The sequence below is a fragment of the Microchirus variegatus genome (assembly GCF_963457635.1).
Source record: "Microchirus variegatus genome assembly, chromosome: 9".
Taxonomy (NCBI): Eukaryota; Metazoa; Chordata; class Actinopteri; order Pleuronectiformes; family Soleidae; genus Microchirus; species Microchirus variegatus.
Genome location: NC_139810.1, coordinates 27,173,501 through 27,290,600, shown reverse-complemented (window position 1 = coordinate 27,290,600; position 117,100 = coordinate 27,173,501). Strand labels below are relative to the sequence as shown.

Genomic DNA, 117,100 nt, shown 5'->3' with positions numbered 1-117,100 from the left:
AGTGTGATATCATGATGCAATATTGTAAACAGTTTTTTTTTTTTTCACTTTTTGCTCTCCAGGTCGACCCCCTCTTTAACACAATAGATGCGCATTGGCCCCCAGGTCATCTGAGTTTGAGACCCCTGCTCTAACCCTAACCAACTCAGTCAACTAACTCAATATTCAATTAGCAATTTTAGCTTTGGGGTGCTAGTTTGTTTCTGGGAGCCAGAGGAAACAATGAAACATAACACCATCAGATAACTATGAAAAATGATCAAAGATATGTAACGTGTTGCCTTCTGTGACAATCTGCTGTGAAAATGACATGTCTTAAAATTAAAATACAATTAGCCTTTTGCACAGCAGACATTTGACACAAGTCACCATTGGAAAATCACGTGTAAATAATAATAATAATAATAATAATAATAATAATGGCTGAGTTCCCTTTCGCTCCCTCAGTTCCAGGATGCATGCCACTGTTGTGACTTAGTGACACTAACTGAACATGTACCGTGTCACTAAAGACTTCATGACTAAATAAACTTTACAACACACAATGTTTACTTTGCAGCAGACTCAGCAGTGCACATGGATTGAGTGACATTTTATATTCACTGCACTCAAGTTTTGTCTTGATTCTTACCCCCCGTGTTCCCCAGAGCATCCAGCAGGTGGCAGCAAAGTGCTTTCTTGAATAAACACAGACCGGTAGTCTTCATCGGGGGGACCAAAACATGGTCCTAATGAGGCAGCAATTCATTTCTAATGAACCGGTTAAGTTCGGGGCTAAGGTTTGAATTGGAGATAGGCTATTGTCAGGGCTGAGCATTAACTAGTTATGGTTAATGTTCGGCTTTGGTTATTATGGTTATGCTGTCCAAATGAATGGAGGTCAATACAGAGTATAGCTGCGTGAATCTGTATGTGTTTGTGTGTGTGTGTGTGTGTGTGTGTGTGTGTGTGTCAGAGCGGGGGGTTCATTTCGGTTTGCTGTCCGGTGTTTAGCGAGGTAGCGGCTAGCCTAGCAGGCTGTGCCAGCGGCGGCTAACGAGATGTACACAACCGGTCTTATGTGCAGTGCAGAGGTACCTGGTACTAGCTAAGTACGTGTTTTATTTAAGGGGGAGAACCGTGTTTACGGCTCGAAAGGAACCGCGAGAAGAAAAATGGCCGGAATAATTAAAAAGCAAATCCTTAAACATTTGTCAAGGTAAGTGTCACCCAGTGGCTTTGTGTTAGCCGGGTTAGCCCAGCTGCATATATGGTTGAAATGTTTACTGACCGTCTCGCAGTCTGGATGTTAATATTTGTCATTTACGTAGTAGCAGCCTGCACCGATTTACACGTTGGTCACGTTGTGGTTAAACAGCAAAAGAGAAGGTTTTTTTACATGGACAGTGAACGCAGCACATCATCTCTACCGAGGCATCCCATGGTTAATTAGATTACTCTTGCTAAGTGTGTGTGTGTGTACATGTTTGCTATAGGTTTTGAAGACAAATGTTGGTTCAAAACCATCACTGTGAGGACATGTCCACTTTGTGATGACATTTTTTAGCAGGTCCTCGCTACTTCAAATTGGGGTTGAAGGGTTATAAGACATTGTTTTTAGGATTAGGTTTAGGCAAGGTAAGGGTTGGGGTCAGACATTTAGTTGATGTAGTTAAGATAAGGGTATAGATCAGGGTTATCAAACAATCAAGCATAATGGTTACCCCTCAAAGGGCCAGATGTAACTGTCATACAGAATAAATGTAACCAAATATAATGTAAACTAAAGGTAACGTATTGCTAAATAACTTTCTGCATTTATTACTTATTCAAGTTACAAATATGATGCATTATTATAGATGTAACCCAGTCCGCGATGGTGTTTCTTGACAAACTAGCAGTTTTAAAAGTCTGTATCTGGTCGGGTCAGACCTGCTCACACACCTTCAGCATCCACTGCTTCAAAAACACACCCTCAGAAAAAGACTTTGAAGCAGCGGTGATTTCTTCAGCCACAATATAGCTAGCTTTCACTGCCTCGTTGTGTTTTGGTTGTGGCTTTTGTGAACACATTCTGCTGCGATCACAGTCTCGATCTCAATTTCACTCATCGCATGATGCACATGCAATGATACACTGCGATCTAGTGGCGGGATGCCGTCACTTTGCGGGTAACGCAATCGCCACGCAAGACCAATTAATCACTCGCGGGCCACATAAAATGACGTGGCGGGCCACATCCGGCCCCCGGGCCTTGAGTTTGACACATGTGGTACAGGGACTGCATTATGTCTAGAAGTGTCCTCAGAGTTATAGAGAGACAGGTGTGAGAGTTGATGTCATAGATTCAATGGGTACAAATTAATAACTGTCTATTTATACCCAACTGCATACTGTATTTTTATACCACTTAGTGGTCCAGAGCCTTACACATTCACAGGAATGTGATTTTACCTGAGACCCACTTTTCCAAGATGACAAACAATTTTGACCCAATTCAGATTGCTCTGGAGGGAGCAAATCTGTGCTGAACCAGTCATTTCCAAGATACATATTTTGTAACATGCAAATTGAAAAATCTAAATCTTTAAATTCTGGGAGAAATTCAGCACATTTATTTGGGTGACTTTTGTTTTTATTACAGTTTTCACATCCTCTACATGCACTAGAGTGTCTTTTTCTGTTGCTCTCAGCCTGACATGGCTGGCAATGAAGAAATGTATTTTAGATTTAGAGCAATTTTGAAAGGTCCATTTTACATTAGTTAAATTGGGAAAATGTTGATCATGTACGAGTGTGTGTGGACATATAGTGTGTGATAAATCAGAGGCTTTCTATTTGACTGTTACTTTGCTCCTCTCCTGTTTCTGTCAATGAATAATTAAAACAATTGCTTGCACCAGATAGAACACACCAGTGGACACATCCGTGTCATGCAAAGTCATCAATGCTGCTGGTCATGCATGTGCCTTATTCTTTGACAGAAAATACAATTTTTATTCCAAACAATCATCTCTTTGGTCTTCTTGCATCCCTCTGTCAGAAGAAATAATAACGTCAAACCGTCCAAAGTTCGTTTTATTAGTCTCTGCTATTTTTATCAGTAGCTGACTCAGTGTGCAGCTGCATCCTTGATAGTAATACTGTAATACAGGCAGGGAGTTGGCCAGAAGATTGTGTTGTACAGCCAGTTTTAGCTCTGGTCCTTCCCTGACGACAGAGAGTCGTAAGTGCCAAGAATTTATTTATTCAACAACTTTACAGCCATTTTGCTTTTTTAACTGTAAATATACACGTTATAATACTTGCACATCCTGAACTCTTGGGGATTATTATGTTAAAAACCAATGACCTTACCCTAGGTTTATCCTTTTCCGTTAATTTGTGAATACTTTTGATTGTTTAAAACAAACAATGTCGTGCTCTGTCCAATAGATGGAGGATATGCACGGCAATGTGCCATTCATTTGATGCTGCCAGTTAAAGCCCAAGATGCTTGACTGGCAAGCATAAACACTTGAGAAGTGTGTCTTACAAAGAGTAGGTTGAGTCAAACTTTTATGTCCCTACCCTTTTCTTCAAGGAACGTCTGTCTGTCCATTCGTTTGTTGATTGCATAACCGTCCAATGGTTCGCCCAGCAGGCTTCAAACTTGGCTGGTACTTTTACCAATGACAGGAAAACCTTTGATGACTTCGAACTGATTTCCCCATCTTTCTTTTTACATCAAAGTATAGTTTTTAAATTCCATTGATGTAAAATGGGACATTGATGAAAAGAGTGTGGTGCCGTGCCACCCATCTATAATTTGGTCTGTCCATTTGTTAACCTGCAAAACTGTTCAACAGTTTGATTGACAGACTTCGGTAAAAATTGGCAGGTGACCTACTAAGGGCATCAGTGTGGTAGAAATGCGGCAGATGTATCGCTAAATGAGCCGATTCCGCTTGCCTGAAGACAGTCGTACCAATAGAGAGAGAACACAACACTAGGCAATGTGCCTTGCACATGATGCTGGGTTAGGTAATATCCCCGATGTGTACACTGGACTAGTTTGTCAACTAATTGTTTTTAAATAATTGAAAACACAGTGGTCTTTGTTCAGATGTAGGCCTTTGGTGCCACCAAATCACTTTTTTTTATTGTCTTGCGATTCTGCCCATCCAGAAGACTAGGATTCACAGTGGACTTAAAGCTTCTTTGTATTATCTGATTTGTGAACTAGATTTGTAGTTCAAGCTTGACTCGTATGTGCGAGTGTGGGAGGCAGTGGGTTAAAACTATATGTTAATTTAAGTAAAGCCGTGGCCCAGATTTTTCAACAATGGTTGGACGTGTTGCTACACGGCTTTTCACTGACTTATCAGGTTTATCAGGTACAGCATACTTCTATAGGCAGTGGTAACAGTTTTAACACACTTGTCTCGCATTCTATGGCTTTTTGCCTCTCAATATATACCATAGTTTGATTACAGCTCTATGACCTGGCTATGGATGGGTACTACACTTTTTCAGGATGACTGATTCAGTTGTACTGCTTCACACACTTAAACACACCTTAGTCAAGCTGCATAATTCATCTTTGTCTTCCGCAAAACAATGAATTGGTGACATATCCTTGTGTTTTGCTCATAAAAGCAGTTCCATTAAACTCATCCAGAGTTATTGTTCTAACCTTAAATTGATTTATTTGAACATTTTATTTATCTGCTTCCATTTCTCAGGTTCACCAAGAATTTGTCCCCAGACAAGATCAATTTGAGTACGCTGAAGGGGGAGGGGCAACTGTCCAACCTTGAACTCGATGAAGAGGTGCTGCAGAACATGCTTGACCTCCCTACCTGGCTGGCTGTCACCCGGGTCTACTGCAACAAAGCTGCCATCAGGGTAAGTTTTATTGACTAGTCAAACCTGATTGTGCAGCTGGTCTGACGAGTGAGGTTCCCGTTCTTCTGAAACTAGGCCAGGGGTCTCGATGTAGAGTCTTAGAGGAAAGAGGCAGAGGCCTTACCACGTACAGTAGATTATCTTTCCTAGAGGCACTTTTGAGGACATTATGATCTTCCAGTCGAGCACTGGATGAAGATGATAACAGGGCAACAAGCCATGATTCAGAGGGACACAAAAGGCCAGAGGCAAGAGTGATCCTGAGATTTACTGGCTGATGTACACTGAGCTGTGGGGATGGTTGGTTTGTGTTCCCAGATGATCATAATAACACTGCATGTATAAACATGTTAGTTTATAAGCAAAATGAAGTAATACCGTGAATCTTGTTGTTATGAAAGTACTTATGTATATATACACTGTGTCCTTAAGGTAGCTGTAAACGGGAAACAATTTATTTCATGTTATAAATATTATAGATAAACGGTTCGCTTGGACTCAAGCAGGTCACACATCTTCATTCTCCATTTTGGGGGGATTTGTTCACATTTGCTACAGATATTTTGGCGTAAGCATGATTAGTGTTTTGTGGTCAAAGTCACTGTCCTCTTAAAGCATGTTGACCATTGGTAAGAATTGATTTGAGTTGTTTTCATTTCAAATGTACTTCCTTGCCTGTAAAGCACTATGAATTGCTTTGTGTACGAATGGCGCTATACAAATATACGTGCCTCGATATGATGATCATGCTAGAGTTTGAAGGTCAAATGTCTCTCTGATGTCACAAATGTGTTTTTAGTCGTTATTCAAATCCTTACAGCAATAATGACACATTTTCAGATTAATGTCCAATATGGTAGTGATAAGAATTTATCTCTAACCTCTTAAAGGTCACCTTCACTAGTCAAAATAATGTCATATCAGTGATGCAAACAGTGTGATATTACAGTGTTACAGGGAGTGATTGTTTTAGTCTTGGCTTCATGTTGTGGGAACTCTGTGCTCACAGTGAATGATAACTAGTGTAGAATGCTGTGGCAAGTGTTTGTGGCTGACTCTCATGACCTTGTTGTCCTTTCTTTTTCAGATACAATGGACAAAGTTAAAAACAAGCCCCATCTGCCTGGTAAAATATAGTTATTTCTGTCCTCCAGATTTCTTTCACATTATGCTTTCCACCCCTCTTTATATGTAGATAAGCTGATTTTGTAACATGTCGAAGTTAATTGAACACTCTAAATTTGCCAATAGGTGTGAGTGAATGATTGTTCATCTCTGTATGTTGGTCCTGTGATTGACTGGCGACCTGTCCAGGGTTTACCCTGCTTTTCGTCCTATGTCAGCTGGGATTGGCACCAGCAGCCCTGTGACCCTCATGTGGAGGAGATGATGAATGAATGAATGTTATTTTACAACACCATAGGCTATGTGTATTGTGCTGTTATGAGCCAGCGCTACTCTACCTGAGCATCTGTTTATCCTTGCACATTTGTATGCTGAGTTTTACTTTCCTTTTTTTCTGCAGTTCTTGGATAAGGTAGAGGTGGAGATGAGGACATGTGAAGAGCCACGTCCACCCAATGGCCCCTCTCCTATAGCTATTACAGCAGGCCAGAGGTAAAGCCCAATTTATACTCCTGCGTAAAGTGCTCTGCGTCGGTTACGCAGAGTCTCTGCGTAACCGACGCAGAGCCTGTCGAAGAGCCTCTGCGTCGTCTCCGACTGCACAAAATATTTTTTAAGTGTCCGTCACTCCGTCAAGGGACAACGGAGACGGCAAGAGCTGCGATTGGTCCTCAGGACAGGCCGAGCGAAGCTGATCTGTGCCGGCTCACAGTGAGCACCGAGCGTCCACAGGCGCGGAGCTGATCCCCGCCGATAACGCCGCTGCCAAACTATAAATACGTCATATCTTAACACACACAGCACATGTTTAGACTCTAAATGGCCAATTTCTCGCCTCAAATTATCTAAAAAAACTGCGTTCGGTCACACAGAAAATTGAGAAACGGCCACTGTTTCAACAACAACAGTCTTTCTCTCTCTTTCTTTCTCGGACGCCATTGCTCACTGTAGCCTGAAGCAGAACAACCTTGCGCATCGACCCCTACTGATCTGGCGGGAAATTGCAGCGCGTGTCCGTCAGACGGATAACGCATACGCAGTCGGAGAAGTATAATGTGGCCTTAAGCCTGCATTAAGCTCGAGTCAAGCTGACTGTCATGTGGCGATGAATACTGTGCTACGTAACCACGTCATTCCACGTGGTGAACAATGCCTTTTCCCTGTGTTGTGTTTTTACAGTGAGTATGGCTTTGCTGAAAAAGTGGTGGAGGGCATGTCAGTTCGGATCAACTCCATCACCATCAAGGTGCAGGCTCGAGCCTTCCACGCCTCGTTTGAGCTTTGGCAGCTACAAGGCAACAGCCTCAACCCTAAGTGGCAGCGCAGCGACCTCCGCTACACCCGCGTCACTGACCCAAAGAGAGGAGAGGTACAAAGCAACACACCTCCCTTACTCATTCGGCCGTCTGAACGCTGTGTGCAATGCCCAGCTAGATGTTATGGCTCTACCACAGAGCATGAAGTGCTCATTAAGGCTTAAGTAAATCATTTAATCAAGCCCTACTGTTACGGTCTTTATTAGCTAGAGTGACTTGATTGTGATGAACAGCCTTTCATAATGCAGCCTTGTAATCCACTTAAAAGAAAAGGTCATTTCTCTGTTTGTCTAAAAAAAAAGGCATTAGCCTCACCACACCAATACTAATCAGTTTTAGAAATGTCGTAAAAATGTTGTGGTTGTCTTGTTTTTTTGTCTCAGGGCGTCTTTGTCACAGTTGAATGATTCTGTTTTTGGTGGGTTTTTTTTGTGTATCAGGTTTTGACATTCAAAGAAATTAACTGGCAGAGTCTACGAATTGAGGCAGATGCCATTGAGAGCGATGACCAGGACCTTGGTAGCACCCCACTACGTCTCATCACCAACCAAGGACGCATTCGCATTGCACTTAAGCGCAGAGTAGGGCTGTGTTTCTACCTGTCACGTACCATATGTTTGTATGATCGCACATATGAAGTCGTTAATTCTTAACTGTTTCATCTAGATAAAAGACTGCAATGTGTTGGCATCGAAGCTGCATTTTATTCTGGACGACCTGCTGTGGGTGCTGACGGACTCTCAACTCAAAGCTATCATTCATTACGCCAAATCCCTCAGTGAGGCCATGGAAAAGTCCAATCAGCAGAGGAAGAGCATGACTGCGGAATCCCTGCAGGTACTTCTACCTGGAACATATCGCTGCTTTTGTTGAGTAATTGATGTAAAAGTGTTAAAACTAGACTTCTTACAGTATGTTTGATGAAGGACCGAGACCATTTTCAACCCTGCAGCATCTAAACTTTGCCATATGCAAGAAAAATGACACAATTAAACTTTATATGGTTGTAGATTATACTAACAAATACATCAGTGAATGCACAAACAACACAGCTACAATACAGTCAAAGTATCCCCTAAAAGTGAATCTAAAAGAATATATCAGATATAATATAATATGGACTTAAAACAACATTGGTTTGCAATTGTACATTTGTAACATAATCCTCTCACTCGGTCTTAAGATTGTTTTGTTTCCCTATGAAATTTTAGATTCTTATATTTCTGTTTTCTTTATTTTTTTTTAGACTGCTCCTCCATCACCCAGCCTCCACAGCCTGTGGACGGAGCCTCCGCCTGCTCCTACTGGTACCCCCAACAACATGAGTCAATACTTTGACCTCTATGATGTCAAGGAGTCTTCTTATCACACCTTCATATCTCGCTTGGACTTACACGTATGCAACGATAGTTCTTCAGTGGATGAAGGTTTGTAAGGAGCAACTGTCCGAGTTCGCTTGAATCTTCTCGATAAGCACCTCTTGATCGTGAACTGCTTAGTGATTTGAAGGACGGTTTCTTCGAAGGTGTTTTTAATTGCTGTAATATAATATTACACAGATGAGCCTCCCCCTCCAGGCTCGCAGGGTGCGATGCAACTGACTTTCAAAAAGCTGGGTTTTGACTACTATCCAATCCACAGACCTGGTGAGTTTGATAAGTGTCTTTTCTGTGACTGTAATTTACTGCGGTTTATCTTGAGGCCGAGCAGATTAACGGCTTAGGAGAGTTGGCGTAGCACCGTTATTCTTTGTGGAATTTCTCAAGTGTAGAATGTAGAACAGCAACCATTTTATGACCTTCGTGCTCAATTTAAGCAACTTTTTAAAAAGGCTTGATTTTGTTGTGAATTTTAAAACGAGGGTGTTTTAATGTATACAACATCAACACTGGGTTTGAAAAGAGCGTTTAAGGGTTGTAACATGGGTTATGACTTTACTACATCTAGCTACATCTAGAATTTTAACTAATGCATATTTCAGTTTATATTATAAATAAGTACCTTTTCTACATATAGTATGATGCCAGTCTGCCACTAGTCCACAAGATTACAATATTTCAACAATTGGATAAAAGGTGTTATACAGATTTATGGTTAATTACTCTGTGATGCCAAATAATGTTACAACTTCAAATCAGAATGAATGAAAAAGAAAGAATACAAACAGTTTATATTTCGACTTGGCTGCTGATTTATAACTGCTTTTTGAATACAGCTGATGGATGTCGACACTGGGAGCATCACAGTGGAGCCATGGAGGCTCAGGCTCAGTGGGCTGGGAAACTGCTGCAGGAATACCACAGGAAAGTCGAGGCCTCTGGATTCCCAGGGCCACATACTGCGGTACCTCAGCCGACCAAGGACTCCCCTGCAAAGACTGTTCAAGGTAGGGATGTAGACTTAGTGTAAAAGACTGAACATAAATGCAATTACACAGCTACAGTAAATCTTGTCTACTAATGCTAACTTTTTTGATCCTAATCTTAAACACTGTGTTTACTCTCCAATATATGTTGTTTTAGATGGACAGTCCAGTCCCAAGTTGAACCCTACTGACAAAGGCCAGGGAACCAGCAGGAACCATATGACCGCTCCTACAGGCTCATCACTGAAGAGGTTGCGATCCAGCTGCATCGTGGTTAGGATGGATGATGTGGACATTCACCAGGTTAGTTTTTTATCAGTTGCTGTGATCAACCTGCCCTAATAAAAGCTTTGTCATCAGTCGGTGTCTGTGATAGGGCTAAAAGTTAACCTTTACTCTAAATTATTAAATTATTGTAGGTGTTGAACACATTTTTGAGCTGGAGTTGCTCACAGATAATATTGAGAAAGCTAGTAAGAATACAATATTTTTCACATATATCAAATCACGAGAGACTGAGAAAAACCCCGCCACTTTGAATTTCACTCTCAGTCTGGTTCTGCATTATTGATTTGAATAGTTAACACTTTTACGACAAAAGGATGTCACGGTCATGGTTATTTTTAAGTTAGAAAGCATGCATAGTTCCTCATTTACTAAAGCAAGAGACACTCAGTGAAAATGTGTGGATTCCACCTTTACGTTTTGTGAAAGGACACGACTGAAATTTACACACAGGTGCTTTGGTTTTTTTGTGACATACTTCTGCTTTTGTTGAGTAATGATACACTACCGTTCAAAAGTTTGGGGTCACCTATACAATTTTTCAGTGTTTTACATTAAAAGTCACACTTTTATTCATCAAAAGTTGCAAAATGAATAGAAAATATAGTCAAGACATTGATAAGATTAGAAATAATGGTTTTTATTCAAAAATAATCATTTTGCCCTTTTGTCAAAGAACCAGCAAAACTGTTTTCAGCTGTGCTAACATCATTGCACAAGGGTTTTCAAGGGTTTTCTAATCATCCAATAGCCTTCTAACGCGATTAGCAAACACAATGTACCATTAGAACACTGGAGAGATGTACGATGTGCATATTCCATTAAAAACCAGACATTTGCAGCTAGAATAGTCGTTTACCACATTAACAATGTATAGAGTGTATTTCTGATTCATTTAATTTTCTATTCATTGAAAAAAAAGTGCTTTTCCTTCAAAAAATAAGGACATTTCTAAGTGACCCCAAGCTTTTGAACGGTAGTGTACATGATACATACATACATTTGAATAAAACCTATTTAATTAAATTCTCCTTCTATGTTCAGGTGTCTACGAGGGGCCGTCAGAATAAGAAGACGCAGTCTTTGTTGTCCTGTAACCGTAAAAATCTGCCAGACAGCATACCAGCGGTTCATCTGCAGTTCACTGAATACTACTTTCCTGACAACCCGAGTCTCTCAGGTATTACACACAACCTACGCTCAAACTTACTCAGGCTTTTAGGAGAATCTGCAAAGGTTTTTGTGTTGCATTGGCTTTTTAGCCACACAGAGCTGGCATGCTGGGAGCCATAAAATGCTGTTTTTGGAAAATCGAGTCCCAATGTATGAAGACATTTCTTGAAAAGATGCCTGTGATTTCGATCGTACAGGAAACGTTCTGTTTCTGTGTGGATGAGGCCCCAGTCACCTCCTAAATTACATTTGTAATTCTTTTTCTATATGTGGATCAGAATTTACGCAAAAGTGGAATTTATGATCTAGATTAAAAGTCGGTATCGCTTGCTTTTCTTCCAGTGCCCACCTCCAACTTGTATGCCCAGCTGAACAGCCTGCAGCTGTGTGTGGACCCGGCGAGTGTACTGTGGCTCAGTCTTTTTTCCAGGGGTTTACTGCACACACTGGACCAGGTCAAAGCTTTCTACCATTTGCAGGACAGCAGCAAGGCTGAGGAGCATGTAGACGTCCGCATGGATGCCGCTCAGCTGAAGGTGAGTACAGAACTTTTTTTTTTTTTACAGCTCATGTTTGTGATTTAAAACCAAAGTACTGGTGTTTATTTTACATTGCTTTGTGTTCATTTCTATAGTTAATAATCCCATTGGATTCTTCCATATTGGATCACCCTGAGCGTCCGCAGTCCCTATGCATCACTGTTCCGCAGATGGTTCTCAGCAACACTCGCCACTGCCCCCATGGCTCCAGAGCTGACCTCAATTCTATCTATGACAAGTTTGCCAGCTTCTCTTTCTTCCAGTCCTCACCGCCCTGTTCTTTCCCAAGAGAACGCAGTGCCTTCGACCCCGTTCCCTCATCCTTCCTCCACCACTCCCAAGAGACAGAACCCCAGCATCTGGGCAGAAAGCAGTCACGATCCCACGATGTCTGGTCACTCAGTCTTTCCCGTGTAACCCTAGGTTTTGATGGAGCTCGGCGATTCCCCAAAGGCAAGACCCAGCCTTTTGTCGAGCCTTTTGCCATGTCCGTGTGGATGTGTCAGCCGACTGCCTTTCAGAATGGTTCATCGTCTTCCTCCTCCTGTCCACGCGGAACCCAGAAGCCATCGTCGGAACAGGAAGGTGGTTCACTTGCCTCGATCCACTTCCTGGTTCACACCATCACTCCAGTGAAGGTGTGGCTCAACCATTACCAGTATGTCGCACTGTTGAGAATGAAGGATGCCATGGCTCGGTTGGGGTCGGAGTTGGGCCGGGATTTACAAGAAGTTAAAAACACTCACGGCCCAAAGACGAAACCTGCTACTATGTGTGTTGCGCTTGTAATGGACTCGGTAGAATTAGGTCTCCTGTTGCCACCAGTCAGCTCAGAGCCAGAGGAGGAAGTCCCACACACACCAGAGTCTGACAGTCCCAGTATAACGGACTCTGACATTTCCCCGACTCATCACCCACTTGAGGACAGCGGGTTGGAAAACGGCATCTCCTCTGTCAACACAACTGTCACTACATTTGATCAGGACGAACTAGACGAGGTGGTAGAGGAGGCCTGTGAGGCCGTGGAGGAGGGACCGGAGGGCGGCGGCTTTAAAGCTCAGGAGGACACCGCTGTCCTCTCTCCTTCCATGTCACCTGGACAGTCCCCTGTCCTCTCCCGCGAGCCGTCCACGTTCAGTCTGGAGGGAGAGCTGTCGAGCGCCATTAACGTCACCAAGGACGCGACCAAAGATGCCATCAGTGCCTCGCTGGACCTGACAAAGGGGGCGTTTTCAATAACAAAAGATGCGTTTAGCATCCTGAGTCGTGGCTCAGGGATGAGCAAATTGTTCAGTCCACAGGCAAAGTGAGTGCTGCTCTCACCTGCTGGGCTGTTGGTAACATGATAATGTTAGCGTGCCTGGAAACCATACTGTGCACGGCATGGTTTTCACTGGCTGATGTTCCTCTCAACGACCGTGTGTGTGTGTGTTTGTGTTTTCAAAGGGAACAGATCCAACGCTCAGAGGATTCCTCCCCCTCTTTAGTCTCCAGTTTGCGCCAGCAATCCATGAAGCAGTCGCCTTCCCAGCATTCATTTGACAGTGCTATCCTGGAAGGCAGCCTACCCGATGAAAATCTTTCCGTGGATAGCGATGTCAGCGACAATTTTGTTGTTCTTATGGACTCGGGTACATGAAATGCTTGGAAGTTTCCAAAAATTTCCCATAACTACAAAGGTGCCATGTAATCACCGGTTTGTATGATGTTTCCAGAATCAGGTGTGGAGTCCATGCATCCCAGACGCACTCCAGCAGGCAGCCGAGGAAGTCCAGCCCCAGGGACGGACGGAGGTTCATCGGCCGACCTCAGCAGCTCCCTGTCCCAAAGCACTGAGGATGTGTCTCAGGACATGGTGGGTTTTTATGTATATTTAAAGACGTCCTACACAGATATGTAGCCGAGTAATCGCGTGTTAGTACCCGAAGAAAGTAATATATCAATGAATGATTAAATTGAAGTGTTCTCTTCAGTCCTCAGTGTTGTTACTGGTGATAAGTGGAACGGCCGTTACCGTGGAAGTAAAGGGAGAAGATCAAGTTGTAGCCGTGGAAGCCCAAAATCTGAGGCCTGTGCAGCTGGGCACTGTCAGGGTGTCTGACCTGCTGGCTGGTCTCATACAAGGTGAACCAGATGTAGATGCACTGTATATAAACTGATCATTCTTGAAAGCACATTTACAAATGTGCCTTTTTCCGAATTGTCTGCAGCTCCAGGTGGACCGGTCCAAAGGCAGGATAGGCCGGGGGGCAGGGGCTCTCCGGTGCTGCGTCTGCGTGCGGAAATGGGTCCCTCTGCAGCTCAGCACTCTCCTCTGTCTGAGTCTTTGGGCTTTCTGGACATGAGAGTGCAGGACTGCCAGGCTGAGCTATTAGCCTCCACCGTGGCTAGCATCGGGCCTTTCCTTGAAGACGAGTTTAGCGTCGACGGTCAGCCAATGAAGTTACACATGAGCAACGTCACCATCACCATGAAGGTTGGTTGTTCATACTGCCGGGAAAATTGACTCAATCCACTGAATTGCTGTTTGTCTTAAAAGCTGCAATTTTTGTTGTCGATGATTTTGTGAACAGAAACGTGTCATTATTTGTGTCCTTTATCTGAAAACGAGCTCTGTCGAGCAAAACTATCAGACCTGACTGACGGGGGTGTTCTCGTGTATACAGCAGCAGCAGCAGCAGCGCAGGAACATTTATCCCACCAAAATGCTGAATGTGTTTTCAAAGCAGCAGAATTCACCTCTGAAGCTTTTTGTTAGCACATCTTTGTTAGCCGTCTCACTTTACTAGCTCAATGTTGCCGACGTCTCCGTTAGCCACGACATAAATAACATCTGTGTGCAGCGCGGAAAATGTTGCCAGTCGACGAGAGATCTAAACAATGCACTACTGAGGAACACAAAGAGAGAGAGACGTGGCGCTGGTCGACTTAATCAGCATCGATTAGACTTCAGAATGAGTTTGACAGTGGTTTGAATCGAACAGACATTTGAACGTTACGCTTTACAGTTATAGTATGACATAGTGGACACAATGGGGGATTATTTTAGGTATTTTTAAGTTGACCGTTAGCCAGCGTTGATGGTTGTGAAGTAACAGTGTACCTTCTCTTTTTTAAAGGACGACGGCCCGAGAAACTACCCTACATCCCCTCAACCTGTCCCCGCCACATTCGTCGTAGATCAGCTTCTTCTTGAACGCAGTGACGATGGCATCATGAGGCTCAAAGGTTGGTTAGAAAGAAAAATAAATTGTGTTCTATAATTAATGTCAGCATTATGGATTCACCTCAGCAGAATAATCACATGACTGCAAAACCAAGAGCGCTCGAGCTTAAATCATATATAACGTATTTTTCAGAAAGGAATGTACAGGAAGTGAGCTTTTAACGTTTTGTTCTGATGAAATCCTCGGCAGGTGCTCCTGTGGCTGCTCCAGAGAACGTTAACAGTCCCTGCGCCTTTCACCAGCAGACTGAGGTAGGGGAATACTAATATAACTGTATATTTTTGTGGTTCAAGAGTTATGAGTCATATAGGTATGAGTCATGTTTTTTTTTAATGCTTTAGCTTGAAAAATACCCAACTACTAGTGTTGCATTATGGGTTCCATTTCTTCCTTTTCCTTTAAATGGAATTAAATTAAATGTTTTTACATTAAAACAATTAAGATCATTACGATGATTGATTTTATTCATCAAATTTGATTGCTGTAAACATGTTTTCAAACGTACACACACAAAAAGAAAGTAGAAATATAGATATAGAAAAGCTCTTTTTATATGATAACCCACTTCCTTTTAATGTAGCCTAATTCACTATATAAATCAGGATAAACACGAATTAGTGCATCATGTGTCATTCTGTAATGTCTCATTTTTGTTTGAGTAGGTAAACCAAATATTTTAAAAAAAAAGTAGAGTTGTATTAAAGTACACAACCTTTGTCTCATGATATTATAATTCCAGCAGTTGTTGTCACTCGCCGTGAGGCATCTTTAACACCCGAGAGTAACTGTTGAAATGCTGCTGTGTTTAAACAGAAACACGATCTGGAGTCGCAGCTTTCCGATGCCCAGTCTGCCCTCGCCCAGGCCCTCGGTGACAGAGAGCGCCTCCTTCTGGAAGTCAGGAGGCATGACCCCACGTTCACACTCTGAGCTGCTGCCTTCACCTCTGAGAGACTGCGATCAGATCGATCGGGAACGAACGTCAGGAAAATCACAAACGCTGATATGAAGCATCTCTGGGTATCAGGTATGAAAAGAAACATTGGCGTTAAAGTGGGTCACTTTATACGATTACGGCAGGTTACCTATTACAGGTACAGGAAGTGGAACTAACTTATCGGTACATTATTGGTACTGCTTTTTAACTGCACAGTGTCAGTATTTCACACTGCTCTACTAAACACTTATTATTCTAAAATATTATTTTTCAGTCTGGACAGTGAACTCATCGTGTGGTTTTCAGTGTTTGTCGCAGCATGCAAGGGTAAAATTTAAAACAATCGATAAGCTTTAATTCTCTGGTTTATATTAGTGTTTTTGGAAGAGTTCAGTCAGTCGAATGCACATAAACCTCTGATTTACAGTACATGCACTGACACTGCCACACAGCTGCTAGTCCATCAGCTCCTTCTGTGAACACACAAGTTACTGTAAAGCAGGGGTCTCAAACTCAAATGACCTGGGGGCCAATGCGTATCTACTGTGGTCAAGAGGGGGCCGGCTTAGAGAAGGAAAAGTGGGGGGGGGGGGAAACAACTGTTGACAATATTGCATCAAGATATCACACGTATACTTAATAATACTATTTATGATGCACAATTAATGTATTAATGTACAAAAACAGACATTTATTTTAAATTACATCAATAAAACAAGTGTATTTATATATATGTAATTGAATGTTGTATATGATACATTTAATAATGGGATAATTATGACCAAATGTCTTATTATTACTGTAATAAAAACATTGCTAGCAAACATATATTATATTCTATCACCTCTCTGGCAGCTGTTCCTCAGCTACACATTGTGTTTAAAAGACGCTGAGGTCGTGGGCCATGTTTTCATTATAACATGATATTAAGTGGGGGGCGTATGTAATCGATTGGGGGGGGCTCATGTGGCCCCCCGGGCCGCCACTTTGAGACCCCTGCTGTAAAGCATGCTTTGTGAACAGTGCTCATTTACACACGGCACATTTACAGGTACCCTAATGTTGACTTCACGTAGAGAGACGTAGAACTCCTCTGTTTAAGTGTAAAATACAACAGAGCAATGTGTTGTTGTTTTTTTTTATTTATTTAGAAGTATTATTAAATAGTATGAGCTGTTGTTGAATTGTGAGTAAACAAACTGACAGGTTTCTACCTTGAATATTTAATCACCACACTTATCAAATTCTCATTGTTCTGACAAAGCAGGTTGAAACATTCCTCAGTGTGAAGTTATTCTCTAAGTTATGAAAGGTTCAGTGAAACACGGCGTCTCCTGAGGATGAACTTACCCCTCAAAGACAACACGTCTTTCGTCCTCTACCTGCAGTGGTGGCAGGCAGGTACATGGTAGCTATAGTATTGTTTTTTTTGTTTTTTTAAAGGGGGAATATACCAGCAACCAACCAGAGATAGGATACTTGATCTTAAAAGTCGTTTTTGTAGCTTGCCAGGAAACAACTCAGACTGCAATTTGAGCGTCAACGATCTCCTCTGCTCACATTGATCAGGTTTATTGATCAAACATAATGAACATGTTGCTTTACTTGTGTATATTTTACATTTGGTCATTCCATGTTTTTTTTTCTGTGAGATGAAATTGACCAGTGTATTGAAGCCATATCAATCAAACAACATGATTTTTTTTTATTATTATTAAAAAGCTACAGTACTGCTAAAGTAAATATACACACTTAGAAAAATCTGGTCAATCCTGATCTGATAATGGTCGTCTCCTTGTTTAAATTTCCCCATTTATTTATGCAAGACTGTTTGACAGTTACCTTTTTATTATTATTATTCTTTATTCCAAACGTTTTTGCACAGTTTACATTTATTTGTTTTCCTGGTTACAAAGCTGTTTCATCTTCATGTCTCGTTGTGAACGTGGGAGACCTCTGGTGGCTATGACTTGCAACTGCTCATTCAAAATATTTTTTTTATAATTTTCTTTCTTTTTTTTTAAAGCTATGAGTGACATAATTCACGAAGAGGAATGTAATATATTTAAGCAATAGAGAGATCACTTTGATTGAACCAAATATGTGACAAAGAACAGTAACTCTATATACATACATTTTTTTATGTCAAATTCCTAAGATGACAGATAATGTAAGAAAACAAATGTACTTGTGTTAGTGTTTCCTTCTCAACTGCATGTGACTCATCACATTCTGAGAAATATTCCCCTTCAACCTCAGTATTGCTTGTAGTTGTGATCATCTGTTTTGGTGTTCTTTTGTTTTGTTTTTTGCATGGCCTCAGTAAACAAAGACGTGGTGGTACGCAACATGTAGCTTTGAAAGTTTAGTGGTTTCACCCTCCTCAGTGTGAAGTAGCATCTTTGATCTGCAGACAAGCTGGTGCTGATATCTGTTACAAGAGACTTCCTTTTGCACTTAAGGGTTCCCTTACTTGACCTTCTTACCCAGTGTGCCATGAGAAAGGGACCTGGACAGAGGGGGAAACGGGACTCTCTCTCTCTCTGTGCATGTACTGAAGTGATGATAAATATGCCTTGTGGATTACTTACACACGTGTGGTAAATTCACTGGAAATTGCACTCATTTAAATGTTAATCATTGCAAGAGTCCTTTTGAAATCTTACTAAGTGGTGTAGATGTTGAAGCTCACGTGGACAGTATTTTTTTTTTGTGTAGAGTTACATTGAATTTTGTATCGTCTTTAACGCTCCATTAAGACTAACGTCCAATTGGTTCTGTGAACCAAAGCTGGTACACATGGAGAATATTTTAAAAGTGAAATAATAAATGAATGGCTGAACACTTCTCAGTGTCTTTGAAATTTTATAAAAAATGCATTTCTTAACATGTGGGGAAAAGTGACAAAAATAAGTTTCCTGTAAATCTAAAAAAAAAAGTTTTATTATACTGTATGTCAGACATGAAATATGATTTATACATAACAATTTCACTGCTTTTTTGTTTGTGAACATGTTCTAAATAAATCAAAATCCAGTCCTTGGCATGAATCAGTGCCTCTTAAAAATACAAGCTGTAATCCATGAGATTGTAATGCGTTTCTCCAAAGTAGTTAAATAACTAAAGCACAAGGACAAAAACATTTCAGATTTTCACATATAAAACTGTATTTACAACCATAATACATGAACTTTACATCAGTTTAACCGTGTGTCACATCAAGTGTTTACAAGTGTTTATCTCGACATTTACAGGTGCCACTTTGACTAATCTCCAGGATTTCAGCAAACACTGAGCCTGGTCAGGTAGTGAAGGTAATGTCAAGATTTCAATGGCACATATCTGTGTTTTCATCACAAATGTCTTCTTCCGACTCCCATCATACCAACGCAATCTGAAACTCTGGTGCGTCAGTGAAAGAGAATGTTTTTAAACTTGGTGTTGGGGATCTGGTCTCGGCTCTTTAACCGTCTCACTGCTTCTCTCATGTGTTTTGGCTGAAGAGGTGGCGTGTCTCCCCACTTCTCGCAAACATCCAATGCTGTAAGCACAAGATAACATGATTACGTGATCAAACTGCAGGGGGGAAAAAGTCGGCTTATTAATCCACACATCTGCCGCTCACCTTCCTCGACTATTTCCCCAGCAAAAACCTTAGAAATACCAGACATGGCAATCACTACATTCTGAGACACTGATGATCCTGTTATGGACTGGATCAGCTGCAAAATGAGACATTCAATTAATTCGATGTATTCAAATATAAAGTACACTTTAATCAAATCTATAAAACGGCTTACTCTTTTGATGGCCGCCTTCGGGAAGGCAGAACGTCTGTACATTTCATAGCGATTCAGCTGCTCCTCAGAAAAGGACGACACCAGCACCCTTAAAAGACACAGGAGGAGCAGGACGGTTTTGTACAATAAGATTTAAGAACATTTTAAAGAATTATGTATTTGGTTTAAAATAAAAATAGTCTTACTGCATCTTTTGTATTTCATCCTCATCCACCTTGTGGCGTTTCTCTTTCTTCTTCTCTGGTTCCACCTTCAGCCTTTTGGAGGCAGGCTCACCAGAAGTTCCTTCCTCCTCATCCTCTTGTGCTGCCGTATCCTGCACAAAGGAAGATAAGTTAAGAGTGACTGAATGTATCCCTTTTTAAAACTAAATAAAACTCAACTCTTTAGCTCTGCTGGAGAGCCAGCCATTTCAAGTGCTGACGAAATAATTTATCATTGATCGAATAAGGTAAACGTACACAAATAAATCCAAACTTCAAATATGAAGTAAGGACTATAGAGATCTGCTGGTTTCCACTTCAATGTTGAACGTTGAACGTAAAATATTGTGAGTTTTACTGTGTGGCTATTTATTAAGGAATGATGAACAACTATTTAGGTAGTGTTCCTGTAAATGTATACACTAGATGCTTGTGTTTAATGAAAGTAAGATAATGAGAATAGTATGTCCTTTGCACAGCTGCTATCAAAATTTCCCTGGTGGGACAATAAAGTTTAATGATGACGATGCATTATATGGGATTTGGTATGTTTTTTATATTTTTTGCTGAATAGTTAATGCTCCCCCACCTCCCTAAAAGCAATTAAGCATCAAACTCACAGGTTTGCCCTCCTGTTTGGACTGATCTTGTGAGGACGCGTCCTTGTTTTCCTGTGCAGGTGGTGCTGTGGCAGGTACACCTTCAGTATCCTCAGGTTTTGGATGCTCCTCAGTGGCAGAGGTCGTTCTCTCAGATGTGCCACCAACTTTGATCCGTGCAGGGTCAGCCATAATCACTCAGTTCCTTCTAACGATGGCTCCAAACTCTGGAAACTATCAACGGGCTAATTATTAGTTACCCGTTTGTCTGACATCGTGGCTTCTCTACGCAGCCTGTGATTGGAGCCATACAAGTTTTACTTAAAGGTACCAGCAAATGAGTCACTGTCGCCACACATGCATCGAAAAGTGGACAAATAAGAGTAAAATACGCACTTACCTATTCGGTAGCCGGACGTCAACAAAACGGCAAGAGCTAAGCTAGCGGTGAAGCTAACCTAACATTAGCTCAGTAAATCCTGCTGGGTTGTAAAGTTGTGAACTGTTGAAACACTTAAATAGCACACCGTAAAACGGTCACAATGTGTGTATAAATATTTAGACAAAGGTCCAATTAATATTTTGTATTCACGCCGAGAACATCAGTAGGCATATATGTAATGATAGCCGCGTAAGCTAATTCTGGACTAGCATTTTACTTGCATTTCCGTTTCCGTTTTGAACAAACTTTATTAACACGGGTAACCAAATACTGAGGGTATCAACTGACTCGTCAGTACAACAAAATCTAAGAGGACATGACTGTATATTTGTTTTGTAATTACTTGTAAAAAAAAAAAGAAGAAAGAAAATAAACTATGAAAAAGTTTTATTTAACTCTTGAACGACAGTTTACACAATGAAATGTATATCTAAAATGAAGTTAAACCTCTGAGTTATGTTGACAACTAACAATGCAGATGACTTAAACAAATAGTAGTATGAATAGAATTGCAAATGTTAGGTTTAGAAAATTGCTTTATATCAGAGGTCTCAAACTTGTGGCTCAAGATCATGATATCATGATATAATTGTGAGCACCTATTGTCTACCCCTACTGAATTGTTGCTTTTTCCCCTAAATATTTTTCACCTATTTTCATTTGAGTTTGTGACCCCTGCTCTGGACAGTCGTTTCTCCAAGCCAGTCCCAACACAAGATGAGTGTGTGTATAAAGGAGTGCACTCCTTTATGAGGCTTTATGATAAATGCATAGATAGGAATGGTCTGCAACTAGACGATATTTTGGGTCACAACATCCTCTTTTCAAAATAAAAGGTTAAAACTGGGTATGTACAAACTTTGGACAGGAATACAACATGAACAAACTGAAAAGCAGTGTCCCTTAACCTGGAAATCAGTGATTCTTTTTATACTCACATTGATAGTTTGCAGCTATATTTAAAAACACACTTTGCCTCCTTCTGTCTTGATTTTTAAATGTTCATAGACGGAGTTGTTCAGAAATGAAGCCATTTTGACTTACAGATGTGGAACTTTGTATTTCTAATTCAAATTTTCTAAGACAATTTTGTTTATCAATCACTTGCGGTAGAATCAAGGTGCTGCAGAGAGAAACCAACCAACATCGAGACAAAACTGAAAGAAAAATACAATTCATAACATTTTACTTTTAGGTAAAAATAATTTAAAAAAGATAAAATAATAAGTAAAATAAATCTATACAGCGATTGGGTCGATGGGTAAATATTTAAAGGTGCCATATGTAAGAATGTGGCCAAAAATGGTTACTACGTTCAAATTCAAAATACCTAGGTCTTTTAGGTTTTGTTTTCTGACGTAACTGGCAACCCGTGGTTGAGACTCTACTGACTGCAATGATTGGTAGACGACGGTAGGTGGCGCACCATGCCAAAACATGATTTCAAAACATAAAACATTATTTGCAGTCTGCAAAATATATTTTTTAATGCCAATATTTTGGCTGTACTGTTGTTGTTGGTGAGTTCAGTTTGTTATATGAACATTATTCCTGAGTCTCTCTGACATATGAGGAGGATTTAATAACCAGTTTCTTTAGATTTACTACATAATGTACCTTTAACATTTAAAAAAAATGATAAAAATAAATCTATACAACTATTGGGTCGCTGGGTAAATATTTAAAGGTACCATATGTAAGAATGTGACCAAAAATGATTACTACGTTCAAATTCAAAATATCTAGGTCTTTTAGGTTTTGTTTTCTGACGTAACTGGCAACCTGTGGTTGAGACTCTACTGACTGCAATGATTGGTAGACGGCGGTAGGTGGCGCCACATGCCAAAACATGATTTCAAAACATAAAACATTATTTGCAGTCTGCAAAATATTTTTTTTAATGCAAATATTTTGGCTGTACTGTTGTTGTTGGTGAGTTCAGTTTGTTATATGAACACTCTTCCTGAGTCTCTCTGACATATTAGGAGGATTTTATAACCAGTTTCTTTAGATTTACTACATAATGTACCTTTAACATTTAAAAAAAATGATAAAAATAAATCTATAAAACTATTGGGTTGATGGGTAAATATTTAAAATGACAAAAGAAGTTTCCGCCACTATTTTCTGTCATTGTTTTATTTTGAAAAGCAGATGCTGGCAACCCAACCGGCAACGTTTCAGTGCCTTTTTACCGTAACGTCCACAATACGCGAGCACTCTAAATTTAAGACCCGAATGCTTTAAACTACAGAGAGACTGTTGTGACTGATGACTTGACCGCGGTAACACAGTGGACGTGTAAAACGTCCGTCTTTTTCCCCTTCTTTTTAGTTTACACGGTGAAGCTCGGGCACCATCTTGCTTACGCCCATCCACCTCTCCTGTGAGAGGCAGCAGGGGCGGGTGTGATAGGGATTGTGCATGAGTGAGTGAGTGAGTGAGTGAGTGAGAAGGGTTTTTCAGATTTGAGCAGCAGAAAGAAAGGGCAGTTTCGAGGAAGTGACGGATTAGGCTCGGGGGACTGGTCATAGGAAGTTTGCTCGATGCTGGTGCCGCGCTGCTGAACCAAACTTTTCCCCGTTGTGAGCGACAGCGGCACCGAGGAACCGGCGTGGACGTTACACCGGCGTCGGTGGGGAAGTACACCGAGGAACCCCCTCTGTTATCGGGAGAAAAGAAGGAGTCACGGAGGAATTTCACTCCTGTTAAAACAACCCCCCTCCCTTCCCCTTTTCCTTATTCCCCCCGCGGCTCCTGTGTGTGTGTGTGTATTTTTTGTGTTGTTTTTTTTTTTTTTTGGGCTTGGATTCGTGATGGGGAAGGAGCAGGAGCTCCTCGAAGCGGCGCGCACGGGGAACCTGGCCGCCGTGGAGAAGCTTTTATCCGGGAAGCGACAGTCGGCGGGCACCGGGAGCGGGTTGTCTGGAGCCGGTGGAAGTAGCAACAGCGGCGGCCACGGCGCCTCCTCTCACCCACTCTCCAGTCTGCTCAGGTAGGCTTCAGGGATAGGGAAGGGGAGGCGGATATACCTGACCGGGGGGACGGCTTCCTACGTTGTCCCCGACCTTTTATTACACTATTATTTCTTCACCCATTTTTAGTACTTTCAGTATGACTGTCCAGTAGTAATGACTTTGCGTGGTCAAACGAACAGCCCGGACCCGGTGAAGCGTTGAGACGGCGACATGCTTCTTTGTTAGCTCCTCTGCCAGCGTTTACTGTAACGAGCAGGAAAAGAGCCTGCGATACAATTGTGCAACTAAACTGGATAAATGTGCTCCAAAAGCCGCCCACGGTTTCTTCACACACCGGTGCACACATGTTTAATTAATAGCCTACGCGTGTAGTCTAGACCCCCCGAACATCAGTGGTGATTTGAAGGAGGAGGAGAAGAAGAAAGCCAGATGTTAACAACACACTTTTAAACAACATTACTGCAACTAAAACAACAACAACAAACACTGTGTTCACCTTAAAAGGTAAAGTCATTGATGGGGTCAACGTTTCATCCATTTAATAGATGGCCTGTCATGCAATATTATTATTTATTTGTAAATTACAGATAAGAAGGCAAACCACAGTCGATACAGTATCTAAGTCAGGGGTCTCAAACTGGCGGCACGGGGGCCACATGCGGCCCCCCAATCGATTACATGAGCCCCCCCCCCACTTAATATCTTGTTATAATGAAAACATGGCCCACGACCTCAACGTCCTTTAAACACAGTGTGTAGCTGATAGAATATATTTTCTAGCGATGTTTTAATAAAAGTAATAATAAGACATTTGGTAATAATTATCCCATTATTAAATGTATCATATACAACATTCAGTTACATATATAAATACACTTGTTAGGGCCCGAGCCATGAATGGCAGTGGCCCCGAAACGGCTCCTGGTACGAATTTTAATTACTGTTGTCCACACTGTTATTTATGTAATTTAAAATAAATGTGTGTTTTTGATTAGTACGTTCATTTTGCATCATAATATTAGTAAGTATACGTGTGATATCATGATGCAATATTGTCAACAGTTTTTGTTCTCTAGGCCGACCCCCTCTTGACCACAGTAGATGCGCATTGGCCCCCAGGTCATTTGAGTTGGAGATCCCTGCTCTAAGTGTTTGGAGTAAAATGTCTGATTTGGAGTGATGGCGAAACAGAACAGGACTCCCCTTTTTCCAAAATGGGAGATATTAAAATTGGCTTAGATCCAGCCCGGCCAGGCCTTCTACTAACACACACCCCTCCTAATAATGTTCTGCTGCAGGCTAATGCCAAGTAATTGGATGAAATAGATCTGATAACTTTTTTATTTTTCGTCCTCCTGCACATGCTATCTCGGTTAAATACGCTCACCGCAACAGGGTTGTTCAGTTTCCCCGTGGGCTGCACGTGTATTGTTCCATAACCATATGATGCTTTAAGTGATGTTTACACCCAACGAGGAAGAAAAGAGCAGCCTCGTTGTTAAGAATTCCTCGCTAATGTCGTGTGCTATATATAGAGCTGCAGAAGTGAACAATAGCTGGTGAAGTGATGGTGATGGTGCTGCATTCTATTTTGGTGTTGAGCAAATGAAGGTGGACAACTGTCACTCAACACAGAGTATTGCTGCTGTGGGAGCTCTTCTTTTTTTTTTTTCTCCAGCTGCCAGCATCGTAGGGGAAAGTATTCAGGCGTAGCTCGAGGTGATGCAGCGCCATGTCACTTAGTGGAGACCGTGCAATGAACTCGGGGTAATTAAATTAAACCCTTGCGATCGGAAATCCCACGTCCAAATTCAGAGAAGTCATGCAGTCGAGGCCAGGGTGTTCTGTCTCTCATAGATCTGTGGGCGGTTGTGTCATCTGCTTGGTTTTGAGCAATCGATGTTTGGCAACGATAGCTCTCGGAAAAAGATCGGCCAGGAAATGAATTAACTAATGGTAGGTGGACTTAACAGGCCGTGTTACTTAACAACACATGAGCCTTATTGGGCAGACTATTAGACGAAAAAAAAAATAATTTGCAAGATTATTGACCTCAGGAAAGCCTCGGGGGATCGCTGCCGTTGTATACGTTTGATTTAGTTTGCATTATCAAAAATGTCAATACTTGTATGGACTTCACGGTGGATTTCTACAGTGGCACCAGCTGGCTGTGTTTGTTTTTTTTCTTTGACCAGAATCTCTTTGTACCCTATTAATCATCCATTGTTGGAAATGTAGGGCTTGTAATCCTGTCAGAGGAGATTTGATCTGTCGGAATGACCGGTTTCTTCAGTAAATTTACATACTGTGTTGGTTGTGTGGTCAGTGAGGGATGTCTGTTATTCAGGTCACTGCAGTGTTTTTACTTTATGAGAGGACATTTTTTGTGTATAGTAGGATATTCGGCCTTCACACATCAGATTAATCAATAGTCTGTGAAGGTGTGTTGTGTTGTTGTGTGTGTGTGTTTCCACTTCATTTTTAAGTGTTCCTGCTCTGGAATGGCTTGCATGTCAAGACCTGTCGTGTTTTTGTAACCAGGCAGTTGTCGAGCTCTGCTCTGCGGAATGCCTGCTTTCCCAGGAGGCTGTATCCAAGCGGGAGGATCGCCGCTGACCCCTGCGCGTTTAACACCGTCACCGCCCCCAAAGCATTTGTTATGAGGTGCTCCATTAACACCAAAATGAGCCGGGCAGCCCCCGCCCTCCCCATGTTGTAAGGTCGCAGTGGTAGCTGCAGTTTGGCTGATGCCAAAAAACATCTTACAACAACAAAATAACAGCAATAACACTTAGTCAGTTTCGTGGCTACATTTGCAGTGTGCTGCACCTCACTGTGATGACGGTTGCCAGACCTCCAGACCATAATTTTTTGATCCCAGAGGTCTTCACCTCTTACCAGCAACTTCCTTGCCCAGGTTGTCCAAACACAGCTGGCAGCTGCTGTGGTCTGACCGGAGGTACGACAAGTCCTTGGCAGGGAAAGTGCCTGCCCACTGTGGGGGAAATGAACAGAGGAATGCATGGGGTTTGGGGGGGACATGCACCCTGAGAGCTTAGCCAGATGTGGGCTCTTCTCCCAGCCTCACAGTTGTGTCTTTTGTCCCCTGGACAAAGCGTGGAATGACATCTTTTCATATTCATATTAGTTCCTTTTAAGACTATTATATACTCTTTAGTTTTAGCTAGAAAATTGAGCTGTCACTTGTTTAGAATTGGACCCTCCTGATTTCAGAAGCCTCATTGAGACTCGTGTTTGCCACTGCGATGGGCAGAAACAAGTGGAGCTTATTCACAATTTTGGTGGCTCTTGAAATTTAGTTTTGCCCTTCTTCTAAATACATTTCTGTCAGTGTTGTGATTACTTGGTTTGCATTTTAAGTGGCTTTGGCTAACATCCAGACGATTCCATCCCATCCCATTATTTTCACAATTTCTGGCTCATCCCAGGGAAAGCCGTGCTGCCAGACTGGTGTCAACTGTAAAAAAAAAAAGCATAACAAAAAGCACTTGCTCTCATTAAAAGAAGTCTTGTAGCGTCTCTGTCTACTCGGTACGTTCACATGGCATTAGATTAAAAAAATGGAATAATTGTATTAGTCTTCATACAACCACCACAGAGTTGTACTGAAGCTGATATGATGAGGCTGAGCGTGCTGCAGCCACACCTTCCACACCATATCATTTCAAACTGTGACTTACTGTCTGTGTCTTCAACTGCTTTTGTTTTTTTAACACTCAGACTTTTAAAATGCATGTAAACATGTTAGTCTGGCTGGAAAAATTATCTGTGGGACTAGCACACCCAGATAATACAATTTGGAGTCAAATTGCTCTTGCTCCGGTTTCCTCCCACGGTCCAAAAACATGCAGAGGTTAATTGGACATTGAATGTTGACTGTTGACTGTAAGCGTGAATGTTTGCTTGTCTCTGTCGCTGTATGTTGGCGACCTGTCCAGGGTGTACCCCGCCTTTTGCCCTATGTCAGCTGTGATTGGCTCCAGCGAACCCCCCGTGGCTCTCATGTGGAGGATAAAGTGGTAGACAATGGATGTATACTGGATCCCACCACTGGACCCAAACTGACCCAGAAATAATATGAAATCTGGGGTTATCCTGTATCTTACACCCACAATGCATTAAACTAGACTGTTTTGTCCCAGTTGGTACCAAATTGGAGGAACCGTACCAAAGTAGGGCGGATAAAGCGGTCAGAGACCACCCCTTCAGGCAGGTTAGGTTGCCGTGTAATCTCGGTACTGGTGCGCACCAAATCAACCGGTCCGAGACCTGCCTGAAGGGGTGGCCTCAGACTTCGTTTAGAACTCTGCATATGTGAAAGCTAACCGCACACCATGTCTGTTTGCTACATTGTAACATTTGTCTGACTGGTGCGGACCAAAGCAATCGAACTATAGGTGTGAAAGCGTCGCCCTAATTTAGTCATTCAATTCCCCAATAGTGCTGTATACTGGGACAAAGGCAGTAGTCTGGTGTAGTCGAGCTACAACCAAACCTTGACTTAACTGTGCATAGAAACATACTGACATCATATTGACTTATTTATCCACATGGAACTGGCGGAGCACCAAAATGCTATTTTTGGAAAACGGGTCCCAGAGTGAAAAAAAACTAATCTCAAAACACCACTCAATATGCAATTTTGGGAAATTGTCATTATCTTCTTGCGTTTGGAGTTTGTACACGGCGTGCAAGCTTTGAGTGCTTGCTCTCCATATTTATTGTATTTCTTTGGCAGCATCACAGCGGCACATACAGGCCTGGCATAGACGTTATATACTACAGTATTTATAGACCGTTTTGGAGGTTTTGTCTGTATGAAAACTTGAAACAATGCTGTGTTTACATGAAGAAAAAGCTCATATAGGAAAAGTTGTGTTGCTGTGCGAGTGTGAAGGTGCACTGTCGGACTTGTGATGGTGTGTCTGCAGATGCCGGGTTCACAGTGGGAATTTGACACCTTGCTTCTTCATTGTGTTTCACAGTAGCTATTAGAGTTCATGCAAACTGCCGCCACAGCGTTAACAAGGCAGCCTCGAGTTATGACCCTGTAGCTAAAAGCTAGCATGCACCGAGCCTGGAATTCCCATTTTCATTTGTTGTTGACCTCTGAACTGAGAGAGACTGTCGCCGGTCAGACACAGGAGGGGAGTGGTGGTTGCTGGGAAATCTAACACCAACGCGTTAGCATTCCTGGAGCATCTGAGTTTGGGATCCTCCGCTGTGCATGTTATGTTTACAGCCTGTGTTTGCTTAGTCTGAGAGTAAGGGCTTAGTCGCACTGATGAATTCCACATACGTTGTGTGTGTGTATGTTGGTGGGAGCAGAAACTTACAGATACAGTTTTAGTGTCCACATAATTGTCTTTATGGACCTGCTTTATTTTAAACTTATGGTGGTTTTCATCCAGGTTAAAGGATTCATGATTGTTTTGTAGAGGACAGGGTTCCCCAGGAGTTAGAAAATATACATGTGTTCTATAGTGCAATAATAAGTTAATAATGTTAATATTAATTTTAAATGGAGATGAAGAGTATGGTTCAACAGTTAATAGTTTGACTTCAGAATCACAATTTGGAACTTGGCCTTTGATTCTTCTTGATCATCTATGCAAAATAAAATGTTTTATATCTTTATTTTTTCAGTTAATGTCTTGATTGTGTCCTGTGTAGAGCTGCAACTAACGATTACTTTCCATAAAATGTCAGAAAGTGCTTAAAAAATTTGATCAGTCATTGTCAAACTGATTTTATGATTTTTATGATTTTAATTTTTAATGATTTCTTTGTTTTATGGGACAAATAAACCATAACGTATTCACATTTAAGAAGCTGAAACAATCCGAAATAAGGTTTTAATCATGAAAAAAAGCTTCAAACTGATTAATCGATTATCAAAATAGTTGACGTTGAATTTATTAATTGATTTAATGTTTCAGCCCATCATTTTGTGACACGGTGAATGTTAAACCGAAGCTTAAAATGTTCATTTTTGGGAATCGAATTGCAGTATCTCTCCAAAAAAAAAACCACAATTAGATCTTTAAGCAGAGTAGTTCAGCCCTACTGAAGAAGAGCTCGGACACAAAACACTGAGGAGAAAGTTACTCATGTGCACATATTTACTGACTCCTCCTCCTCGTGCTTGTTGTGAACTGTGTTTCACCCCAGTCAGCGAACCTTGTAATAACAAACGGACAAATGGAAAAGATAAGTCTTGTGTGTTTCTGTGTGTGCGAGTGCGATTATTAATATGAACTTAGAAGTACAAGAACAACAACAGCCCTCTTTCCTGTGCAGGTGCTAGCAGCCCTCGACCCAGACGTTTTAGCCTTTTAGTGTCTGGCGTCTTTCTGCTTTCTCTAACTTTCTGCTACTCTCGGCAAACTTCTTGCCCACCTGCTGGGCCAAAGCCAACCTCCGCTCCACTCCACAGACATCAAACATGTTGCACTTGGAGCCAGAGTTATGGCGCTGCCCCTCCGTATGTTCACAGGAAACTGTTTAGCCAGGGTATTTTCTCGAAATTCCCCCACACTCTGCTGTTTCTGCATCCTTATAAAAGAAGCACAATGTGGGCTGGTGTTTTCCGTACCATGACTAAGCACTACTACTACTACTCTAAAAACACGACTCTGTTTTAGATTAAAAAATGCGCTTTTTGCAAGCCTGAAAATATGGCGACGTTTGAAAATGCTCCTGGCTTTGATTGGTTGAAAGCTCCAGAGCTGGACAGGCAGAAATCCTTTGAAAAGAACGACCCAGTTACCTGCATTCACGTCCTAATTGGTTGTTATTGGACTTGACTAAAGCTCAATTTATACTCCTGCGTCAAGTGCTCTACGTCGGTTACGAAGAGAGCCTCTCTGTTGTCTCCGACTGCATGAAGTGTCCGTCACTCCGTCAAGGGGCAACGGAGACGGCAAGGGCTGCGATTGGTCCTCAGCCAGTCTCTGGGCGGCACCCAACGGGCATGCGGTGGGTGACCTGATGATTAATATGAGGTAGCACATGGCGTAGAAGTAGAAATTTACCGGCCGACATTCAGAAGTACCTGAAGTGGTTTTCTGTGTCCATGTCCTTCAACGGTCCAATAAGGTTGTTAAATTCGTTAAAATCGTAATAATGTGTCAAAAGTTTCAATGTTATTCAGCTGCAACAACGATAACGGTCTTTCTCTCTCGGACGCCATTGCTCACTGTAGCCAGAAGCACAACAACCTTGCGCAGCGACCCCTACTGATCGGGTGGGAAATTGCAGTGCGTATCCGGCACCACGACGGAGGACTATGAAGGCTCGGGGGGGCTTCCATGGTTACGCAGTTGGATAGCGCATTACGCAGTTGTAGAAGTAATAATGTGGCCTTAACAGCGATGAACTAAAAGTGCCGTAACAGTGCTTTCAGTTTCTTGTTTTCAGCTTTTTCAAAAGAAATTCTCGGTCATTCTTTTTGCTGCTTTTGTTTCTTGTAGGGAATGCACAATATTGGACGTTTGGCCATTAACCGAAATGCTGTATAGTAGAGTGCTTGGGCCAATAACCGATACTGATATGCAGTATATACACATTTTTTTCTTGCCCCCAACTGCAGAAGTCAAATGTTCTCTTCTCTAGTTAAATTAGCAGCATGTAGATGCATTTTCTTCACTGAGCAAAATAAATAAGCACAATAAAATGAAATGGTTGTAGAGATCTATGTAGCTGTTCAGTGGTGTTGGTGTAGGGAAATGATGTTTTTTTTAGAAGACGGGATGTGACTGAATGTGAATTTCTTTTGCCAATTCTTGCCCCCTTTCTATCTCGATTCTTCCCTTTTCGATATATATTCATCGCACATTTGCAGCCTGCCATTAGTGCTTTTCATGCCCATCATTTTGATTGTTCTGCTGGAGCCTCCTGGACCGCGCTCTCATCACAGACTGTGGGCATATGCAGTTTATTCACACCTCCTGCTGTAGCACAGTCGCTCTGTGAGAAGCTCATTATGGAGCGTTTGTGGGCCACGTTGATGACTCAATCAAGGGTTTTTTTCTTTCTTCTTTTTTGTCGAGACTGAATGGGAAAACGAAGAAATTTCTATGTCTCCAAGCATCAGCTGTGAGACGGAGAGAGTCTTTATTGGCACTTTATATTTATGGCGTAAATATCAACGACAACAACGATCGATGTTTTGTTTTGAATGTACATTTTCAGTGCAACCTTTGTTGGTTTTTGTTGTTGTTGAAGTTGTTATTCTGCCTTTGCTTGGTCTTAGTGAACAGAAACATTACTAACGATTATTTTCTTGATCGATTAATCTGTAGATTATTTTCTCGATGGCTCGATTAATCGTTTGGTCCATAAAATGTCTGAAAATGCTAAAAAAACAAAAAAAAAACGTTGATCAGTGTTTGTCAAACCTGGAAATGTTGGGTGATGTTCTCGAATGTCTCGTTTTGTCCACAGACCAAAATGATTCAGTTTTAATGATTTCTTTGTGATGTGGAGCAAGATATTCACATTTAAGAAGCTAAAACAATCAGAAGTATTGTTTTAATAATGAAAAGTTTCAATTTTTGTTTATCAAAATAGGTGACTATTAATTTAGTTATCAATTCACTGTTTCAGCTCTACTCCATATAACAAAGAATTTATAAAAACAGACTTGTGGCCAAAAGAAGACAAAAATATCTACAGTCATACTCCACTGGACACTGAGAAACACAGAGTTGTGTGGAGCTGATGGGTATTGTGTAAAATCACTTAACAGTGGTTTGAATATAATGGATATTTGCCAGTATTTCAAAGCTACGCGCTACTATTTTAACAGGGAGACCGAGATTTATTGTTAGTCAGAGATTTATTTGCTAAGGCCTCGTCATAGATGTGTCATTGATTGCTTGTTGCAACAGTTGTGTCTGTTGCTGCTGAACTTGTGATACAGGTTCACAGCTCTGAATGTGTCATCCTTTACTAGACTCCTACGTGATGAGCGTGTGCCGCTTCCTCACAGTTGTTGTACGTTGGGCTGAACATGGCATCTTGGGGAGAGAGTTAGCTCGCTCAGTCAGTCAGTCAGTCGACGTCGTCTCCCGTTCGGCCGGGAGGAATCTGGCAGGTACCGCCATCTCTTCCCCTGCTGAGGAGCAGATGCTCAGGTTGGCTGTTTGGCAGCAGGACATCTGGTTTCACCAGCCGCCAGCCGCCGGCTTAATTAAGCCCAATTTCCTCCACGGTGGCTGACATGCGCCAGTCACTGCTGGGCTCAGAGCCCTGGGCCAGACTAATCCTCCTGGCAGTGTGGTCCCACCGCTAATAGGCTGGAGGACAAATCTGTTTATTTGATACCGATTCACACTCACCTGGGTTCTTATTTGCTTAAAACCTACTACTGAATTTTGATGTGCGTTGATGCATTTACTGTGAAGGCCACATTATACTTCTCCGACTGCGTAATGCGTTATCCGACTGCGTCACCGCGGAGACGCCTCGAGCCTTTGTACTTCTGCGTCGTGGTGACGGACACGCTCTGCAATTTCCCGCCCGATCAGTAGGGGTTGCTGCGCAAGGTTGTTGTGCTTATGGCTACAGTGAGCAATGGCGTCCGAGAGAGAAAGAGAGAGAAAGACTGTTGTTGTTGAAACGGTTGCCGTTTGTCACTTTTCTGTGTGACGGAACGCAGTTTTAAGATCATTTGAGGCGAGAAATTGGCCATTTAGAGTCTAAACATGTGCTGTGTGTGTTAAGATATGACATATTTATAGTTTGGCAGCGACGTTATTGGCGGGGATCAGCTCCGCCTCTGTGGACGCTCGGTGCTCACTGTGAGCCGGCACAGAGCAGCTTCGCTCGGCCTGTCCTGAGGACCAATCGCAGCTCTTGCCGTCTCTGTGTCCCTTGACGGAGTGACGGACACTTAAAAAATATTTTGTGCAGTCGGAGACGACGCAGAGGCTCTTCGACAGGCTCTCCGTTGACGCAGAGGACTCTGCGTAACCTACGCAGAGCACTTTACGCAGAAGTATAAATTGGGCTTGAACATCTGTTGTTGATGTTATGTTATGTTATGTATATGACCTTTTTCTCCCAGAAGTTACAAACATACACTGAACAAAAGTAACACAAACTGGTGTTTTGTGTGGTTTTTCAAAATAGAAACTTCAAAAAAAACAAAAAAAACATGTTAGTTTATGAATCGATTCAGAATTGTGTATGATTAGAATCGCGATTCTTATATGAATCAATTTGTTCCCCCACCCCTAATAGTATGTGCTTTATCACTTGATAAAGAAGGATATTTGTTCTCTCCACGCATACGTATATACAAAATGCTCTATAGAGCTATGCGCGTATCTTCAAACATGAATGCAAATATTTATTTAAAAGTGATTTAATCTCAATGCCACATCCATTTAAATGGACCACAAAATTGACTTCATCGTTTTTAATAATGTAATATTTATTGTTAAAAGCAACACTAGTACAGAAGTGATTGTATAAGCTTGTGTTTTTTTGTGAATGGTACATGTGCGTCACATAAACTAATAAGTGCAGATCATGCTTAAAAGAAGGGAAAATGTCATCCCTCCTCGTCTCACACTGGCTCTTTGCACAGCACACAGCAGAATTAACGCCCTCCCAGAATCTCTTTCAAACTTCAGCTTCATCCCGCTGATATTCCCTCAGGGAAATTAAGGATTAGGCCAGCTTTTCAAACAGGAATTCCTCAGCCAGTTCCCATGAATGTGTCCCCCCCCGCCCCCCTTCCCCCCCCCAACCAAACCCAATCAACTGTTTTGCCCCCCCATCTCCCTGCTACGGGCCAAAGCCCCAAACCCGTCGGATAGGTTGGTAGTGAGCCGTAGTAAGAGGATGAAGTGGATTGTCGAGCAGCATTCTGACTCATGCCCTTGAGCACCGTGCTGCCAAAATGCTGAGAGGACGTCACACTTTTGACTGCACTTAAAGCTGCGGCACCACAGGCAGCGCTGCTTACAGCGAAACGTTAATATTGTGAGTGACGGTGGGAGAAATGTATTGAGCAGACGGTTTCATTTCCTCGGCGCGTTAGAGAGACCGTTGATATGAATCGTTATCATCCATTAGTGCTGTAATGTTATGGGAAAAAAAACCACAGAGGCGGATAATATTGTGGTTTATGCTGCGTTACACCCTCTGTTGGAGGGTTTTGTCGAACATTTGGGGTTTTCTCGGTGGCTTTTGTGGTATTTCTGACCGTGTCGCATCAGTCATATCCACTGTGGACGTCCAGTGTGAAACACAGCACTAACATTTGCCTTTTATTCTAGATTTTCTTTGATTTGACATGAGACTCGTGCGTCTTGTGATGCATCAGAGAGGCTTTGTATTGCAGAACTAAGCAAGTCATTGTTAGTCATTTCTGCAACGGAGCTTAAAAAGCATGACGTTCGCTGGCAGGAAATGACCAAGCAAATGACAGCAGACCTGTTAATTGTGGACTCTGATAATCATGATTTGCTCTGTGTCTGAATTTGTTCAATTCCGAACTTGTCGTAGCCGCTGCTCCGTTTGTGTTTATGTTTATTTCTTTATGGGGATTTGCCGTAAGCCCTTACATAACTCTTATCTAGGGCAGCAGCTGAAGGTCTGCCTCTGTCTCTGTTTTTTTTTTTTTTTTTTGCCTTTTGATGTGTTTACCGGCCATGTGCAAGCCATCTTTTGCTTTTCTCTTTACTGCAAATTTGGTTACTGGCGCTGAAGAAAACGAGGAGTGAAAACGTGCACTTTGTGAAGCTGCATGAGCTGACAATGATTGCACACTCTTTTTTCCATTTTTAAACATTTTAGGACTGGGTTCAACAATCTAGATTTTCCAATTCACACCAATCTTCATTTGAAAGATCCAATATGGATTCGTAGAATCCTTAGAGCAATATTTGTACACTACCATTCAAAGATTTAGGGTCACTTAGAAATGTCATTATTTTTTGAAGGAAAATCACTTTTTTTCAATGACTATAACATTAAATGAATAAGAAATACACTCTATACATTGTTCATGTAGTAAACGACTATTCTAGCTGCAAACGTCTGGTTTTAAATGGAGTACATAGGTGTATAGAGGCACATTTCCAGTGTTCTAATGGTACATTGTGTTTGCTAATCGCATTAGAAGGCTATTGGATGATTAGAAAACCCTTGAAAACCGTTGTGCAATGATGTTAGCACAGCTGAAAACAGTTTTGCTGGTTCTTTGACGAAAGGGCACAATTATTATTTTGAATAAAAACATTATTTCTATTCTTGTCAATGTCTTGACTATATTTTCTATTCATTTTGCAACTCTTTCGATGAATAAAAGTGTGACTTTTAATGGAAAACATTGTATAGTATTATAACCTCAGTATTTGCCCACGTGGTACTTGACTGTGATATTCTGGGGGGTGACAACATTGGTTTTTACAGAGTGAGCCATCTCGCTGAGAGTGGCAAACATGATGGCAGGCGCCTGTTTGTGTGTGTGTGCTGTGTGCGCCCTCGTCTTTCTATGCGCGTGTGGGCCACCCCCTGGCAAACGCCACCTTCTTTGTGGGGACATTTTTCCTTGTGGGGACATTGTGCCTGGTCCCAACCAGGAAAATGCTCCTGTGACCCCAGTGGGTCATCTGTCAAAGTTTGTGCACAGAGGTCCTCATAGACTTAGAAAACTCAGAAGCATGTGTGTGTGTGTGTGTGTGTGTGTGTGTGAGATGCCTCTGCTCACTCCATTAGCTCCGATAACTCCGCTGCCAACTCTGCTTTTAAGCTGCAGGTGGAACTAACTGCTAAACTAACAGCTGAATCTGCAACTGCGTTGTGTGAGTTTGAACCAGAAATACTTCCACACGCCACGTAACAGCATTGTTGTCTTCCTCTGATTTGATAAGCAAAGAGAGCTGCTGCTGCTGGACAAATTGGTAATTATTTCAAGCTGTCTGATGATTCTAGGTTGGATATTTTGAATTGAAATATGTTTTTATTCTTAATTTTGTACAATTTGCAGCATTAGTTCTCTGATAAGATGGATAGATGGATGTATGTGCTTTATTTTATTGATCCCAAGCTGGGAAATTTCAGTGTAGCAACACAACGAAATGAAAAAAGAGCCCAAAAAAAGAACAAACATAGTAATATAAAAATGTGTTTTTAAAACGGTATAAATAAGGAGTACTGATTGTAGTGCAAAATAAAATCCAATACTAGGTGCATATATATTGTCCTTTCTCTTCCCCATTTATCCTTTCACCCCAACCGGACGAGGCAGATGTTGTCTATGTACAGCGCCTCGAGATGGTGTATGTTGTGATTTGGAGCTATAAAATCAAAATTGAATTGAATATCAGGTGCCTAATCTCTTCCCATAAAGAAGCAAATTTGGTATGAACACTGAAATATCTCAAATGGGGGACCTTGTGAATCGGAAGCAAATTGATTAAGGAAATCGGTAGCAACACCCACCCTTAGAAAAATGACTAGGCGAATGTTGTGTCTTCTGTGCTCCGTCGAGCACATTGTTCTGCAGGCTGCACTCGAGCCCTCCAAGACACTCATTTAACGAGACAGCTCTGACTGTGTAATTGCAGGCTGCTCCGAGCTATTATGGGAGATGCATTTTTAGGGGGCAAAATGGCCATTACTGCGACAAAATCCAGCCGCGTGTGTGTGTGTGTGTGCGTGAAGCAAAGTTGCACTGTAGCCGATGCGATGACGGTGTGTGTGAGCATGCTGCTGCTGCCACTCCTCCAACGATGGATAAAACATGGACCAATTCATCCGTGTCTGACCGTGAGTGTGTTCAAAATGGTCTGATGTGTTGTTTCTCTTGGTGGCAGAGAGAGAGAGAGAGAGAGAGAGAGAGAGAACTCTCTCACTCACACAGCTCTTTGCCAGCATAACCCAGTAATCATTTATGAAGCTGCTAAATCTGGGGTTAAGGCTATTTTCCATATCATAAGCTGTGTCCATGTCGTACACACATAATGTTAAATGCCCTTGGATTATATAGATATTTGACATATTGCACATTACAGGTCAACCAAATAATTTGTTTTGATTCCAAAAAGTAGATTTGTCATTGTTCTTACACGTTTTATGTTATTGACCTCCACCGTGTTTTTGCCGGAGTTTGTTTGTTTGTCTGTCTGTTAACGACATAACTTGAAAAGTCACTGACGGATTTGGAGGAAATGTCCAAAATGGGACCAGGAAGAATTGATTAAATTTTGGGCGTGATCCGTAGACGCTATCGCTATTTTATAGCTATTTTGTAGGCACTGAGCTGCTCCAAGTGCTTTTCTAGTTGACCTCCACCAGGAGTTTTTTGTTTGTTTGTTTGTGCATCTGTTAGCAACATAACTCAAAGTCACGGACAGATTTGGATGAAATTTCAGGAAACCAGGAACAAGTGATACAATTTTGGGCATGATCCGCAGGGTGTATTTTGTAAGCACTGAGCTGCCTTGGCGGAGGTCTGCGCTCTCCGAGTGCTTTTCTAGGTAGTAATGAAACTAGTGAAATATTCTAAAAGAAAAGACTTAAACTTCAGGACACACTGTCAGGACTTCACTCCAGGATTCTCAGTCATTCTGCCATTATTAATAAGCAAATAGTTAAAAAAAAGTTTCTTCTGAGAGAAGAACTCTTGCAGTCGTCTTTGATTCTCTGTGAGGTTTTGCTCCCGTTCTCTTTCTCCATGGCAAACGACTCTGGTCTCGGATATTTGGTTCACTCGAGCTGGGATTTCCGTGTGACATGATTTATTTAGGATGGTGTTAAGGCCTCTCGGAGAGCCTCGCATCCTCGGCTGGCACTCCATCTCGGCTGACATCCTTTAGCCTCTTAAATTACTCATTCCCTCTCTCCTTTACTCTTTACCTCCCCCCTGTACATCACTGTCCTCTCTCATTCCCCGCTACAGGGCCGTTTAGTAGATTAAAAGAAACGAGCCAATCGGAGGTGACGACGGGCCGACTTCAGCCGACGTCGGCCAAGTTTACAGTTCTTACGGCGCTCTGGTGCTTTTTTGGCTCAGTCTCCGTGCTTTGTTTGTTGTTTATTATTGTGCCGCATAAGAAAAGCCCATTCTACTTCAGTGCTTGGGTTACATACTTTACTGTAAACGAGAGAAAATTAGCTTATCTATTAGCTGCTCCTCTCTTTCCCCTGCCTGTTTTCCTCGTTCGATGCTTCTGCTGTTGGCTCTGTGCTTATACATTCCTGCCGTCTCACCGGGGTTGGGCTGCATGTGTGTGTGTGTGTGTGTGGTGAACAGCTGTGGATAGAGACTGTGATGCGAGATAGTGATCAGAACACACTCGGGTCACACCCACAGGTAGAGACTTTACACAGGGATAGGCAGGCTTTGTTTGCTGTGTGTGTGTGTATGCGAGTGTGTTTTGTGTGTAACTGAAGTATATAACGACACATCTTCTCTACTTTGTTTACTTTTAAAAAAAAAAAAACAGCATCTGGAGAGGCCCCAATGTGAACTGTGTGGACAGCACTGGATACACCCCCCTCCACCACGCTGCCCTCAATGGACACAGGTAGATCAGTGATAAATAATCCATTCCAACTTATTAAATTAAGTGTTTTTGGTTTTTTTTCCCCAAATAGATTTTATAGATTTTTATTAAAACATAGAAGCAACATACAAGTGCTCTCTGTATTTATGAAGATATTAAAACAGGAAGGAAAATAAACCACCATCCAAACCAAAATTACTTCAGGTAGCTCATGACTGTCACATCAGTCATCTCTCATCCATGTATAGTGAAAGTAAATATAGAAATTGTACAAATTTACGAGACAATTAAAGGATGGGTGACGTTAAAAATAAATACATTCAATAAAAAGAGATAAACGATAACATTAAATTTAAAACGAAATAGTTTTGCAAAGTTGTAATTTGTAATAGTTGCAATTTCTCCTCAATCTGCTTCATTTCTGGAAAAACACCGGGCAACGTGCATTCATTTTCTGCCCATGAGCATAACTTTGATCATTTTTCAAATTTTTAATCAACTGGATCAATTGACTGGCTGAATGTTTTTGAATAAATATCTAATTGCGATTATTTCGACAGGAATCGCGATTGCAATATGAATTGCGATATCCGAGGGAACGGTCATTTTTACATCAGTCTCATTTGAAAAAACATTTCAAATGATTTCTTCAGTCTGGAGAATAATATGTGCATAGGATTAAAATTATATTATCACACATTTTGGCTTTGATAGATGTTTCACCTCCTGCTATTTGAAATTTGGAGGAGGCCGCGTTGCGATTTCAATCATACAATTTAGAGAGGGAAGTACAAGATACAAAATAGTAACCACTTGGGGATTTTTTGACTGTATTGTTACTGAGATTTGTGTTGTTGTGAAAAACCACTGTTTCTTTTCTCCCAGGTGAAAACTGTGCAAGTATAGCCACTTATTTCAGTATAAATGAGGCTTAAATATGGGATTTGGGGGAAATGTCTTTGTTACAGTCCCTCTCTTCATCGTCTGCATTAAACGAGCTCTTCCCCTTAAAGACAATTGTCCCATAGGGAATGAAGCTAAAGCTATTGATTGACTCTTAACACCGTTTAACGATGGGGGGGCTTTGGTTATTTATTAGTGCGGTTTACGCTCTTGCTGGTTTTTTTTCTGACCGTTCATGTTTCTTTTAAAAAAACGATCTGCAGCGAGGTGGTGGAGGCGCTGCTGAGAAACGAGGCCTTAACCAACATTGCTGACAACAAGGGCTGCTACCCTCTGCACCTGGCTGCGTGGAAGGGAGATGAACATATCGTCAAACTGCTCATTCACCAGGGACCTTCGCACCCTAGACTCAACGAACAGGTCTGACGCAGCATTTTCTCAATTTCTGCCTCGTTTCTGCTGTGTTTGCTTGTGCATACATGTATGCATTTATTTTTATTTCCAGTCTTCTTACAGTTCCTTTTTTTTGGTTTTTCACTCAATTTTAACTTGGGTGATAATATCATGAGTTGTGAAATGACGCCGGCACTGAAGTGATTTGATCTCGGTTTGCTTAAATTTTGTGTGGAAACGCATTAACACCTTTTTAAAATGAAGACATTTCAAACTGAGGTTCTCTTGTAATTAATTCATTGCTGTGCTAATGGTTTAGTCGGCACATAAAGTTGATCGTTTCTCCACATGGTAGGGCTTATTGTTAGCCGATTCTGTTCTCAGTATCTGTAGTGGACTGACGCTGGCCAAAATCATTTAATGGGATTAATTAGGCACAACACAATTTTTTCAATTTTCGATTAGCATTAGCGTAGCTAGCTGTTGTGACTGTCAGCCACGCTAATGCTAATTGTAGCCTCGCTAGCTTACCTTTGGAAACGGGTTCGCCGAGTTAACCCTCACTCACACCTCCCTGCTCCAGACAGTGCAGCTGCTGCTGATGAGACGCTGTCTGCCTGGTCTCAACAGCTAGCTACGCTAATGCTAATCAAAAATGTAAAAAAAATTGCATTGTGCCTCATGAGGTTGCACAGCGTTTGTTTTATGTTTGCCCTACGCTAATGCTAATCATAGCCTCGCTAGGTTACCTTTGGAAACGGGTTCACCAAGTTAGCCACAAAATAGTAGCATGCTAGTGATAAATAAATATGTGCTCGCGTATTGGTGAATGGACACTTCGTCTTTTTAGTATAACACCATGTTTTGCGGTGAACCGTGTGAAAATGTCTCACCCACCGTGAGGACAGCCTCTTCACTCCCACCTCCAGACAGCGCAGCTGCTGCTGATGAGCCGCTGCCTGCCTGGTGTAGCGTGATAAATCGGCTTAAGTGCAGCGTTATAAATCAGCAAAAACTTAAATCCTCCAAAAAATTTGAAAATCAAGGATGCACACCATCAGGCCATGCTCAACCCATATCTAAATTCTAAGGGCGATCTGACTAACGGTCAGCGAGATATGCCCGTCACAGACAGACACACAGACACACAGACACAACTTGCTTTGTAGATAGATATTGGAAAAGAAAATTAAAACTCAAGACGAGTCGTTTAAAAAACTTTAAAGAACACTTTGACACGTCGCTACTCACAGTCGACATGCTGTAAAGAAAAATATGTAATGTTAGTGAGGGCTGCAAATGTTATCTTTTTGAAATAACTGGTCATCGTTAATAAATTTGAGGTTGCAATATTGGCACAAAACAAGTGGTGACTCAAGCCATCCCTGATTTATTTTAGCAAAACTTTTACTTGTTTTGGCTTAAAAGTCTCTTACAGCATGACGTGATTTTTATTTGGACAGGAAGAGTGCATTAAACTCAGTGCATCATCGCTTTTCACCGCGGTGCTATGTGATACTATGCGAACGCTTTGACGCCACGCCTGTGTGAGAAAATGCTTGTTTGCTCAAACCATTTTAACTGTTTTAACTCATGTGTTTGATATTTTGTTTGGTTTGCTCACCTCACAGACTGCTCCTCCAGCATCATCTCATTTCTGTTTGGGTTGAGGAGAAATGACCCATTATGAGTAACATTACACTAATCCAAGATCCTCAGATTAAACCAGAAAAAGAAGAAGAAACGGTTGGAAAAAGCCTCTTGGTCTCATTTTGTGTCATTTCTCCATGCCTGTCCAATGACACCTGATTGTACATTAACTCAACTTTTGATTTTTTATTTCTGCATTTTGTTATCATCATTTGTTTGTTCATTGCTTGTCTGAACCAAAGCCATTGGCCTATCTTTTTCTTTCTCCCTCCCAGAGCTCTGTAGACCATAAAGAGTTCAAACGCTGTGGGCCCTTTGACCCCTATATTAATGCCAAGGTGTGTACACACGGTGCTGCTGCCGAAAAAACAACATCATTTCCTTTTACTTGCTGTGTTGGCTTGATGTGCTTGGTTTTGGTTTGCTGCTGCTGCTGCTGCTGCTGCTCACTGCTGCAGATATGGGGAGGCTTTTAATCCCACTGGCTATCATCAGTGCATCTCTGTCGTCTGGCTTTCCACTCATGTTTGCTCGTGATCTCCAAATTGTTACGTCAAATGACTCTGTATTACAGCATGCCCTCTACCACAGATGTTCATCTTTTTTGTGACATGCGATGCTACCTTTGTACCAGCAGGGTCAGGAATTATGAACCAGGTTTTGGCCAAAAATGCCCCAGAAAGTCATCAGCCATTAAGATTAGTTTAAACCTACCTCTACAGTGCTGCTGCTTACTATACAGTTTCATAATGATTACTAAATGGTTTTTCTGCTGAATAAGTATGTACAAGTAGACCTATTTCTGGATTAAAGGAAGTGGAGAAAACGTCCTAATACAGACTACTTGTCTCCAAAATGGAATGGTCTACAAAAAATGGTATGCTAAATTGATTTAGCAAATAACTTACAGTGGGAAGAAAAACCTGTAAGAGATTAAGTTTTAACGGAATAGAAAAAAGATTAAGAAACAAAATTTCAACTTCTGACGCTTTCTGACTCGCGGTAAGTTTCTGCCACTAGTTGGTCTTTTAGTCGAAACAAGAAGCAGCGTGGGATGATGGGAATTGTTGTCTCGGAGAGCTTTAAAGCTCCCATCGAGTGGTCCTATCGCACATAATATGTGAGTTATGGAGGTCTACTTACATACAATAACTTGTTTTCATGGTCAAAAACCTCCTAGTTGCTGGAAACGAGCCGATAGAAATCTCTCCTCACTGAAGCTCTCGTCAGCCGCGCCGTTTCACACTGAACTCTCACACCCGGAAGACATAACTGTGTTGTGATTGGCCAGCCAACGACAGCTTTCCCAACTGTCTTGGGACTGGCCAATACCTGGAAGTGACGTAATCGGCACGCCCGCTCTCAGAAGCGCAGCTCCCCCCTCTGGAACGGTGGATGCACTGCTACTCATTATCAAAACATTGTTTTAACAATGTTAAAAAATAGCTTCTTCACGACTCCCCACCACAGTCCCTTTTACGACTTTGACCCGGAGTCAGACCCAGGGTTAGAAGACACTGTCGCTCGTGAAAAACCTCCACAACGGACGTTCTTCTTCTTCTGAGGTTCAATGTACGCAACCGGATGTACCCGGACTAGTGCTAGAAGGAGGATCTGCTGTTCAGGAGAAATGCTGTTTACGTAATCGGACCGGGGTTTTTTTAGAAACCTCGCTGAGCCCGAGATTACAATACAACCCAGCGTTCTCAGCAGTGGCTGAACTGTTTGTTTTGAAACTTCAGGGCTTCATAAACGAGGTAATGGCGCAGATGCACACTAAAAAAACAGTGTGAATTGAAACTTCCGTTCTAGGTCCGCTTTAAGCAGCAGAACAGTACAACAATCCAAATAAGAGTCCATTACTTTGAATACAAACATGTATATAAATACATAAGAGTGATTCAAAAATGTTGGCTGACGTAAATTGTCGTTTATAGATGTTTTAATTCTGAAATATTACGTAGCATGTCTTTAACCCAACCATCATTGAATCCATCAGATGCTCATACTGAGAACAAACCAGAAGGTTGAATGCAGCTTTTACTCTTTATCTTTCATTTAGCTGGTGACCTTGTACATGTAGCACATAAGGATATTACTACAGGTTCCCTTACATTCCTGTTTCACTGCCGTACCGTTAGATACACATACGAAGGGGAATCCCCGCTCGCAGCCCGTCTTCACGAGTGCGATGCCAGTGTGAGGCAACACTGCAGAGCTGACAGTGTCACTGTGCCTCTCACAGTTAGAGCGGTGAGAAGTGTGAACGTGCACGTGTGATTTTGACTGCAGAGCTGGAAACTCACCCGGGCCGGCGCTAAAAGTCGCAGAGACTATTTTTGTGCATGTCACATTTTCTCCCGAGACGAATCGCGAGGCAAACTTTCAAGTACACTGACATTTTATTATCAGGGTGTGAGTTGACTGCATTTTTTTTTCTTACTTTGTCTTAAATCCATCACATACACAAAAAAAAAAAGGAGTAGGTTAAGTTTATGGGTGATGTGACCTAATGCAAACACTACCTGGCAACCATGATTCCTGGTTATAAATAAATAAATATATGATAAAAACATGGACGTGGCAGCGTTGACTCTGGCCCTGGTCATGGCTGATGGCGTCATGTGACTGAGTGGGCGGGGTGCACTCGTGCCTTCCCTCTCATCGCACCCCAGGAGCAGAGAGGATGGGAGCGTTTCAGCGCACCAGTCTCTTTGCATCAGCATCAAAGACGAGACGTCCGTGCTATGCATTTCTGTGCGAGTGTGGAAATGGGAGAATTGGCCCCTCCTCCTCCTCGTCCTCCTCCTCCTCCTCCTGCTGCTGCTGCTGCCAGTTTGTGCCTCTGAGCTTGCGTTGCCGATGAGAAGAAGAGGGGCGGGATGTTGTCATAGTAACAGTGTCACGGCTTATTGGTTGTACAGTGCGTAGTGGTGGTGGTGGTGGTGTTTGTGCAGCGTAAAACTATAGCCAGACATGAAAGGTGTGTGATGAGGCTTGAAAGGCTGGAAGAATTGGGGGCATCCACTGGTCCCCGTTGAGGCACATTAAGGGAATTGGACTGGACTCGGTCCAGTTCTGAGCCTGGTCCAGTCAGTCAGATTAATGTTTTGTGCATCACACCTCTCTGCTGTCTCTCCTTGATCGTGTCCTTGGTGGGTTAGTAACTTTAGATGTTTCAAAGGCGTCGTGAAGAAGGAATTGACAACTTATCACATGATATTGAGCCTGCTTCACAGATTCATTCACAGATTCAATAGATGCAATATATTGTGATTTTTGTGACCTTTATTATATAATTCCCTAAAACAACTCACATCTGGACATACAGGAATCGTGGTTCCACACAAAACGGCTTGTTTTTATGTTTTATTTGACCTAATTGTTGTTGATTATCATATTTCCAGTTTACCACTCTATAATAAGATGTGGCCCCTTGGTTTACTCTGACTCGTCTCATGCTACCTTTCACTCGGGCTTCATTTTTTTCTATATAGGTCACATGTCTTTTACAATATGTGTTTAGATGAGATCCTCAGACTCGAGAGATGAGCTCTAACAGCTGCATCATGCCCTGCAAAAACTGAAGCTCCAGAAAAGACAAATAATATAGTAAAAAAAAAAGGGTGAACCCATGGATGGATCGTGTGTCTTCCCGTCTGACTGCAGTGTCTCAGAGCACCGAGTGACGGAGTGAAAGTTTCTGACGGCAGCAGCAGAAGTAATTTCTGTGGACACGGTCGCCTCATTATCAAGTGGAGCAGAGTTTTCCTTCCTTCCTCAAGGCACATTTGTTCGCTCTCTGCCAGTATGCTCATTTATCCCCTCCGTGTGTCACGTCAGTGTCCAGGTCTTCCCTCATCATCTGCTTTGTGCCTTCTGCTTGTCCAACCTGAAATATTGTGCCAAGGAAATGGCTGCAGAGTAATGTCTGAGAAGCACCTGAGGGACGGACGTGTCCTTCACGAATAAAAACAAACCATGATGGTGTGATCATCGAGCCTTAATATTTGCACATTTCAAGCATCTTCTTTTGTAAGTTGCAGCCGATAGAGCTCAGAACATCAAGTTCACGGTGGCAGGAAAGGCGTCTGCAGAAATGACCAGTGCCAGTGTGAAGCTGTCAGAGTCCCCCGTCCACTTAAAATGCACCGACGGTGAGCAAACTATCGCAGAACATGGCGGTCTGAATATATTCTGAGCCGTATAATGCCCTCTGCTTCTTTTCACCAGTATGGAAACAGCCAGAGTGGACATTATTCCAGGTCTGTTGTATTCCGACTTGCTCACCTTCCTTCTCGATAAGAGAACTTTCACTCGTCCCACCTTCGAGAACGCGTTCGGAATTAATGCATGTAAAATAAACAAGATATTAAAGGGGACATATTATGCAAAATCCTCTTTTTAATCATTTAAATATTTATATTTGGGACTCTGGAGGCCCTATGAGTAAGCAAAGTGTGGAAAAAAGATGACCCAGTCATGTTTTTGTGGTCCGCTTCAGTCTAAGTACAGGAGATAAAAAACGCGATGTTGACTTCCGCACTCATTGCTACGTCACAATGAGACATTCCTAGAACTGTTGTCTTGTGGAGCTCCGCTTTGTTGCTAAAAAAACGCGAGAATGCAGGCGAGGGCAATAGTATCTGGAAGAGCAGAAGTCCGCAAAGTCTTCTATTCTTGGCTCCACAGTGCAGCACAGAGTTCTACACAAACTTCCAGCCTCAGAGGATTTACGTGTCCAGTAGATACATTTTATTTATGGCGGCAATGTGCCGGCTAGAGTCTGCAGATGATATATATGTTCCAAATGCTAACTGCTGTTAGCTGCCGGAGCCTCAGTGACGCTGACGTAGTTTCCTGTGTCATTTGCATTTAAAGAGACAGGCACTCGAAAGCGAGGGCTGTTTTGGCAGAGTGATTGAACTGCTGTGGTGCTTCATCCTTATGGTATTTTGACCAATGCATGTCACAGACATGTTCATTAGGACACCAGGGAAATAGGTTAACTTGCAGAAATAGTATAGTATAATATGTCTACTGTAAAGCTGGACAAAAGTGTTGGACACGTGCAGAATCTGTTGCCTGTAGGTCTTCTGTGATCCAACTCTGTTGTCTCTCAGGATGTTTCAGTATCTCGTAAAAATATTCTCCTCTGTTTTTGCATTCTGGGGAGCAAGCAGCTTCACTTTTTATGAATTCACACCTACAAAAGAGTCAAGTTGTGTGACATACTATATTATCTGCTATATATTCTGCCGCTGATATATACGTCTATGCGGCTTCCTGCCAAAATGGCACCGTCTTGTGTGTTGGCACGGCAAGGATTGCGTGATGTCAGCTTCTGGAGCTCTATTGGTGCTGCAGGGGAAGAGATGCAGAAGCAGAGCTGGCATCTGCTGTAAATTGCCTTGTTTGTGAAGTAGCATTTGGAAAGTGTGCGCCGTTTAATGAATCCATCCATTAGCTACTGCAGTGTTTCTTTGAGGGTTACCGGACCAAGTGGAATGTTGAAAATAAAAATTGATCTTTCCTGTAAAAAAAAAAAAAAAAAAAGAGAGAGGAAGAAGAAATTCAGTAGAGTTATAATCTATGGCAGGAAGCCAGTCGGTCATTTCATTACAGTACAGTTTATTGTGGAATACGTGACGGTGCCCAAGTAAAAATCCATAATTAGAGTTGGCGTATGGAGTTTAATGGTTTCTCTTCATCATTGAATGCAAAGAACACCGGGCACTCAGACTGAGCACTTACAGGCCTCTTTGACAAATGTGGAGAAACGCACACATGTAAATTATTTAGTGCCGGGCACGTTAACGCCGTCAAAGTTAAACGCATGGCGCGTTTCCATGACGACCGACCGGAAAAAGACGTGTGTGGTGACGTCAATTGTTAAAGTGACGCAGTTTTTTGTGCCACGGCAACGGAGTCCAGACACGTTTACCAGTTAGCTGTGTTAGCTCCTTTAGCGCCGCTAGCGTACTGCGTATGTGCCTCTGTTTTTAAACTTTAGCGTTACTTTAGAGACTCATTTTAACAATCGGGAGTCACGTAAAAACAACGTCACACGCGTCTTTTTCCGGTCAGTCGTCATGGAAACTAACTTCAACGCTGTTGACGTGCCCAGCACTAAAATTGATACAAGGTAGCAAACAAAATATTTTTTTTGCATTATTATTTTTTTTGTAATGTCAGATGGCCTAAAATACTCACGTTAACACACCTAGCGCACCAAATGGTGCTCGGCACTAAAATTGATACAAGGTAGCAAACAAAATTCAGACCTCAGATGTTATCAAATGTAATCGACCAAGCTCCACACGACTTATTCTGTGTTTTATCAGTATAGTGGCGTTTGGATCCCGTGTCGCCCGGCGACATTCCCACGCCGCAGTGAACGATTAAAGTGAAGACATACGCGCTGTTAGTGTGACCGTTTTCAGATGAAGGACGCAGAATACACATAATATTCCAAATTTTAAATAGACTAAATACAGGCAGAACAATAACATCAACAATACAAATTACCAGAAGTTGCACACTGCTGCTTTAATTCCCCATATTTAACATTTACAGGGAGCATATAAACATTTCATAAAGTGGTTGTAAACACATTAAAGTGATTGTTGATTTTATAAAGAACCCATAAGTGGACTTTGTGTGTGGGACACAGATAGTGAATGATGATACGAACGCAAATATGTTCAGCTCATAAACACATACACACACAGAGAGATGTTGACATCTTAGACGTGTTTTTAGGATATTACTCTGCATATGTGTCCCACGAATATCAACACACTCGTGGGATTTCACATCGTGACAGTGGGCGGCGTAGCGAGGATGGGCAGCTCTTTGGCACACCAGTCACAACAGCTGCTCTGCTCACCACCACCAGGGGCGAGGACGGCGTAAAACTGCCGCCTCGCTCTGCCGCTGCTGCCAGCCGAGGCAGCGCGTCACGTGACGGAGGTCGCTCGTCAAACCGCGTTACCGTCTCCGCGCTCCAGGTTGTGAGAACTAGGACATCCTTCATCGTTCGCTCCGCTGTCAGATAATTCTGCAGCACGGAAACACAACGCAGCCTAAATCTCCAGATGTTCCCAGTTAGGGCAGATTTTATCAATCAGCAGCAGACTCCAGTGAAGATCCTAATCTCCTGCACAGAGGTCTAAATCAGGATGCGGTTGCATGCAGCAGCGTCACCGTAAAGACAGGATTTCCACAAAAAATGTGCACAGTCCAGGAAGTCTTAGCTGTTACAGTAAGGACTGTAATCTCCCTTTCAGCACGGCCGCCAGTCACTGGCGTCATTCTGCCAGATAGACTTCAGAGGAGGCCTCGTCATCACATGATTGTTTGACTGCTCACGTGCCCTTTTTATCTTTAAGAACGATGCTTTAACAATGTTTTAAAGTGGAATTTTCTTTCTAGCGCTTTTTTTTTTTTTTACACCTATTGTCACATTTCTACTTCTTAAAGAAAAAACCCCTCACTAAACTAAATGTTTCCACCTATTGATTTTTAAAGCTGAAGTCTACGCTTAACTTAAAATGACCTGCAACACTTTACAGTAACGAGATATTTTTTTTAATTAGGGAAGTAACAGAATGCTAAGATCATCTTATTTCTATTATAATCGACAACATCTTGGCAGTAAAAACAGAACATGTCTGTGGGACACAAACACACACATGTATATATATATATGCGTGTGTGTGTGTGTGTATATGTATATATATATATGTGTACGTGTGTATATGTGTGTATATATATATATATATGCATGTATAAGTTCATATGAAAGTTCTAAGTATTTTTATTGTAACTAGTTCTAGGGCAAAATTGTGATTACGCAGATGTGAGATTTAAAAGACAGCTAAACGAAATTGAAAATGGAAGTATAAACGGGGAAGATCCTCTGATTGAAGTGTGAAACTCTTTCCCTGGATCAGATGACCTGGTTTACTTCCTAGTAAAGTTTATTTCTCTTTCTTTTTTTCTTCTTCTTCTTTTTCCTGGTTCACTTAAGTTCAACCAATAAAAGTGTTGTGCATTTTTTTCCTTTACCAGCCTCTTTACTTCCTCCTTTGACAGGCAGATGTCCCTTTTTGTGTCCGTAAGCTCCGCCTCTGCTCACTTCTGTCTACGTCGTGCTGTGACCTGCTTTTGTCAGTCTTATTAGTCTCTCTGTCTCTTTCTCTTAAATGTAGAGGAGATACCTGCTGAACCCCATGTGGAGCCAGCTATTTGTGAACTGGGTGAAAATGTCAACTTTCACCCCGACTAAAACTACTCTGTGCCACAGCCGGTTTGTGTGTGTGTCTCTATGACTCTGGAATGACCGACTCTTGGAGCATGTGCTTCCACAATGACTGGCATCTTCTGCCCCACCCGTCCACACACGGGGGTTTAAAACGAGCCAAAATTCAAGATTCATACGTTACACCTTCAGTGATCGACACGTTCTCCTTAAGAGAAAGAATCAGGGTGGTGTTGTCACTTTTTTTTTTCTTGGAGCTTTCTGCTTCTCCACCTTATCCACATTGTCTGTATTTATCAAAGAGACTATTCCCATGATATCATCTCCAGGTCAGCTCCTGTAGTTGAAGAGTCTGCCCCCTGCTGGCTCTTCATGGTGGAGTTCATCCACAGTGCTGAAGGCTTCTCAGGGCAGTTTGTTGTCATTGATCGATCTGATTTAGGGCCGTGGTTCCTCTGGTGGTACTCGGAGTAGTCGCCACTTACTGAGTTTGTGTTTTTTTAATTGCTGCTCTTTTAACTTGCCTGTTCACGTTTTCCTGTATAGATTAGGTTTTTCTCACCTTTGATCTGAACTACTTGTCCTCAGATTCAGCCATTTATTTACTGTCTGCCTGCTGATGAGAGATTTATGTTATAATATTATGTAACACGTTGCTCACTCATCTCTTCCCATGAACAGTTTGACACACGTCAAATCTCCTGTGAATTGATTTTTGGCTATACATTTATTAACGACATACGACAACGACATATATATACACATATATGTATGTGTATACATGTATGTGTATGTATTTGTATATGTATGTATATTATATATATGTATGTATATATGTGTGTACGATTAAGATTAAGATTAAGAACCCTTTAAGTCCCGCAAGGGGAAATTCAATTCTGCAGTGAGTTAGTGAACACACACAGCACACAGTGAGGTGGAGAACATGCTAACCCAGCGCAGTGAGCTGCCATGCTAGTGAGCGGCGCTCGGGGAGCAGTGAGGGGGTTAAGTGCCTTGCTCAACAGCACTTCAGCTGCGGACTGGTCGGGGATTGAACCGGCTATTCTCCACCTGTCTCCGTTAGCGCCCCGTCGGCCCAGTGCTTTGTGCCATGTCCTCATTAGTCCATGCATGTCTTCCAGTCCTTCACTCGAGAACCCTATTCTGCCAGATATTCCCACAGGCCTCACTATGTGCTTTCCTCTTTTAATCTACTAATGTGGTTGGGGTTCTATTTACTGATTGATGATGACTCCAATGAGTCACCTACCTTCTCACTCACTCACTCATGGTGGAGTGTCCCTTCCTTTCTGTTCTCCTTTATTACATCTATTTATTACTTTGTTTGCTGCGTTTCTGTTACCGTTCCCCCACCCCCACCCCCCCCACCGTGTCTCACTCGTTTCTCTGCCCCTCAAAACAGAACAATGACAACGAGACACCGCTGCACTGTGCCGCCCAGTACGGCCACTTCCAGGTGGTGCGGCTGCTGCTGGAGGAGCTCACGGACCCGACCATGAGGAACAACAAGTTTGAGACGCCGCTGGACCTGGCGGCGCTCTACGGTCGCCTGGAGGTGGTCAAGCTGCTCCTCACCGCTCACCCCAACCTCCTGAGCTGCAACACCAAGAAACACACACCTCTGCACCTGGCGTCACGGAACGGACACCTCTCTGTGGTGCAGGTGCTGCTGGACGCTGGCATGGACATCAACTATGAGGTCTGTTTTAGGCTAAAATACATACAAACATTTGGGGTCACCTACACATTTTTTGTTGTGTTTTCCATTAAAAGTCACACTTTTATTCATCAAGAGTTGCAAAATGAATAGAAAATATAGTCGAGACATTGACAAGATTAGAAATAATGATTTTTATTCAAAATAATAATTTTGTCCTCTGGTCAAAGAACCAGCAAATCTGTTTTCAGCTGTGCTAACATCATTGCACAAGGGTTTTCAAGGGTTTTCTTATCATCCAATAGCCTTCTAACACCATTAGCAAACACAATGTACCATTAGAACACTGGAGGGATGGTTGCTGGAAATGGGCCTCATATATTGAATTAAAATTGCAATATTGCATATTGCATTAAAATCCAGACGTTTGCAGCTAGAATAGTCGTTTACCACTTCAACAATGTATAGTGTATTCTGATTCATTTAATGTTATATTCATTGAAAAAAAAAAAGTTATTTTCCTTCAAAAATAAGGACATTTCTAAGTGACCCCAAACTTTTGAACGGTAGTGTACATCCTGATTGGTCTGAAAAGGTCCTCAGATCCGATCGCAAAAACCATATTTATAGGTGTTTTGAGGTGAGGTCACATGATATTTTTCATTTTCTTCAAGGTAAACATATTTCATGTTACAGCAGCTCGAGTAGAGCATTGATTCATGTGAGCGTCTGTCTCTCTCATAAGAGACACATACATGCACCGAAATGCTACATACAGACACATGTCTACTGTGCCCTTTAATGCCTGGTGTGAACACTCTGAATGCGATCGGATCACAGAGGACAGATGTTAGTACCACGTCTGAACGGGGCCTTGGTCTACGTCATTTCACCACGCATGTGAACCTCAAAGCCGAAGTGTTTCTTAATGTACTGTAATGGGTAACACTTTGTTGGGTAACTTAATCAGTTCTCGCAGTACTTCCTCTCCCTACTTCCTACTTAAGCTACGAGGTTAAATATAAAACTCTTAAGCTCTCAGTTTGCAAAAGGCACTGGTGTGTGTGGTATCTAAGCAGAACCAGCCTCGCTCCCACTGACACTGATGCATCAAGCTGTGCCTTCCACCTGACTGGAGATACTCCCCCTTTGTCCTACTTTCCCCTGAATCAAGGTTGGCACATCTATCCAGTGTCCTTTAGGTGCTGCACTCTGCAGGTTTCAGTTAGAATGGCTCTCTGAACTGGAAAATTATGCAGTTTGATTCCTGGACCACATCATATTTAGCAGAGAACGTGGACCAGGTGGTGGACATAAGTCACACTAACACACAAACCTGAAATGACCGCGAGGAAACCAGACTGTTAAGCGAAGCCTGACTCGTATACACGACTGTTCAAAAGTTTGGGCTCACTTAGACATGTCCTTAGTTCTGAAGGTTAATGTGGTAAACGACTATTCCAGCTGCAAATGTCTGTTTTTAATTTTTTGGTGTATAGAGGCCCATTTCCAGTGTTCTAATGGTACATTGTGTTTGCTAATTGCGTTAGAAGACTATTGGATGATGAGAAAACCCTTGTGCAATGATGTTAGCACAGCTGAAAACCGTTTTGCTGGTTCTTTGACGAAAGGGCAAAATTATTATTTTGAATACAAAAATCATTATTTCTAATCTTGTCAATGTCTTATGACTGTATTTTCTATTCATTTTGCAACTCTTTTGATGAATTAAAATGTGACTTTTAATGGAAAACACAAAACAATAAAAATTGCATAGGTGACCCCAAACTTTTGAACGGTAGTGTATTTAACGTAGAAAAAACAGTAAAAGAAAGGTGTGGTTTATGATTTATTTTAAACCTCTCTGTGCTATGTTCCTCTTACTCTTTAAACTTCTTGTTTCCTTTTCTGCTTAGACGGAGAAAGGCAGCGCCCTCCACGAAGCGGCCTTATTTGGCAAGAGGGATGTGGTTCAGAAACTTCTCAGTGCAGGTCTGACCTCAGTGCCATGCAATCGACATTTTAAAAAAAATAAAAAAAACATTAACACGTGACACTTGGTACTGGTGTGTTGTCATTTTCCAGGTATCGATGTAAACATTGTCGACCGGAAGGGCCTGGCAGCGCTGGACACTGTCAAGGACATGCCCTCCCAGAAGAGCCGAGAGATCGCCGCTCTCATCTTAGGTAAAGTTCTCGATGCAAAAGTGGCGAGCTTTTGCGAAAAAAATAAAATAAAAATAAAAGGTTTTGTTTCGATTTCACTTTTTGTAGCTGTGACACAATCTCCTGTTTTGACTCTTTGCAGGTCACATGACTGGAAAAGCCCCCGTGATTGACCTGCCCCCACCGCCTCCCCCTCCATGTCAGGAGAGTCCCAGCCCACGGAAAAAAGGTCAGATGTCCCAACTTAGAAAAGTTTGGTGATAAAAGAGGAAGCACTGGACACACTATGGACTACATTATTGTGTCCTGTGTTGCAGGTGATCTGGAGAAGGTGACCGAGTTGATCTCGGGGCTGGCCCCGGGGCCCGAGGAGGAGAGCCCGTACGAGGCTCTGTTTGAGGCCACCTCGTGCCACTCGCTGGACAGCCTCACCAGCGGCAAATCCTCCGACAGAGACTCTGGACGGCCGGACAGTGACGCCGGCAAGGTCAGCAGAAGTCGACACGCGCCGACTTAACGCGCTGACACATGCTACACAGCAGAATGAAAAGCTTCACCATATGCTTTAAACGAGAGATGAAATCCAACAACTCCCACTAGAGGGTGATAGCGGTCCTCTCGTCCATTAGACCTGACCATGAAACCCCTTCAGCATTACACTTATCGTGGTACTTGGAGGGTTTTTAAACTGCATATAATATTTTTAATTTTACCATCATGGAAAGTTGTGTAATCTAGATCAGAACACATAGATGAAAGAAAACATAATACCAACACACAATTATATGTTACAAATGATCCCTCCGTCCATCTTCTACCGCTTTATCCTCCACATGAGGGTCGCGGGAAGGCTGCTGGTGCTAATCCCAGCTGACACAGGTCTCCAGTCCACTGCAAGTTGGAGTGTCCATTGAACCTCTGTATGTTTTTGGACTGTGAGAGGAAAGCTAAGTACCCCACATGCACCACTACACCACCGCGTGTACAACCAAAGCATCATCTCACTTTTATATACTGCACATGCCACGATGTTACTATTAATGTGTCGTCAAAAAATACCCTGCAGCATGATTGCAGAAATGAATCAGTCATAAATCAGTAATTGTTGAAAAAAGAAGAATTAAGAATCTGGAAAAACCAGAGAGCCTGTTTTTAATGATGTATAAAACATTGAAACTGATGAAATGATTAGCAAAACAGCCCTAGTATACTGTACAGTTGCTTGTTGCTTATATTTATTTTATATCTACTAAAAAGTTTATTCCTTCTCATTTATAGAAAGAGCGTCTGGTCCACACATCACATCATGGTGCTGGTCATGAAGACGAGGCGAGTTCAGAGGCGAGAAAATATTTCACGAATGTTTACGGCAGTATGGCCGCCATTAAACCTTTTGGGGCGTAATATGTGTCCAATATGTCCGATACTGTACGTGTATCGGATTACATGATACGTTTCTGCGACGGACAACAGAGGAAATGTGAAGTGGAAAAAGGAGTGAAAACAAAATCAGTTAAACTGTCTGGTCTGAGCTGTGGCTGAACATCATATCCAGTCTTTTCCTTCTACTCAACGTTCTCCTTTGCTCTCTTTGTTTTTTCCTCTGCAGGCCTTGTTTACTAACAGCAGTATTGATGAACGAGGTGAGCCGGAGGAGGAGGAGGAGGATCACACCTATGAGTTGCTGCTGACTGCACAGACCAAAATCCCACAACCAAGCCAAGAGTCCCAGTCCTATAAAGGTATTTGTAATTTGGTGTGAATTTTCTGTATTTCTAAGGGTATTGGAAAATATTGATGTTTTCAAAGGATATTCATTGATAAACTGCATGATTTTCCTGACGACTGTGTGTCCTGTACTAGAACAGACGCTGCTCTCGCACTTGTGTCTGGTGAATGACACTGCATCTAATCGGATTAAACGGGATTAAATCACGAGGCCATTTCGATACCTAGCTGTTGATATGCTTGTTTTAAAACCATTCCCTTGGGCCTTCGGTGAGCTAAAAAGGATGGAGTTAAATCACCGGTGTCATTATCACAACTCCCCAGTGCAGATAAATTGGGCCGTTAAAAACACAGCCTTTTTCTTTTTTTTGCCACTTTCTCTCTTGAGTTTGAAGGAGACCATGACTGATTCATTGTCTGTCTGTTTATAAAAGCTGCTCTGTTTAAATGACAAGAAGATCAATCTGACTTGTAGCCCCAAATTATGTTGATACATGATTTAATTATATATTACTTTCACAATTCCTCATTATACCAAACAAAAATGAACGTCTCGTGTTATGTTGAGCGATGAACCTCATCTGTTGTTCTCCCTTTCACTTTTGTTCTAGACGACAATACCACTATACAGTCTTCCACCAGTGTCCTACCTCAGGTATGTGTTATTTATCACTATTATCTATTCTGTAATGTATTTTTTAATTATGGTTATACTTCATTTTGTTTTGTCTGTGAACTTTCAGTGGCTAGGATAATGATGATGCTACAGAAAGTATTTATAACCTCTCTTAAACTGCTCCTAAACATGTAAACCTTTGACTTTTTGAGTCTGTGATTATTTGAACTCGCAGTCCCTACTTTGATTTATGGAGATTTATTATTATAGTTTGTCAGTGAAATGTATATTTCTAGCATAACATTCAATCAAAACATAAAGAAAACATAAACATAGCTATCTGTTATATTCTTGCTTTCATTTTTCGTGTATCTTTATATCTTTACACCGCTGTCAAACAGTATCCACCTCAATACTGCTTCAAAGTCTCTGTCTCAACTCTGTTAATTTAATATCTAGACCATGACCATGTGGTCTGATTGAGTTATATAATAAAGATTATTGCCTTTTCACAGTCGGGGATTGAAGCATATGTCAGACTGTGACTTTCTTAAACTTAAACCCTCGCAATTGCCCGTCTTTGTAAAACGGCCTCCGCTATTTATTGCCATATTGTATATTATGTTCTTTATTGCCCCCTTCGTATCCATCGCACAGTTGGTAGATTCTATTATTCCTGCCACCTATCCACCACCTAACCTGCTGCCCACATCTTTAAATTCATGCTGCTATAAGGTTAGAGGTGCTCCTCCGCTATTCCAACGATAATAAACGAGCAGCTTGTTTTTCTCCGTGCTCTCTCTCGCGTGCAGAGGTCCTGCCTCCTCTTTACAATATCATATAATTACACAATTGAATATGTTTATATACTGCATATATGCATACTGCATAAAACAATGTACACCAATACAACATTGTAACATTATATTGTACAATAATAAACTGACTAATGAAAAAAATTAAATATTTCATATACATGCATAAATATAAGGCTTATTCTGGGCTAATTTAAAAAAAAAAAAAAAAAAATACAATATGGTGAATGTACACGTATGAAAAGAAGTAAAATATAATTATTATATCTTCAATTTCTTCCAAATTAAAATTAATAAAATAAAACATTTTATATATAAAAATAAAATTAAAATTGTTCCTAACATTACACACTGGCCCTTAAATGGCCAATTCTACCATGGTGATCTGGCAACCCAGAAAGTCAATATAACCGATTTTTATTTGTTTTAACCAAATAAAAACAAACATCATGACGCATAATTCCAAAATTCTTTCGTTTCCCTTTTCAGCTTTTAATTCTTAGACAGCCAATCATGACTGTTAGTTCAGTTCAGACCTTTATTGGCCCTCAAGAGGGGAATGTGGTTAAAAAGACAGTAGGGCACGAGATGGAACACAAAATATTGCATAGCTTAAATAAATAAATAAATAAATAAGCAAGATGATACAGTGCTGATTAAAGTGTCACAGAGGATTTGGTTGATTAAGTGCATCTATTGCACTTTGCCTCAGGTCGACTAAACTCTGACCTGATGGGAGAGGAACACATTTGTCCAAAAGAGGCCTTTCTCACTAAATGTCTGACATAGATGGCTGCTGTTTTCCAATTATCTTACTGGCTGAATGAATAATACAGGACAGATGAGTTTGTCAGGATAAACACAGGAAGTTTGGTCAGTACCACAGCCCGAGGAGGTGTGTGCGTCCTGATTGGCAGAACTGTATTAACTCCCTTTCTTCTCCTTTCTTTCCCCCATTTTAGCGTAAACCCACTGCCCCAAATGACCTCAGAGCCCCAAGCAAGACGAAAGACACCCTGCACCCTCCTGGTCTGGTGGTACCACGGCTCTCTGGAGGTGAGTCGTCTGACCTCTGTCCTCAGATTTTTTTTAAAGCAGATAATAGAAAAAAAAAAAAAAAAGCAGCTGCAGCTGGCAATGCTGTGAGGGTGAGAAACGATTGCACTGGACACCACTAGACTTGGATATCGCAGCAATGCATTCAGGCTGAGACGGACTGGCTTGAGTTGCACTGCGAGGGAAGAATGCACGGCTGGCATTCGCAAGCATCAGAGTGGATTTGGCTGAATGACGTGCACTGGCATCTGAGCAGGACTCGCTTCATAGCCAATATGAAACCGAATTCTCCTATTACATGTCCACGTCCATGCGTCAGTGTTGGATATATGCTGTAGTTCAGCGAGGCACACAATGGACACAAGCAGTAATGGTCATCTTTTATGAGTTTGGTGTTTTTGTAGAACGAAGCATGGTAGACAAGTGGATTTTAATACTGCTGCTCACAAGAGGAACAGCCTTTTTTCAGAAGCTCGGGATTGGCTCGTTTAATTCTTCTCTCACTGTGGTTGTGGGAAGGTTTTATATGTTGTTTTCCCCCCCCCAAAAAACACCAGTAACACCAACTCTAACTCTTGAGTTAAGTGTGACCCTTAATGTAACTTAAAAGTATCTGATTACAACAATAATAATAATGCATTTTCTTTGTAATGCACTTTATATCACAGTGCTACAAGAACAATTAAAAGGAGTTAAAAAGAGGCAAGAGTAAAACAGTTGTAAAATAAGAAACAATTACAGATTAAAATGTTTTTTTAAAAACGTAGATTTAACGATAGTTAAATTTGTCTTATCATGATGTCATTGTGTGTCAATCACACATACAGGTTTTTAAGTTTGGTCAACGCTAGTATAACATTTCAGTTTTTACAGAATACACCGTCACATCTTGATGAAACCAACTAGTGGCTCTGTTCAGATTACTTTTAGATTATTAACACTGATGAGTTTAATCATTACAAAATGAGCGCTTCTCATATTAAATAATACTACTACTAATAATAAACTTTATTGTTAATTACACTTTCCTTAATGTCACAAAATGTGTAATTGTTAAACTCAAGCAAACAAGCAGTTTGACTAAATGGAAACATTTGTATAAATAATTAAAAATGAATTAAACATAATTAGCATACTTTTTTCCCCCTGTTTTCTCAGATATTTTCCTTATTGACTGTTGAGCAAAATGCTCATTTCTCTTTTTTTTTAAAGCCACCAAAACCACAAGTTTGGTTCATATGTAAATATATCTGCGTTTTTCTTTTTATATATATATATATATATATATATATAGCCTGAGAAAGTAAAAGTGCTGGTTCCTCCTTTTTGTTTCCGTGAATCACCAGGACAACAGGCAGAGTCTTGCACACAAAGTTCTGTTGTTGTGTGAGTATGTTTACGTTGGCTGCGATGGTCTGAGGTTTAATATCCTCTCCCTGTGCGGACGAGTCGGGGATCAGACCTCGGCACGCTCCGTGGCAGGTGGGAGGATAGTGCACGGTCAGCGATATGAACACCGTGTGTATCGTCTGTGATGAACTGCTGTCGACAGCAGGGCAGGACATCGTCGTCGTTCCTCAACACATTTTCACCTCAGTTTGCTGTTTTTACAGTGTTTTCCCAGTGTATCAGCATCCTATGATTCTCTCGTGGCAGTAATAAAATGGGGTTAAACGCAGGATACAGTAAAGTTTTCCTTTATTATTATTATTTACTTAGCGTCTTAGCGTTTATAGCTGTGGTTCTCCGTTTGGAGAGTTCCTCGCGCTCTGCTTGGTCGCTTCAGAAATGTGCGCTTGTGTGCGTTGCAGTTTCGAAACCAGTGCAACAGATGGATGATGAGACTGTTCTTTGACCGCACGTCTTTTAAAGCGCCGACATCTGCCCGTTTGTCAGTCGCAGCTCGTGCCAGTTTAACGTGTAAAGTTTGTGCCCTTTTTAAGCAATTTTGCGTGTGTTTTTATGTCATTTTATTTGCATACACATGCGGGTTGATACGATAATGTAATGACTTTAAGAGTAGGCACAATGATTGTGTATTTTCCTGTACTGTATATAGAGGTTTTTACTTGCCTGATTGGAAGTTGTAGAGATAAATTATACAATTTTTACTTCCTTTTTTTTTTGCGTTTTTTCGGTTTAAAGTTTGTTCATCAAAAGAGTTGCAAAATGAATAGAAACTATAGCCAAGATCCAAAATAATAATTTTCCCCTTTCGTCAAAGAACCAGCAAAACTGTTTTCAGCTGTGAGGACAGCACCCTTGTGCAACATCATTGCACAAGGGTTTTCTAATCATCCAATAGTCCTCTAACACGATTAGCAAACACAATGTACCATTAGAACACTGGAAATGAGCCTCTATACACCTATGTACATATTCCATTAAAAACCAGACGTTTGCAGCGAGAATAGTCATTTACCACATTAACAATGTATAGAGTGTATTTCTGATTCATTAAATGTTATATTCATTGAAGAAAAATGGCATTTAATATAAAGTTAACACTTTACATTAAAGGTGAATTATGTGATAAATCTAAAGCAACTGGCCATAAAATCCTCCTAATATGTCACAGAGACTCAGGAATAATGTTCATATAACAAACTGAACTCACCAACATCAACAGTACAGACAAAATATTTGCATTAATAAAAATATTTTGCAGACTGCAAATCGTGTTTATGTTTTGAAATCATGTTTTGGCATGTGGCGCCACCTACCGCCGTCTACCAATCGTTGCAGTCGGTAGAGTCTCAGCTGCCGAGCAACCACGGGTTGCCAGTTACGTCAGAAAAACGAAACCTGAAAGACCTCGGTATTTTGAATTTGAATGTTGTAACTGTTTTTGGCCACATTCTTACATATGGCACCTTTAAGGAACGCTTATTCATGTCTAAGTCGCATACTAGTCCTTTATCATTTCAATCATGAAGCACGTACTGTATTAACACCTTATTCTTCATAACCTTATTCTACCTCTATTACGACATGAATTAAGGTTTTTCCTTAATAAGGTGTTAATACATGCTTAATATTTACTATTAAAGGGCTAGTATGCTTCTTATGTGTATGTTAGTAAGCACCTAGTTAATGGTGAATATGTGTTCCTTAATATAAAGTTACATATCCACTCAAATGTTATTAAGCCCTTATAAGGAAATAAACTAATTAAGGTCTTAATGTTTGATGGTTCTGAAAAACGAATACAACCCAATAGATAGAACTTTATTTAGTAAATAAACACTTTATTCCACATCTTTGCACAACCATTTCCAACAGCCAGTGTGTTATTCGCTTATTCCGCAAACAAACACAGATGTGGTTATGAGTGCAAAAAAAATCGTCCTTTTGTCTTCAACAAAAATGGGTTTATGTCTTCACAGGCCGATCTTGAATTGACTTTGGATCCTTCGGATCAGTCGAGTGACAGCCAGCACCGGCGAGTCTGCAACGCAAACATGACATCATTGTTTAGATATGGCGTGTACTTGGCCAAATTAAATACAAACCCCACCTCTGCGCTGACCTCACTCTCTGTGCCCGTCCAGATGCATTTTTCCCCCAGCGGAGCGTGAGCGAGCACTGATCTGCAGTAAGAGTTAACACGGTGTGAGATTGTTGGAACCACGCTGATGTGCTCATAGGGCGTTCACACTCCCTCGCTGCCAAGGCGAGGGGTGGGTTTTTCTGGCTGTGCTCCTGACATGTGTGCGCGCAGCACACTCACTCACCCCTCATTACAAACACCCACATAGATGTCCTCGACGTTTTTTAAGTCTTTAGAAAATGGAGTTGATGGGCGTCGGCACGAGCCCTCGCTGCAAATGGCCCCTGAAGCTGTAAACGATGCAGTTTAAGTGGAGAAAGAGTTTGAGGGTTTAGAGTGTAGCGGGTTAACGCTTTCACAGCCTCTGAGTGATGGATGTTTTCATCCTCTGAGCAGCTGCTCCAGAGATGACACAGGGCAAAAACACGGCGGAAGTGTTTTTTTTTTTTTTTTTCTTGTGAAGGGCAAACTAAGTGTTGCAACTGGTCACTACTTTTTCCCTGTGATGTGACTGCCCTGGATTCCCTGTCACCAAACACCCTGACCCTGTCACCCTGGCAGAGACGTGTCCACACACACACACACACACACACACACACACTCCTTCACCATGTGTCACAGCGCTAATTATCAGCAGTCTGGCTGCAGGAGGATGGGGTGATTCAAATTTCCATTCCTGAACCACCATTAGGGTCTAGAATTAGAAGCCAGAAAGACACAGAGAGAGGGTATAGCTGGTCACACGGCAGACGACAACAGGCACCACTGCAGCGCGGAGACGGATGAAAAGCAGGACTAGGGCACAGCCAGAGCTCCCGTTCGTTCCGTAGTGTTGACGACGACGAGCGCCGTCGAGTGAGTGTGGAAAAGTGGCAGCGTATGTGGCAGTGATTTCTCTGGAAAAGGGGAGGAGGAAAACATATATTTGTTTTTAATTACGCTTGCTTTTTGGTCTCGCGAGGGAGTTGTTTTCACTGGAGAAGCCAAACGATGTAAGTTTGACTCCTTTTGTCTGATTTTTACAACTTCACGTCGTGATTTTCTGTTGTATATTTCTGGTGCATTTGTTGTTTTTAGTGGCACCCGGGCTTGGATTTTAAGTGCTTTTAATTGGAAGTTAACAGAGCAGTGGGTGTGTGAGGTGAGGTGAGGTGAGGTGAGGCGAGTCACAAAGATGACCAGCCTCCACTTTCTGTTACAAAACACAGCAGACCGGCTCCAGCTGATGGCCGTCAGACAACTGCGAGCTGGGTTTGGAATTCTGCTATTTCTCCAGCCAACATTACACCCTCTTTTCACTCCATATCTTCTCCCCTCTTTCTCTCCCCGTCACCCCTGGTAGGAAACAATTACAGATCTGTTTCAGGGATTGTGTGGGCGGCTTCTTATTAGCTGTGCTGTGAGGATCTGCCCCTCAGTATGAAGTCCACTTTCCAGCCTTGAGCTGCTCTCTTTCTTCCCCCTCTGACTTTGTTCATTATTTTTTCCTCCTGTCTCCAGATAACTCTCAGCTCAGCGAGGATCAGGAAGCAGGTGTCCCGGAGCAGTTCACCGGCCTCCTGCACGGATCATCTCCGGTCATCGACTGCCGCGAGGAGCCCTTCAGGATTCCAGGTGATCCGCCGCCGCCGCCGCCGCCGCCGCCGCCGCCACCCTCCCAAAGTCAGCAAGAAACGAGCAAACCCGCCAAAGTAAAAGAGCAAGTAGCAGCAGCAGCTGCGCCGCCACCTAGCCGCCCCAGTATGGCCGCCATCCTGACGGACTGTGACCCAAAAGCGATTTACGCCACTGTGAATAAGGACCACAGGAACTCGGGGGCCGGGGCAGCGTCTGCCGTGAGGATGCACCCTCCAGGGGACCTGAAACTTGCACGCAGCCTCTCCAAGTCTGACTCAGACTTGCTCGTGTCGCCACCCAGCGAGGAGGAAGGAGGACTGGGGAACCGAAGCGAGTCGGTATCCAACTGTAGCACTGGCAAGAAGAGGCTTGAGAAATCTCCCTCTTTCACTTCAGAATGGGACGAGGTAAGTGTTTGTGCTTTTCCTTTTGCTGCGTTTGTGTCTTTTTGTACTTTTTAGCCTCTGCTTGTACAATAAGGTGCTGCATTGAAGACGACATATGAACATTTCTGAAAGTTTCTGCCATGGTACACTTAGAAAATATATTCTAAAATAATTATTCTGCAAGCTTCTTATGAAAAGCTTTGGAAACAAACTATTAATCAGGCTTTCTTACCAGAAAATGACTTAGGTGGACGTTAAAGTCACCTTTTAAAATATTACTTGAGTAAAAGTCTTAACGTTCCTGACATTTACTGTACTTAAGTATCAAAAGTAATTTTCTGATATAAAATGTTATAAAAAAAATGCCATTCCAGTTTGAAAACTACATTCTGTCATTGTCTTCTCAGTTTACAAGGCCAAATTAAAGACAGCCAGAGCCGGTAGTAACTTTTAGCAAAGATGGCGGACACTGTGTTTACATTCTGGGAATGAAGTCTCGACCATTCTGCGAAGTCTCGTACCCCTATCGGTGAGTCTAAAAAGTGCAGAACTAGAGTTGTAGTTCAAATCTTGAATTAACGTTTGGCCACCGATGACGCAAAACGCATCATTTGACGTCATCACTGGCAAACGTAAATAAAAAAATTTAGAAATCAGGAGAAAACTGAGGGAGGGAAGCACATTACAGACGTCTTGCAAATGTCTCCATCTGACGAACTGTCTCGGGACTCGTGAACGATCCGCTTATCTACAGCTGTAACAGAAGCATTCACATCAGTAGGTCTTTGCTGCTGACACTGCACCAAAATCGCCTTTTCCTAGAAAGTAGTGGATAATGAACCGCTCTGAGAAACAAAGAATTAGCCAAGAGCCGTCCATCCAATACCTTTCCAGCAGAAGTGAACTAGCGTCAGACTTGAGACTGAATATTCTCTCACATAACATTAGCATTCATTGACTGTGAATACACTGTACATAACAATGAGTGAGCAGTGGGGTGCACACTTGTATAAGCCAGAGCAATTAACTTGCTCTTTCATTAGTTTCCCACTTCAATTCTCCTACTGTCTGCAACATTAACGATATTCTCTGAGCTCCTCAATTAGGTTTTAAAGCTCCAGTAGGCAGGATTGTGATCTAACAAATGGCTGGAGTTCTCTCATCAGTCTCTTGTAGACTGATGGAGTTTGTGGTCACTCCACTGGAGGCACCAGGAGTAGATCAGAGTTTGCTGATGATGGATAGAATTATATCCAGGAAATGTAATTTTCTCTCTCTCAGATAACTTGTTTTACATTTTCACTGAAATGCAAATTCAAATTTAAACTCTGCTCTAGTTGTAGCCACTATTAACTACAACACAATTGGTACACGTTCTTTGTAATGATTTTATGCGGCTCTTTGTTAGACTTGGATTTAAAAAAAAATTTAATAAGCCCCAAGAGGCCACTTCATTTGCAGTATATATAAAGTATATAGTATATATCGCTTTGAAAAACACCATTTAAAAAAACAACAACAAAAACAATCACGAAGCAGCCCTCATAGAAATTGTCACAGTTCAAATGAAAAATGACTAATAATAAAAATGTCATAACTATAAATCAAACCACTGCTGCACTGTGAACATTATGCAGCATAGTCTATAAGACTTAACTTTTACATGCAAGTTATTATAACGCAGCGTCTAGAAGAAACCATTGACTCCGCAAATGCTGACACAAGTAAACATAAAGTAATGTGTAAGATTTTCGAGACATTTTTGTTTGTTTTTACTACACTGGATTATGTATAGTTACTGCAATGCTTTAAATTATTTTAATTTATTGTTATGCGATTGCTTCTTTAATGAAGTCTGTTGTTAACCTGTGGTTAACCATAATCTGAGCCATGTGTTCATCTCGCTGCGGGTCTTTTTAAGCAGTCGGCAGCAAAGTGGCTTTAGTTTCAGAGCAGATCTTTGATGTGCATTTGTGCACAACCGCAAATTGACCCTGATATTTGTTCTGTCTGCAAATAGAATCGTCAAAGCTCAGACGTGGGAGCGCCTATTACCTTAATAGAGAATATAGTCAAAGTTCAAAACGCTTGTCTTGCCAGAAGATCAATCACAACACCTTAACAATCTGTGCACCGTTCGTGGAAGTTTGACAACAAAAGCAAGGTTATTCCTTTATCTACTGTGAACATCACAATGTAACTGCAGCTTATAGTTTCACCAAAGTCTTTGAAACTGTCATAAATTATGATCTGACCTACAGATTGATGTGATTCTCAGTGCAGGAAGTATCTTAAACTTATCTTGTAACTTAAAAGTTTTTGGGGAAAAAGTTACTCTGTTTTTTATTTTTTTTTATCAAGGAATGACTTAGCATTATCGCCCCTCAGCAGCGGTGCAGTGGAGTAATAAGGTCGAGAGTGGAGAACATCTTGGGCACAGTTGGACTGTGCAGTCTAGTTTTCCTGTTCAGCGAACATTCACACCTCCTCAGACTGCACCTGGGGGGGAGGGGCGGGGACGGTATTAAGACAGCCATGACTTTACTGTTGTCATGACTCCCTGTTGCCCCTTAGCAGCCAGTAATAACCCTGAAGTTGGTTGTTGTCTTCTCCCCAGACGAGCTGTATAGACCAAGCACTGATCAACTGATCGGGTCGTAAAAGAAGAGGAAGAGAAGGCACTATTGACTTCTAAGGGGCCGTCTACGTGTTGCTCCTTAAGAACGCATGAAAAGCATGTGGAAAGGGGCCCAGGGTGTCATTTACCAACACACTTGAGGGTTGAGCTTCGGTTATGTCAGGGGTCTCAAACTCAAATGACCTGGGCGCCACATGAGCTTCAAATTTGGTCAGGAGGAGGCCAGTCGAGTAAAAAAAAACAGCTGTTCAGTTGGGGTAGGCGATTAGCTTTTAGCTACATCATGATATTCCATCATGATGTACCAAAAACAACAGTGGTGACGATTTTTTAAACTATTTCAAAATAAAGGTACTTGCTGAAGGTATATAACCAACAATAAAAAAAAAACATATTTATGATGTCAATGTCAAATATTCAAGTGGCGGGCCACATGTAATGGATTGAGAGTCCACGAGTTTGTGACCGCTGTGTTTTGTCCATCATTACTAAGCAACCAAAGCTTGTTGGCTCCTGAGATGATGGCCTGACTCAATTAATTAATACATTAAACCAGGGGTGTCAAAGTCAAATGACCTGGGGGCCAATGAGCTTCTCGTGTGGTCAAGAGGGGGCCGGCCTAGAGAACAAAAACTGTTCACAATGAATGTATTAATATCAAAAACAGAGACATTTATTTAAAATTAATTAGGAGGCCGCATGTAATCGAATAGGGGGGGGGGGGGCATATGGCTCGCGGGCCGCCAGTTTGACACCTGTGCATTAAAGGGGGAATATTATGCAAATTCAACTTTTTAATCATTTAAATCTAAATTCAAGTCCGTGAAACGTTCTATTCTTGGCTCCACAGTGCAGCACAGAGTTCTACACAAACTTCCAGCCTCAGAGGATTTATCTGTCCAGTGGATACTGGACGTTATATATGATGGAAATGTACCTGCAAATGATCACTTTTCCAAATGCTAACTGCTGTTAGCTCCCAGTAGCCTCTGTGGCTGATGTGATTTCCTGTCCCTTAAGTTTAGTTATACTTTTTTTTAAGGTGGACCTAAAGAGATACTACTCAACAGAGTGTTCTGAACAGGGCTGTTTTGTCAGGGTGATTGAACTGCTGGGGTGATGTCACAGACATGTTTAATTAGGACACCAGGGAACTAGGTTAACTTGGAGAAATAGGATATAATATGAGTCCTTTAAACTAAGTAAAAAATCAAAACAAAGACAGTGGATTACGATGGCTGTTCAGAGTTTTATTTAAGAGTGAACAAAACTCAGTTTGACCCACTTCTATGGCCTGAGTATCGAGACGTTAAAAACACTCACTTCATTACAGAAAGTGCGTATCAGTGCAACACAGACGACGCGCCCAGAAAAACAACCACTTTGCAGTGAATGTGCGTCGCAACCGCGTCACTCTAATTTGTGCTCGCATCTGATTCCTCGGCCTCACAGAAAAACAGTGTATTTGTGCACGCAAAAAAAGAGAAGACAATGGTCTCTTTTACTGTGCGCATCATACAAGCCAAGGTTTACTGGGTAAAATTGGCCATGTTTAATTTCACCAGAACGCCTCAAGCCGTGTTTGAGATCTTAAAGTAGGCTGCTGGCAAAGAGCGACCACAATTCGTCTTCAATTATGCATCGATCCCGCGGGAGTGCGTCTTATTTACTCCTCACTCTGTTGGTCACAAAATAAGAGTGTTCTGGGGATTGTAATCATAAACGAGCCAATGCAGTTGACCTCAGAATATCCTCCTGCAGAATAAAATGGAAAGCACAAACTTCAATAATAGAGTATATGTAGTGTAGGTCCCCTTATCACGCTCTGTGTCACTGGGTGTTGACTGTATTTGTGCGAGACCAACCATTCTTTAGCAGCAATGAACACAACACACAACGTCTGCTGCCTCAAATCTAATGTCATTAAGATGCACTTTGCATGAATTAACTCCTCCTTTTCTAGTCTTGATTGCAAAGGTGTGACACTCTTTTTTTGTCCCGCAAATGAGATTTGGCACTTCTGATGAGCCAATTTCTTTCGTCCAATTTCAGAGCTGTGTTTAATATTAATGAGCTTTGGATTCCTGTTCCTCTTCATCACTTGAATAGTGATTCAGATGCCTGGGTGTTCAGGGCTGAAAAAAAAAAAGCCCCCGAAACACTCTTCCTTTCCTTTCAGGAAATCAGCTTACATTCACTTGAAATGGAAATATTCACACTGGCGATACAAAGTGCATCGCAAATGAGGGGGGTACTGTGTTGGGGGGAGAGCAGTTAAAGTTTGATTGGGCGGTAACCTAGACGGCTCTCTCTTTAATGATGTGAGGAGTGTACGCCGAACATTGAGAACTCTCGTTCTCCACTCGCTCTCTTCCTGTGAATCTTCTCCTCAGGCTGTAATACCCCATCCACTGTTGTTTTCTTTATGTGGCAGCCATCTTGCCTGTCATGAATGACTGCTCTGCAACACTCTACTGAGCTGTGAGACAGCATTTTTTTACCCAGATGGTCCCAGGACATTATCAAATCCACCCTCTCACACATGCACATGCTTCTTTAAAATCTTTTTATAAATATTCCAGTTCTCACACCCTCTTTTCTTCCATATCTCTCTCTCACTCCTTTCTTTCCTTCACTTGAGCTACACACCCTCGCCGCAGATGCACCGCCTCTGGTTTCAGGACAAGCGGATTTGACTTGCATGAGGTCTTGGCCTATGCATCGCTCCATTTAAAGGAGCTCCGAGTCTGCGCGTGTGCGCGTGCATGCGAGTGTGTGCAAAGCGCATGCTAATGTGACGTGGTCTTGGTCCTTGGGATCAGACTGAAGATGACAATCCAGGGGGGCACATTGTGTGGGCCAGCCAACTGAGCTCCACACATGGGAGCAGGGAAAGGGAGACAGAGACTAAAACTGAAGGAGAGGGGAAGAGAGGAGAGGGCCACCACCACCATCCACAGCCACTTCACTTCTTACTTCATTTTCGTTTTAATGCTGCACTGATACAGTATTCATTATGAAACCAGCTTTCGTGAGTATTAATTCCTCTCATGGCTACAGCTCCAATGGAGGCTCATTCGTTTTATCGACCTACCATTAACTCCTTAATTGAATGAAAACTGATGCTTTGTAGCATTTCTGTGGATATTCTTTTGTTTCAGACTGGGTTTGTGTTGACTTACTTTCTGAAGGTCTTGCTTTAGAAAGTTGATTCATAAACATTTTGCAGAGTTGTCTTCTTGTATTGCCTTGTACTCAAACTCAAGGACTCGGGCTAACTTTTCCTTTTATTGAGGAGAAAAAAAATGGCCTTTGAATTTGTTACGGTGACGTTGACCTGCTGAGATCAAACTGAACTATGGGTGTGTGTCACGGCCTTGGAGGGGAAATCTATTCTCTAACTCCACAGGGCAGCGACGGGACGCTCCGACGTGCAGCCACTACTCTATATTCCTACGTCTTTTGGGGATGAGCTGACAAAACTTATCAGAGTTGTTTTAAAAGGAGCATTGTTCCTAGAAGTTCGAGCATGACATTGTGCTATTTCAGGAGGTTGCTAATGGGACAGCTGACGATGCTTTCTCCCCCCTCCTCCAGAGCGCTGATGTAGTGGCACTTCCTTTAGGTGACGATGTGCTTGTGTTACACTTGATGCCATTCCATGGATTGATGCCAGTCCTTTTGATGCTGATGACGGTCTGCGCACACCTTCCCTGCAGGAGCGCTGACTTTGCCAGGCGTCCTTTGAAGCCTGGCTTATTTTCACCAAAGTGTGTGCAGCGTGAGCGTCTGCACGAGCCAGAAACGACGTCATTACGACTGACGCGCTGGAGTCGCGGGTGATCCAAATGTTGTCGCAGCATTATGTAACACATCTCTGAGTTTTTTGTAGCGACTGGCGTGCTGCTTGCACAAAATGGATACGTCCAAGGGAAAACTTGCCGAGTAGATAACGGGGTCCTTGAAATCCTTTAAGCTTTGTGTATTTGGCAAAAAAAAAAACAAGTCAAAGCCCTTGAATCATTTGAATATTGCCATAAGGAGATGGGACATTGGAAGTGCTTGAATTTTCGTGCAAGAAAGAAGTTAATGCACCCTGCGTTGCTTGATGTACATAGAGTTAATGGAGTCATAATTACTAGCAGTGTTTTGGACACTGTCCACTGTCTCTCTCTGGCGTTGACGTGAGACTCCTTGCAGAACAATGAGCGAGTAAAGTTAAGCAAGAGAGAGCAAATTCCAAGGTCTCTAGCTCACCAAAGAAAATGACAAAGACTGGCTTTGACCAAGATGCCAACAACGAACACTTGCTGCAAATCAAGAAACGTGGACTGACAGCTGTGTCAGGATAATTGGGTTATTGCATTTGATTTCAACCAAGGTGTGAGAACCCTCTCCTAAGCAGCTGTCCTGAGCAGATATGACATGGTCGCATGGTTCAGGAGAGTCTCGGAGATGAGTTTTTATGGAATAATTAAAGCAACATGGGGAATAAGTCGCTTGTTATATGTCTGAGCTGTGTGAAAACAGAAATATGTGAATAAGAAGACTTCCTGTTTATCTAGACTAGATTGCAGATTCAGATTGACACATGTCACATGCTGACCATAAAAGCCTCTGTGGCTCATCCTAGTTAGCATGCTGTCTGCAGATGTGCTTCATTTGAATATAAACAAAAGCTTTTGCTCTCCCCCATACCTTCTCACTCAATGACCCCCAGTTTTAGATTGCTCTGGTCATATTCTCAAGGCTGTTGATGGGGGGGGGGAAAAAAATGTTTTTAAATCTCAGTGAGTTATTCTCTGCTGTCGTCCTGGTGCAGCACGTCTGCTGTGAGAACCGTGATAAATGGCTTCATGTGTCTTTAATCTCGCCCTCACCAGCTTTCGTCACTGCTAGCTCTTCAGCTGTTGACCTCCACCCCGCCGCTGACTCCTGACCCCCTCTCCATTGTGTCTCCTCGTTCTCCAGAGCCCCGCTCACAATGGATGCCTCTCGGTTTCAGGTCCCTGTATTGATTTGCTCCTGCGTCACAGAAAACACATTCCTCTCCCTTCGCTCCTCTATTCATCCTCGTGGCACTGAGCTTCTTAGTCGTCCACCACGAAATCCAAAGGCTTTTCTTGTTGTGGATGTGTTTTACCTTGAGGAAATCACTGGACTGTGTCCCTTGATAAGGATATGTTTTCCAGCTCCAGCTCTGTATTTATCACACCTGCCTTTCACGGTAGCTGCGTCTGAATTTCCCTGGACTGTCTCCCTTTTCCATTAAACCGGACAAGAAAAGCCAATTCACCAAGACAGAATGCAGCTCTGCAGGGTTTTTTTTTTTGTTACTATTACATCTGGACACATTATTCCATTGTGTCAAAGTGACACAACTTATAACTCACAACTTATTTACCTGCAGTGTAACTGATTTCTTTTCCACACAGCAGGTTGAGGCTTTCAGAAGTGCAGATTACTGCATCCTCTGCTTCAGTATTCGTAGGACTTTGGTATATCTCCTGTGAGCCAAAACTGAGTGAGATTGCAGCTCCGTGCTGATTCCCCTCTCATTGCTAAAGAGTGATGCCGTTGAGTCTTTAGCACAGACCTCTGCCACTTATTGAGACAAGAGCATTGCCCTGCACTCATTATTGCATGAGTTACAATAGCAGCAGTCCAAGTTTTCCATTCAAAAGAGCAACATGCAGTTTTATCTACTGCCTCAATGGCACAAGAGTGACTTTATACAGAAGGGGTTGCATTTCCAGGGGCCATTTCTTGCAAAAGTGCTTTTCTTTTTAAATATATCAGACACATGCAATCCGGGTGAAGTCGGTTGCAAAGTGCACATTATTTTTTTTACTTCTTCTCACATGTTTTGATAATTGCACAAACAACAAACAATTGGGTTTAACTGGTCTTTGCTCACCCGGAAATAAACTCTGAATAAACGACCATCATTCAGACGAAGCTGAATCGGTTTGTGAAGGTTTCGAATAACCCGCGCATCTTTCTTTTGTTTTATCTTAATTTTTTTATTTATTTAATGCTTTAATTAATTCAGTGAAGCTGCAGCAACTTCAGTCATCTCTGCAGCTCCCAGGATTTGGGTTCTGAGTAATGACGGCCACGACAAAACCACCTGTGGCCTCATGTTAACGGCCCCTAAAATAATAGGGAGTACACTTCCACTGCAGAGTTGGATAACAAAGTCTAAATTTCATACAGGAAAATGGTAAACATGAAGCCCTGAATACTTTCAGGGGTAAAAATCATTAATTACTGTTTTATCTCATGTGTTTAATCTGTACAAAAACCATAGCAGGTGCTCCTTTCACTGACCTTTTGTAAACCAAGAACGAATGACACAAAACAATAATAATATTTAAATGGCAGCTATAAGAATGACAAAGAAATTCCCAAAACACCTGGTGCAGCAATATGGAACTATTCCTTTAATTCCCTGGGGAGGATGAGATATGATTATGTTTGGCACTTACTGACAGTAGCAAGGTTTTCTGTTTTTGCTGACTCATCTGGGTCTTTGTTGGTGCTGATCAATGGAGGTTATTTGTTGAGTGTGTGTGTGTGACTAACCCACCATCTGGTCAATATGCAGGATTTTAATCAACAGTATGGAGCAGTAACATCAGGCAGACGAAATACAACGAGCCTCTCTCTCTCTCTCTCCCTCGTGCTGCAGATTCAGATTAAACATAAAAAATAATATTATAAATATGTATTGCACCGTACAAAATAGTGCAACTGTGTGTGTGTGTATCTTGCTTTCTGATATCTGCATTTGAAATGATGTTTTATTTTCAGTTCCATTCAGTCGAATGCTTTCAGATTTAACTGTGTTAAAGCACCCTTTTGTACACTGATTATAATGAAACTCTGGTGGAGTGTTACTGGCACAGTGTACGAACAGTAGTTTGCCCAGAAGGGAAGGTAAAACAAAACCCCCCTGAATTCTCTCTCAGCAGACACAGACGACTTCTCCCACCACAAAACAAGGAAGATCTAATTCCCTTGACAGCGTAAGACGTCCATCTTCATAAACGATATCTCCTGGTCCTTTTGGGGCATGGTTCTGTCCTCTTCAGGGGCGTTCTTTGTTTTTAGATGTAGATGGGATTCTTTCAGGCTTTATAAACCCTTTTTTTGGAATAATCTCCGGGATTATTCATTCCTTTTTCCTAGTCCAGATAATGTTCTGTTAACTTTCTGGTTGGATAACAAGTTGGATTCCTGTCTCTGTTCCTCTGATGGACCTCCTAAATTTGCACCTAATTTTGTAACACTACACTTCCACTGCTCGGCTCTGATTGATGTAGATTTGATTAGATAACCTGTCCTGAGCTGTAAGAACAACAGACAGGACGTTGACTCTAAGTATAAGCAATGTCAAGGCCATTGCTTTTATATAAAACTTCCAAAATGGACACAGAAGATAACTTTTCAGGACAGTTAAGTATAAAGTTGACCTTATCCTTTAGAGTAATTTGGAGTGACAGTTCCTGACAGGGTTGATCGCAGTGCTGTTACTTTCTACTGTTTTTTTTTTCGTTTTATTCGACCCTGAACTTTTTTGTGCTGTGACAAATATAATATTGCATCCTAGTGTGACTTAGGTGCTTTTCTTTTTTTTTAAAGCAGTAAATGGAGACGGGACAAACACAATACAGTACAGTAACAGTGTGATAGTAATAATTTTGTAATTGAAAAGTCATTTTAACAGTTCTACCATCTAATTTATATATAATCACCAAGTAGGAGTGAATTTTAACTTTATAATGTGGACATTCTGCAGTTTCAAGAAAATCTGTTAACACTTTAGATTTAGGGAACACATATATTAGCGGAAGTTTAGCTAGGTGCTTACTAACATATAGAAGTAGCATACTAGCCCTTTATTAGTAATTATAAAGGATACTAGCCCTGTATTAGCTAATATTAATTCACCAGTAGTATTAGCTGAAGTTTAGCTAGGTGCTTACTAACGTATAGAAGTAGCATACTAGCCCTTTATTAGTAATTATAAAGGATACTAGCCCTGTATTAGCTAATATTAATTCACCATTAATATTAGCTGAAGTTTAGCTAGGTGCTTATTAACATGCATGTAAGTAGCGTACTAGCTCTTTATTAGTAAATATTAAGCATGTATCAACACTTTATTCTCCCTCTATAATGACATGAATTCAGATTTTTCCTACATAAGGTGTAAATACATGCTTAATATTTACTAATAAAGGGCTAGTATGCTACTTATTTGCATGTTAGTCAGCACCTAGCTAAACTTTAGCTAATATTAATGGTGAATATGTGTTCCCTAATCTAAAGTGGCATTGTTACCAATTTTGCCACCGTTATTTTACGATATCATAATAATACTATTACTACTATCACTATAATATTATCGCCGTATTACAAACTTATTAAAATACAGTTTCCATGTTGTTACTGTACTGTACTGTAAACAGGATTGTGATGGTTGAGTGTTGCATGGGTATGGCATGGTGATTTCAGTAAAAATAATATTATCATGCATTAGGAGAAGATGCATGAAGTGACTGCAAGACTTAAAAAGGGGATCTGGGCATCTTCACTGTTTTAGTTGCTGCTGTGTTTCTCTCTCTTTCTCTCTGTTTGCTTTGTTTTATGAGTCTCAGTTGCCTTAAAACAGTAGATATTAGTGTTATTGGGCCAAACCCAATGACACAGATAGTATTTAAACTGTACTCTTCCCCCTCTCTGAATGCTTTCCTGAATCTTTTTGCCACGTCATACGTCTGTGTTTAATTAATCCGCATTGTTTTGCCTTCAGGCGGCAGTTGAGATGCTTTTACCTGCAGTGTCTCCCCCCCAATATATGAAATGATTATGCTGCTGCGCTGTGGCCGTAAATGGGGCATAACGGCCAATCGACCACGATGCAGCTGCTCGAGATACCCCTCAACACTTTTTATGTGCTGTCATAAAAACGTCTGTCAGCGAAGTGGCTGTTGCACTTTGTGGTTTATCATTTAAGGCATGGGGACGTTTCTCTGTGTTTGTGTTTGTGCTGGTGGTGACAGGTGGAGGCTGAACTATGACGTCCTCTCCCAGGTTCTCATCTCTCTCTCTCTGTCTCTCTTGTGTCCCTGTCCTCAGATCGAGAAGATCATGACACTGATTGGTGCTGGCATCGATTTTTCCAGAGATCAGCAATATGCTACGCCAGGTAGAGTGTGACCAATTAACCTTTTCACATCATTGCTTTTATTTTCCGTTATTAATGAGAGCTCTTGTGGAGTTTTTTGTGAAGCATTTTTTTCATACGTTGCAGTTTTTAATTCCATGTTCTTCGTGCCTATTTGGTTTGTTTTTACTCAACTTTTGTAATACCTTTCACCAATGTTTGAACATTTAAAATCCAAACAATCCAAGTGGCTGTAGGCAGAGATTTGGCTTCAGTTCAATGCCGGCGTTTTCTCCAAACCTTTAATTGGAATATGTGATGCATACTCTGTAGGTTTATTATCACAGGACAAAGGCTACTTCACTCGTCTTCATGTAGAGTCATGACTTATTCTCTCTGTACCACGCCTGATTGGAATTCTATATAGTTGTCATATATGGATAATATACAAGTCATATTATTCGTATCATCGACCTATATAAAATAAAACTGGTGCCTGGGAGACATGGTCAGAGATTGTCTATTTCAGTCGATTAAATCTAAATTACGATTGGAACAACTAGAGCTCTGTATCTTACAGTGTACCTATCCGAACAATTTGCAATCTAAAAGAATAAAGGCTCAAATTTAATTAAGCTTCTTCCAGCAGCTGAATACACCGATTCTTTCAATAGTGGAAATGTGGATTTGTTCAGCAAGGTCAGAAGTTCCCACAAGTTGCTCTTGCTTTAGCTTCACATTCTCCCCAGTTGCTCTCATCTCTGTTGGGTGTTAGTGTGGAGACCGACCGTGCTGCTCTTCCATCGTGTGTGAAGCCTTTTGTCTAGCGATTCCTTTCCTTACAAAAGTTTCGATCATTATATTGCTATAGGTCCAACCCCTGACCAACCAGTCACACTTTCTTGGTAACCTGGCGTTTTCCCACTGTGCTAATATTGATTACTCTTTACTACTTCTTGCAGTGCAGACGTTTGTTCTCTTCTATAGAGTCAGGCAGAGAGTTTGTGGACAACAGCTTAGGCACCAGTAGGAAATGTCACTTTTTCATCTTTTTTACTTTAAACTGGAACATAATTGACTATTGAAGAAGATCTGAAACTAGTGATTGAGACCATTAGCTCCTCAGGCGAATGTTTACTGGTGTTATAACTGAAGGGGACTCATTTTTATATAGACTTCCATTCAAACAGATTTCTTTGTTGCCCCCTTGTGGCTATTCAGTACATTTTAACTTCCTATTTGGCTTCAAGAGGAACCCAGAAGACCCATGTCCATTTTTATATACAATTCATGATCTAGCCTTGCGATATGTAATGTAGCGTTAAGAATTCTCTACTTGTCAGCAGAGTTGATGGATGGCGCTCAGGAACTGCAGCTGTATCCCAAACAATCCACTCCCTCTCTTTCTGCCTCTCACATTATTCAACATTCCCTTCCAGTTTGCACTTTGCCTCAGCCGCATGATGATATATTAAAGCAGTGCAGCAGATCCTTGTACTCCAAAGAACCAAGTTTTTGTTTTTTTCTCGACTTTAACTCCAGACCTCGTGTATGTTATTCTCTGCATTGGAGTGAGCTGTTTAAATATTTACCCGTCCATACTGTAAGTCAGGGCATGAGCTAATTTTCCTTTGTAGACTCGAATAAAGCCAGGACCAATGCGGTAAGCTAGTAAGCTAGTAAGCGCCATTTTATCTCATGTGTGTATCTCTACACACTTTATACATACTGAATCCATGTGTGTAGAAGCTCTGTGTTTTTTAACGCACACGTGAGAAGCCACATAAAGAGACAGGCGCTCAAAAGCGAGCGTTCTGAACGGGGCTGTTTTGTCAGGGTGATTGAACTGCTGTGGTGCTTCATCCTTAAGGTATGTTGACAAAAGCATGTCACAGACATGTTCATTAGGACACCAGGGAACAAGGTTAACTTGTAGAAATAGGGTATAATTATTGCAGTACACGTCCATAAAGTTGCCATTTGATATTCTACCCTACATTGTTTCTGCCCGAGTCTACTGTAGTGCTGACTGCCTGCAGCCACTTAAACTTTTTTGTTTTTTTTTACTCCTCACCACTGTGATCTACTCCAGCATCAGATTGAAGGACAGGACAGTGAAGGAAAACATAACATGCGAAAAAGATTGCAGATGCTGCAGAATTCTGGAGTTGGGATATGTAGCTGGAAAACTGTTAGTTTGCACTGACAAAGAGCAGCCACCTGCAGTGGATCAGAGAGAAGTGGCGGTGGTGTAGAGGCGGTGAGGGAGGGAGGGAGGGAGGGATGGAGGGAGGAGTGGGGCAGCGCGTGCAGTAAGGGAAGAGAGCGAGGAATTGCAGGCAGCAGCATTGTGAACTGCCGAGACAATAGGAGGACGCCACTTCGGCATTTGTAGGACTCCATGGTCCATTCTTCAGTCTGGAGAGGACTACACAAGCTTTTTTTCTTTGGACTTGACCACGTCTTACAAACTGTGCCAGACGGAGAAGAGGCCATTTTTTTTTTGTGCTCTGTAGTCTGCAGGGGGAGTTTTAATCTTGGGACCGGCAATTGCTAAAGTGCTCTTTGAAGTAACCGATTGGATCCCTGAGTGGATTTTATTTCTCCCCGACACATTTCCAAGCATCTAGAAGGACCAACAGGAGGTTTATGATCAGGTTTTGCAGCAGGTTAAAGAGAGATGAGAGAACTGAAAGGGAGATGCATTCTTTTTATTTTGGGTCATGAAGTGTGGTTGTTATTATAAGTTGGCAGATTTCTTTTCAGATGTGTTTTCATGAGCAGAAAAAGTATTTTTTTTTTTTTCAAAGTGTGGTCGAAATGCAGTTCTCAATCCAGGAGTTAATTCAAAATGTGCTTGATTTTGAAAGTCAACATAATGGTAGCATGAAGTAAAAGCAACACCAAGGAGCAAGGAAATCTGTCATCGTAGTTTATAGCGTAGACTCCAGTCAGCTGAGGCAGCCGATAGCCGTCACTATCACGTCTGTCCTGTGATCAATCACGACTCGTTGCAGTCGCGTCACAGGTTTTGCCGTTCAACCCTCTGCATTTGCTGCCTGTCCTGCTGCTGCTGTCCATGTGCACAGCAGTTGTCGGGATATTTCAGCGTCTTCTGCTTCTGGCACGTCTTTCCAAAGAACTTCAGCGGGACAACAAATCACTTCCTCCTTGAAAGAGAACTGCTCGTAAACTGCCGCTCTCCTCTCTCTCTCTCTTACGAGTCTTATGAGTTTTTCTTCATGGCAGAACAGGACCTTAATTAAATCAGCTTTTGGAAAGAAAGTGCTGACAGGGGACATGTAGAATCTCCTCCTGACTGGATATGATCTGTTTTGTTGTACACTTGTATTGATTGTGTTTTTGGCTTGTCCCCGAGCTGTCATAGCTGAACAGTCTGTTTATATTAGCTGGTAGCCATCCAGCACATATCCGTTTTTTTTTTTTTACCTCCTGCACCCCTGAGATCAGGGGAACTAATCCATCTTGGGTGACTGTGGTTCAGCCCCCGCGTCTCTGCGGGAGCTGACGCCCTGTCCACAGAGGACACTGTCTCCTCCGCCGCCTTCCTGTTGCCGGTGCGCTCGGCTCTGCTGGCCGAGAATGATGTGGCAATGCCACGTCTCCTCCTCAGAGTGCCGCTGTTACCGGCTGAAAGGTTTCTCCCTCCTGAAGCGCTTTCCCCTGTCAGCAGGTGCCGCAGGCCGGCTGCTGGACCAGCCCGTGGGAGACTGGCTGGAGCACGTGGGGCTCCCGCAGTACGAGAGCAAGCTGCTCCTCAACGGTTTCGACGACCTGCACTACATGGTGAGTCCCTCCTCCCCCTTCTTTTATTTAATCTCCAAATGGATCTCAACTTTTCTTTACAGTTGTTTGCACTTTAATCCACTTCTCAATGTTCATTACTTGACCTTTTTTTTAATCATTTGTCTTCACTGATGTGTTGTAGATGTCCAGAATACTATTCACTTTGATCCTTGCTGTCAAACATGGTTTGAATCAGGTTCATCCTATAGTCTCAGTCTCTCATAGGGCTTTCACACCGACAGGGCTCTGTGCCGGTTCTGGTTCCCGAACCCAATTTGAACCGGCTGGCGCAAAAATAAAAGGTTCTGAACCAGAAAAGTTGGTTCTCAAGGGAACCAAGAAATACCTGGTTCTTCCCTGTGGCATCACCAGCGGGCGTGTCATATTCTGGGTTTTGAAGACGAGCGGAAAGTAGAGGAAGTGTTGAGATTTTGCCCGTGTTGTGTTTACTTCCGCCTGAGTAACGCGGATTGACGTCCTCCCACTTTGGTCGCTCTTAAAACCGGTGTAAACACGGGGTGGTTCGCCAGACAGTACCAAGGTTCTGAGGCTCCAGAACGGCACCAGAGCCAGAACCAGAAACCTGGTGCCTGTCTGAAAGCACCTTCAGACGCTTTGCCCTCAGCTCGCGAGGCCACCGTTTCCCGAGCTGCATTTGATGCCAGGCCAGAATGGAATAGTGTCACTGAGCAATGGGATGCTGTTGCCAAGCCGACAAGTTTATAGAGCCCCCGCCACCACGAGTTGGCTCCGTCGTATTTGTCAGTAATGAGGACTGATGGAGGAGAGAATGAGGGACCCAGCTGGTAGCCTGAGCCAGCGGGGATGTTGGAAGCGAGATAGCCATCTTATGTTTAGAGACGAAAAAACTATTTTCCCTCTTTTCATCACAATCTGTCCTTTACCATTTTAGTAATGCCACTCACAGACAGACAAAGGTGTCCTAAAACACAACCTCCTTGGCAGAGGTAATGAATTAAATAAGTTTATTTTATTACCGTGTTCTATATACTACTGCACTCGCATTGGATTTCAAGAAACCACAACTCGGAGAGCTGTCAACAAAAAAAACATTGATCAGTGTTTGTCAAACCTGGAAATGACGATGATCTTGAATGTCTTGAATCATGAATCAGTCTGAAAGGATTAGATGAAGAAAATATTCACATTTAAGAAGCTATCAGAAATCTTGTTTTAATAATGAAAACTTCAGCTTCAAACCGATTAATTGATTATCGAAATAGTTGACGAGAAATTTAGTAATCGATTAATTGTTTCAGCTCTAGATAAAATAATCCAAAAAATAGGAAATTGACCACTTTCATCACTGTGTTAAATGATAATAGTAATAAACATAGCACATTTACTGTTGAGAAGGGTAATACAACAATCAGTCCTTAGGCTTTGGGGACAAGTTTAACTTGTAATTGAGGTTTTTCTTGAGCCATTTTAAGACATAGTTCACCACACACACACTGTATCTTCACAGCAGTGAGATTGACCTTTGTGGCCACTGTAGTGCTGTTATTGTCACAGGGATCAGGAGATGGATCACCTTCTGTCACTGAACCATGACAAAATGTAAATGGGGGGGGGCGCTAACAGAGGACCAATACAATCACCTCATCTACACTGACAGTCAGCTGAGAAATGACACTGCTCTTCATGCAAACTTATCCTCTCTCCAGTGGTAAGATTAAAGCATGAGTCACCAAATAGAGACATGTTGAAATGTCACAAGTGACACTAATGTTCAGTTTGTTCCGTGTTGATTCATTTCTGTTCGTTTAAGATGAATCAGACTTTGATTGTCTTCCAGTCGGTTATTTTACAGTTTCAAGATGAGACACTAATAAACAATAGTTAGCATTTCTTGCTCTCATGAAGCATAGATATATTCTATAGCTGTAGGTGCCCGCTATGTCTGACTAATATCACTGTGATACTTGAATGAAAAACCTTTCATTTACTCTCAATTTCAGTATCGCAAATCCCTCTCTGTGTGTCTGGGGTGTACTGTCCTTTTTTAGTCTTTTACTCTCTTTCAACTTGAAATGTGTGGAGCTGGGAATATTTCTATCGTTAAACACAAAGCCTAAAAACCACCTGGCTTTTTTTTTAAATCACCCGAGGATTTAGAAAAGAGCCGTAAAAATCGAAACGTCGAGTCCTTCCTCGTGAAATGTTGACCTTTTTTTACGAAACATAATTCAGTCTCAAAGTGGAATTGAGAATTATGCGGCGAGTCACCTTGGCTTTGCTCAATTTTTCCCCCGTTTTGTGGAATGTGCACTGTGTGTGTGTGTGTGTATAAGGCAGGGAAGGACCAGATAAATATTCTCAGTTTAATGCAGTTAAGCCACAGTTGAAAACGTGAGGCTAATGCTGTGTTTAAACTGTAAACAATCTGAAAGTGGATCACACAAACTCAGGAGGGGTAGACAATAGAAATAGACCGATATGTTGATACCGATTATTAGAAGCCAAGGAAGCCGATAACCGATAATTGGAGCCGATATTCGTTTGCCAAGATATTTGCGTCAACATTTTGGGAACATACAACAATACAAACACTAACGCTTAAATTCTTTTAAATGCCTTGAAGCATATGTTTATTAAACAGCTTTTTAGATTTGCAACATGTTGTTTTTTTATCTTAGAAAAGAGACATCTTTGTTTTTAGCAGCATGTCTTATACAGTTAAATGAAACCTGAAGCAAATAAATAGCTCCCAAAAGTTTTCTACAGTAAAATTTCTATATAACTGAAATGTTATTTTATCTTTAACTTATCTTTGTTTAAGTTCAAACAAAAAGTGCAGGGAGTTCCCAGGGTCAGCAGCATCTCTTGTAAAGTTAACTGAAATTTTAAATAAATAAATAAATTGATCTCTTATCGACCGTAAAAAAAAAAAAAAAGGCCATATCGGCCCGGCCAATAATCGATCTATCCCGAGTACACAATGGACAGGTCGCCAGTCCATCACAGGGCCAGCACACAAAAATGGACGCTCGTTCACACGTCCCATTACCCTAATCCCAGGACCAGGATTGAAGAGCCCTGCCCTAATCCTCAATCTGCGTGTGTTTGGACTGTGGGTGGAACAAGAAAACCTACATCTACAGCAGGTTCACATTGATAAAGTGTAGATATCATCTGAAACACTCACTAAAACTCATTGGTTGAGAACTGTAGACACTATAAACAGTGTGCAGTGCGATGACTAATTAAACAGTGTTTACTCTGCCGGTCACACTGCTGTGATCTCTGTCTGCCCTGCAAGCCTCGCTTAGAAGTGGATCGATAACAGCAGTGATTGTATTGTGTTCAAGCACCGAGACGGAGCCGGAGGCGGGGTCCTCTTCTGAAACAAATTAGATGCTTTTTATCGACTGGCGGAGCAAAATGTCCTGATGAAACAAGCTCCTGTGCAGCCATGCTGTTCTCCAGTCGTCCTGACAAGCTTGTTAAAACAACAAACGTCTATTTTTTTTTTCCTCTTCTGGTGGATATGTCATCACCAGTCTCTGTCACAGAGATGTGTTTGATTCCATCACATCAAACACTTGTTCACGGAGTCATCAAATTTAGCTGCAAGTTCAGAATCGCACAAAGAGTTATAATAGAACTCAGAAAGAATCTGATTTGAAGTTTCACAAGAGAGAAACATGACAGCACGTACACTGCCGTGCATTTAAAAGCATTTAAATAGGTTATTTTGGGGCAAGTCAATACCACCATAGCCTGCAGACAAAGTCAGTAATGGCCCTGTGCATTAAAAACCCAATATTGGTGATGATAAATTGATTTGTCTGTTGTGCTGATGCTTTTTGCACATTTGAAAAAACATTTGTTTCAGGGATTAGTTTGAATACATGGTTAATATGCTTTTTTTTATTCTTGTCTTTTTACAGACCTGTGTGGTCTAATAATAGTCACTAACGGAGAATAAGTGCTGCTGTTAGCTGTCCTTTTAGACCATGGGTGTCAAACTCTGGCCCGCGGGCCAAATTTGGCCCGCCGTGTAATTTCATTTGGCCCTTGAGGCAATATCAAATTAACATTAGAGCTGGCCCGCCGGTATTATACAGCGGCACCGCTAATACTACAAATCCCATAATGCTCTAATATAAGCGTTGCTTGTTCCATATTCAGTGTTAAAGCAAATCAGTGTAGCAAACTGAGCAATAATTAACGTTTTATTCATGCACTTTCTCTTGCTACTTCAAGTCTTGAATGTTTGATTCATTCATTATTGTTATTTTATTTTCAAATTTATTATTAGCCTGTGGAAAAAGTTTATTTTGATATTTACCTCAGAAGGCTGCAAATAGAAAAGAGACATTCAATTTTTATCCATCCATTATCAACCGCTTATCCTGTATTTAGGGTGCATTACATTTCTATTTAAATTTTATTTGATATGCCATTGATACTTTTTAATTATTATTATTATTGTTATTATTTGAAACTCGATTTTGCATGTCACTATAAAGTTATATAAGCCTTGCTTGTTCAATATTCAATGCAAAAATTGTTTGGGTCCCTATTGTTCCAGAGGAGCAACAGTTTTAAATTTTGGCCCACTCTGTATTTGAGTTTGACACCCCTGTTTTAGACGGTCAGAATGACTGATCCATGCCCCTGAGCCTCTGTCCTGAAATCACAGAGCTTTTAGACCAGAGTGGCCGCTGTGGCCGCTCTCTACACGCTGAGGGGAGAACAGCAGCAGCATTATTTTAATGAGAGGACCAGGCAGAGCAGAGATGGATGGGCCACACAAGCACAGGCACAAAAACCACCAAGCTTACACTCCTCTAATGCATTATTTTTCACCCATGTTGTGCTGATGTCTGCTTTTTTTTTCCCCTCGACTCATTCACACTCGCTCTTCGACCTGTCGAGTCCGCGGTGAGGAAAAAGAGCTGCATTCGTCATGTTTTCAGAGGCGTCACCTCTGAGTCTTTCGTGCAACTCGGATTTCTTTTCAAAGTCTTTGTGTCTTGACACGTGGTTTATCGGTGAATGTAAAATTTATGGAGAACACGGCTACCTTTTTCGAAGACGAAAGACGATCCCTTTCAAATGGCTTTCACCTCATATAGGATTCAGGATTGGTTTGCTTCAGGCAGCAAAGAGACGTCTGGAAATTGAGAGAAGAGCCGGTCTGTTACTGATGTATTTACCCCCAAAGAGGCCATTTATCAGTTAATCTCAGTAAAGCAACGATCCATGCACCGTGAAAGCACAATTATCCATCCAGCTCCCCTAATAGTATCAAAATATTGACATTCTCTATTTCAAGGATGAGAACTTAAAGGTACGACTTATTGAAGTGGAAAAGAACCTCAAACAATTTTGATTTGGAATACTTAATTATTCAGCCCCAGGGCCTTGAATATTCTCGTATTACACAGCATTTCGAAACTGTAGGTCAATGAATGACTCAGTGAAATAAGTTATGAAGATTGTGACTCCAGAGGCAACATTACTCTGTACTTCTTATCCTTTGACTGGCACATTTGCTCCTCCTCCTCCTCTCCCCACATCCCTTCTACCCATCATTTACATCTGCTTGTCCTGCATGAAAAACAAGCTGTCAGCTTTGACCTACAGACGGTTCCTCCTCTGTCCCCTCACTGATGTGTGTGTGTGTGTACACCTGTATTTATATCTTTGTGAGGTCCAAAAAAACCTATCTTTGTGGGTATAGATTGTTTGGGCCCCACAACTTCAAAAGGGCCTGGTTTTAGTCTTAGAATTGGGTTTAGGTTAGGTTTAGACATTTAGTTGTGATGGTTAATGTTAGGGTGAGGGGCTAGGGAATGCATTACATCTAAGTTGTGTCCTCACTAAGATACAAAAACAAGTTTGTGCGTATGCATGCAGTAGGGTGGTCAAAAAATGATACTCAAATCTGTCTATAAAGCAAGTTGCGTCTGTGTGTCTGCGACAGGCATATCTCGCTGACCGTTAGTCAGATCTCCCTAAGACTTTGGATATGGGTTGAGCATGGTCCGATGGTGTGCATCCTTGATTTGCAAATTTGTTGGAGGAATTTTTATTTTCGCTGATTTATCACGCTACACCAGGCAGGCAGCGGCTCATCAACAGCAGCTGCGCTGTCTGTAGCGGGGAGGTGGGAGTGAAGAGGCTGTCCTCACGGTGGGTGAGCTATTTTCACACAGTGTTATACTGAAACGACGAGGTGTCCATTCACCAATACGCGAGCACAAATTTATTTTGCATTAGCATGCTACTACTTTGCGGCTAACTTGACCTAACTTGTTACCAAAGGTAAGCTAGCGAGGCTACGATTAGCATTAGCGTAGGGCTAACATAATACAAACACTGTGCAACCTCGTTAGGCACGACGCAAATCTTTATGTTCGATTAGCATTAGCGTAGCTAAGATCTTCTTCAGCTCCTGCTATAGGAATACATACTTCCTACGGGCACTGCACTAGTGCTAATTAATACAAACAAAAAACAGTGCAGTCTTTAATTCTAATTACTGCAGATGTCTACAGCCTCCTATCAGAGCTCGAGTGCTTTAATACCTGTGACCACTCTGCTCTTCTGACATTGATTTATGTCTCCATTACTCAGTTGCCTGCCACATGGTCTCAGAGGTGGTTCTTTGTGTAATCAAAGATGGGTTTTTACCATTCTTCACACTCCCATCCCTGTTGGCCTCCTCTCCCCCCACATACTCACACTCACATCATCTCATCTAAAGGGGGGTAAATCGACTTTATCTCAGTCTTGCAGTCGGTTGGTTTGATCTCGGGAAGGAGTTTGAACATCTCACTCTGAAATAACTGAGCTTTTATTTCAGTAGCACTGTTTTAGTGATCAATATTTCACACACTCTCTTCTCTCCGTTTTTTGATTTTCATCATCGACGATATAGCTAAGCTAATACATGTAGAGATTTGTTCATATGTTTTAAAGACATAATGTGCCCTGAGTTTTCTTTAAACCTGTGTTTTGTGTAATTCTGCAGGGGAGCAACGTGATGGAGGATCATGACCTGAGGGAGATTGGAATCACAGACCCAAGTCACAGAAAGAAGATCCTGCATGCAGCACGCTCATTACCTAAGGTCAGCACACTGTGTATTGTTCGATAACAATTGTGCTTTCATTCTATTACAGTACTTTAACTTCAGTATTAGTATTTTTACAGTACTCATTTGTTCTTCTATAAAGTTCAGAGGGAAACTGTTCAAATGTATCTTTCTGGCTGTTTTATAAATGAATATCTAACATAAAAACAAACAATGTGTATTATAAAATTAAAAACATATTTAACATTTGGTGCCATCTGTCACTTTTCAGTTGTGCACTGTCCCTTGCTCCTCTAACTCTTAAAATTGAAATATCCCTGTTATTCTTGTAGTGAGTATTGTCAGCTAGCTTATTTATTTGATTATTTATATATGTATGTATATGTATATATGTGTTTGTGTATATATGTATATATACATGTATGTATATATGTATGTGTATATATGTATATATACATCTGTGTATATATGTATATATACATCTGTGTATATATATGTATGTATACATGTATCTGTATATATGTATGTGTACATGTATGTGTACATATGTATGTGTACATATGTATGTGTCGTGTATGTATACATATGTATGTGAACATGTATGTGTACATATGTATGTGTTCATGTATGTGTACATATGTATGTGTACATGAATGTGTACATATGTATGTGTACATGAATGTGTACATATGAATGTGTACATGAATGTGTACATATGAATGTGTACATATGTATGTGTACATATGTATGTGTACATGTATGTGTATATATGTATGTGTACATGTATGTGTATATATGTTTGTATTCATGTATGTGTATATATGTATATATACATGTATGTATATATGTTAATAAATATACATGAATATACACCTTCATATTAACACCTGCATGGGGTTATTGTTGCCGTTTTCTTATAATCCTGACAAGAGAACATGTAATAAAAGGGAAGCAGATATAATTCTCACAGACGACTTAAAGCAGCAGTGTTTGGTCTCTTCTGCAGGTGAAAGCACTGGGCTGTGACGGCAGTAGCTCTCTGTCCTCCTGGCTGGAGAATCTTGGACTGCACGAGTACTTGCACAACTTCCTGGCCAGCGGCTACCGCAGCCTGGACTGTGTCAAAAACCTGTGGGAGCTGGAGATTGTGAATGTGAGTCCCAGTGACGTACATGGGATTATAAATCGTAGCAGATGTTGAAATTAGTTTTTTAATCCAAAATAAGGGAAAAGTTCAACAGAATAGTAGTTTTCAGTGATTCAGCTGCTTAAAGGTCTAGTGTGAAACATTTTGGAGGGTTTATTGACAGAATAAACTACCCTTAAGTATGTTTATGTAATAATAGGTACAAGCCTGTTATATTAAGGCAATGGTCTTGTTTTATGGAGGCCACCATCTTGTGTCAACATGTTTCTGCAGCAGTGTAAACAACAAAGCACCCATAGTGTGTGATTCACATTTTAAAGCAGGAGCCTTATTAAAGCAAATGAAGGAGAAGAACAGATCCACCCACATAATCCTGATGCATAAACCAACTTTAAAACATCTGTATCTATGGGAACAACTTGACACACTTGCAAAGGCCTTTGTAGTTTCCTGAAGTGCTTGAGTGCTGAAGTGTGATGAAGGAGTCCTTAATTTGGTGCAGTCAGCGGTCTCACCATTAGGTGTCACTAATTCTTACACACAGGACCTTTTTAAATGTGTAAAACAGGTCACCAGAGCTTTTACAAGACCAAGAATTTGGTTCTAAAAGCTTGAAGACTCACTTTATCCACGTTTTTCCTCCTTTTTCTCTCCAGGTGCTAAAGATCACCTTACTTGGTCACAGGAAACGCATCATTGCTTCCTTAGCAGAGAGACCATACGAGGAGCCTCCACCAGTCAAGCCTCCTCGTTTATCTCAGATCAGGGTGAGAATCCTTCAGACTACACCTTTTCTAACTTTATACCCACGTGTCTTTATTGTTACACTGTGATATGATGTGTGTGAGATATCTTGCGGTTATTTTTATTTCAATGGCTACTAACTGTGTTCGTCTGACTCTCCCAGTGCCAAGACTTGCCTGGGTCCCATACCTCGTCCCCCCTCAGTCAGATGGAGTCCTACACGGGACGTTCAATGGACCCACTGCTGCCTGTTGGAGAGGCGGGGAGGAAAAAAGTGCCAGATACCGACTATGATGTTACCCAAAGATACCGCAGTGAACGACACAGAACTCATGTATGTTTCATCTTTATCTCAGAACTAACAATAAAGGATTTATTTGTGATGTATTGAATAGGGTTCTTTGAATATAACGTGTATTCTAATAATTCCAGGAACGGTATGAAGAACAACATCGAGAGCCTCGTCTAACCTTGCGGCCTCCCAGTCTGGCAGCACCGTACACCCCCGTCCAGAACTGGCATCACCAACCTGAGAAACTCATCTTTGAGTCCTGCGCTTATGAAGCCAATGTACATTTACACATTTCATCCAAACGAATCATGCATTATTTTCGCTGAAAAAAATACAAAACAACTGAATTTTTCCTGTTTCTTTTGCCCCGTTTAGTACCTTGGTTCCATGCTTATCAAGGAACTGCGAGGTACCGAGTCTACACAGGATGCTTGTGCCAAAATGCGGGTATGCTACAAGATTTTATTTTCCAGTTTAATTAAACAAAAAATACTGAATCATGAACAGTAAATCACAGTGATGTTCTTTCTGCCTGTGCTGTTTTTATGGTTTCCCCAGAGGTCAACAGAACAAATGAGAAAAGTCCCCACCATTGTGCTTTCCATCACCTACAAGGGTGTGAAGTTCATTGATGCTGCCAATAAGGTTTGCTCCTACACATATTCTCCTTAACACTGTGCATATTTACCTGTATTATAAACTGTATTAAAAACATTGGTAACACTTTAGATTAGGGAACATATATTCACCATCAACTAGGTGCTTACCAACATGCAAGTATCATACTAGCCCTTTATTATTAGTAAATATCAAGCGCATATTAACACCTTATGTAGGAAAAATCTTAAGGTTAATGTAGTATACGTTTGTGTTGCCTAATGTGTTGCCATTGCAAAACAAACGTGTGATTTGACTGCAGCCATGTCCGTTTTCTTTGAAACCACAGACATGACCTGCAATCGGGCACTTGTTCATACCAGCTATAAATCACACTGATGATAGAATGCCCCCTGGTGGCCAACTACTACTTTTGCAACCCGAATGCTACATCCATTTTTACAGTCTATAATCTTTAGCGGCATATTACAAATACTTTTGAAGTAACTCTAAGAGCGGATTTTACTGAAGCAAGTATTTCAGTCAGACATGCTGTTTCCTCTCTGAAGAAAGTCTCCTCCTATTGACATTGACATCATTTGATATTAAATTAAAAGAAAGACACTAAGGTTGCCTTTGGGAGCTCAGCCTTCCATTTATTTATGTGACTGCGCTCTCCTCCTCGTAGTGGAACCCGATTTATGTCCCGTCTTTACCGGCTGTCTCTTGTCAGCTTCTGTTTTTCATTATATACTATTACTTAGAGTGTGTTTCAAGTTGTGTGTGTGATGTCATCAATCGTCATTGTCGGTCTTGTTACTGAGCCACGTGCGCTGCCTTTTCTCCTCACTGCAGAACATCATCGCAGAGCACGAGATCCGGAACATTTCGTGCGCAGCCCAAGACCCAGAGGATTTGTGTACGTTCGCTTACATCACCAAGGACCTGCAGACGAGCCACCACTACTGCCACGTGTTCAGCACAGTAGATGTGGTAAGGACGCGCTCACTGACTCGCCTGCTGTGGTCAGCTCGGATCACAATGTTTGTCTGTCCAATTTGCTTAATCCCCAAGGAAACTAAAAAACCCGGGTCTTCTTGCTCCAAAGGCAAGAGTTCATAGGAAAATAACTTCATAACCAAATTTACTGAAAACTCTGGAAGTAGAAACTTTCCTGACTGTTTCATTTGAGTACTGCCAACATCATTTCCTGTCTTTGCACTGTGCTGATGTGACAGGCTGCACAGTCAACACTATTATCTCCAGACAGACAGACTGCCCTTATCTCTTAAAGGTGTCATGCTTCAGCCGAGTTGGATTGCGTCCTCATAGACCCTCTCTCTGCGGCTCTGGTCATGATAACTAGCCTCCTGGTTGGCCCCCTCTGTCCCCACAGTGATGTGGTGATTATCCTGCTAATCTGCTTCATAACGCAGCGAGAGTCATTCAGACGGCACTCAGCATGACGACAGTTTCCTGTCGTTACTGTAGTTCTCTGAGCTCTGTGATTTCCTATGCGGGGTATTTGCCACTGCCACTGCGAACATCCACCAGACACATTCCTCAAGTCACAAAGGAGGAGAACAAATCAAGGCATTAAGCAGACAAGTTCTTGATTTTTCAGACCGCTGTAATAAGTTTAATATATTTGCATTTCTTTTTTAATTCTTAAACTGTGTAGTCTTCGTCATTTTTATCTTTAAACCATATTTTTTGTGAATTCTCACAATCCTGATCAAGCCTCTCTGTATTTCTCAGTATAGTGGTTAAGATCTTGTGTCTGTTTCACCTGGCGACATGTATTTATTGACCTCCGCAAAGGAGGTATACGTTTTCGCCGGAGTCTATCTGTCTGTTAGCAACATAACTCGAAAATTCGCGCAAGGATTTGGATGTAATTTTCAGGAACTGTCCGCAATGGGGCCAGGAACAAGTGATTGAATTTTGGGCGTGATCCGTAGACGTCATCACTATTTTAATCCATATTTTGTGGGGGGCTGAGCTGCTTTGGCTGAGGTCTGCGCTCTCCAAGTGCTTTTCTAGTCTTGTGTAGTGCTGGTTAAAAAGTGCTGTTAACGGCAGTGAATGTTAGATAATTCCATGATGACTTATCGGAAAAAGACGCCATGACGTCATGTTTACGTGACTGCTGATTGTGAAAATGAGTCTCTAAAATAACTCAGTTAATCGTGCCGCGGCACCGTTTACCAGTCAGCACCGTTAGCTGCGTTAGCTCCTTTAGCGCTCCTACAGTCACACCTCTGTACTGCGTATGTGTGCCTCTGTTTTTAAAGTTTAGCGTTACTTTAGAGACTCATTTGAACAATCGGGGAGTCATGTAAACATGACATCACGCGTTTATTTTTTCTGGTCAGTCGTCATGGAAACGTGTCATGCGTTAACGCCGTTAATGGCCCAGCTCTAATTTTATGTCAAAACAAACGGCGGAAAAAAACGGCAGCATTGTGTTCGTAAAGTGAGCCTGCTGCAAAAGGTACGTAAAATATGTCAGAAAACACAAAGAAAAGTTTCAGAATTGATTTTACTGGTCAAAAATACACCTGGTTGTTCATTATTTTCATGGCATGAATGCTTCTTCCTGCCCCCTGCTCGCCCGTCCCTGTGTTGCAGTTGTACACAAAATTTGTGTACAACTGCCTTAGTCGGAGGCAGAATAATAACATCAACAACAGTTTGTAGACACTTCTATTTCACATTTTCAGGCTGTCAGGATATCACAGAAGAGTGCAGCAGCAGATAGAATAATAACATCTCAGGTACGGAGGGAAACTGCCTGCTGCTGCACAATATTAATGCCACCTCGCTATGTTTTACACTGTTGTCTTGTGTAAGGTTTTGGGGAAAGAAGCTGACAAAGCATTCAAGTATTCAAGTATCATCCAAGTATTCAAGCAAAACAAAACACAATATTTACCTGCTCTGCCTCTCCCTTTCTCTTGTTTCCTGTTCCTGTAAAGAACCTAACCTATGAGATTATCCTGACCCTGGGCCAGGCGTTTGAGGTTGCTTATCAGCTGGCTCTGCAGGCCCAGAGGAACAAACACCACCACACCCTCCCTGTAGGACCAGGGTCCGAGGTCTCTGAGCTCAAGTCCAGCCGACCTGTTCCCAGGCCTCGCAGCAGTGTGCCCAAGTCAGGGGTGAGATGTTTGCAAAATAATGATCATGTTTTCTTCAAAAGTAAAGAAATATTTTTTGACATTTTTATGATTTAGGAGTACACTGAGTTTATACTCACCAGTTCACCAAGAGTATGTACAGTTTAGGGCACAGTTTTAACATTGAACATATAAAAAAATGTATATACAGTGGTCACTGAGCTTTTACTGGAGTTGGCCAAGATCCACAAGACGCTGATCTCATTATAAAATACAGACTTCCCGAATGCTATTTTAACAGAATTAAACCAATTAGTCAAGTCTTATTAAAACGGCATCCTTGCATTAAACCATGGGGACAAGCTTGTGTTAAATATAAACGAGATAACATCAGGAATTCATCATACACGACCATCTGCAGCAGCCTCATTTAAGTTTGTCATCCATTCAGTGTCCATCTTTATTTGCCCCATCTTTATTTTCTTCATACAAACATGTTCAACCTTTATTTAATCCCAAGTCCGCCCTGCCGAGCTTCATCCACACCTGTAAGCTGTTCGACCGCAGACTATTTCTGTCCTTGTCTCAGATCATTTTCATTTTCTACTCCTGCTCCTCTTTCCCTGTCTTCCCCCCCCTCCTCCTTTGGCTCCCCCTGGTGGTGTTCATCTCTCCTAGGACTCTCCTCCCCTCGACAGTCGTTGCTGTCACTGTTACTCGTGCACCTCCCACCGTCCCTCCTTCCTACCGCTGTACTCTTCCCACCCTGCTGCTCAGGTGCCGTCTCCTCATCCTGTCGTATTATATCCATCCTCCATTCTTCTTGTGCATTCCCTTTTTTTTTTCTTCTGCTCTCATTTCCCTGAAAATCCCATCATCCACTCTGTCTTTTTACCTATGTTCTGTGAGAATTTAATTTGTAAGTTTCTTTTAATTTATTTACTGATATTAGATTTTTTTTAGTTGAGTTACATGACAATGGGAAGATTTCTGTCTGAAATAGTAAAAATAAAATAAACCGTATATGTGTATGTATATATATGTATGTGTGTGTGTATGTATGTATGTGTGTGTATATATGTGTATATATACATATATGCGTATATATATGTGTGTGTGTATATGTATGTATATATATGTATATACGTATATATATATATATATATATATATATATATATGTATGTGGTATGTATGTATGTGTGTATGTATGTGTGTGTGTGTGTATGTATGTATGTATGTGTATAGATATAATGAAATTAATGAAGTTTTTGCATACAAAAAGATAATTTGGCCCATCTTAATCAATAAGCCCATATGGAATTTATTATGTTATTTCAGAGCTCTTTTAAACTGCTTTGAGGACAAATTAACTAAATATACATGATCCTAGCGATTACACATTTTCAAGTATTTTTATTTTTTAACAACATTAAACAATAAACTGACCAAATATTTTACCTTTGACTTGAGTGCCCTCTAGAGGCATTTTGGGAGTACGACGGAACAGGTTTTATGCACAGACTACATTTAAAAGAATATGGAGGCTTCTACAGTGATGTATTTAAACTGTATTAACAAGTAATAAAATGGTTATTGTAATGCTTATTTCCACAGGGTGATATCGTGGACCAGGAGGGAGACGCTCAGTCCCAGGGCAGCGCCACGTGGCTCGTGGACTCCAAGGAATCCAAGCGCACTATCAGCACTAAGTATGAGACCACCATATTCTGAGTGGACCCTTCTTCTTCCTCCTGACCTCTCGACCTGGGCCTGGTCTCACCCCTCTTCCTTCCCGTCTTTTTTTGTGTGCCTTTCACTGTGACTCTCTGCTTGTCTCTCACTGTCTCTGTCTTCGGGCTGGACCCCTGCCCTCTCACGTCTCACATGTCCTCTGCTAGTGCAACCCTCCTCTCCTTTTTGCCGTCACTCTTTTACTCACCGTTCTGTTTGCCTTGCTTTCTTTTCTCCCCCCCCCTCCTCCGCAGTCAGCTTCCTGATATTAACGCTCAGTGATAAGCTCTTCTTCTTTTTTTGGTGCTTTTCTTGCTCAATTAGGCGACGGCCACTCTGAGGCTTGTCACTGACCTTTCAACTCCTCACCCCCTTGAGTGCTGGGAAATTCTTGATTTACTACAGCCAGGAGTGACCCCGCAGCACTCGTCCTTGTACCTGGATGGACGCGTTTCCCCCTACGGAACCGGGAAACCGGTCCTGTAATTCTATGCATCAGTTGGGAATTTGCAGATTTGTTTTTAGTTAAGTCGGGACACAGGTTTTTGATGTTATGCAGTGGTTACGCAGCATGAATTGAGGAGGAGGTTTTACAGCTGTGTCGGCCGTTTACTTAATAAGATAAGATCCAAACACTGTGATGTGGTCTATTGGAGTAATGATTAAGGGGACTTCTCTCTCTTCTACCTTTGTCTATCAATCAAAGCACCAGGACTTCAACCTGATGCTTCTTCTGGAGTGAACTTACTCAAACTAAGCACTTTTACCAAATCCCATTACAAAGCGTGTAAGAATAAGTGCATCTTTTTTTTCTGTCTTGTCTTTTTTTTTCCTCCTCTTTTCATAACAAATGCCTTCTTTGTTCGTCCTGTCAACATTGCCTTTACTTTTTGCCAAAAGACACTGTTAATATGTCACTGTCGCCAGTGAAAGGAGTCAATCATTAGGAGAGGGTTAATCCATCACTATCCATTTGTTTGGTGTTATTTCAACTTTATTTTTAACCTCACTTTTTGTGTGTGTGTGTGTCCCTTCCCCATAGCTGAACACTGTGGGCCCTCCCAGCCAAAAAGAAAGAGATCCCTGTTGCATTGGTGGGTAGGAGGTTTAATTGAGAAAAAAAAAGTGCCGCCGTTGCCGTGCTGCAGCAGCAGCAGCAGCAGATCACGTCACCAGCCGGATCATACCTGCTGCTCGTCCACAGTGACACACGGAAGACAAACGAAACCCTCCGACAATGCTCACTCCGTCCGTTTGCGTGACCTCGCCACTTTGCTCCACACACTCGTCATACGCCTGTTTAACTTCCTGTCCGTCGGGGCATGTACCTGCAGCTTTCAGCTGATGTCAGAGAGAGGAAGTGGTTAAGATGAGGAACATGTCATTTTTTGTTTTTGTTTTGTTATGCCACAAAGGTACAATGGTACGAGACCACGCACACTGTAGGTACACACTCCCAACTGTCCTTTTATCTAAACACTGTAGCGTCTCTTTATAACCATCTTGATTCTCATCCACAACTGTGATAAACAGTGACATCTTGCATGGGAGGAACTGTTTAACCAAACTCAAAAAAAAAAGGACAAAGGAACTGACACTACAAACACTGTTTTATTGTGACATAACAGGGAGTTGGCTTTTATTTGATTTAAAGGTTTTCTCTGTTTCTTTTTTGTAAGTTTTAATTGTTTTATAGGACAATGATGTGTCCTAAATGCAGGAACTGGATCAGGCGTGGTTCATTTTTAGTTCTCTCGCTCCTTAGCGACGCCAAGATCTTTCACCAAACCTGCCATGCAGGCTGGTGCTTCTTCGGATTTGAGCTGCAGAACAGAACAATAGGGCATACCATGTCTCTGCTAACTAACTCTTAGTACGTTGACTGTTAATGGTACGTTATTTTGTTTATGGGTACATAGTCAGGTCCTTTTGATTTAACTGTATATGTGGTACGTTGTTTAGGCCAGTATGGTACACTGTCTTCGGCTCGCTGGTGTCGGCACCTTCGGCCATCAGCCTGGTCCCGTTCTGCTTTTGCACATTCTGCTAAGGATCAGGAGAGATGTTCTGGGACTAATCGAATAACAACAACGATGAGAATGATATTGTACATGAATCTAGCAGTCTGTATTTTGATACTTGAATGATTTTTGCTTTTATAGATATCTCTATATATATATGTATATGTATATGTATGTATGTACGTATGTAATTTTTGACGTTTGTCAAAACAGAGAAAAGGCCTATGTCTTATAAAGTTAAACATATCGTGAATAAATACCCTGTGATAAAAAAAAAAAAACAAGGCTGAGAAAAATGACTCAGACGAGGGACCTCACTTCAGAAAAAAAGATTGTAAATAATCTCGGGCTTCCAGTCTTTTATATGAATATTTTTCATAATTGTACAACTAATAAATGGAGCAATTAGAAATGTCTCTTTGCTTGTATTCTGGTTTTGTTGAATGTCACAACTTTTTCCGTTTGTCTGCGAGATTTGTCTGCCACATTTACTGCAGGTGTCGATCACAGCAGCTCAGGCGATGCCTTGATGACTTCAGATGCAGTAAACGTGCACATGAGCTGAAGGTGAACTATCCTCACAGCCTCAAATGTGGTCTAAACAAAGAGCAGCTGCAGAAGGTACAGGCTGCACTAACAGTATATTAATTAGAACAAACATATATTTGTTTTCGTTGAAGCCACAGTGGAAAATATGACTGTTTAACACAGCCTTGCATTTTATGCTGTTTTATATATATGCATTGCTCTCGCTAATACAATTACTGAAGTATATCTATGTCGAGATTTTTCAGGTTTTGCTCTTTTTAACGCTATGACTTAATAAATTCAAATTAATAATTTTGTATAAATAATACAGTAGACGGTTGAGTCCTATTTATTTTCTTATGAGCAATGCTAATGGATATTTAAAAAAAATATATATGTATATAATATAGCACACAGAAAAACAGTATTTTATAACATTTAGACGAATATAAAATGTTCTATGCGTATTGTCTTACTTAATAAATGTCATAATAAAATAGATGTATCAGTTTTACTCTCGGTTATACAACTGTACTTGAATCATGGAAAGCCGTGGCTGCGTCACATCTTCTGAAAGGTAAATATGAGGCCTACGTTTTTTTTGTGACATTTCTCAGCATCACAAAATAAACAAATCTGATCCAATTACGATGCTCTTTGTGAAAGGTGTTTATTTGAAATGTAGAACATTCGTACATGAGCAATTTTATGGTGCCACGCTAATGTTTCGGTTAATGCTGATTACGTTTTTATTCTGCGCTAGAAGTTACGGCTAAAGTTAGCATGCTAGCATTGTCGCTAGCTCAAGAGCTAGCATTTAGACTCGGTATTTAGCCTAAGTATTTATACGTTTGTTTGACAAATGTAAGTATTGCATAATACCTATAACATACAGTGCTTAACAAATGTATTGGACCACCACACAATGTAAGGTTAATATACCGCAGCTGGCCGAAATGACTAGCATTGTATGTATGTAGACGCTCTTTAACTGAAATTATATTTTTTAATGCAAAGTTATTATCTGATTCAGATGTCAACATTTCCTCTTGAAATAGTAAAGTACATTATTATTTATTGATTAAGATGTCAAATTATAGTTATTTACTTAGTTTTAATGGTATATTCAGTTCAGTTTACTAAATAAATAAGTATTTTGTCAGATTTCTAAAATAGTTATGTTTTCTAATTTTTATAAAATTGCTGTATGTTAAAATTATAATGATGTCATTCCATTGGCTCCTGCTTAGAAACGTCACAGTCAGGTGTTCGCTGATTGGTCACACGACAACCTGTCCGAAAGCTAATTGGCTCACCTGGCTGTAATCACTTCCTACCTGACGTGTGTGTCGTAGTTTCACTCTGGAGAGTTTGGAGCAGCAGTAGCAGCAGCCAGATAATAGAAGAAGGACAGGTTTCTTTCGGTGACGCCATGGACTGAGCTTAGTTTCTGTGCAAGAACAGCAGCAGCTTTTACTCAAAGTAAGTAAGAAAAGCAATTCTCTTGTTTTTTAGATTGTCAAATTACGAGTTAAAGTGTTAAACGACGTAGAAAACAAACCGCGTATGCTACTTTCTGGTATGAACTACTGTTAGTCTTTGTGGGGACTAAAGACCTCTGTTAAAACGAGGTTAATGTTAGTTTTACGCATTAAGAAGTTATGGTTCAGGTAAGGGACTGTTATGTCTTGGGTTGTCTGTGAATGGAAGTTAATGCACTGTCCCAAAACAAACAAACACATTAAAACCTAAAGTACACAACACATGTTCCCTGTAGTTGATGACACTATTTGTCCTACTTGCACATCATGGTGTCCTTTTGTGTAAAATATCACCAGTCCCTCTGGGTCCAGATTAGGTGGAGAGAAGTGGAGCAATAGGCGAAGTTCTCAGCAAAACACTCCTTTTCTCTATCAGTGTAAAGCTTGCATTGTAGTACAGTAATGCCACTTTGTTCAGAAATGTTTAATCACTCAATATTTAATGGATTAGTGAGCAGGCATTGAAACAGTCGAAAGGTTCAAATATTTGCACATTGATGTCAATAATGGTCTCTTTAGTGGGAAGGGCTGCCAAGCTAAACATTAATGAAATATTTCTGTTCTATGCAGCAGGTTGAGAGTTTCGCAAACTCAGTGTTCACCATGAACCTTCGTTGACTGTTAATCATTGAATAGCTTCTTTTGACTGTGTAGATGATCATTCTCTGGCTTGTAATAAGTGGAGTGTAAGAAATGTTTTTTTTTCTGCACGAGGTTTGTACACCCAGTCACATCAGTCGCACTCGGCTGATTTAAAGAGTTGTTCTTGTATCTAAAAGACGTGAAAGCAAGCAAAGTGACATTCCTGTCCCTATTAAATTCTGACTCAGCTCTGGGTGTAGTGATCCTTCCCGCTACTGCCCTACAGGTAGGTGTGCTGCCTTTTTTCAGAGTTTAAAGGTGTTGGCTGTTTCAGTCTGGACATTGTCTTGCTCTGCCGATCAGAACAGCCAATAGGAGGTAACCGTAATCAGAAGCTATTAAAGCTTTCTCTTGGTGCACATTGGCTGCTTTGTCAACAAACTTGTGTTTCTAGCAAACATGTAAGTGTGGGTGTTGGCGATCTACTTGTTTTCCACAAGTGTCCTTGCTGTGTCATCACGTCAACACATGCCACAATGTCAGTGACTTTTACCAGTGCTCGGTCTTGGGTCAGACGGTAAATGTCTACTTCTTGTTTTCATAAAAAACACATTATTTTGATTCTTCTTTGATCCTCCTGTTGCAATACAGAGGCCCGTATTCCTCCAGAATTCTTGTTTGCTGTTGGAAAATGAATGAGCAGTTTACATAAATAAAATGACCTCATAACAGTGCTAATCAAAGTGATATAAAGGACAAACGCCAGTCTTTTTGAAATGTATCATGTCATTATATAACTTTACATGTACATCTCAACAGAAGAGGAAGCACTGAAGAAACATCTGGATTTTATCCATTAAAGTTACAATCAAAAATATGTCTGTCTTCCTTGAACCACAAGCTTCATCCCCAGAGGATTTCATTCAGATCTGTTGTTTACTTTTTGATGTATGCTGTTCATAAGCAGACAAACCTAGTGTACATAAACTATCTTGATTATTACTTGCCTTCATTTCTTAATTATTACCTTCTCAGTGAAAGTAATGATGATGAATAGAGATGCCATTTCCAACAGCCAAAGCTTTCTCCCCCGTGTTTCATTTATTCTGTTTAATAATATCTCTTTTTCAGGAATGCCCTGACCAAGACAGCAGCAGAATAACAAACAAACAAAGGTTACAGACAGACAGCAGCCATACATAATATACAAAATTATAAAAAAATGCAATTTTCAGGATCACATTCTTAATCGTATAACTCCACACAATCATAAAAACGCCATAAATCAGCAAGAGCATCTGTCTGCCTCGAAGTCGAGTGATTTTCATCTCTAATAAAACAGGCTTTAATTACGGGATACATGCAGAGCATTAGAGAAACATGCAGGAGGAGACGAGATGAGAAGATGCTCCCATGTCTTTTTGTAGATAAGATTTATTGAATCACACATGAATGACATTCCTACTGATAACAGATGGCGAGAGCAGATAAAATGTGTCACGGGACCTGTAAAGAAAGACTTTTTCGTTACAAATGTTTTTTCCTTCAAGATAAAAGAACAATAACTCTGCTCCGGTGGTTCCACAAACACACTCACCACCTGATAGTGCCGCTGTGTCGACATGATGAATACAGTACAGTTGAATTTGCGTGACCCAGTTAACCAAACTGTAATAATGCACGAACTTGATCAGTGATCATATAGTTTCTCCTCAATCACCAGGTCTTGGGTGACATTTCTTTTGAAAATCCCTCTACCAGAAGATGATCCACTCATTGTGGTTTTTGACTGACAACATTTTTCTAAGACCTGACATAAGCTAATGTGTAGGAAACATAAGTACAGCTACATAATCCAGTATATCCACTGTCATTAAAAGATTAAACATGATGGAGAGAGCATGCCATGCATGTTCACAAACAAAGATGAACATTTTTAGCCTTGATAAAAGAATCATAATGACTGGTGTGTCAAACTAAATAGTTGATCGTCTTAGTGTCCTATATCACAGACATACGTATTGTATGACAGAGGGATAGTGATTGAGTAATGTGTGGAATACAATTGTAATCTCAGAATAAATGTGTACTTTTTATTAACTCGCCCACTACTTTGTGTAATGGCTCATTTATTATCATGGTTATCGCTTGGTTAAAACTTGAAAGCCTATTGTTATGTTATAATTGCATTATGAAAATAATTGCATTATGAGGACCGTTCAGCTATGAGCTGTAGTTGATGGCATTAATTAATCCAAGTAATGGAAACGTCTAATAAATCATTGTTTAAATAATTATGGTGGTTTTGCTTAATGACCTCCTTTTACGATGGGTGGTTTTTATCCTCAAACTGGCTTCATTTCAGCTTCATGTCTTGTGTGATTTGTGTAAGTCAAATAAGCATCTTATTTTAAAAGTGTGTAAATCTGATCATCCTGTTGTTTCTTTTTCTTCACAGACTGACTCTAACAAGGTACAAATAGGACTAGGAAGACTAGTTCCTGCTCCCGTTGTCTTTCTAATGCGATGCCGAAGACTGACTCATGGCCAGGCGGCGTTTCCACTAAATCCTTGAGCAATATGGACAGTGCTGGTAGCTGCGAAAGTGTAATCAGCATGAACTCTGGCTATGTAAGTGCTGCTATAGGTTATCTCATTTCAGTCACCTTGTCCATTGACTCTGTAGCTCATTTGTTTATTTTACAAGACGGTTAATCTAGTTTCATTTGTGTATTCTGTTGCAACTATGCATAAGCATAATACTGCCAATATAAGACTGCACAATGAGAGGGAGTTAATCTGTTAGAGCGGCCTTCAAGTGGTTTCAGTGAGAGTTTTTTTTTTTTTTGTAAAATGACCAGAGGGCAGAAGATCTTAAGCTGTTCACAGGAACTACCTGAAATCACCTGAAACAAGTCTTCAGGCATGTCTATAAAGAATGAACAATAGTCAGGAGGAGCAGGATCTGTTGTGTAATTACTCATTCCTCTGTAGCCGTTTGAACCCTAAACAACTTTGACCTATTGCTCATTGCTTCTGTATCATGGCTGTGTTTAGGGTTAGATAAAGGACAGAGATTGCTAAAGTGTTGAGAAATTCTCTCAAATTGGAGCTGTTTTATTGCTGTATTATTCCACCATCCGGCGATAACCAGTGTCCTTAGGCAGAATGTTTTAGGAATTAACAAACGCCTCCGTGTTCAAATATGGCAACAATGACCTGATCAGAACTTGGTGGTCAAAGGTCAAGGTCACCATGGCCTTTGGCTTTGCAAATGTGATCAAAATACAGTATGTGTATTTTGATCTTTTTGGCCTTACTACGTATATTGTGAAAAATATACTACTGGGAATAAAATGCCACAGCTATTTAGACTTCGTCCTACATACTGTATATCAATAGTTTGGACTGACTTTGTAAAATGCACCTTCTGTTATGTGTGCGCAGAGTGAAGACAGTATGGAGCACTTATCTGCAGAAGAGAGGGCATGTATCATGTATCTGGAGGAAACAATTGAGGCTCTGGAGATACAGGAGGACAGCGGCTTCTCCAACGATGAACCAGATCTTGGGTTACAGGCAGGAAAAATGGATCAGGGAAAAGTCAACGGTATGTTAATTTGATATTCTGCTCTGCATACTCTCTGGGAATTTCCACAGCTCTTGTGTTTTAGTTTTAAAATGCAACTTCCACCTTCCCATGGATCCAGTGAAAAAGGGTTCGGGATAACTAACTAAACGAAACAACAACTCTGCTTTTATTTTTTTCACTGTTGCTGTTTCTTGTTAGTTGTATTTCCTGCATCAGAGCAACCAAATACAAGTAGACAATCTGATTCCTGTTTATATTGGCACGCACATGCCCAGTGTTTGAAAGTGCTGTTTTAAATGTACCAATATGAATGTAGCCTTTGTTGATTGTGTCCTAGTCCTGTTTACTAACTGGAGTCTTTTTTTCTTTTTTTAGACACTTCCACTTTTCTGTCTGAGTTTGGAAAAGCAGAGCATCATATTCCGTCTGAAACCTCTGAACCAAAGTCCCATCCTGTTTCTGAGACCAACACACAAGATCTCCTCTCATCAGCGAACCTTGTCACTCACCCAAAACCAATCCCCTCCTCAACTTCTCCGTCTAAGGTGCTGTGTGTGACTACGGATGCAAATGGTCATCCGATAATTGTCACAGGTGACAATCTTCATCCAGATCAGTCCAGTGAGGCTCCTGGAACGGATCCGAGTCTGATCCCTCCTCCCTCAGACTTCATGGATGAACCACATTCCCTTGTACACCCAAAGGAAATCAAAGGCTTTCGTCCATCTGCAGGTACATCGAACAACAAGGCCGTAACAACTGTTGACTTGGAACAGATTCGTCTGAGAGCCTCTGGGAAGAGAACTTCAGATAGCTCCACTTTGACCCAGGAAAGTCCAAGCATGCCGTCACCTGAAGTGTCTCCCTGTCCGAGTCCACTGGCCATCACCTCTGATTACCTGAGGAGTCTTCCTCCGGAGTCTGCTGAGCCCAGAAGTCCACCTGCTGTGGCACCTAAGCCCAAGAAGCTTCCTGCCAACATTCAGAAAGCTTACAGGTCACCGTCGACTTCATCTGAAGGCAGCGCGGTAACCGCTAGTAATGACCTGGTGGCGATGGACCCGCAGAGAGTCCACATGGAGGCTCTCCGAAAACTTGGCCTGCTGAAAAGTGACGAGGCAGTTTCAGGGCCTGCACTGAGCCCCAAATTCTCTCTATCTCCCTCACAATCTCCCAGAACTAGGAGATCATGGGCAGCTCCTCCCTCTCCATTCAGCCCAGCAGCTCTACAAACACCACCCTTGACACCATCTAACACCTATGTCAACAGCCCACCCCCGGTCTTTGTCCCGCTACAGCCTGTTCCTGCTATGTCTCCATCAGTTAATCCTTCAGCTCCAGATATTCTCCCAGTACCTGCTGCTTTCAGTGACCCTGCAGCATCTCTGCCAGTGCATGGAGAAACTGCTGTCAACCATGTTTCAAAGGACAATGGTGATGCACAGGCAAATATGCCTCATCTTAACTCTCCTACTTTGACCAAACATTTAACCCCACCCAAGATCAGAAGTGTCAAATCAGCCACCCTGGAACGCTCGGGCGTGGACCTCGGCAGCTCTACTTCAAGTCAAGACTTCACTCTGGCCGGTCAGCTGCGAAAGAATCGGCCACGCCCTGCCTCTCTGGGGAGCAGGAAAGAATTTTCAAGCGCTCAAGGAGAAAATGTGCAGATGGGCCATGCCACCAGTAAAGAGCAGGAGCCACGGAGGTCCTTGCCTGCCCACAGAGACTCTAAGCTGCCTCGATCAGAGGGAATCAGTGTGCTGATCTGCCCTCGTTCAGAAAATGAAGAGGACCGCCGCAAGGCCCTGAGGAAGCTCGGGCTGCTCAGGGACTAATGCTAACGCTTTGCCACCTCATCTTACACTTCACCTCATTGCCACCAGCTCCATTCAGACAATGTCATACACACGATGAAGCCATTACAGACCTTTCAGGAAGCATCTTAACCACACATTAATGCTTCTTTTTTTTTGTCACTTCTGCTGCATCAAGTTAGAGTCGGCCTGACATGACTCAAATACTGGCACACCCACATTTGCATCTACTTATACTAATATCTTCCTCATGTTCATTGTTTTCAGGTCTCACTCATGTTGCACTCGTTGGATATCACTCACTCTCTCACTGTTGCGTATGTGTTTTATTGTAAATTAAATACTGTTACTTGTAACAGGCTGGGATACCAAATGTGGCCTTTTAAATGTGTTTGTCAAAAAAAAGCCCTTTTTCAAATTATTCAGTGAGGCTGCCTCCCTTTTTACTTCTACTTTTTCAGTATATTTCACTTTTAATTGTTAAGTTTTTTTTGTTAGCAGTGGCTTATAATTAGGTTTCTTTGTTTGTTGTAGTTCACATCTGTGAGGGTTCTCTCTCATCTTCAGAAGCTTTACTTTCAAGTGAAGTGGAGCAGGTCCAGTTGCTTGCACTTAAATCCTGAGAAACATTGGGTCGTAATCGAAGGTTGCTGGTTTGAAGAACTAAAAATGTGCAGTGCTAGACCACAGTTCACTGAAAAACCCAAGGCATCTAATCGCATTCTAATCGGGCGATAAGAATCACAAACGTATGGGTTGCCTTTATCGCAGAGTGACGCACGTTTAATGGCAGTGGTGTGTGGTGTCTCACAAACATCTTTGTGTCATGTTAAATCACACACTGAGCCACTGGTGTGTTTCTGTCTTTGCTTCAGCGACCTGTATCTGATGTGATGTGAGACCTGTGCAACCTGTTTTCTCACTTTCTGGTTCAGCCTTTATGCAACAGCCTCGCTGCACTCGCTGGCACACTTATTACTGTATGAGCTGACAGACTGTGTGAAGAATATTTTATCACCCAGGACTAAGACAGTCTGTCTTGCATTTGATTTTGAGGTCGCCTACTGCTGATGACTAAGCTCAATTTGTCAGATACGTCTCTGATACATTTGCATCAGGTTGTTGAACACAATAAACCATAGAGATTAAATCACACGGCACACGTTTTTCAATTAACTCTTTTTTTTTTGTGATGTTTCTAATCTTGGAGGATGGAAACTTTCCAGCATTTCGATGGTGTTGCAGCAGAGCATAGGTGCATGCATTACTATTGTGCAGTTTAATCCACTCACAGATTGTGTGTGTGTGTGTGTGTGTGTTCTCTCCAAGTAACTCCATCGGTGCCAAATGCCATTTTATGCGTCACTGTTGGGATTCCTTGAGCCCTGCCCTGCACACCTTTTTGTGCTTTCTCGATCACACCCAGCATTTGTTTAGTCATTAATACACATTTCCATTGAAATCTAATCTTTTTTTGTTTTTAAAGCTCCTGATTGTTATCAGTCACATAATATTTTTTTTTTTTTTTTTTTTAATTTTTAGAAAGAGGAACAATAACAAATGGGAAAATAATTAGGAGATTCTGAAAAATAAAGTGCATGGATATGATGGTAGTTGGGTGTCAAAAGATACCAGAAGTTTTTTTATCACAGTTGCATAGTTGTTGGAATTTGTTTTAAAAAAGTCAATATTTAAATACAAACGTGGTGATGGAAGAAGCAGCTGTGTGCTGTCATACCAACACAGACGTCTTTGAGCCGCTCTCTGTGATGTGTCGGTATGTGAGCTATCTTTCTTTTCCACCTGCTCTCCGTGTTGAGCCGCTGCCAGCAGACCTGACTGACAAGGACTCCGCCGCAGCTCCTGTCACTTTCACTCTGTCTCTCGGAGGAATTTCACATCAGCTGCTGCTAATGACATGCCCTGTGTGTGCCTGCATGCGTGTGTGTGTGTGTGCCTGCGTGCATACCTTCACTCACTGCCTGCATTTCCAGTTTGAAGACAGACGATGTTCAAAGAAAGCATCAACATATTCCTCTGTGGAGCAAACGAACAAACAAGTTAAATGGGCGGGTTGTGTTAATTAATTAATTGATTAATGAGAGAGGAATAGTCTCTGTTAGTGTGATTCTGTTTATTACTCATACTTATACATATATATGTATATATTTGCTAAAAAATGTGTAGTGAATGTGCGGCTGTGGACACTGAGTTGGCACATCCATATTTGGCCTGTAAGCATGAAATGGCTGTGCTGTTGTTTGTGTAAATATAATGTACTTAAGTATCCATTTCACAACTGATATTAGTTTTTCCTTTATATATATACGTATATATATATACGTGTATATATATATGTGTGTATATATGTATATATATATGTGTATATATGTGTATATATATATGTGTGTGTGTATATATATGTGTGTATATATATATGTGTGTATGTAAATATATGTATACGTGTATATATATAATATATATATATATACACATATACATATATATATACATATATGTGTATGTATATATACATGTATATGTATATAAATATGTGTGTATGTGTATATATATATGTGTATATGTATTTATATATATGTATATGTATATATATATTCAGCTCTTTATAATGTTTGGTCTTAAGAGGTTTTGTGTAAGGCATGGGTTTGTTTTATCTGTTTAATTTTGCATCTTTTTTTGCACACATTTACAATTCCAGCTCCATAGACATAGTGTGGTGCAGTTTTAAGGTGGGAGTTCTCTATGTGTATTATCTACTATGTTGCACTCCGCCATATTTTGTCATAATAACCACCATTTTGCAGAAAACACTCCAACCTGGCAACTTAACGCAGAACTGACCCAGTCCTCACTGTGAATAGCTTGCCATTGTGATGGATCTTGTACAAATATAAACAGGTTTGAATTTATGTAAATAGGTTTACTATTTTTTGCAGTAAGCAACAATGAAGCTGTAGTGCTGCTACACTTACGTTTTTTATTTTAGGTATAGCCAGGATTGAGAAATGTCTTCTTTTTCTGTTTTGACCTTGAGATTTGTCACTTTCTCTGGTAATTCTCATTATTTACAGCAGCTCCTCAGATTCCACATCGTTCGCCAGCAGCTGATCATCCATTATTCCGCATCCCGGGCTGATTTTGGCTCAGGTTCTTGAGTCTGCAACCTTCATGTCCTTGAGAGGAAGGAAGAAGCTTTTTGTCAGTATGTAGCATAATATTAATATTCATGACCAGTATGAATAGTGTATATTACAATAAAATGGTAAAAAAAAGTATCTAGTGAATTGAAGATAATAATACAAGGCTATTTTCATAGTGTGATAATAGAATAATATAATACAGGCCAATTTAAAAAGTTAAAATTAAGACCTGAGTGAATGTAAAATAATTCATGTTTGTGGTTAGTGAAAGGCTTTGCTTTTATTTAAATTCTAAAGTGCTTGTAATCCAAAATACAGCTTATTTTGTTATTATTATTATTATTGTTATTGTTATTGTTATTATTATTATTATTATTATTAATAATAATAATATGATAAGATACATTTTTTCTTTTCAGTATTTTAAGTGAAATTAGTGATCCTACATGTCAGATCATTTTTTGCTTTTCTTTTTTTCGAACAGGTCTACCACTAGAGGGCAGTCCAGGTTGATGTTTGTGCGCCTCTGCGTGGACTAATGCTGTAACCAGACTTCCCCACTGTGGCTCTTGAGGTATGTGCTTATACTTTCATGTACAAAAGACCGAGTTCATAGTGACAAATCATCACAGACTCTCCTTCAGTGGAAGGATACGTGTCGTGGCTCAGCGCAAACTCTGATCAAAGACGCACTTCACTTCGACACCTTGGGGCTCGACGTGAACTCCTCCAACCCTGAGTTCATAATGTCACATCAAAGTCGGGGATTGATTCATCCAGACCAGACGGGGATTAAGAAATTTATAATCCACAATAAACAGCAATATAATAATTTATTATCATCAGACAAAAGTTGGGAAAGAGTAAAGAGTCAAATTCCTGCGAATTCAGCCAAAGGGAAATAACTTAGGACTGTGTCCTTGACTGCCAACGATGCTAACCAAAACATGAACCCAAATAAATGACTTTGACTCAGATTCCATTTTATCTGCGTGACATTTCCAAGAATCATAATCATTCATAATGTTGACAGATTTTGCCAGAAACAGTAAAATTTGAGTCACTAATTAAAATGAAGCTGGTTTGGCTGTTGATCCGTGCAATGTTGTTTAAAAACGTTGCCTGACACGGGAAACAAAACCGGCTGCTTTTCCAGACTTCTTTGCTTGATCTTGGTACTGCTTTTTTGGAATAAGGACTGCATCGCGTGATTCTGAGGAACTTGGTCCCGAGTTGCAGTTTTTAACTTTCCAAACAAAATTGCTTTGTCTTGTTCCCTGGAGAGGAAATGATTCAGGTCAGAGTATTAACAAAGAATGCGAGGAGTGAATGTGGGCGATGGTGCTGGAAGGTTTTACTCATCAAAGCATCACAATAGCCCACAAACATAATCATGACTTGTGCAACCCTTAGACAGCCTGACATGGTTTTAAATGAGATATCAAGTTTTTTAAGGGTTTTACTGCCAAATGTGGTAGTTCATGGCACACACACACACACGAGCTGATGCTCCACAAACCTCCTTGGAGACACTCCCTAGAGTTTGCAGGTAGGCGTAGCTGCCGCCGCGCTATCACGCTTAGACGGTGAGCTCATGGGACTTCCCCACCGTCCTGGTCCTGTTCTTTACTTACCTACTTACCGTGCACACATTGTCTGTCTGTGAAAGAGGCCGCCGAGAGCCTCGTCCCTCTCTCCAGATAGGAGTTGATCGTAGAGGATTAGTGGAGACAGTGGCACAGAGACAGTGCTGAGTGTGCAGGGGTTAAAGCATGCCCGGCCCAGTTCTGTGTCATCAAGAGTTTACTTCAAATATACGGGTATTATCTCTCTCCTCTGTGTGGAGGGTGTGTGTGTGTGTGTGTGTGTGTGTGTGTGTGTGTGTGTGTGTGTGTGTGTGTGTGTGTGTGTGTGTGTGTGTGCTGGCGTGCTGAAGTGCTGTTATACAACGTTGTTGTATGATGATGATGATGATGATGATGATTGATACTTTGAATGATATAGGCTCATCAGCAAGGATTAAAACTGGGATCCCAGCAGGACAATGTCTCCCTCTATTTTTTTTATTTTTTTTTCGGTCTGTCTCATTTAGTCTTGATGGGTCCACTTGATTACAGGTGTACACTCACACGCAGCAGAAACAGTATGCGCACAGGCCTGTATCCCCTGCAGCACTTCCACGCTCACTCACGCAGCTAAAAAAGCACGTCCGTATCCTGTCTCGCTCCGTGTTGCTGCAGCATTGAAGCTTAAGGAAATATGATTGTGACTCAAGGGAAGCAATTCTTCCTACAAACCTGAGGTTACTGTTGCCTATTTCAACTCATGTGACATTAATTTCTCAGTAATGTGATATTCTATATGCGACTCAACTTAAAGCTGTAGTGTGCAGTTTGCTGAGCTCTCTCTGTGTTTCTCAGCAGTGTTTTGTCTTCGCGTCTGTGGTGACATTCTGTAGAAATCAGGTGCTCATCAAGGATATGAACAATCGTCTAATCAAAAATCACAGTAATGGCCGTCCTTTTCGATCGTCAAGGAGAGTCCTTAACCTTTCTGTTACTGCGCACTTCTCATTACCATAACTCCGAGACAGTTTGCCATGTCTAGGAAATTCAAAAACGATGGACTGGGCGTGACTCCGCCTGTCACCCTATGTCTGGTGGAGGATAAAGCGGTAGAAGACGGATAGATAGATGGATGGATGGATACCGGAACGCAAAGAATCCAAACTTTGCACCTGTAATTATGCTTGTCTTTACGGTAGCCCCTCAGGACTTCCACCAAACGACGGTCCAATCACAGACGAGATTCAACAGCGCTCTCAGTCCCGTAATTCCTAAACGGTTGAATAACTGCCAGATATTGAAAGTGAAAGTTATCTTGGAAAAAGAGGCAGAAGAACTCACTCATTGAACATTTTTTTGGACAATTCTACAGCCATAAAATCAAAAAAAGACTATATGACTATCGTGATGGCATTAATGTGTTTTCTGTGATCGGATTGCAGTCGGATGAAGTACAGGTGTAAATACGAACGATAAATAGAGGACGGATTGTTATCCGATCTGCCAAACCACTTCAGGTGGAGGTCGGAGACGCATTGTGACCACATTGAACAGAAGTGATGTGGAAGAGACCACAAAACTGCACAGTTTTCCTGCTCATGTCAGTCGGGGTGATCGTGATTGGATAGCAATCGGATCTTGACGTGGACACCGGAGACGCATGTTAACACCAGGTGTAAATGCATGTGGTCAAGTGTTATCTGATTTTAATTTAGAAGATGTCCATGAATTAATGAAGGAGCTTTATATTTTTGTGTATAAGATCCAAAGGACAGATGTAATGTTACCGAGGTCAGGGGTGGCAATGTGGACCAAACTGGACAAATACTGAGGGGCGAGGTTAGTGACGGATAGTCATAGATGTTTATTGGAGGATTTTGAAAGTGATAAGTAGGTAGTAAAGTTCGACAGCAGCAAACAGGGTGGAGATTGACTGAAAACATTAATAAGAAGTTTCAGAAGTTAATTCTACAGCACAAAAAAACAACAAACAACAAAACATGGAACCGCAGTGCAGGAGGTGTTTATCCTGTCAAACTGCTTAATGAGCAGCTTTCAGATAAAGGAGCCAGCATTCAAATAATCTTAGACCAAGCAGAGAGAGAATAATAGCGTCCTCAATAACGAAAAAGTTCTACATAGCAGCTTTAAAGACGAATTAATAAAGGATGGACTCTCCTTTTAAATTGAAAGCATTTTGATTAGACGGCTTAAATGCACTTGTGTCATCATCCATGATGCTCCTGGCAGGATTAAATCTTGAACTTTCTAACATTGTGTCACCTCCACTTTGACCAACTTGATAACTGTATTTGCTTTTTTTTCCCCCCCCGCTCTCGTCTCCTCTCACGCTCCCTGTTTAGTGCCAGTGACTGTGGCTGTGGTCTGGAGGCATTCCTGGGGCAAGCCCACAGTGTTCGCTGGGATGCCTGTGCTAAAGTGTGGAACTCAGGAAGCCACTCTGCTCCCCTGTGGTGCTGGCATGGTGAGTACCAAGAGACCTGCTGGGCCTGTGGTGGTGTTGGTAACCTCACATGTAGAGAGGAGAAAGAAGGGGGAAGAAAGAGAAGAGGAGAGGGCTTCTGGGCTGCTCGTCTTGGCATTTTCACACATAAATCTTTCAGACAATTGGGGGGAGTGTAAATGTCGAGGCGGAAGAAAGTAAATGAGCAGCTGAGGTGATGCGTCCCTGTATGTAATGGCCATCTGGAGGAGAACATTAGGCTCTCTGCAGGGCTCAAAACTCCTCAGCTCATTAGCATGCAGCGTAGTACAGTAGTGTCTCCCACAGACACCTCCCAACATGCATCCGTCTTGCATTTATCTCACAGCAACAGCTGCTGAGACGTTTGTCTGACTTTGGGTTTTCTCTGTGCGAAAGAGAAAAAGTTGCTTGTGACGCCGCCGTCGAACACCGCTCTCTAAAAACGTCCAAACAACTGATAGCGGAGAGATGGAGGAGTTGTTAAACGTGATATATCTGTCGCCGTCGTGCATTTTTCACAAGCGTCCAGACAGCGGCGTGCCTCGGCGCTCTGAAAAGGCAACGCTAACAGAGCGCCACCGCCTTCGAATTCAGAAAAAAAAAAAATCCATAAAGAAAAACGGTGCGAGTCAGTCAGTGTCACAGCAGCGAGACTGTGGTCAGTCACTCTGCAGTGAAGTCTCAGCGACGACGACACACACACAGAACAGGATAACACACTTTGATTCGACTTGTTATCTATGAAAGATCCTGGCTGCTCGGTCTCCTCTCTATACTCGGTGTGTAGCCAAAGTCCTTTCACAGTGAGCATCATAAATTAAACATAGGCCTGTGCTTCCCCTGGGGTGTCTGCTGGTGAAAAAATAGCTTGGTTTTGGTGCACAGTGTAACGCCTGTGCACAGTCCCTTTGTCTTTAATGAAGTGTTGCCACAAAAAGCGCACTGATCCTCCTCCTGCGACTTGTGCTCAGGCTCTGTGGCAGAGCTGTGTTCTGACTTTCTCAAACTCCCCGAGTGACTCTGAGCTCATTTGGTTATACAAGTGCTCACAATTACCCAGAGATTTGGACACAGGGACACGGGATATTTCCATATCCCTGACGGATGTTGTTTTAATTACACTGAACTCCTTGACTTTGTGCCGCGGATTTGCATTTGTTTTCTTCCTCCCGAGCTGTAAATGCGAAAATAATCTCAGGTTATTTCGTTGTATTGAGTCTCTTATTTAGTTTGGCTTTAGTCTCTGGCAAAAGAAAAAAAGAAAAAAAAAGAGGGGGGTAGCATGGAAAACTATTTTCAAAAATAACACTGCGTTTGAGCAATCTGTCTTTGAATCTAAGGTAGTTAAAATGTATTATTATTATTATTATTTATTTATTTACACTACCGTTCAAAAGTTTGGGGTCACCTATACATTTTTTTTGTATTTTCCATTAAAAGTCACACTTTTATTAATCAAAAGAGTTGCAAAATGAATAGAAAACATAGTCAAGACATTGACAAGATTAGAAATAATGATTTTTATTCGAAATAATCATTTTGCCCTTTCGTCAAAGAACCAGCAAAACTGTTTTCAGCTGTGCTAACATCATTGCACAAGGGTTTTCTAATCATCCAATAGCCTTCTAACGCCATTAGCAAACACAATGTACCATTAGAACACTGGAAATGGGCCTCTATACACCTATGTACATATTCCAGTAAAAACCAGACGTTTGGAGCGAGAATAGTCGTTTACCACATTAACAATGTATAGAGTGTATTTCTGATTCATTTATATTCATTGAATCAAAAATAAGGACATTTCTAAGTGACCCCAAACTAGTGTAAGGAAAAGGAACAACGCATATTAATAAACATTAAAATGTAAATACGCCTGAAGCTAATTTCCGCCTGTAGTCCCAACCCATAAAAAAATGTGACAAGTAATGGTTCCAGTAATATTTTGACGATCCTCTTCGTCCTCTTCCTCTGACGTCAGCCAAACCAGAATGGTGCGGTTTTGAGATTCTTTGAATCCTCCCAATAAAGTTATCATCTCCAATCAGCCGCATTGTGAGGTCCTAATTATGTTTGATTGAGAAAAAGAATTACACATGGGCGCAGGGGTGATAATTACAGTGTAGAATCTGTCTGTGTGTGGAAGTGGAAACATAAATGTATCAACACAGTTGATTAATTTAGGTGATAATGCAGGGGGTGGAAGCAGGTGTGAGGCGACAGACGCACTTCCTCTGCGGGGGACACTTCCTGAAAACACACCGGTGGTAAGAACGCGATGCAGACGCTCAGTGGGTCGTGTTCCTGGTGATGTGTGAGAGATTCTGTTTTGATTCATGCGACCCCTCGATCCTCCACAGGTATTCTGGGTAATGGCGTGCATGCGGCGCATTATGATCAGCGCTTTGCGGTGGGGAAATACTGATGACATGAGGCCTCTTTGACTTTAAAGGATCTTATTGTTTGCTATGCTTTCATATGAGGAAATACTGGCTCGAAAGTTTTCTTCACAGCATTCTTTTCAGAAATACCTGAGTCAACCACATGACAACTGATTTATGGCAGCGAGCAGGTCTTTAGATATTCAAAGCCAGGGGCAAAAAATCAATGAATGGGTAATGTAGCAGCTGAGCTGAATCTCCTACACGACAAAACTCAATACTAAGTGCTGATGGGTGGATGATCAACCAGACGAAACAAGCTATAATTTGCATCCGTTTTTATTTTTTTGTTTTGGTTCTTACACCAGATGATTATTATAAAACGCTTCCATCGGTTTTCCTGTAAACAATTACACATCATTAGATATCATCCCTGAAGAGCAGCGATTTTGAGCAGCTGCTTTTGTTTATTCATTCTTCAGGGCTTTTTTTTTCTTTCTTCTTTCTTTTTTTTTAAAAATAATATAAAAAAAAGTTTCCTTCATATCCTTTTGCTTTTTTTTGTTTTTTTTTTAAGAAAAACAACTATTACGTTCACCTGGATTTGAGTTCTTCATGCAGGGCCAGCTCCACTTCTAACAGGAATATGAAATTGCTTTGGGCCCTCAATTGACCTTGGAATGAGTACGATACGCAGAGAAATCATGAGGCGGAAAATAAAAAAAGAAGTGTTTCTTCCTTTTCCATTTTCAAATAGGTTTTGCAATTTAGCTCCCTACCCATGTTTGTTGAACTTTTAACTTCAGTGCCGCGCAGGATGAATGAAGGTTATTTTAATCCAACGCCTCCCCTAATTACACCGTTAAGTGTAAAAATCTTGCGACGATTGTGCCTCGAGTTTGGCTCGTCTGTGAGATGTGGCAGTCAATCATCACATCAGTGCTGCACTTCGCGACCCTAAGAGAATAATGCGTTAATTGGTTTGTTAGTCGGACTGCGGCAGCTCTCACACAGTCTGCTGGAGCAGGAACAAAATGCAATCTTGAGGCCATTACTTCCCCCCCCCCCTTCATCTGTGCAGTTTATAAACCAGTCCGCCCTCTTGTCCCCTCTTCAGCCATTACTCTCTCTCCCAGTGGTGCGCACAGGGGAGCGAGGGGAGCAGGGGCTCAAGTGGAAAACAGGGCACCCTCTCGTAATTATTAATTAGAAAATGTAATATTAAAGCACCACGGGCCACACAGCGGCTCACATCCTGGTTCAGCCGAGGGCCTTTCTGTGTGCATGTTCTCACTGTGTAAGCGTGAATGGTCGTTCATCTCTTTATGTGTTGTACCCCGCCTTTAACCCTTTATGGTACGCACCGAGAAAAAGCAAAGGAAAAAATATTTCTTTGCATTTTTTATTATTTTATTTTATTTACTTATGATAACAATAATGAAAATCAATATATATACAGTATATTTTTTTAATTAGACCCTACAGTATTTCAGATACAGGCCTCTACCAAACAGTTGAGACGTCTGTTCATAATAAACCGGGTTTGCATAATTCATAAAGTACAACATTCAGAACAAGTCACATTAAGTGTTAGTGAGTTCAGCTTGATGCATTTTTCAATGAGATATAGTGACTTAAAGTGTGGTCGACCAAATGGTTGAGTAGAACCTTAAAGGGTTAACCCTATGTCAGCTCGACCTTCTCAACTACACTCTTAGAAATAAGGGTTCCAAAATGGTCCTTCTACAAGGGCTGAGGTTCTACCTGGAACCATTTGCTTCTGAAAAACCCTTTCCCGAGGAAATTGGTTTTTCAAGGGTTCTTGGTAACACTAATCGTTCCAGTAAGAACCATTTTAATCCAGAGAACCCTTTAAAACCCCTTTCCTGAATAAAGGATTTTAAAAGGGTTCTTGGCGGGACCCTTCAAAAGGGTTCCAGGTGGAACCTTTATAAAAAGGTTTCACCTGGAGCCAAATAGGGTTCTCCTATGAGGACAAGCCGAAGAACCTTATACGGTTCTACTTAGCACTTTTATTTCTAAGAGTATAGGTTCTACACTTAGTATTTTGTCGGAAAAGTTTAATTACTATTAAATTAAGACTTTTAACTGATTATTAATTAGGGCTGGGACGACATGCTCGTGTCACAATTTAGTTGTATCAAATCTTGATCTTTGATGCCGATTGATAATTGCATTTTTCTTTGCTCCTTGGACCAAAACTGTATGACACACTTAGTACGGCACTAACCTTAGAGTCATCGAGGGGCATTGCATGTCAGTCAGTCAGACATTAATCTACGTTGAATTGGACAGGGGTCACATGGCGGAGTAGTGGTTAGCGATGTTGCCTTACTGCAAAAAGACACCAGTTCACGACCAGGCCAGGTGTTGGGTTTGCATATTCTCCAAGTGCTTATGCGGGTTTTCTCCAGGTTGTTTCTCCAGAGGTTGATTAGATGCTCTGTAAATTGACCGTAGGTGTGAATATGAGAGATGGACTGAAGATATTATGTGTAACCTGCATTTCACCCTGTGTCAGCTGGGATTGGCTCCACGTGAGAATACAGTGAATTAGGCAGTTGAACATAAACATTTTTTTTGAAAAGTCAGATTCATTATTCATCTCCTGTGGGAGAAATTAGTCTTGGACAAGAGGACCAAGCTGCAGTGCAAGACATAAAAACGTAATAAAAAGATAAATCATACATGCATTTTATGCATGCAGTGCATGAAAAAAATACATAAAAACATACACACACACAAACTGCTATATTTAGCTGCCCCTGTTAATAATGAAATAAAAACATAAAAAATCAGGCCAAGTAAAGGGGAAAAAAAATGCTTTTTAGTTTTGCCAAATAATAATAATAATAAAAAATGTAATA

The 117,100-nt window shown here is 41.4% G+C and overlaps 4 protein-coding genes across 5 annotated transcripts; 3 read left to right on the top strand and 1 right to left on the bottom strand.

Moving 5' to 3' along the window:
• Positions 1-1,154: 1,154 nt before the first annotated feature.
• bltp3a (bridge-like lipid transfer protein family member 3A) lies at positions 1,155-15,826 on the top strand (the record flags this gene model as incomplete). Its single annotated transcript, XM_083895541.1, has 21 exons — positions 1,155-1,198; positions 4,704-4,866; positions 5,954-5,992; positions 6,392-6,483; positions 7,171-7,360; positions 7,748-7,888; positions 7,974-8,144; positions 8,554-8,734; positions 8,867-8,953; positions 9,523-9,693; positions 9,830-9,975; positions 11,002-11,137; positions 11,473-11,666; positions 11,765-12,975; positions 13,116-13,300; positions 13,385-13,524; positions 13,643-13,793; positions 13,880-14,145; positions 14,789-14,897; positions 15,086-15,147; positions 15,710-15,826. The coding sequence occupies 21 exons, from the start codon at positions 1,155-1,157 to the stop codon at positions 15,824-15,826; spliced, it is 3,996 nt and encodes a 1,331-aa protein (XP_083751667.1).
• A 2,936-nt stretch (positions 15,827-18,762) lies between these two features.
• taf11 (TAF11 RNA polymerase II, TATA box binding protein (TBP)-associated factor) lies at positions 18,763-21,012 on the bottom strand. Of its 2 annotated transcripts, XM_083895341.1 has the most exons (6): positions 20,836-21,012; positions 20,457-20,669; positions 19,819-19,949; positions 19,634-19,721; positions 19,459-19,555; positions 18,763-19,374 (listed from the first exon to the last, which is right to left on the bottom strand). In XM_083895341.1, exons 2-6 carry the CDS (start codon positions 20,625-20,627, stop codon positions 19,244-19,246), a joined length of 618 nt encoding a protein of 205 aa, XP_083751467.1. In that variant the 5' UTR covers positions 20,628-20,669; positions 20,836-21,012; the 3' UTR covers positions 18,763-19,243. The 2 variants fall into 2 exon arrangements, with proteins under 2 accessions (XP_083751467.1, XP_083751466.1); XM_083895340.1 differs by having other exon boundaries at positions 19,459-19,721.
• Positions 21,013-23,693: 2,681 nt separating this feature from the next.
• Positions 23,694-96,938, top strand: LOC310931945 (ankyrin repeat and SAM domain-containing protein 1A; the record flags this gene model as incomplete). Its single annotated transcript, XM_083895191.1, has 29 exons — positions 23,694-23,872; positions 39,341-39,421; positions 40,567-40,723; positions 42,622-42,684; positions 52,033-52,329; positions 54,204-54,279; positions 54,373-54,474; positions 54,596-54,682; positions 54,771-54,940; positions 55,732-55,794; positions 56,063-56,195; positions 56,793-56,836; positions 58,575-58,668; positions 63,719-64,242; positions 73,831-73,887; positions 76,004-76,073; positions 79,726-79,838; positions 86,845-86,943; positions 87,914-88,060; positions 88,711-88,821; positions 88,962-89,132; positions 89,231-89,368; positions 89,466-89,537; positions 89,649-89,735; positions 90,543-90,680; positions 92,666-92,848; positions 93,485-93,583; positions 94,423-94,517; positions 95,582-96,938. The coding sequence occupies 29 exons, from the start codon at positions 23,694-23,696 to the stop codon at positions 95,583-95,585; spliced, it is 3,654 nt and encodes a 1,217-aa protein (XP_083751317.1). The 3' UTR covers positions 95,586-96,938.
• Positions 96,939-101,737: 4,799 nt separating this feature from the next.
• Positions 101,738-104,641, top strand: LOC310932247 (specifically androgen-regulated gene protein; the record flags this gene model as incomplete). The annotated part of the gene is made up of 3 exons (XM_083895540.1): positions 101,738-101,842; positions 102,659-102,821; positions 103,416-104,641. The coding sequence occupies 3 exons, from the start codon at positions 101,738-101,740 to the stop codon at positions 104,639-104,641; spliced, it is 1,494 nt and encodes a 497-aa protein (XP_083751666.1).
• Between the last annotated feature and the right edge of the window lie 12,459 nt (positions 104,642-117,100).

Coding starts and splice junctions, on each gene's coding strand:
- taf11 (XM_083895340.1), bottom strand. CDS start 20,627: ATGGCTGACCCTGCACGGATCAAAGTTGGTGGCACATCTGAGAGAACG. Junction 19,722..19,818: donor GATGAAATACAAAAGATGCA/GTAAGACTATTT, acceptor GTGTCTTTTAAG/GGTGCTGGTGTCGTCCTTTT. Junction 19,375..19,458: donor TGGGGAAATAGTCGAGGAAG/GTGAGCGGCAGA, acceptor TTGTGCTTACAG/CATTGGATGTTTGCGAGAAG.